The sequence below is a fragment of the Oreochromis aureus genome, linkage group 8 (assembly GCF_013358895.1).
Source record: "Oreochromis aureus strain Israel breed Guangdong linkage group 8, ZZ_aureus, whole genome shotgun sequence".
Classification (NCBI taxonomy): Eukaryota; Metazoa; Chordata; class Actinopteri; order Cichliformes; family Cichlidae; genus Oreochromis; species Oreochromis aureus.
This window is the reverse complement of record NC_052949.1, coordinates 23,531,339-23,670,912: the sequence shown is the minus strand read 5'-3', so window position 1 is coordinate 23,670,912 and position 139,574 is coordinate 23,531,339. Positions and strand designations below refer to the sequence as shown.

Genomic DNA, 139,574 nt, shown 5'->3' with positions numbered 1-139,574 from the left:
ACATTTAATACTTTAGATAAGACTCAAAAGTATAGAATGCATAAAAAACAAAAGATGCACTGAGTTTTGTTTTCTTTTTTTTTTTTTGTCTCTTTTTATTTTACATTCATAGATCTATTCAAGGTCCTCCAGTGTTTTCAGTCAAAATCAATCAAATGGTCCAATATTATAAGAGTATACACAAACAGGTCCTGGGTGCTGTTTCAAAAAAATAAGAATCTATAAGCGGGGGAAAAATGTTGAATGTTGAACTTTTTTTTTTTTGTTTAAATGCAAGAGAATTTAATTTTTCAAACCACGTCTTACAAATCAGTTTTCTATGTCAGAGCCAAAGGATGTGTCATTCATGACCAGACTCATTGCACAATTTCATTTTAATGTAAAATCTTGGAGAAGAAAGAAACACAGTAAGTAGCAAAATCTTAAGGTTTATATAAATTATACTAACAACCTACAGAGCTGTTGGGACATCACCCTGTTTTACTAAAAGTGAAAAAATCTCCATGTATTTTCCATGAGAGATGGAAAAACTTGTGCAGAAGTAAAGAGAATGAGATGGGACTGAGAAAGTGTCAGTTTTCCTGCCACAAACAGGTTTAAACAAATTTTGAGCTGTAGAGTTTTGGTGGAGACACACACACACACACACACACACACACACACACACACACACAACAGGTGGTTTAGTGACTTGTTTTTAGCAAATAAACACATGGATGACTCATATTCAGAAACCCCCACTGTGCTCCCACGCTGACTCAATCAGGAGGACTTCTTCATTCTTTTTTGCTTTGTTGTCAGTTCTCCTGTATGGAAGGCAGTGTATTCATTCATTCATTCATTCATTCATTCATTCATTCATTCATTCAATCAATCAAGTACATCTTCACATAAATTCTCTTTTTTTCATTGTGGAAGCCGGTGGTGTGCCCTGAAGCTGTTATGAGTGTTAACATTTCTTTCACTTTGTCCAAATTAAATAAATGTTGGTACTGTGAACATGTTCTGGTCCATTCAGTGAGAGTCAGTCATATTGTTCTTTCAATCGTTGTGTTCTATAAATATCTGTAAAACTTTAACAAACTATGCAGTGCATCTTTCCATTTAGCCACACAGGATAATTTACACAGGAGTTTTGTAAAATAGATTCTTATTAATATTTTTATGATTTGTGCTCTTTGCATAACTGCTATGGTAATCCAAGTTGTTAAGATACTGAATTATCATCTGATGTTGAGGATGAGTATTATTGCTAATGATTATTAAAAACAGCAAGATCATGACCGTTTCCCCCCAAATAAGCTCAAGGAGAAGTAGACGTCCCATCACTTCCTAAGTGGCAAAACATTGCAGTCCCTTGAAATGGCCACTCGAGGCTGCTTGCAAATTGCGTCAATCCCTACCAACACCAATGATACAATACCTAACATCGAAAATAAACATGTACATGAATAATCAAGAAAAAAATAAAATAAAACATATGACTTCGAATGGCAGGTGGATGGACAGACAGGAAGTTGGGACAGTTAAGCATTCACCTCAAGCAGTTATCACCGAACGGCACCGATTGGCCACCTTCGTGGTGCTTCTTGGATAATTTTTAACGTAATTAACTAAAATGTCTGGTAGAGCAGTTCATTCTACTACCAACCTCCCAAAGAAGTCTCAAAGAAGTGCCCCCAGTTATGGTGAGAGAGAGTAATATTTAAACTGGTGTTAATTTGCACTAATTAGAAAGTATGTATATAAAAATTTTTGTCTTATTTCCACTGTATTTGTTCAAGTTCCATGATATTTTATGTGCTTTTGTATCAATTTTCGTTTTGTGCCAGTTTTCTTTTAGTTGCAGTGCGTTTGACCTCTCAGGCCCACCGTAAATATACCCATGGAGACTATAACTATGTCCCAATTCATAGGCATCCTTCAGTGCAAGTGCAAGGCTGTGAAATGGGACGGTCTAGCCTTCAGATTTGCGTCACCAGCTGTCTCGGTGGAGTTTAATAAACGCAGCTGTCTGCTCCTCGCTTGCTTATATATAACACGACACTGGAGTAAATTGTTGACCATCTCACACTTCTGTTTAATCAGTTTTCTGTTTGACGTTTATTTTGCTGTATGAAAATTATAACTTTAATCTCAGCTAAACAGATTTACTCAGGAACAAATAAAACACTGAAAAAAGCCAAACAATAACATTTTTAAGTTCTCTAAGTGGCTTATATATCATGTTTAACCTGAGTAGCTCTAATGAGCCTCGACCTCCCAGTCAGCTATCGAGCTGGTGGGTAACAGACATCTCCAAAAAGGTCGGAGCACTTTTGCAAATATGTGATGTCCTGATAAATCGAAAAGATATTTGAAGTTTAAACAGCTACAGTCTCGACTGAAAATATCTTTAAAAGTTTATTTTGTGATCTGGAAAGAGTAAAGAGCATGCATGCAGCTTCAGTAGCTGCTGCCATTGTTGGAAACTGGAATTAGCTGGGCCACGCTATGAATTCTGGAATAGGCTGGGCCACGAAGGATACACCCGACCCATTCTTCAAATCTGGGGAAATGAAGGATGCATTTGTTGGCCGAATTGGGACAGCCTTCGTCGCCTGGCCTCCAAAGGATGCAGCCTATGAATTGGGACAAACCTTATATGCTGTGCTAGCATGTAACCAGGCTACGTTAGTATTCCACTCTCTAACCTTGTCACTATTTGCCTCTGAAAATTGGGCTGGAAATTGCAACAATGCTAAACTTGAGGATTTAAAACAGTATCCTACAAACTAAAGGGTTTTGTCTGATGGATGTGTCCATCTTTTAGGGACAGTCTATAGTAATGTAGCAGCTTTGCTGTCTTTCAAATTCCCAGTATAGTGTGAAGTCTAAATCAAAGTCAAGATAACGCTAATGACACTGTTATGAATTATTTAGTCTGACAGATAAAGCTCTTTCAGATCTGCTGAAGTTATTATACAACTGTACTCAATGTGCTTCTGATCACCAGTTTCCTCAGCTTCTGATCATTGTGCTTTTACAGACTACACAGCAAAAACTCCAGTTTCAGTGTTATATTTTTTAACCAAGTCAGTTTAGTAAAATCCCCACTGTTCCCCTTTACAAGTGATTGTGCTTTTACAGACTACACAGCAAAAACTCCAGTGTTTTATATGTGTCCACACCTCTGAGTGTTAGATATAACACTGTTGAGTGTTAATGAACACTTTTGGCAGTGTTTATTTTTTTAAAGTAACCAAGTCAGTTTTGAAGATTTACAACGACTAACACAGAGCAGTGCTGATTTTCTAACACTGGAAAATAACTCAAAATGTTAGAAATATTCAGTGTTAGAAAAAGCACCCACTGTTCTGACCTTTACAAAAGTGATTGTGCTTTTACAGACTAATTATCAAATGGTGATTAATGATGCTGAGCTGGCAGTGGATGTACTTGAGATCCTCACAGACAGTTTGTCAGCCCCGTGTTTTTTTGTGTGTGAATAACTTTTAAGAAAGCATACACTGCCAGTCAAGACTTTTTTTTAATAAAAGGAGTGCACACTTTGATTAATTTGACTGTACAAGGCCATCTTGTCTGTAAAAGCATGCTGATGCTCATGTTAGTAAAGAGCATGGAAACAGTACTGAACGAGACCAGATAATAAAACCAAAAAACAAAGGTCACTGTTCTTGGAAGCTACAACGCCCGAGTGTAGGACTCGGCTAGGTTGATGAATATGGTTTAGAATTTGACTTGGTCACCATGGTGATGTGTGATTTTAGCCATAGCAAGGCTTTGAGAGCATATGAACAGATAAGCCACACCAAGAGTGCAGAGAACAAAAATAAGATAACCACAGCAAAGAAATATTTCAAAAGAAGCAAAACAGGAATGATGTCACTAATTATTTTAATAGAATTAATTTGTGACATTTAGCCACATCTGATTATGCTAATATAATAATAATTAAAAAAAAGAAGCTTTGCTCGTTTCAACATTCGCTCCATGAGTGACATCATAATGTTCATCATAAGACAACGATGGACACAGTTTGTACTTTTGCAAACTTAAAGTGTCTCAAACTAGAACAAGCAGAAACCAGCAAACGGGGAAAAGTTTGCTTTTATTAAAAAGAAGCATTTTTTACTTTATGAATGTCCGCAGTACCCCACGGAGCACCTAAGGGCATTTAGTCTCACAGTTAAATGAATTTCTTTGGACAATTTTTGGAAATATTGAGAGTCTGCAGATCTCTGTCAGAGACTGTTTATTCCTCCAAAGCAGTGTTGTTTCAGATCTGTCTGCTTTGCTTTCACCTCTAAGATACCACAGCACTATGACACTATATCAGTTGTTTTCTGTGTATTATACATCTCATAAGAGTTGTAAGTCTCTTACTTAAAGGCCAGGATTATGGTTATGCTTACAAAAGTATTTCTGTTTTGCATATCTCTTATCTTCCACCAGCTCACTGGTGACCTTTGATAGGTGAGACCTAATGACCTAGAGGTTAGGGCAAGGATTAACTCTTGGTCTGAGTCATCATCAGTGGCGACCTCATCTCTAACCCTAACACTGTAGCCTTAGGCATTCAGATTATGGAACCTTTTATTTATCATTGTAACTGAAACACATTAAAACCCATTCACAGTCTTCGTCTGCCTCTATTTTATCATTTTTGCCTTCTCGGAAAAGAAGGAGTTTTAAAACGAGAAAAACCATAATGCCAAAATGTACAAGACTTAATTTGAAGTGTACCATCTTCCAGTGTCTTTGGCATGTGGCTTACTCGAATCTCCAAACCCTAGATGGGTTTCCAAAGGCCTGTTAACAGTTTAAATATGAATGAGGCAAAGCTTACATGCATGAGCAAAGTTTTCCAAGGCACAGAAGTCTTATATAGATTCATGCATGAAATATAAACCTACTTACATTTTATTGGAATTCAAAATTCTTATGTTTCTTTTCTATTTCCTTTTTAAATGTGAGAAATGTGACACTTAAAGAGAGGAAATGAAAAGTAAAAAAGAAAAAAGTGGGCATTTCAACTCACACCATCTCTGTTTTGACAGAAAGGCAACCAGACGTCTTTCACACAATGCTCGCTCTCACACAGGGAGGCTTGTCTTACAGCACTGTTTGTGTATCATTTCAATTAAATCGTAGTCATCACCACGAATGGTTCCACCCCGCACGGCTTTTATCTGCGTCTGTGGTCACATCTGCCTCAGACCATCACAGTGCGCTCTATGTAATGTAATCTCAGCTTAACTTGAGTTGGGAATCAATGAGACCTCTTGCTCCCTCATGCGCATGTACGCACACACACGAACCACACACACACACACACTCAGCCTGGGGGCCAGTTTAACTGATCAGGTGAATTTCACACTGTGGTTGTGTCCTTTAAAGGTGAAAGGCAGCGCGTTCGGGCCTGTGGATACTTGCCAAATGCCCTGCTGCTTCATCATTTTGCTCTTACTCTATTAAATCAAAGCATTCACCATTCCTTTCACTTGCGCCAAATTCATACACCATGAGCGACAAAGCTTAAACAGCCAGTGCACTGACATCTTTATACATCCTTTATTGTTATTTCCATTTTACAAACATCATTTATTTTGTGGCTACACTATATTAACAACAAGATGCTCTTTTACTACCTAATGCAGGCACATTTACAGCTAGCACTCTGCACATATTTGCTCATAAAATGTCTTAATTATTTATTGAGTATGTTAATGGCTTGAATGGAGTTCTGTCTTCCAGAAGCCATAACAGCTACTGTGTGTTTGTGTGATAGCTTCCTGTGTTGTTATTCAGGTTGAGAGCTTTCCACAGTGTTGCCTGTGGGCACTGACCACTAAGTTATAGGTTCTGGGGTATGCCGCGAAAACAACACCTCCTGGCTGTTAATCAGGCAGTTATTTTGAAGTTGCCGACTAAATTCGTAAATACTGGGGGGGGGGGACAAATATTGCAGAGAAAGTTGTCTCCCAAAGCAAGGTTTAAAGAGATTTACTTTTCTCTCGCAGGTTTTTATGTTTAACAATGTCTAGCTTGTTTTATCAGGGCACTGAACAAATGCCAGGCCAATCCATGCTATGGATAGTTGCTGAAGAAATCTAAAGAAATGATCACAATATCGTGATACAAGTAAGCACTCTGCAATTGCAGAAATATGAAACTTATAGTTCATCCAAGAATCCAAGAATCATACCGCATCATTCATTGTGGCTCTTAAACACGAGCAGTGACATGTGTACATCAGCTGCTGGTAATACACAGGGATGTAACACAGGTGTGTAAATGGTTGGAATGCTGTAAAAGACATAGAAAAAAGAAATTTTCAAAGAAATCAGAGAACAAAAATTAATAACATTGTTGGCTTTTAAAAAAGTCCAAAAAGTTCTTCGAAAGTCAGAGGAGCACAGGACCTTCTTGGATAAGCTGAGAGCTCAGAAATTTGATAGACAGGTCACAAACTCATATGTGAAAATAAGTCATGCAACACAGCACAGCGAGACATGTAATTAATAAAGATATAAGATCTAGACATGACCCCAAACCCACATCCAAATAGTTATAAACCTTGGTCTAATAAGACTAGAATTTGGAACTGGCCTGGGTGCCAATTTGGTTTCTTCATAAAACTGCTAATTAGTGGGTTTTTCATCACAGTCACACATCAGTTTCACAAAAGGTCCTCACTACCTAATTAGTAGACGAGAAGCCCGGTGTCTTTATCCTGATGCTGCTTTTAGTGTTATATTATATTCGTTTTAGATCTCGGGATGTCATTTGGACTGGAGAATGTGGCCGAATAATTGCAAAGAGATGTAAGGTGAGCTGGACAGAAAAGGTAACGTTTCCAAAAGGCAGAATAGTGAACCAATAGGAACCAAAATTCACAAAAGTCTGCAAAAACCAAATACCTGCAGACGGTAAGTCCGGTGCTGAGAAGCCAGATGAACAGTAAGAATAAGATCCAAGCCATCCCTACATATGCCTTACCGGTCTTCAGATACCCAGCTTGAATAATAAGCTGACCACAGGAGGAGATAGATGCCACTGGTGTCACGAAAACTCCATACACAATGCACAGAGGTGTTGATTAACAAGTGTCAGAGCCACAAAACAGGTTTAACAACCTAATATTTACACTGTAAAGGTTAACTCAATTAACTGCAAGGTTATCGTGAAATACATGAAATGTAAAAAAAAATACATACAAGGCAGTGGTGCGCAGTAACTTTTAAAGAAAGGCAAGTGGACATGATGACCACCCCCGCTTATTAACAGTAACTAAAGATGATGAGTGGTGGAGGATGTTCCTTCAGTAAAAGTAGCAATTGCCCAACAGAATAACAGATACTTTAGATTCCAATAGCTCCAAGTCACGAAATGTCAAGCTAGCTTCCGTAGACAAAAGCCTTCTACAGCTACAAAGTGGTAGTTTAGAGGCTGGATGGATCGTAGTTCAAGATGCAAGGGGAGAGGTTGCTTTCACTTGGTAAGCTGGCAGATTTGTTTATACATATATCGTTGAGTGCACTAATCATATCGTCCATAGCAGGGCTTCCAGAAATATGTGTTAAACAGCAGTCACAAGAAGAATAAAACTATTATCTTGAACCCAGGCCATCCACCTGTCTGGTAAGGGAAATCGATTTTTATATCTCACCCTGATCTCCTTTGTTCTTCAGTTCTCTTATTTTTTTCAAACACCACAGAAATACATTAGATGACCTTATAGTTGCTTAAAGATTAGATTTTGTGAAACCTCTTCATTCCCTGCCCACTTTTTAGTCCAAAAATTACCGGTCTACATCTTCTCTTGCTGCATTTATTCTTAACCATGTCTGTCTTTTTGATCTTAAAGTGCGAGATGATTGGATCCCCGCTCTATGGATTGTTTGAAGCTTTGATAGCTATATGTAATTTCCTTTTTCACAAGATTCATCTAGAAATTGATTCTGGCCATATCTGAAGATACAAGCGGAATTGTTATGAACGGGAGTCAACCTGCACCCATGTTATGAATTTCCCTGATATCTCATTATAATGCAGCCTCCTGCTGCTCTGTTTTCTATGTAGGAGTAATGAAGTTCATGCTGATAGGCTGCAGATGTACATTCAAACCCATAAGAGAATAAAACAAGGGATTTGTCTTTGAATCAAATCCCTTCCCAATCTCAAAGAATGACTGACACCCATACAATGAGCTGACAGCAGGAATTTTAGACGTGTGTGTGTGTGTTGGAAACATGTCTTGATTGAGACTCGTCCATGTGGGAGGATTGACTGTGACTGTCTGTCAGTGTAATGAATGAACGGTGATGCTGGCCTTTAGTGGCAAACTAATCCTTACATAACTCAAAGACTTCATTTTTCTGCTGTTCTCTCTTTGTGGTCGCCTCCTCTGTTTTTGTGCTGAAAGCAGCTTTGATGTGGCCAATAAGTCAGATCCAATAATGAAGTAGTTGGCTTTATTCACCCTGGAAGAAAGCCTCAATTTGCTGCAGTATAATAACCCACCCACAAAACCAAGTGGACCAGCTTTCCGCCCACTAATGTGTCACAAAGTTCTCGCTACGCGCAGAGCATAAAAAGACGGCTCACGTCTCAGTGCAAGAGAGGTGTAGCTTGTACTAGTAATAGGAAAAATAATAATGGAGGAGCAGCCATGTTGTTAGACACTGTCGATCCAGTTTAAAATGTAAAAACTGTTGTAGCAAAAGTAATATTGTAAAAATGAACAAATTATTCACAGCATCCAGTTTCTTATAAGAGCTTTAAATAATGTAATGAAAAGCTATCAGCACATTAAAATAAAGCCATGGTTAGTAGTGACTGCTGGTAATGTGTTTCTGTTGTTCAGTGTGGATATAGACATAAATCTTGAAACTAACAGAAATTTATGTTTTATTGAGAGAGGCTTCATGATATGTGATTTTAAGATTGGCTTTTTTTTCTATCAGTATGCTTGATAGATGCAAAGGTATCTTTTTATGACAAAGTTGTGTTAAAATGTACAGTATATTATGCAACTTATACTCTGCATTGCTATTCTATATTAATACTTAAACAGGAAGAAATTGTGAGATTCACTATAGTCTCCATGTCCATGAAGAAAGTTATTGGTGTTCAACGATAGTAGCACATATTGCAGTATGTGATAAATTATTAAAAATGCCATTACAGATTTTTTAATATAAAATAAAACTTTAAACCTCACAGATTTATGTAATATTTTTTTCTGTTTAGTGTTAATTTATTCAGCCATTTTTGTCAAAACAGAAAAAAAAACTGATTCAGTAGGAAGTGCTTGTAGACAATTATCAGACTGTTGAGGTTCTCTTGCTGAAATTGCATGGTGTTAACCTCACAATGCAGAGTGATTTGAGATGATTTTTATTATTTTATGTAATATTATTATGCATAGAATGGTTTTGACAACTGCTTCCAGGCTTGCTGTTTTTGTTAGGTGAAAGTGTGGCAGTGGGCGGTGAAGATATTTCCCAGTCACTCCACTTTCCCCAGTCACCAAGTTTTGGTTGCTTATAATCTCTGGCATCAGCTTTCTTCACTTGGTGACAGTTATGATAATAATGAGGCTCTTGTGTGAAAATACTGATTAACAAATTTCTGCACTGTGGTTGCACTGATTTAGAAGTTGGTTGGTTGATTGGTTCCATTACAGTGGTCCCTCGCTATAACGCGGTTCACCTTTCGCGGCCTCGCTGTTTCGCGAATTTTTTTGGTGCAATTTTCCATGTTGTTTGTTTTGTTTGTTTTTTTAACAGCACATTGTGTTCTGCGTCCTGATTGGCTGTAGACCATTGTCAATCAATCTCGTGCCGTGTTTCCTGTCCAATACAGAATCCTTCCAGCTTGTCAAATTTACATAAATCTTCGATTGCTAACAGTGTGACTCTGAAGTGCTGTACTGTATGTTTGTAAGTTTTCTCCCCAACAAACACAACAACGTTGACGAAACGTTTTGCACCGTCAAAGGTAAGGTGCCTTTGGTTTCATTCTATAATACTGGACTTATTTTTCTACGAAGGTTTGAACTTTGAGAGTGTTTAAACAAGAGAGAAAAGTGTGAAAATGTTCATGCCTGCCTGAGAAAAGTGTATAAAGTGTGTTGTGAGGGGTTTTACAGCCTTAAAACATCTATAATAATTGTAAAAAATAAAGTTGGCTACTTTGCGGATTTCACCTATCGCGGGTTATTTTTAGAACGTAATTCCTGCGATAAACGAGAGACCAATGTATTCTTGACTACACTGCGTGATTATTTGCACCCATTGGCCGTTTAGGGAATCATAAAGTCACATCAAATTACATATTTTACATATTAGCTTTGGTCAACAATAGCAAACTGCCCTACATATAGCTTATGATAGAATGCATGTTAATGAAAACAGTGGCTGGAGAACACAGCACTAATATTATTGTGAATGTGTGATCTTGTTACCTGTGAAATGGTTGCTGTGAGGACGTGGACCAGTTCTTTCTACAAAGTGTGTTTTGTTCGTCAATATGGCAAAAATAACATCAATAAGCTGGAGCTGGACCTGATTTCGAATAAAACAATTTACATTAGTTACCTACTTTTGTGTATCATCACCCCTCTTTAACCCACAAATTTAAATCTCCATTCATCAGCAGACCTGTGGTGTTCAAGAGTCAACTCTGCAACATTATCAATTGCAAGTTCTAACTTGTGATTGATGCAGCGAATGATGTTCAGGTCAGGCCTAATCTTCTCTCACAGGAGTGTGGCTCCTCACAGCAGCTAGACCATCAACTGCAAAGGCAACATTGTACACGTAGAGTTTTTCACAGACCCCCTGCATAGCAAGACTTTCTAACTGTGGGATATTAAAGACAGACAGAAACCCCGCTGTATTACTGCATTTCAACAAGATCAAAAAGGAAGCTGCAGGTTTTACCTTTGTAGAGAATTCTGATGTAGATTATCAGGCACGTATCTGACACTTATTAAGGTTATTTCTATGATTTGTTTCTTTGAGTCTGCTTTTAAATGTGAAACTGAAACCTTTTAATTTATCTTTATTTAGTCAGTGGTAGTTTTTATTCCAAAACAGTGATAGTATAATGGTGGCATAACCAGCTGAAATGGAACATGAACAGTGGTGGGACTAGGGACTAAAAGGGGTGAGGCCCTCCCCAAAAACCAATGACTGTCATAAGTTAACCATTAGTTTGCAACTGGTCACAGACTGACTCTGACTGATTGCAATTTATAAATTAGATGGCAGTTATTTGCAAACCTTTGACAGTCTCCCTTTGGACGACTGCAATCAGTCGAACTCGGACCGCCATTGTTCGCCTCCCACAGGTTGACCTGTGCAATCATCTTCCATTTAAAAGTGCCTCACAGAGTTTAATCTATGGGTGACCAGTTGGTTGCCACAACAATAAGTCACCAATAGGTCAAAAAAATTCAGTGCAGTCATTTTTCAACCACAGATTTTGCCAAGTTGCAAAGGTATCGCTGTCCTATGTCTACTCTTGTGTGACTGAAGATTTAATTGTATGGATTTTTTTTTAATAACTTGAAAAATAAAATACATTTCACAGAAAATAGTTGCTATCCCCAATTGCCAAATATAGATGACTCCTTGGACCTATTTTCTTTTGAGGATGAGGACAGAGAAGTATCGCTCTTGCCTACCCTTGGAAGTACCAGCCTTCTAAGGGCAGAAAGGATTGTCATACTGCTCATACATGAATCCCCTTGTGCTCTGTTCAGTCTTCTTATGTGAGTCATTGTGATTCTTTATGCTGGTTGAAAGCCCGTTGTGCATATTTAAGCCCATTTTCATCTCTTTTGATGGTGAATTACATGGTTTTGAGGTGCAGATTGCCTTCATTTCCCTTGTGCCCAAATCCTTGTTGAACTTCAAACTGCACTTTGTTTACTAGGCCCTCTGGGTGCTGAGATCAAGAATCTTTTTCATCACTTTGAGGCAATGATAGTGCAGCAAAATGAGGAGTTGTATTGAGTCATTTTGGTGAAGTTTTAAAAACAATTAAATTCACATAATTTAAGGTTTAATTAGATGGTGCCAAATTACAGCAGAATTCACTCAAAAAGTATGTTAAACTGTAAAGTAAAGACCCTACAGTATTCTGGAGAAGACCCCAACAATCAAGCCACATGACCCCACCACCACGCATGAGGTGCAGCTGTAGGAAGGAAAAACTTCCTTTAACAGGAAGAAACTCTTGACAGAACCAGGTTCATGGAGGGGCAGCCATCTGTCACAACTGGTTGAATGTGTAGAAGAGAAAAGAAAGCGAGCATAGCACAAGGTACAGGTCAAAACACAGACAAAAGGGGAGGGAAGACCAAAATTTAATGACACGCTCCAGTGGTATATAAACACATGGGAAGAGGTGAGTGCTCAGTACATCTCATTAAGTCTGAGCCTAGTGCATAACCAAGGAATGGTTTAGGGACACCTGATCCAGTCCTAACAACGTTGCTCAAACAATCGAAGGAACACGTCTAAAAACACACCAGATCTCAGTGGAGGAGAAAAATTCATGCTCAATATCTGTACTGATGGGGTGATGATGATGGTGGACTGTGTCAAGAGATTTATTCTAAATGACACTTCTTCAGCTGAGAGTCTAAGAGTGAAGACACACACACGCTGCAGGTTTTACTTGCAAGGGCGGTCACAGAACGCTCACATCACAGTGAGTGTTAGGAGTGAAATCGTTTGATTGCAGATTAAAATGATCAACCAACAGGAGGGTTGAATTCAAAGATACCCTGAAAATCGAAGTGAAAAGAAATGATGCGGCAGGTTCCTTCAATTGCTGAAATTTCACTGCACCAACTCAAAATAGTACTCAGTAGTTTGTATGGCCCCCACGTGCTTGAATGGATGCATGACAACTTCGGGGCACGCTCACAATGCAATGATGGATGGTGTTCTGGTTGTTCTGAGATCACTGGATTTAGGTCAGGCAAGCATGGGAGCCAGTCACTTGTATCATTTCCTTCATCCTCCTATACCATGAGGAAGCCAGGACCCACTGCAACAGAGTAGGTTCTGACAGCTGCCTAATACCTTCCAATCTGGTATTATGGAAAGTGCCAGTCAGTCGCCATAGTGCCAGGCAGTGAGTAGAGGGCCCACTAAAGGACATGGACCCTCACACACCCCTCAAGTCTGTTTCTGATTGTTTGGTCAGAGACATTCATACAAGTTTCCTCCTGGAGGAGCAGATAGCGGTCCTGCAGATGGGTTATGGACCTTCTACGGCCCTGTCCAGCTCTCCTAGAGTAATTGTCTGTTTCCTGGAATCTCCTCCATGTTCTTGACAGTGTGTTGGGAGACACAGTAAACCTTCTGGTAATGGCAAATATTGATCCTAGAGGAGTCGGACGACCTGTTTAACCTCTTTAGGGTCAGGGTATTGTCTCATGCTACCAGTAGTGACACTGACCCTAGCCAAATGCAAAACTAGAGAAAATAAAAACAACTGAACAGATGAGGTGGGAAAAATGTCAGTGGCCTACACTTTTAAAACCATTCTTGTTTTGGGTGGGTTTCCTCATTGTTGCATTAACATTAATGTTAATTTCATTAACACCAAAGCAATCAAAATTGACCTACCACCACCTCTAACTACTTAACTGATCAGATCTACCTTTAACTAACTTAATACTATACTCTGATTAAATGGGGATCCTTTCATTTTTTGAGGAGTGTGTAAGTTTAAACAGTAAGGGAAATTTTTAATTTATTTAACACCCGTGAACAAGTTTTTGCATGTTGTACAAAAATGTGCACCCATAATAACAGTAATTCTTTAAAGTTTATAAAGATTCCCACTCATAGTTCATTTGCATATTTTTTGTATTAGTGATGTTAGTTCCCATTATCAGTGGCATTAAATGCAGACCTGTAACATGTGACAGCAGTTTGTGTCCTAAATCGGAATACTGCTTTTACTGTTTACTGATTTGACTGTTTGGTGATGTTGCCATAGGTAGGAATGTAGATCAACCAGTAAATCGACAACTTTGCCTTTTCACACTCTATGACACTATGACAGACTGGCACCAAAGCCTCACCCATCTATCTGCTAGACTCCAACTCCACTATCCCCCTGTATACTCATGACATCAAGAATCTGGGACAAAGCAACCCATAGTGTGAAATCTACCCTTTTTTTTTTTAGCTCAGAATCCATGGGCTCCATCATGAAGGTGATAATTCTCACCTCTCCTGCTTTGGCTCCACTATGAGCTGGACTTCATGAGTCAGTGATGCCAGAATGACCATATCATTCATGCAAAGTCACCAAACTGGAAAACCTGGGTCTGACACAAATTAGCCAGTTGGAATGACCACGTGTATCTGCAGCCCATTTTTATTCATTAATATTTGTTTCCTTGTATTTCTACATTTGATGTAGAAAGTACAGACTTAACATGAGCCATAGAGCAACAACACCCACATTAATAGCCAAATTGCGTCAGATAAAAATAAGCTGGAATTATCCTGTAAGTCAACAGCTCATCTCTCATCTTGTCTCTCTGCTATCGATTTGCTCATATTGTCCTCGCTTTTATTTTTTAGGAATTTTGTCTGACTGGGTTTGAACACTTCTTTGATGCTTATTCATCATGCACACCGTTGTATTTGCATTCCTCCATTCTTCTACCATTTGCATTCCTGTCTTCCTCTCTGTCTGCCGCATTAGAAAACTTCATTTGTACTGAAAATGAAAGGATGAAGAGCACAGCGTCTTCACAATGAGGACACATTATGCATCCTGTGTGCTCATACAATCAGCGTCAAATGGTGGACACAACATGCACACCTGTCATTACACACACACACACGGTCATGGCATTATGAATGTGACTGCAGATGCATTTATTTATTCTATCAGATTGCTATTTAGCGCAGATTAAAGATAATAGGTTAAAGTGTGTAATTTTCTGAGCCTCTGACTGATATAGCTACACCTTATCGACTGGCCTGGCACTTAGCATGGTGAATGAGGGTAAGCACGCTAATGTGTGAACATATATGCAACAGAGCTGCCAGTTTGATGGGGATAACAATCTATCTTTGTGTACGGCCTGATTACTCTGTTTTTGTTACTACTCTAGTCTCAATTGCCCCTTCCTCTGTGTGAGCGTGTAGCGGCTAATGACACGGACGTGGGTGTCATCCTGTAAAATCTCATGACTGCAGCAATCTGCAACAGGCAGTTGCACTGCATAATTTACCATGCAATCACTTCTCATGGGCAGTCTTAATCTGGATGTAATAGCTGCTCATCAGAGCTCTATTAACCCCTTTTTCCATATAGCTTTTTGATGACGGTGATGTCTAAACATTCTCACACACATCATGCAGAAACAATGTCACCCAGGTCGAGATAAGACCCCACAGACAGACATTATGAACTCCCGGGCCATTTCACACACACTCACTCCCCCAGACCAGGGAATTGCATAACAGCTGATAATTTATTTTCTATTGTTTGTGCAGAGTGCTTTGGAGAGGTCACTTGCTTTTTTTAACTGATACGTGTACATCCGGTTATACCTGCTCGATTCTGATAGCAATTCTTTTAACATTTATTTCCATCCAAAAAGCAAATGCACACTGTCAAAAAGATTTCCGTCTCTTTTGAGCCTCCTAAGTGTTCTTATATAGCAGCCATTTGTCATTTCACCCCTGTTGCCAACATGCATTTGCTGAAGTTTCATGAATACTTCATGGCTGCTAGTTGAAAACAGTTTATCGTCTAGCTAGAGTGTCTGTGTACATTGACTCGCAGTGAAGAGAGGCTATACTGTGATAAATGGAGTTCCAACCTTTGAGGTCAGAAGGTAACAGCTATAAATGTGAGAGCCTGTCTGAGTGTCCATCTCTGTGAAAAATCAGCCTGCCTGGAGCCCAACTCTGATCAGATAAGTGGGAAACAACAAACAGAAAGCAGTGGGGGGTACACTCACATTAGACTAAATAGTTTTCTACTACAACACACTGTTCATATTATCATCCTGCTGTTTTATGAGCAGGCGTCAGTGGCACCAGACATAATGCAGATTAAGTCAGAAAAAGCCTTAATAGCATCAAATGGAAGATCTGTTTGGTGGTAACCCACTGCACCCATGGTGTCACACCTCTAAGAGAAGAACTATTAAGCTGTCACATTCCATTAAACATGCACAGGTTAAAAAAAGACTTGTCAGGCATTAGTGACAAACTGAAGTTAATATTTAGAGTGTAAGACAACACCAAGAACAGACAATATAGAGTACACAGCTGTAATGTGAGTTGGCCTAATGCTCTGCAGGCAAAAACTCCTTTACAAGTTAGCTGAAGTATTACTCTACCCTACTGACGTATCCACTTGCTAATACATGTTATGGATAACGTGCATGTGCCAGCACTTGTCTATTGAATTCTGTCCAATATGATCATTAACCTCTGCCTGTGGATCATTTTTGCATGTCCCCCATGGACCTATTAAGATAATCGTAATAGAGCTGTTTCATTTAAAGATTGTGCCGCATTCCTTTCAGTGAAAGTTGTTTAGTAAGCACATTAAACATCTGTCCTCTACTCTGACCTGCATCCTGTTTCTCTTTAATTGGATAAAAGCATTTTTTATGCTAGTGTTTTATTTAAAGGTACAGCAAGTATTTTTGGGTGGAGGGTATTTAATAGAAAAAAATAGACCGCTGTGCTTTAATTGAATGTTATCCATATAGTGCAGAATTACAACAGCAGTCACCTCAAGGTACTTTATATTATAAGGTACAATACATTTTTTTATTTATTGTTGTAAATAAAGAAATTACTGGTCATCAGTTTGTGGAAGCCATCATGTTGCCCTGTCATCTTAATAACATTGACTGAGGTAGACATCACTATTCCATTCTATTGTGTTTTATATGTGCGCAGTAAACCTTATCAGTTACTTTTAATTTAAAGGTAATAAAGAGCTCTTCATTTGTACATGTATATTTTCATTGTTTCTTTCTCATTATGATTTTCTATGCCTCCTCCATTGTTCTCTCTTCTCCCTCATTTCCACCTCCTCACCTCAAGCCTCAACAGCAGATGGTTATAAGCTAACATTTTGCCAGCTAATGCCAGGCTCTAGTCTCCTAATAATCACACTTCCCCTCTGATAAACAGTTTGAGAGAGATGAGAGTTTATTAGCTAAGAGTAAAAGTCCAACAATGTTTAAAGACAGTTATGCCAATGCCAGCTAACGGTAGCTAACGTAGGCTAACAGCAGCTATCGCCTGACAACGCTTACTAAGACAAAAGTTCAGATATCCTCAACAACTTCCATCAGTATCACTATCATCAGACAAAAGAGAGGTTCATTAAGTTGTTGACTCATATCAGACTCTTTTCACAAAGTTTTACTGTCTTCCCTACAGAAAATAGACAAGGATAACCAGTATACTGACATCTAAGATGAACAGCTAACTGACAGCAAACACTCACTACTGATGAATGGCAGCCAGACCTTTTTTGTCCTGCAGTGGTCACTGTAGCTAGTATTATGCAGGCTAAATGGTGGGGGTAAATTCAGCTGACTGCAATTTACTGACACCTAGTGGTAAAATGTTATACACTGTAATTTTACAATTGTTCTTCTAAGTAAAAAGGGAGAACTACACGTCTTTGACCTGACATGCAGTTTTATTAACATGTAGTCCATATTCAGCCTGTAGCAGTGACAGAAAGCCAACAACACTGTGTAGTTTATATCAGCCTCTCTGCAGCAGATAACGTCTGATGACTACGCTTAGGCAAATTGCTGCAGTGGTAGTTGACGCTGACTCTGTAACTATTCAGTTAAAATAACAAACACAATCTAACAAATTGCCATTGCTGTATATTTTTTATTTACTGCATGTTTGTGTTTGTGTCTGTGGGGTTGTCATGCGAGTGTGTCTCAAGTGTTGTTGCATATCAGTTTGTTGCACACGCCCCTGTCGCATGGAAATAGAGGGCACAGGGGTTACAGAGTGAAAGAGAGAAGGAGAGAGAGCAGCATGCATTTCCTGCATACCTCTCTGCTGTCCGTTCTCTGCGTCTTCTCCCTCCCACTTTCAGGCTTCTCATCGAGAGTACCTCACTGGTAGCTCTGTTCCCCTCCCTCCCTTTCTCCCTGCTTTTGCTCTGCCCTCTCTACCTCTGGCACTCACACTCTCTCTATTACTCTCTCTCTCAGTCAAACAGAGGATTCTCCATAGCCAGCTGTAGCTTAATGTGATCCTCACTTCTGTGATTGTTTCACTGATGCTTTCTTTTTCCCCCCCTTTTTTTTCTCTCGCTCTCTCTTCCGATTTAATTTCTGCCGATGCTGACATCCTGTACTTGGATGCTGCTAAGGTGCACAAAGAGTGGAGGGAATAGGAGAGAACTTTTAAGGCTGCTATCAGCGCACCATTCTCTTGAATCAAGACACGTTAGATTGGTTGGTTTGCTGTCGAGAGACGAGTCAACAGTGGAGGGGTTTTTCTTGTAGTTGATGACTCATTTAGGTCATTTTCCTCCTTCAGGACTCCCGGATTTAAATTTCTTTTCCTTTGCTCCACCTGTGGGTTTCCCTTCTAACACACTCTGTGGGGACTTTTATGAAGTGTGAAATTTGTCCAGCAAGTGTGAAGTTTGACAGAGCATGGCCGGTAGAACCACAGCTGAGTGTTGAACCTCTTCTGTCCAGTAAAGCAGCCCAGGTAAGTCATCCAGTTCACTTTATTTCCCAAATAGATTTGTAATTAGTAGGAACTGCTGTTCTTATCTGAGCTCACCAGGAAATTCTATTACTGAAGGCTAAAATGTAATATAAGCCCAGCCTGACTTTATCTCTGCCCTTGGTGCTTTTTGGTACTACTTAAGTCACAACGGAGAAATGACTTCTTGGTGATTTCTGTCTGAATCTTGACCGCTGAGCATTAATCTTGACAAGAACATGTCTATGACTCAGTAAAGAGATCAGTGCAACAACTGGATCAACTCTGATACATTTAGCTTTAGTCTTACTTCTGAGAAATGACTTAGATCATTTTTCAGTTGTGCAATGTTCATGAGACTCTTTTTCTTAAGTTGTGCGGTAGTCAGATGGGAATAAGCAAAATTTTCTTTAGAAACTAAGATTCATGGTTCCAGCCTAGACCTCAATGTGTAACTAACTGACCAAGTTAGCAACTCACAGTATGTTTACTTTAAGTTCAGCACATAAGTCATAATTCTGATTCATAACACGGAGTCATGACTTATTCAAAGAGCATACAAGACCATAGGCTACATATTTGTTAGTGCATGATAAAAAAACAAAATTCTTCCCATTTAAAACCTTGCAGAAAATTATGACACATTTTCGCACCAGAGCTTAAGATTGTGCTAATGTTAATCAGACAGATAACACTCAATAACTAGAGCGCTAATTTCCATCAAAGATTATTTCAGTGTCAGATTTTCTGCGTCATTTGAGTCACAGTGCGCAGACTGAAGCTAAACATTAGTAGCACAGTTTCAAAACTTGGGATAACGCCTCAGTTCTTGACCAGCTTGGTCTTACTAAAACACTGCTGTGGTAATTTTTATTAATCAGATTAAACTTTAGTCAGACTGAAATTTAACCTTTTGTTTAGCAGTTTTGACACTTTTTGGTATCCACCTCTGTAAATATGCAATGAGTCAGAGACTCAGAGTTAGAGATGGTTTAGATCTTTACCTATTGGCTTGTTTTTTTCAAAATGGACTTGATAGCTTACAGAAAATAGGCCAGTATAGTTTTTTTAATACTTTAGCAATCTGTTAATAAATCCCCAAAATGTTCCACTTCATTAAAATAGGCTATATTGGAGAGCTAATATATCATTTCCCTGTTCCCATACGTTTCTCTTGCATCCAGACATGACAACAGTGTCCATGGAGCCTGTGGGAGTCCTGGTGGAAAAGGGGGGCAATGCAACCGACTCTCCTCTGAACTCACTCGAAGATACAGCCGCCACCTTTACCATTGGAACCATCCTCTCCATCATGTGTCTCATTGGAGTCTCCGGGAACATCTACACCCTGGTGGTGATGTGCCACTCCATGAGGTCTGCAGCCTCCATGTACATCTACATCATAAACTTAGCTTTAGCAGATCTGCTGTATCTTCTCACCATCCCCTTCGTAGTCTGCACACACTTCCTGAAGGGATGGTACTTTGGAAATGCAGGGTGTTGGACTCTGATAAGCATGGACTTCCTCACCATGCACGCAAGCATCTTTACTCTGACAATCATGAGTACAGAGCGCTACTTTGCAGTGCTCAAGCCACTCGACACAGTGAAACGATCGAAAAGTTATCGCAAAGCTATCGCCCTACTTGTCTGGGTAGCTTCTCTAATCCTCACCCTACCGATGATCGTGAGAATTCAACTGGTGGCAGTGGGCACCAAGTCTATGTGTCAGACCACTTTGTCACCGCTCTCCTACAAGATTTACCTCTCCTTCCTGTTTTGCACTAGCATTGTTGCTCCAGGACTGATTATTGGCTATCTTTACATCCAGCTTGCACGCACTTATTGGATTTCACAGACGGAGACGTTCAAGCAGACCAAAAAATTACCAAATCAAAAGGTAAGTTAAGCACAAATTAATGTGTTTAATGTGACTATTTTGCTTTATCATTGCACTTACTGTCTTAGCACTTAAAGGTTTTTGTGTGGACTGAATATTTAAATGCCACTACTCAGCTATCTATGCCAATTCTATTCAAAGCCACATTTCTTCCTGGAAACAAAAGAGCAATACAGTGTTTCCCACAGATTTAAAGCCCTTGTCACACAGGTTTAGAGACTGGTTGGTGACTGCCTGGTAACCTCGGTTGTTAGAGAAAAGTCAATGTCATGACTGACTGGTTGCCAAGTGGTTGCAAGAGGTTGCTTGGTGAGACTGATAACAATGAGATAAAAACCTTCAGGCAATTGCCATCTGCTAGTCTGCTAGTGACCACAACAACCATAGAGGTTTTTTGGTACAAAACCATTTTTGAGACCAATTTCACTTTACAGTATGACAGTCAGCAACCTTCAACAACCACTCGGCAATGAGTCATATTTTTCTCTAGTGATCGTAGGTGGCCAAGCGGCCACTAGCCATTCTCTAGGAGTTTATCACAGTGGGACATTATTTATAAATGCCTTCCAATAGTGTCAAAAATTGACAGTTGAAAAAAAATAGATTGAAATCAAAGAATTGGTTTAAGATTTAGAGAATGGAATGGCTTGGTAAGGACCTTGGAAAGATTAAGTAGCCACTTGGTTAATATTGGCCTCATCCCCTTTGTCAATGTTGGAAGACATATCCCACGACTTTGCACACGTAAAAATGCTAATGTGACATACTAATAGCATTAATACCACTCCATTACTATTAAAGATCCTGTATTAATATGTTACATAACTAAGAATATGTCATTATAATTATACAACTTTAGTTTAAGAACAAAAACCACAGAGAAATGGCGCGTGCGACTATTACACTATTATGTATCACTATTATTAGATAAACTCTTTATTAGTCTACAGATAATTATAATGTTCTAGATTTATCTGCTCATTATTTTTTCAGCCAAGCACACCCTTATATACAAAAGCTGGAATGGAAAAAATAAATGTTACTTAGGCCAAGCTTCGTACAATATACTCTGAAACAACTATATCAATAAGAGAGCATCACATAATATCTTAAAAATTCTTCAGTTATTTTCACACAGACTCTCCAACTCGATCTCAGTTCTCCTTTTTTGGTGAGCTGCCTCACCCTCGGCCTCGTCTCTTGCATCTTTCCCAATGTTCAGCTCAGCAGGAGATGAACACATCCATCAACACCAACCTAATGAATATGTTTGAAGTTAGACACAGTGGTGCTGTACAAACCTCCATAGACATTCCACTACTAAACAAGATGTACTTCATGCAGTGTTTGTCTGATGCGCATTCCATTTTTTTTCATAGCAGGGCTTAAGATGGTTTTATTTTCGCCCGACGCGCTTAAATGTAACCCATCAGTTGTATTTAAGGGTGAGAATCTTGAAGCGCAAGGGAAACTATAGACTGCCCTACCTTTAAAATTGCTACTATTTGATATCCTAACAGTTCTCTCCTTCCCTACCAGGGCTGTGCTTCACTGTGAACCTCTTGCTGTTATTGTGCTGCACCAAGAAATGAAAATTACGTCAGTATTCCCCACAGGGAAATAGTTTTGCAATAGTTGCTAAAGTCACACAAGAACACAAGAAACACAACACAACACAACCAAAGTCTATAGGAAGTTACTGAAAGGATTAAGGAGTTAACATTGGCTTCCATACAACACCTTAGACGAGTTACTGTATAGGGACACTATTAAAGATCTGGGGACAACCAGATTCACTGATAAAAAAAAAGTATAGATACTATTACAGTGCACAACAAGACTTGTTAAAGGTTAAGACTAATTTGAGTTGTAAACACTTGCCAAAGTCGCAAAAAAATCTCATGCATGCATTTTTTCGTTCTGTAATAAGTTTTTCGTTTAAGTATGCCAAATAGCTGACAATTATTATGTTAACATAATCCTAACCGTACCCATAACCAGAAATTGGTTGGTAGCTTATTTACCCTCTGACGACTAACTCATCATTAATAATGACCTTTAACCCAATCAAAATATGTAATTTTTATTAAATTGTTCTCCAAAGTCTTATCAGTTAGGAAACAAATCATTCTGATAACTGATACAGCTCAAAAACTATTTGCATTCTTTCCACAAAAGCTCTTTTTGCCTTTGTCCAGAACATAGGGGTTTTGTAGGGTTTGGGTTAAGTCCTATCACTTGGCTAAAGTGATATAACTGAAATGTCTTTTTTTATTAGTGCAGAGGACCTTCTACAAAGTAGCCAAGATATAGTGACATTTACCTGAAGTCATTTGACCTAGCAGCACCACATAAGATATCACATTAAAGAAGCAGATGTTTGGTTATGAACAGTATTAATAGATTACTATGGTCTTGCTACTATTTTACAGCAAATAAAAGTTAGTGTAATATATGTTGCGACAGCACATTATTGTGATGTTTGTCAAATTGGTGTGGAAGACCTTAAGTCTGCACTTTGTATTGGCCATTTTGTTTGCTTATCCATCCATCCACCCACCCACCCATCCAGGTTTCACAGTGTGAGAGCCTGTGTAGACCCTCAACTGGTTGCCAGTCCATCACAGGGCTAGCATTAACATTAGCTTGGCATTTTACATTCCAATATCAGGTGTCCCACCAAGTGAAATCTGAGTCTCACTGATGGCACCTCTTTGTGCTCTTATGTCCTTGAAGGTGCTGTACTTGATCTTTACAATCGTGCTCCTATTCTGGGCATGCTTCCTGCCCTTCTGGATCTGGCAACTGCTGGGCGAGTTTCACCCCTCGTTGCCTCTCTCCACCAAAGTCAAACGTAACATCAACTACCTGACCACATGCCTGACGTACTCCAACAGCTGCATCAACCCGTTCCTCTACACATTGCTCACCAAGAACTACAAGGAGTATCTGAGGAAGAACAAGCGCTTGTGGACAACTGGCAACTACTTCAACAGGAGGAGCCGTTTTCAACGTTCACCGCGTAGATCGCCATCTGCCAGCAGTCAGCAGTGCACTGAGAGCTTCATGCTCACGCACACGGCATCGCTACGAGCTCATAACAGCAGTTTGTGAGGTAGGAGCAGCTTTTTCTCTAACATTCCTGACATTTTAACTGATAAGAGAACAAGACAAGACGTTCCCTAAGTACAGCTTTGTGCTTTCGTCATTTCTGGCAATTAGGCATTAGCAAAATGAGAGTCATTGCATGCTTTAGAGTTGGTGGCTTTGTTGGAGTTTTCTATAACAGGAAAGACTGAGTTATGTGATTGCAGATAGCATTGAACACGTCTATTCATGTTCTCAGAATTCCTACTTGCTGGTATGCACAGCATCAAAACTGTCGTGCTTTTTTGATAACTGTTGCTAGATTGATCTATGTTAGCGCTGCCATCATTTTGGACTACAAACACCAATGGGAAAAGCACAATTGTACAGACAATACGGCCGAGAAAAGGAGCTTTCTAAGTAGAATAAAGCAAATCAATATTAAGCAATCAACTGTAAAAACTATTTCCCTTTAACCGTTTTCCCAAAACGCTGACAGGTAATTGTTCACAATCATCTCAGTCATTATTGTTGGCTCACAGTCAGCGTGGGAAGGAAACTATTTATCAGTAGTACAGAGGCTGTGTGTGTGTGGGGGTGTTGTCACAAAACTTTTCATAGGGATTGAAATGTAACAATATACAATCTAAGAGCCAAATAAAAAATGCCAAACCAAACATCTTAAAAAAGTCATCAATTAAATGGACCTGACAGGTATCATGTCTGACTCACAGATATCATTAACATAACTGTTTTAATGTGTGTATTGGACATTTTACTCTTCACTGATTGCATTGACAGACCTCTGTATGCTGATGTGACATGCAGAATAGTATTGTTATTTCTTAGGCATGGAGATAACATCTTATGCGGAAAAGTTGGTAAAACATCCGTAATCATAACTAATGAATTCTTAGTAAGTCCTAAGTGGTTATAGTTATTTGAAATCTACATGGACTAAGAGGTTACAACTCACTCACACTACTATTTTGTCAGAAGCTGTGGTGAAAGATACATATGCTCTTCCATAACATTTACCATGGCTGTGCCTACGATGCCCAGTGCATTTAAATGTGATGTAAATGGGCATGATTAAGTGTCTGTATGTCATGAATTTGGAGAGATGCCTGTTTCACTATAGCCTCACCATGGGCTTTGACAAATATCAATAATTTGATATCCAAAAATGGGAATTTTCAGATTTTCAAAGTTTAGCCGCAACATCGGCAGTCCAATTTTTTGTTACCCTCAAGAGTATCGTCGTCAACCTGCCGGGCAGGCGGTGCGATGGCCCAAGTTTGTCAATGCAGTAACTTGACCACGAGGTGACGAAAGAGTTTCATATTGATACCATAGGCCAGGGGTGGCCAACTCCAGGCCTCGAGAGCCGGTGTCCTGCAGGTTTTAGATGTGTCCTTGATCCATCACAGCTGATTTAAATGGCTAAATTACCCCCTCAACATTTCTTGAAGTTCTCCAGAGGCCTGGTAATGAGCTCATCATTTGATTCAGGTGTGTTGACCCAGGGTGTTATCTAAAACCTGCAGGACACCGGCTCTCGAGGCCTGGAGTTGGCCACCCCTGCCATAGGCATATCTACTAAAAATCTCTGACAAATTTCAATCTCAGTGACCTTGACCTCAAGGTCAAGGGCAGAGGTAGATGGTATTTCTGAAATAGCACTATTGCTTTTTAAAAAAAGTTTTTTTTATCTTGTTTTTGTTGTTGTTTATCTAAGGTGTGGGTGATGTTTTTTCCTCCACTGTGCTATTTAAATATTTGGTCACAAAAAATTATAATTATAAATAAAATTGTTAGCAAAAGTTTACATAAATCATATATTGTGGATTCTAAGTCACCCCCGATGATATAACGTACCCTAATACTAAGGTAGTCCTATTTTTGACTTCTGAAAATTGTGGTTACAACTATTCGTTACAGAGGAAGCTGGAGAAATGGTGACAGTGCAGCAGAGGGAAACAGAGGATGAACTCAGGGGGAGGGGGGACGAGGAGTAGAAAAGGTGGAGGTCTCAGGACACACAAACACTAACTTGGCAATAAGAGCTTTGGAAGGAGCGCTATGGGTGTAGCCAGCTGATGTACAATGCTTGTACTTGCTGTTCTTTTACAGATTATGTTCTATAGAAACAACTGATTACATTACAGTTATAATGCAGATCATATCTAAGTCCAGACTGCCACGGCAGGATATCACAGCTGAGCAGCTCAGCTCAGTTTTTATCCTCATACATTTACTAATGAAACGAATCTCATTTATGTTTCACAATAACATCCCGATTCTTTCTTTCCACAAAATGACAAATAGCAGGAAAATCCAATATTTATGAGCAGCTAATATATTGGTAGGGCTTTACTTTTGATTACTTGGTGGTTTGTGAATGAGAGTAGCAGTGTGTCATATATTACCACTCTTGGAAAACAATGTGCTGAGTGACGCCCACCATAATTCACAGAGAGAATACAGCTCCACATTAGTTCTTGCACACCACACATATGCATGCACATATTATTCTTCTCTAATGCCCTAACCACTGCCATCAAAGTAAGGCTTTCATGTGTATACAGTTGTGGTTTACATCCACTCATCATGGGCATGAATTTGATGGTAATTTGAGGGTTTTAAAGTTTTCTTTGAACTGTTCTGCTTCCAGGGTGTAGTGATTGTACAGCAATCATCTTTAATGATGTAAAACAACAAGATTTGGGTTTACAAGTTTCCATTTATTTTGGATTTAAGTTGGAACACTTAATGTAAATGACATGCATGGTAATCTGGGCTGGCTAATGGTTAGAAAGAAACAGTGTTGGGTAAGTTACTTTAAATTAGTAACTTAGTTACATTACTAGTTACTTCTCTAAAAAAGTAACTCAGTTACTTCAAGTTACTCGTTACTTTCAGAGTAACTAGTTACTAGGGAAAGTAACTTTGGTTTTACTCAGAATTCTCTTGTTAATGTGTTGCTTCCGTAACTGGATACCCAGCAAGATTGCCAGTCTTCTATCTTGCTTACTTGCCACAAGTGCACTGTGCCACCTACCAATAGAAAGGAAAAAATAATGCGCACATTTCCACGAGAGAAATCCCACGCCTGGACTGTCGTTGACCGCCGCCATGATTCTAGCCTGCTTTTTACATCCAACACAAAAACTGCAGTTGTGGTGCTTTTGATTGTACTCAGAACTTGGAAATTCTGCCTTCTGAATAGGAAGATGTAGGTAACACCAGACTGCAGATGAGCTGCATACAGAGCTGGACTTGGACAAAACAATCGTCCCGGGCATTTTGACTAGAGACCGGCCCACCATTATAGGAAAAATCATAAAGCCTTTGAATGAAAACAAACACTGTTGTGACAGTGATGTACACTGTTCTGATGGTATATATGTATCAATCTATCAATTGTTTGTTGTAAGACTCAGATAATTATTTTTTTTAAAAGCGAGACATTTTAAATGAGAATAATAAAGAAAAGTATTTCCTTGTGCCCCCTTTCCCTGTTAATGCCCTACCTGGCCCCTGGCAACACTTTGCTAGATCCGCCCCTGCACAGTTACCAGCTGTCAGCTACTTAGAAAAGGATCCTGGTGTTATTTGTCTCTCAGAAACAGTTCATAACTTCCTTCAACTCATTCATGTCACCTAAAAGGTAAACCTGTTTCTCCATCACCTGTTCAGCTCTGATGATTCAGTAAGGACATCTCCTGGTTTCATCTTCATGTTTCCCTCTCACCAGATAACCAAACCGATATCATGACCAGCAGCTTTACAGCTGTGGCTCCAGCAAACATCAGCTGATACTAGAAATTAATATTAAATAAATTCTAACAACAGCTGATCAAGCTTAAACGTGCTGCTGTTGTTTAACGCGACATCCGCTGGTTTCCTCTTTCTGGCGCAAAGTGGGCGATAAATAAACAAGAGAAAAAGCCGATCAGCTGATCATTGATCAGTTTCGTGATTGAAGTAGAAACGGAGAGAATGAGAGAAGAAGAGGCAGCTGTGCAGCTTCAGCTTTGTGTCTTTTTCATTGTAGCTGAAGTCCGGGACAAACTGTGTTCCTTTTCACCTCAGTACGAAACGCGTTTTTACAGGACGGTTGGCAACTCTAATAATTAACCGTATGAACAAAATAAAGTTCAACATCAGTAACATAGCACCCACCCAGCTGTATAGAAACTCCGTCATGCTAGCTAGCACGCAGTACGAAAATGTCAGCATACCGAAAATAAACTCCACCTAAACTTGGTTTATATCTGACCCAGATAAACTGCAGGTCATAACTTCTTACCTGAAGTTCAGTTCACCTGACACGGCGGCCGCTCTCCTCTTGCCTCCCTTTTCCTTCATCCACCTGCTGGCCTCCACCACTTACTAATGTTATTGAATCTGTGGAAGCTCCGCGATATCCACCACACGAAGTAACGAGTAACGAGCCTATCTAAATCCCAGTAACGAGTAACGCGTTCCTGGTTTTGGCATAATAACTAGTTACCGTGCTCGTTACCACAATAATAACGTAGTTACTGTAACGCGTTACTTAATAACGCGTTAGTCCCAACACTGGAAAGAAATCATCTTATACTGTTTTATGGTCAATTGAAACTCTACTCGTGATAAGAATGTTTGGCCGGCATACTTGACAAACATGATTTGCAACAGGAAATAGGTTTACATCGCTAAAAGTAAAACAAAACAAAACAAAAATAGTACAATTGTCCATGTGTTGCCCTATACTACTGTAGGACCGAAAAATACAGAGCCTACAATAAACACACATGCTAGTAAATACTAGCTAAGATGCTAAGTTAGCATTGAGCATTACTGGCTAATGCTAAACTGGCAGATAATTAAAGTTTCATTTTCTTAACAGTCTATAACATATAATTGTCTGTGTGTTGCCGTATACTACTATAGGGTAACAGACAGAGAAAATATGGATATATTATTGATTTTACACTTGATAACCATTGTTTTGCTAACAAAAACAAAAGCCTACACAAATACACAAGCTAACATAAACCTAGCTAAACTAGGTTAGCATTAAGCATCACTGGCTAATTCTAACCTGGCACATGCTTAAAGTTTTTTATTTTCTAAACACTCTATTACTTGTGTTACATACAGAAAATGCATGTGTGTCTTAAGGTGGCTGCTAAGCGTTGGCTCTCTCATAAGCAATCACAACATCCCCTGACACTTTTTAATTTAAACCAGCAAGATATATTAAATTGCTGTTTTAAGTATGAACTTTTAATTATAATGACATTTGAACAGCTTACATTCCCTGAAGAAACACAGGGGGGTTTAAAAGCTATTATAAACTTGGCAAACCACCAGCTAAAAAAACAGGGGGGAAAAGGGCACTTGGACCCATATCACCAAGTGGATTGACTTTATATCATGTTATTGTAGATTGGAATTAAATGTAGATGTGCCAGGATTCTTTGCCTGTAAAACAGCAATATACTTTGTGCAACTCTCACGAAGAAAAAAAAAATAAATTACTTCAGGATAGATACTTAGCTGTCAAAGAAAAAAATATTTAATTTATCTCAATCATTCAACTATTGCATAGTGGCATCTTCCCCTCCCTACACCCAAAGGCTGCTTCACACTCCTGACTAATGAAAAGTGCTGCATGTTTCCAGCTGAAGGCTGGCTCAGTGAGACTTTAACACCTTCTGAGAGACAAATTTGGAACAAATGAGCTCATTGCGTCTGTTAATTTTTTTTTTAAAACTTGTAACTTTACTTTTTATTAGTGTCCACACACGTCTTTGGTTGGCCAAAGCAACTCTTTGTAAAATGGCCCCTTGACATTGCACAAGTGCTACCTGATATGTTTTTGTACTAAATGCGAAGGTAATGGATACATTTTTCCCTCCATTAAAGGTTGTACATGGTGACAACTGCCTGGCAGGCTGTGTCAAAGTCCCCTAACTCCTAATGCGTCCTCGCAGAAGCATGTTTATTGCAGCTTAGGCCAGAAATAGGAGGAAACTGGGATTTTTATGCACTTAGTGTGGAAAATGTATCCCGTAGGGTTTTGTTGTTAAACAGGGCAATGGTTTAACAGTCAGTGCATGACCATATGGAACCTCGTCCTTGACAAACTGAATTATTCCATACTTGTACTGTAAAAGATGAATGGCTATAAAGAAAAAAGAAACAACATTATACATTCACATATTTTGTGTGTACATCATATGATTTTGAACAGCAGCTATGTGTAGCATGCTCTAAAAATACAGTAAAATGTCATTATTGCAGTGGCAGGTCTAAATGCTTGCCCTTTTCCTTCCAGATAAGCAGAGGAAATTAGTCAGTAAGGGATGTGGGAATATGCATGAATGATTTTGCAGTAATGATTGTCTGTGCATGAACATAAAAAGTGAATAATTCATACACAAAAACAGACAATTGCCTCCAATAAATTATTCATTACTTTTAAAGCACTGTCTTTCAGTGATTTTATATGTTGATTTTGGTGCTAGGAAAAGTCTTCTGATGCCCGTGAGTTATTTAGGGGAAAAAAATAAGGCAAAGGAAAACAAATAAAGAGAAGGGAAAAGAGAGATTCCTGGATTAAAGTTGTAATTGTTGATAAAATCTCGTTTAGGGCTCCTACCACTCTGTAAATGGAAATGCAGGTCTGCGTGAGAACCTGCCACTTTGATCTCGTCTGAAACATTGCATCATTATGTAATAAAGTTTCATGAGTATGCTTTCTGTGGCAATTAACTCCAGTTAGAAACATCATTTAATATATCTCAACACATTTTTGCTGGATTATTGTGAAGCTTTAATAGTTCACTGACAATGGCAAATCATATTATATTGTAATTAAGCTCAGATCAAATTTTGTAGTTATTAATTCAAATATCTGTCTTTGCACAAAATGTTGTCTCAAAACAACACAGCTTTATATATTTTATCCTCCCAGTGTTTTTGTCCTGTGGTTTCAGGCACTTTCAGCTTTAAATATTGTGCACCAAACTATTTACCTACCATTAGTTCATTCATATATGCAACTTTTGCACATTACAATAAAATAATCATTTTTGAGAACTCTTCTTAACATCAGAGTCCAATTTACTTTAATGCATGCACTTATTGAAAAAGTACGATTTAGCGTTTTCTCTTATATTTACCATAGTCGTAACTGTCAGTTTCACTCACTCACAAATTAAAAATCAGTGCAGAAAACCAGATGTTCTTTCTTATTCATCTGTGTCATGTTAGTCGCAGCTAATGTAGCTTTAACCTCCTAAGACCCGAACTCTTCCACGGCATGCATTTTTAATTTCTCTTTGATATTTGGGCATATTGGGGCCCGATGAATGTAAAAACAAAGAATTTCCAGATTTTTTTTTTTTACCTTATTTTTGTTTTTAAGAAAAATGAGAGCCACAAATTCATTTAAAATTTTGATAGAACAGTAGCAGTATAATGTCCTCGTAAGTGGATATCAGGCCCATGTAGAGCAAAACTGAGTATTTTGGTCTAAATAACCAAAAATGTGATTTCCACATATGTGGACGGCAGGTCCTAGGAGGTTAAGCTACATGCCCAAAACAAACTTGTAGTAGCTTCTGGGAAGTGCCTAAACCTGAATTCTACCTCAACATCTCGAGCTGGCAATAGCTGTGGTTGCAAAAACACTTCTGGTCATTAGAAGTCCATCCATCCGTTTTTCTTCCGCTTATCCGGAGCCGGATCGTGGGGGCAGCAGTCCCAAGCAGAGAAGCCCAGACCTCCCTCTCCCCAGCCATCTCCTCCAGCTTGTCCGGAAGATATAAAGAAAGGTGGCTATATTGGTCGCTGATTTGTTTTTGTTTTGTTTTTGAATGTCAGAAATGTATATTTGTGAATGTGGAGATGTTATATTGGTTTCACTGGTAAAAATAAATAATTGAAATGGGTATATATTTGTTTTTTGTTAAGTTGCCTAATAATTATGCACAGTAATAGTCACCCACCATAGTCAATAGCTAAAACTAAAAACAAACTAAAAACTACTTCCAAAAACATTCAGCTTTTATATTAATGAGTTTTTTGGGTTCATTGAGAACATGGTTGTTGTTCAATAATAAAATTATTCCTCAAAAATACAACTTGCCTAATAATTCTGCACTCCCTGTATGAAAAAAACCCTTTCTGCTTTGATCTATGTAAATATTTTACTATTACAGGATCAGTTACTCATTTCAGGTCATGCTGAATAATTAATTGAGGCTAATGACTTCTGACAGACAAGTCACTGGCATTGCTAGTTGGTGTTATTGTCAGACTCGCCTTCCCTGCATCCATTTATTTTTTAAACCAAAATAGCAGCGAAAACGCTAGAGACGTGAAGGACTACACAAACCACCAATGACATCACGATAGTCACGTCCATCTTTGATGCTGTCTAAGGACTGAAGCAGACATGAGGAGTCAGCTAAACAGATCCTGAAAGCTAGTTTTGTTCTAAGTTTGAATTCATTTAGAAACATGTCTAAAACCTCAGTGATGCTTAATGAGTTAACATTCTGATTCCCTTGTACTTGATGCAACTTTTTTCATATGGGCATTAGAACTATTTAGACATCTGTAAACTGACAAGTTCCCCGGCTTATAAACTATAAACTGGTTATTTGGTTTAATGCTAACAAACTAAACTAAACTACAAATATGGTGAACATTATTTTGGAAAGAGCTGCTATTTTCTCATTTTAGTGATACACATGATACGTGAGTTATGAATCTAAACAGAAGACTTTCTTTCTCATATATCTTTGCTAACCAACTTGTATGACCAGTTGCAAAGTTGTTTATGCATATATGTTTGGTTGCGATGCTTGTTATTTCAATAAATGATCAAAGCTATAAAATATGTCTAGTAGGTCTTACATGTTCACAGCCTCTATAGCCTATATAGCCATGCACACATTTTTTCCAGATGAACTGGAAGATCAAACAGGAGGATCCTTGACTGCTAGCAGCGCTGCCTAATCATTCCCTGTCAGACCAGACATGTTCCAATTTTAATTATAATTACTTTAATCCCATGTCCAAAGCCGGGCAAATCAACACCACTTTAAAGATATCCCCATCTCTCACAGGCTGTAGCAGACAATGCTACAGAGTTATTGATAGGCGACTCATTAACTCGGTTATCATCTTATAGCCCCTTTCCCATAGCGCTTTAATTTCAGCTGCCAAATGAAAATGCATTTGGACTTGGTCATGGCTTGGTTGAATCAAGCAGAGGTCACTTTTGTAAAAGGCATCCAGAAATGCAGATGCTAATTCTCTTCCTTTCTTTCATGACACTAAAAGGTTTATTGATTGCCCAGTCATTTATCTGAAAGCTGATTACATTGACTTGGCTCACACTGGGAATTGGAAATGGGAATTGCTATTCTCTGGTCACAGGTGATAGGAAACTTTGAGTATAATAGCTAAAGACTGTGTTGTCAAAGAAAGTCTCTGGTGTGATCAATAAGCACCATCACTCACCCTCTTCTGTTGTTCAACAAGATTATACAGTATAGAGACGTAGATTGATTGAGTGCCTCCCTTATCTTACCGGGGTTCATGTTAATGGTCCAGTGCTCATTTAGCAAAGGTCATAAGCTGAAGAAACCCTGGCTCCACAGATGATTCGGGTCACACTCACAGAATTTTCAGCACCGAAAGAGCTCACGTTATATTTATTTTTTCTGTCCCAGATTCCAGTCAGACACTTTGAATGGACTGGGAATTACATGAGTTTAGCAAAGTAAGTGCACAGGAATTGATAAGAAACTTCAGTAGGTGACAGCAAGCGGCAGCATTTTATTTTCAGTGTTTCTCTTTTGTGCTTTGAAATATTTCCACAGTTTTGCTAAGGGTTGCCTTCTCATATGGTTTACTCAGTATATGTGTGATTTTTACACATTCATTTCCAATGAAAACCTTTCAGCCCTTTTCAGATCCTGTAAAATGAGTTAGTCTAAATGGGCACAGTAAAACAAAAAGAAGAGAAACTGTTTTTTAGGCCTCAAACATGATTATTTACAAATTGTAAATATTGCATTTGTATTTCTTGCAACATTGATATTAAGACAATTACAAGACGTATGGCCAGATGTACTGAGCAGGGTGTTTTTTTAAGGCTTCAGTCAGAAAAGCCATAGCTGTGAGTAAAAAGTCCTGCGATGATCCTTCCCTCTAAATTCACGAACAGAGAGGTGTAGTCATTTCCTTTTCACAATGACCATCATAGACCTAATTAGGGTTGTAAATGAGCTGACGTATGAGTAATCTACAAATGACACAGTTACAGCTTGTTACTTGTGATGTGTGAAACATAATATAGGTTTTACAATGTTTGTGTGTGTCTCTCAGGAAACTGCATGGCAGTACTGACCAAGCAGAGAAAGCAAAAGGTTGGTTCTCTGTGGGAGAGTTTGAAGTTTTTGTGGACGAAATTTAATCAAATCAGTGTTTGACATGCTCGAAAAAGTGAATTTTGTTGACAATAAATTCTGTGCTCATTCTCCATTTATGGTTGGTGGCCTGTTGTTTTCTTTTTTCCTTTTCTTTTTTCTTTTAGTAACCAGCAGTTTGTGGGAAACACTGTTTGCTGCCTTTGGTATTTAAATGTAGAAAACTGTGGGAAATCTTATACTGTTCAGCTGAAGCTTTGATATATTTCATATAAGGTGCATGGGCATCCATCCATCAGCTTATTTTCTGTCATTTATTTGGACCCAGATCTTTCTCTCCCAGACTCCTCCAGAGCTTCCAGGGAAAGACACCAAGGTATTCTCAATCAGTTGAGAGATGCATTCTCTCCAGTATGTCTGGGTTTGTTCCAGGGTCTCCTACCAATAGAGTATAACCAAAAAAATCCTCCCTTAGAAGGAATTCAGGAGGCATCCATGTCAGACGATCAAACTACATCAAGTAGTTTCTTTCAATGTGCAGGAGTAGTGGTTCTATTCTGAGGCCCAAAATTATGAGCAAGGGACCCAATACTCAAGATACAATAAGAACCTCCACAGAACATCCTGAGGGACACAGTTAGGTGTCCCCCTTCTCTAAGTCCATAAAACATATGTAGGCTGATTGCAACGAAAGTTCTTGTTGGTCCAGTGCGACGTTCATTAAGACTCAGGTGTTTTGTCCTCAATGGACAAATAGAAAAATCAGCTGTGGCTGAAAGTAGAGTATCTACTGAATTGTTAAAAGAAAAAAAGTCAAGATGTCAGCAGTAATGTTTTAGTATCTTGGTAAGGCTAAACTTGCACCATGGTTCTTGGCTCTAAATCCTAACATCTACATGTTCTCATATTCATAGTGGCAATGCAAGGTCAGGCTGCTTGTAATGTCATCAATCTTAGAGGTACTAGAACAATTAAAAATCAGGAGAAGCAGGTGTTGCTGAAGTCAGTAAGATTCATTTTCTGGAAACCTTTTTCCAGTTTCCATCGGGACTACTTCAGTCAAAAGAAGTTTTCTATCTGCAGTAAATTAATTTGGCAGTGTGGACACTGATTACATCATGAACAGCATAAAAGCTGGAGCTAAGGAGGAACTTGCGACGCATAGCTATTGTGGGCAGGCTAAAGCAGCTTAAACAATGTGCTCTATCTGCCAGTTAAAAAATCTATCCAGCAATATCATGTTGGGGTTACTGCTGAAAGCAACTCATCTGCCTGAATGGTGGATGAGCCACAGAGACAGGCTCTTCCTTCTGCCTCAGCCTTTTTTTTCTTGCTCCGTCTTCATGTTGATTGGGCTCCTTAATTAAAAATGAAAGTTTATTTGTAAAGGTTAGGAGACTTGTATTGCTTTCTCTATTAAACACAGTTTTGCCAGAGGCGTGTTCACCGTGAAGGTGTCAAGTATGTTTTTTCTTTTTAATAGAAAATTATTTAAAAGTCAAAGAAAAAACAAAACAGTAAAAAACTCACATCAAAACAGCTCACATTAAGAATTAATGAGAACTGTGATAGCTGTTATTATACTTTTCTCTTTGCCCAAATCCAATCAATTTACATTTATTCGAATTACATAACCAATATACCAACTACAGTTTTGATTCAGGGATGTTTGCCTACTTTGCCTTTGTGGTAATCTAGCCTAGGGAATTTGGTGATGTTCTGTACATGATGTGTGATGATATTTTGGTGAGGAAAATGAGGAGGGTATAGATTTGGGATTGTGTAAAAAGTGTGTGACTGACCCAGGACAGCTGTACGTGTTTATAGTCCACAGGCTGCACACGTGCTTGTAAATACTTATCCTCTGACCCTGGACAAAAGTCTCTGGCATCTGCACACAATTTGGCATCCTCGAGCAGTGGCCAATAAAATACACATTCAACAACAAGGCATTAAAAATAAGCCCTGCTCTCGTTTCTCTGAATCCATGTCTAATGTACTGAACACCTCCAAATCCTGCGGCTAGCTTTAGTTTCCCCATTCAACTCCTTCTGTTTCCATTTGCATCCCCTAGCTCCTCTGTAGGGAAGCGTGTGAGAAGAACTGTGTGATACAGTTCAGTGGAAGTTGCGCCGATCCAAAGAACTGTGACGGAAACACATAGAGATTATTGATTTCTTTTGCTTTTTCATGTCTCTCAACAGAATTTACAAACTGAGCCATGAAGCTTCTCTCCACAGTGGCGTCAGTCAGTATGAAGTATTACTGCATCTCATAGTAGTAGTAAATAGACCTGCAGAGCCATCAGTTTTTTGTGTTCAGGCTGACATCACTGGATGGATGCTGACCTTGAAAAATGAGCAATAGTATTTTTAAAGCTGCTGAAATTGATTGATTGCGTAGAAGTAGTGTCCCCGGGCAGTAAACATTCATAGCATTCTGGCATTCAACTCAGTGACCAAACAGAAACTTTACAGTGTGTCTGGGGAATATACGCAGCGTTTACCTTGTTCCATGTTTTGTCATGTTACAGCCGTATTCCAAAATAGATTGAATTTACTTTTCACCTCAAAGTTCTACATTACAAAAAGTTTATTGAAAGTCTTTCAAATTCCAAATTTCTTAGATATAAAAAACAAAAATATAACATGTACATAAGTGTTCACAACTCTTTAATCTGAGCAATAGAAGTTAGAAGGCCCTTAGTCAGTCAGGTGACCAAGAACCCGATGGCCACTCTGGCAGAGCTCCAATGACAACCACTTCTGCAGCACCCCATCTATATGGCCTGTACGGTAGGGGGGCCAGGCAGAAGCCACTCCTCAGTAAAATGCACATGACAGTCCACCTGGAGTTTGCCAAAAGGCATCTGAAGGAATCTCAGATCATAAGAAATAAAATTCTCTGGTCTGATGAAGCTAAAATTAAACTCTTTGGCCTGGATGCCGAGCATCATGCTTGGAGGAAACAAGACACTGCTCATCACCTGACCAGTACATTCCCTACAGTGAACCATTTTGGTGGCAGCATCATACTGTGGAGATGGTTTTCAGGTGAATGCAGTAATGTACAGCAATGCTCAGAGCACTCTGGACCTTGGACTGGGCAAAGGCTCATCTTCCGCCAGGACTATGACCTTAAGCACACAGCCAAGTTAATAAAGGAGTGGCCACAGAGTGGACCACTCTGTGAATGTCTATTACCTGACCAAACATCTCTGGAGAGGTCTGAAAATAGCTGTGTACTAACTATCCCAACTATAACATGCTGGAGCTTGAGAGGTTTTGTAAAAAAGACTGTGAAAAACTGCCTAAAAATAGATGTACCGAGCTTGTAGAGTCATACTCAAAAACATTTAAGGCTGCAACTGTGGCCAAAGGTGGTTCAATAAAGGACTGAACAACAGCGGTGAATACTTATGTACATGTTTTTTTTGTTGTTTGTTTGTTTTATTAAATTTGCAAGAAATTTGTGCAAACTTTTTCTGACTTTATCATTGTGGGGTATTTTGTGTAGAATTTTGTAGTAACAATGAACTGAATGTGCTTTGGCATAAGGTGACAAGATGTGGAACAAGTGAACTGCTGTGAATGCTTTCCAGATGTGCAGTGATATTCACTGTTACTCCAGAACCACCATCAGGGTTGTGGTGTCTACTTTACATTCACACGTTACATCCACATGGAGCAACTGGGATTAAAGAGCTTAACAGTTAACTAGACAGATTAACGTTTTGGGAATCATTTGATTTCTGGCCAATAGTTACATAGACCAGAACCAGTGTTTGTCCTTGTGCTGCCAAGTTAAAAACCAGTCTAAAGAGACTTCAAAGCGATGCTATAAAAACATATGACGGTATAAATGGAGGCTGAAACATGCAGGTTTGACTGGTCATCACTGCTTCTGTTACCTGTGGAGTATCAGGCTCTGGTTGCTGGGCTTTGGTTGGCTTATATTCAACTTTAACATCACTCTGGGATCTAGCAGTGGGTTAATATGCTGTTTGTGCAGATAAATGCAAAGAGTCGCTGTTCTCTGTTGCTTTTGTCGGTGATAAAGTTTGTACTTTATCACTGCACTCTTGACTTTTTCTGGAAAACACCGAACTGAAATCAGTTCATTGCAGCACCAATAAGTGCCTTGAGGCAACTGTTGTGATTTGGCATTATATAAATAAAACTGATTCAACTGAATTGAATTGAACAGCACAAGTGCACAGGTAGAAAAACACACTTTTAGAAACAAACACATTTTTCTTTCTGTTCACCCGTTTTAGAGATAATTGAAGAACCTTTGTCATGCAAATAACAACATAATTATAAATTTAATGTGTTTATCGAATTTAGTCTGCTTCCTACTTTTTCACATATCACCTGTGTTCAGTTCAAGACGCAGCTTCTGAAGCATAAAAAAATTAAGCCAGTGCATAAGTGGAAAAAACTACAGTTCGTCTTGTGACCACTATAGGCATGTTAACGTGCCCAACTTTACAGCATTAAAAAGCAGGTTCACATGCTCAGCATCTGCCGGGCCTCAGCCACTCCTTCAAGTCATTACACTGGACCTTTTTTTCCACTGTGGAAATGCTATTAGTGTCTGTGGGGGCATTTTTAATGGGTTATCTGATTAATATTATCCCTTAATGGATGATACAGACCATCTATAAAGTTTTGGCTTCAGTTTATGAGTAAAAATCAATGTTTTTATTAGTCCATCACTTAGCAATAATTAGCAGTTATCTATGTCTCTGTTCCTGTGAGATTGTTTTAATCTTTACATCCTCCAGTTGCCTCGTGACTGCTAACATTCAGTTTGGGGTTTTGTTTGTACCATGCAATGAAGCTTCCAGCGGAGAAACTGCAAGCTGTTTTTCAAGCTAGACACACTGATAAATTTGCCTTTTTTTCTCATTGTGAGCTAGTCTGTGAAGCAAACGTTACACATTGCTGCATGAAATATTGAGTTTTTGCCAAGCTTCCGTATTGACTACCCTTTATTCTTCAAACAAGCTTTGTTTCTGCCCTTTAAGAATATAATTGAACCCTGAAAGTCTGATGCTTCAGACATTCTATAAACCAAATTTATTGCTTCTTTAATCAGCACAATGGTTTTTAATGGCTCAAACATAATTGGAAAAGCTTTTTTTATTTGAATTGAAAAAAATACAATAAACCTGTATTAGAGAGCACAATATGCCACTGGAGAACAGAAGCGATGTATGCAGAAAATTTGATTTTTTTTACGCCTATTTAAATTCATAAATAATTTACGTCTCATTAAAATTATGATTACACTAATTAAAATGTTTTCATTTGCACCAATTGTAAATGTTTTAAATAAATGCAAATGTGCTTTTCTTTAAAATAATGGGGTTTGAGTCACAGTGAATGAGGAACTATGTTTATCATGTCTGTGCGTTGAGGTTTGAGTTACGGCTCTGGGAAAGAGCACGGTGATTTCTCACCCACACACTCACCTCAGACACAGATTATCCCCATTTCATGGTAAACATGAATTGTGGTAGTGGAAAAAAGGCACCAGTATTATATAAAAACAATATTAATTTCTAGATGCCATATAATTGTCCTTCTAAGTTATATATGAGAACACTGGAAGTGGGGCACCTTGTGCTTTTCCAGCTGTGCTGTCCTTGAAAGCAGAGCGGACCTCAGAACTGCCCAGTCAGACACATTTCTGGTCTTGACTATCTGTCTATGAGATATTTAGCAGTTGGCACTTGACCAAGATTTGGTTTCCCTGAGATCTTGTCAAAACGAATGCTTTATTTATCAGACAAAAAGTATTCGTCTGAATCGGTAGCAGTAATGGCCTCCCTAAGGCTAGGCAGGGTTAAGACCTGAGACGAGGATGCATTATTTAAACCAACCTCAAACAAGGTGCTCGCTTTATTCTTCCACCACACACTCCCGGGAATTCTTGTACATCGCAGTTAAGTTTCTAGTTAGTCTCTCTCTCTTTTGCTTTAGCTGCCTGTCTCCCAACTCCTCATCCAAACAGAATATTAACCACTGATGGACAGGTTGTAGCGAGTGCTACCAGGAAAAATTGAACCAGTATCCATGGGAACAAAGATCTTGCTGAGGGATCTGCACTCTGCAGGATCTAATCTGCTGCAATAAATCACTATCAATACAATCAATAGGATGTCTGGGAATGTGGTCATCCAACAGCCTACAAGTGTAATATCTCTCCCACTTTTGCACTCTTTAAAAATATGTAGGATTCAACAAAAGGCTTCATATATTTAGATATTTTTTAGATAACCACCTGCTTTAACCAAAAAAGTGAGAAACCTGGAACCTCTATGAAATCACATCACAACAGACTGTTTCACACTTATAATCAGAGGTGGGTAGAGTAGTGAAAGATTGTACTCAAGTAGTAGTGGCACTACCTCAACGTAGTTTTACTCAAGTAAAAGTAAAAGGTAGCCATCCACGAAATTACTTAAGTAAGAGTAAAAAAGTATTCAGCAAAAAAGGCTACTTGAGTACTGAGTAACTGATCAGAACATCTGATTTAATGTTTTAAAATGATATAATTAGAGAGACAAAAATATTAAGTAAATACAGTGCAAATGTTGGTAGTTTAAAGACTGGAAAAAAAGCAAAAAAAAAACACTACATAAAAAAAACTTGATTACAAAATAATAAATCTAAGTAGTTTTCCAAATCATTATTAAACTAATATTTAGAGTCTGTATGGTGCTACTTCACTTCTCCAAATGGCACAACAGGATCAGCAGATAGAATAACATTAAAACAACAAACCTTATGTACTAACAAGAAATCTCCCTTTGTCATAAACTGTAGGTTTGTGTCTGTAACTCATGCATGTTTGGTTAAAAAGTGTTTATTATTCCTTCATTGAAGTTACTCACACTGAGCTGAGTAGCCAGAATTTCTTTTCTCAACTAATTCAATTCAACTCAATTCAATTTTATTTATATAGCGCCAAATCACAACAACAGTCGCCTCAAGGTGCTTAATATTGTAAGGCAGACCCTACAATAATAAGTAAGAGCAGCAATACATCATAATAATGTCTACTCAAGTAAAAGTAAAATGTACAATGTAGTAAAACTACTCCTAAAAGTAATTTTTTTCTAAAAAGTTATTCAAGTAAATGTAACTGAGTAAATGTTATTAGTTACTACTCACCTCTGCTAATTTAGTATCTGTTAAAATAAATCTCTTTCCTTTAGAAACTGTAGTGTAATTACAACAGTTAACAGCATAATGACTGTTCTCATTTTAAAATATGATGACTTGATTCAAAGATTTTAACATAACTGTGACAAGCCACAGGCATGCACGATGTACTTTCAGGCCTTGCTTGAATCCAAATCTCTTCAACATATTGTGTTGCAGAGTATACCACTATGTGTTTGATTATATTCAACAGAATTAGCCTGTATAAACTTACATAAACTACATTTGGCTTTAGTCTCTCCAGGAAGTCTTCTTTCTGCGATTCTTATAAAAGGTAGATGACTCTCTTTACTGTGTTCTTTTTCATCCAGTTGACAACAAAGCAAACGTGTTCTAAAGACTTGGACACTGGACTATGGTTTTCAAAGGAACTATTCTGACTGAGCAGCAAGATTTTCTTCCACTGAAACCTTGAGATGCTCAGTGATCAAAGTGCACAGAATAAAGTACAGTATGAATGAATGAATGTGGCTTATATATAAAAACAAACAATCCTACAAACAGTATAGTTATTAGAAATGGAAAAACTGCGTACAAATGAAAGCCTATACTCTAAAAAATAATCAACTTATAAAATAGGTACATGGTAAGAAATTAAAACCACAGTTAAATAAAATGAAGTGAGAAAAAGCAGAGCTCTAAAAAGCAAAATATAGTGTGTTAGAAGAGACAAGGAGAGTTAAAGTATGTTTTTCAAAAGGTTTGTTTTGTTTCAGAACACTAAGACACATAAGTCTGGATGCTGCTGCTGTTGTTATTAATAGTTATCAGTTTACAAGTTACACATTTCTAACCCTTAACATGTAGATAGGGAGTTGAAATGGAAATTGCAGTCGCAAACAACATAAGTGAAAGCAGTCATTACTAGTTAAAAATAAGAGTGTAAATAACCAGGCACTTCTTTTTTAATTCCCAGATCAGGAGTTTAATTTGCTTTGAGAGTTTACTGAAGCATTTTCAAGAGCAAATACCATCTGGCTTTGGAGTTATAAATGAAACTGCATTCTGTTTTAACGTTTCACAAGCTCCAAATATAAATAAACTACAGCTGAATTAAAGAAAATGATATGAAAATCACAAGGAAAGAACAAACTCCACAAGCGAAGTTAAGAGCTGTTAAAAAAACACAGAGTTGGTGTACAACAGTACAGCAGTCATCAGCCTGTCATTATTACACAAAAGGCTGCTGGTCAGTGCCCAAACCAACATACCAATGTTTCTAATTTAAAAAGAGTTCATTTCTTACATGTCTTTAAATAAATTTCTATTTTAACCTGCATAAAATGAAAACACAAGCTCCCACTGCTGTGGCTTTCTAAATGAACATTTTAATTCCTTTAATCTTTGTAAATGCTGTGCGAGAACTAACAAAGGCCAGTTTGCAGATTTGTTAAATCAAAGTCAACTTAAAAAAGTCAAACTTGTTAAACTGATTTGATTAAAATAAAGACCTAAGTAACAGCTCTAGAAACCAGTTTGCGACCACCAGGCAACCACTTGTTTCAAAGGAAAAATGTACATTCTGTTTGGTAGTGGTTGTTGGCAGTCGCTGGTGTGAAACTGATCACAAACAGGTATACTAACAAGGAAAACTTATTTGCAATTTGCTTAGTCACTAGCATGTTGATGTAGTCATCACATGGAAGACTCTGACTTGTCTGCAAACACATTTAAACTGCATGAAGTGGTCGTGAAACTAGTACCAGTACCAAAAAAAGATTTATTTGTAACACACGGGAAAAGACCCAGGGAAACCGAGTTAACAAGAAAAACGATAAAAAACATAACGAAAAAAATCAATAAAACTCTCAAGTCTCTCAACTCTCGCGGCTCGGTACCAAACGACTCACGGACCAGTACCGGTCCGTGGCCCGGGGGTTGGGGATTGCTGTTCTAAGCAACCAATTTCACCCGGCAACAACCAGCAACCTCCAGCAACCAGTTGTCAACCAATGGGGAATGCACACTTTCCCGTAGTGATCGAAGGTTGCTGATTGGTCTCTGGGCCTGTGTGACCATCACCTAACTGCCCCCATTAGTGGGCTGCTTTATTTTTTAATTCTTCATAAATTCCTCATTTTTACAGTGTAGCATTCATATTTGAATAAATATAAAGGTCAGTTGCCCGGTCTCTTTTCTCCTTTTTAATCGTTTGGCCCACACCCACTGTTCTTTTTGCCCCATCCCATCATGCAGCCCTCCAAAATAGCTGACTCTCCTGTAATCCCCCAGATTAATGACTAGTATGCACCCCAGAGACACATTTAGCATTGCCCTTGCAGTGTCACCTTAATTGAACAAATAAAGGGATCAAGTGATCCATCAAATTAAAACATCGGGTATGTTGCCGCTGAGGGTGAAACTGAAACACTGTTTAATGTGGAATTTACAAATGCTCTTTCAGGGCTTAACAAGATTCTGCTGCTTTTTATTAAAGGCCTCCAGTGTATATGTGCAGTGGCAATTCATATTCTCAACTATAAGTTTTACTGTTAGTTGTCTTATTTGCTATAACTTTGGGAAATGAAATGTGAAAATGAACTGTTAAATATAACGTGCTTTGTTTTTCATGTAGATTTTTATCCTGATTTGACTGCTGGGAAACTCTCACTGGAAAAGCCAAGCTATCTTTACCATCACTCTTAACAAATCAATAACGGGTCTGTCATTTATAAATACATCATATTGCTTGTGATCAGAGTGCATACTCCTCTTTCTAATTCTGTGAATGGTTAACTGAAAGTGTATTTGTGTGTGGGGGAAAACTAGGCTTGTTCAGTTTCACAGAGAACTTAAAAAGTAGGATAATCAATGATTAGCCCAGTTTCAAAAATTATAAATTCTCTTGAAGCAACTATAGAGTCTGTTCAGCATATGACAGTTTATGCAGTTACCCTTGGTATGGATAATTTATAGCAAAATCTCTGTGAATCTATGTAAAATATGTATGATGTTTACCAGATCACCAAAAAATATACAGCCCTAAAATCCATATCCAAACCTTTCACAGTCATAAAATTGAAAAAGTTGATGTTTATAAAACTTGGGACTCTGGCTGGATGTTAGACTCATTGGAACAGAAAAGACAAAGGCTACATTTTTGAAACCTCAAGGTTAGACTGTGCAATGCTCAGAGAAATTGTATATACTCTAAGAGGTCTGGCAGCAGACCTCAGTTAGTATGTTTAATGTTAAAGGATGATGGGAATACAATTAGAAAAAAGACTGATCAAGTATGGTTTGTTTGGAAGAGATTCCAGTAGAAAATTTCTCATCTCCAAAAAGGACATAGCAGCACAGCTTAGAGTTTCAAAGTTGCGTCTGAGCAAACCACAAGTCTCACGAAACAATGTCCTTTTCACAAAAGCAGAGATGCATTGCTATAATGCACTATGCTATATTTGGCAAAAACCAAACACAGCATATCAGCACAAACACTTAATGCCAAGTTTCAAGCATTGTGGTACAAAGGTGATGATTTCAGCTTCACAGCCAATAGAGCTGGAAACCTTGCAGTCATTCAGTCGACCATGAACTCCTCTCTTCACCACAGTATTTAAATGTGAGGCTTATAGTTATAGTATAGTGTCTTACAGTTGCTATTTGCCCCAAACTGGATGGATGCAACAGGACCCCTGTTGCAAATCTACAACAGAATGACTGAAAAAATGAATCCAGGTGTTCAAATGGCCCAGTCCAGACTTCAACCTGATTGAACTTCTGTGGTGAAACCTTAGGAGAACCGTGCATAAACAAATGCCTGCAAACCTCAATGAATTTAAGCTGTATTATAAAGAACAGTGGGTCAAAACAACAATTTGAGAGACATTAATGCCATTCACATCAACAAGTTACTACTGTAAATATTAGAGTGTCACAGGACTAAAAAGAGTCTTGTGAAAACGTTGTTCACATGACCACAGGTTCAATTCCAAGTGTAACTCTGAATATCCATCAGTTAACTTTTGAAACTCTTTTTAAACCTATTTGGCTTTATGAAAAGTTGATGGATCACCAATGTCAACAGAATATTCCGCGGAAGTCATCAAAGTTCATTGAGTTGAGGTGTTTCCATGTACGACTATAAACATCACCGCTCTGGAAAAACTCTGAATATTCTCCTCCTTTCCGATAATTCAGTCTTGGTTAAAGGCGTAGAGTGATTCACTGTCTAACAATGCCATACCTTGAAAAAATACAAACAAGTTTAAACTTCTGTTGAGGTGAATGTGAGCCCATAAAGACTGATAACAGCGGGAGGTGGCGTTAATAAACACCATATATGGTGGTTATGTGAGGAAAACAAATTTAACGTGGTTTCCAGTGGTTTTGAAGGGCAGCCAAGTGTAGGAAATTTCAGAAGTTTGCTGTTGTGTTTTGTAGTTTATAACAAATCCAGAGTGGATACCCTTGCATGCACCTTTAAACCTCATAAAATGCTCTCACCCACAAACTAGCTAGCAAATTGGGGAGGGAAAGACAGATGGAAAAAACAATGGTAGAAAAGAGTCAGTAATCAAGACATTCAACAAGTAACCAGAGAAATAAATGTCACCCAATGGAAGCCAAGAAGGAATATCCACAAGGTCAGTTTCAAACCATTAATAATTCTAAATATTCAACTCGAGATTGAATGTCTGTTACTGCTGGTTCTCACAGACTAATTTTGCTGTGAGACATTTTTGTTCTGAAACGGCCACAGTTGCAATTAGTGTGCTATGTCTACATAGATAGATGGAGAACTTTCCAAGACCAAGCTACACACACACACACATAAGAAATCCCTAAAGGACTCATTCCAGTCTTGACCCTCGCAATGATTACCCAGTTCGGAAATAAAGGAACTCAAGAAATATCAATTTAGATCAATACACTGGACCTTAAGCCACTGGCTGCATTGTTTTTATTAAAATCCATCAAAAACTGTGCCACAAAACAAGACTGGCACTGTTATATTTGTCATGTGTCCAAGTTTATTTTCTAAGGAAACAATCTTGAGAACACAATGAATTGAACAGTTCAGAGTCTGACTAACATCAGTAAAGTGAGGTCCCATTTTCACAAACAACACAAATACGGATCCCAGCAAAGGACACACAAAGAAAGCTACATGTGAGTTTTCTCTTTTTACCACTTGCCCTTTTCCTTTCAACAGAAATGCAAGCTTTTATAAAAGTTTATTTTTTCATTCAAAAACTTCAGTATTGTTGATTTGAGCAGAAGGGCTACTCAAAACAATTTGGAACAGATGTTTAACTTACACATGATTTAAAAAAATATTGTATTTTTTTCTGATATTATATAAGATTTTAACTTTTAATATGAAGTAATGCAAAAGATATTTCTGAATTGTTGTTTTATTTATGTATTCTCTCAGTATGTGGGGTATTTTTGTCTTCCATAGGAACTGAAAGAGTTTAGGTTTTTATAGTATCCAATTTAAACACTTCATGGACATGATTCTGGGAAGTCTTTAACTATTGAGGACTGCCCCAAACTAAAGTTACTCAAGTACACAATAGACCTCAATTGGTCTACAACAGAGTCGATTTTTCAACATATGGCTCTCTAGACGTAGGAAATCATGCGCAAATATTACAGAGACATTTTTAATAAAATGAAGAAGACAGTCTACCATACTTTGTTTTGAGGATAATTTTTCTTTCTTCGTGTTTTTCTTTATTAATGGAGTCTATTTTCACAAGACACTTACAGAATAGAAATAGTTTAACTAATTTTATCCCAGTTGAGAACTCAGTCTCCGGGTCAGGAGGGTAAATATTTGGAATAAATCTTGATATTTTCAAATGGTTTGCTGTTAGTAAGAAAAACATAGAATCCCAAATGTTGTACTTGGGCACAGTGGTGCTTTGAGCTCAATACTAACAGACTTGCTGGCAATTATGATGGCTATTGTTAACATACTGTGGTAAACATTGCTATAGTCACCATCTTAGTTTAGCCTGCTTGCTATCAATAAACTATCTCAAACAGAGAACATCAGTTGATATGGTGAGAACCAGTACTGGACCAATTTAAATTCTGACCTTAATGTGAAACATAGTCAGTCACTGAGACACGGAATATCAGAAATAAATTTCACGAAAATCAAACAATCATTATATAACCACAAAGTGCAAAAATAGTTGTCTCAAGGCAATTTACATTGCAAAGTAAAAAGACTTTTCTCCCCCAATATACAGCTGGGGTCTCTCTAACTCCTAAATATTTTTTTGTGTAAATCGTTCAGAATTTGCCAAGATTTTTCAGTTTTTAAATGTAGATTTGCTCAATTAAATTTGCAGTCCCCAACTGCAAGCTGACAACCCAGACAAAGTGACTATTTTTCAGCTGCTTTTTTAGGCTGAGTAATACGCCCTATTACAGGGGTGGGCAACTCCAGGGCTCGAGGGCCGGTGTCCTGCAGATTTTAGATATCAACACACCTGAATCGCATGATTAGTTTATTACCAGGCCTCTGGAGATGTCACGGCGGGGCGAATTACACACAGTAATTCGGCGTGCCCGTGTGGCGTGCTGGCTAGACCCAAACGCGGCGAAGGCTAGCGGTGGGTTGGAACAGACACGCAGTTATTCTAGTAACGATCCGTGCACGAAGCTTGGCTTCGGAACTGGCGTTACAAATGGAGAGCGAGCGGGGCTCGGATGAGAGAAAGAATCGAGAGGAAAAAACACTCACAGTTGCTGAATCAGGCGGAGACTGACGTAGGCAAAGTTTCGGAGCTCCTGACATGAAGGGAACGATGTCTGAGCGGCGAACAGGTGAGTGGCATCTCTCTTTTAAGCCCGGCCCTGTAATCAGCTGATCAGCCGCTGACAGGGCTGACAGGACCCCCCCGAAGACCGGCACCCGACGGTCCAGGACGGCGGCGATGGAAATCCGAGATGAGGGAGGGATCCAAGATGAAGCGGGACGGCACCCAGGAGCGCTCCTCAGGACCGAAACCAGCCCAGTCCACCAAGTACTGGACCCCCCGACCCCGGCGAAGGGAGTCCAAGAGCCGCCGGACAGTGTAGATAGGGTCCCCATCGAGGAACCGGGGAGGGGGCGGGGACGGGGACGGGGGCGCCAGCGAGGAAGCAACGCGCCGCTTGAGCTGGGAGACGTGGAAAACAGGGTGGACCTTCATGGCGGATGGAAGCCGGAGACGGTAAGTCACGGGGTTGAGCCGGGCAGTGATCTCATAAGGGCCAACGAACCTGGGAGTGAGTTTCCTGGATTCGGTATGGAGTCTCAGGTGCCTCGTGGAGAGCCAGACACGGTCCCCCGGCCGAAAAGGATGACCCGGACGGTGGCGGTGACGATGCTGCGCAGCGTACCGAGTGTTGGAGCGGGAGATGGCAGCCCGTGCCTTGATCCAGGCCTGACGACAGCGGCGGACCATCTGTTCGGCAGCAGGCACGTCGACCTCCGCCTCCTGGTGGCTGAAGATAGGAGGATGAAAACCATGACAGACTTCAAAGGCGAAAGACCGGTGGCTGAAGAGACGTGAAGGTTGTGAGACAGCTCAGCCCACAACAGGTAACGAGGCCAAAGCGACGGTTGGGCGGAGACGAAGCACCTCAAGAAGCGTCCCAGTTGTTGATTGGTCCGTTCAACCTGCCCATTGGTCTGCGGGTGGTAGCCGGACGAGAGGCTGGGAGATGCTCCAATCAGACGGCAAAAGGCTTTCCAGAACCTGGCGGTGAACTGGGGCCCCCTGTCGGAGACTATGTCCTTGGGGAAGCCGTGAAGCCGGACGACATGGTCCAAGAAGAGCTCAGCTGTCTGTTTGGCGGAGGGGAGGCCGGCCAGGCGACCAGGTGTACCGCCTAGAAAACCGGTCCACAAAGGTGAGGATGGTGTCCAGACCGTTTCACGGACGGGAGGCGGTAACAAAGTCAAGGCCGACATGGGACCAGGGGCGCCCCGGCACAGGGAGAGGGCAAAGGTCGCCTGCGGGAGGCTGAGTGGAGGACTTGGCCCGAGCACAGGTGTCACAGGCGGAAACGAACTCACGGACGTCCCGAGTCATGGAGGGCCACCAGAAGGCACGACGGAGGAGCTGGAGAGTCCTGTCAGGCCCCGGGTGACCAGAGAGCGGGGAGGAGTGAGCCCAGAGCAAGGCCTCCTGACGGCATCGGGATGGTACATAGAGTCTCCCAGCAGGGGTGTCAGGCGGAGGTGGTTCGCGGTCAGGGCATCCCGGATAGAGTCCTCCAGGGGCCACCGAAGGGGGCAGCAAAGCGCTGAGAAGGCAGGATAGGTCCTGGGTCTGACGTGAGGTCGCCCTGGGCGAACTGTCTGGAGAGCGCGTCTGCCTTGGCGTTCTTGGAACCAGGTCGGTAGGCGAGGTGGAAATTGTAAGGCTCAAAGAACAAGGCCCAACGGGCCTGCCGGGGGTTGAGTTGCTTGGCCGAGCGGATGTGGATCAGGTTCTGATGATCAGTCCAGATCAGAAAAGGGTCTTTTGCCCCCAGGAGCCAATGCCGCCATTCTTCTAAGGCCCACTTAATGGCCAAGAGTTCTCGGTCTCCGACACCATATCGTTGCTGCGTGGGAGAAAACTTCCTTGAGAAATAGCAGCATGGGTGCAGTTTTCCATCCGGGCCGTGTTGAGAGAGGATGGCGCCAGCGCCAACATCGGAGGCATCCACCTCCACTACGAAGTCTCTGGTAGGGTCAGGGTGGAGCAGAGCGGGGCCGTGGTGAACCGCTGGATAAGCTCTCGGAACGCCTGTTTTGCATCCGGGAGAGGCAGAAGGGTTTAGGCAGGTTAGCTGGTTTGGTGAGAGATGTCAGTGGGCGACAACGGTGCTGAAGTTGCGGATAAAACGCCGGTAGAAATTGGCGAAGCCCAGGAAGCTCTGTAGCTGCTTAAGGCTGGAGGGCTGAGGCCATTGGGTCACCGCTTGAACCTTTGCGGATCCATGGTCAGGCCATCGGAGGAGATGGTGAAGCCCAGGAAGGAGGTGGACCGCTGATGGAATGCACACTTCTCCAATTTGCAGAACAGCTGGTACTCGAGCAGCCTGCTCAGCACAGCCCTCACATGGCGAACATGGTCCACTTCGGTGCGGGAGTAGATTAAGATGTCGTCAAGATAAGCAAACACCCACCGGCCTAGCATATCCCGCAGGACGTCGTTGATCAGATGTTGGAAGACGGCAGGGCTGTTGCAGAGGCCGAAGGGCATCACCAAATACTCCCAGTGCCCGTTAGGGGTGATGAAGGCGGTCTTCCATTCATCCCCTTCCCTAATGCGCACCAGGTTATAGGCGCTGCGTGAGGTCCAGTTTGGTGAAGATGCAGGCCTGGGAGAGGGAATCGGCGCGGTGGATAGCAGAGGAAGCGGATGGCGGTTCTTGATGGTGACTTTATTCAAGCCCGATAGTCTATACAGGGGCGGAGCCCGCCGTCTTTCTTCTTGACAAAGAAGAATCCAGCAGCAGCAGGAGAGGTAGAAGGCGAATAAAGCCCTGTTGGAGGGCCTCAGCAACGTACTCCTCCATGGCTTTATTCTCTGCGGGGAGACAGAAAACAGGCGACCACGAGGAGGGACCGCTCCCGGGAGGAGCTCAATGGCCATGTCGTAGGAGCGATGAGGAGGTAGAGTGGAGGCTCGCCTCTTACTGAAGACCTCAGATAGGTCATGGTACGCGGAGGATCTTATCCAGATCCATGGGCTCCGGGAGGGGCCTCTTCTGACTTTGAGTCCTTTTGGGTCCGAGAGAGAAGGCAGCGGCGAGGACACCGGGACCCCAACCCAGGATTTGACAGGAAGACCAGGAGATGGGGGGGTCGTGCTGGCGGAACCAGGGGTATCCAAGGATGAGTGGTGAAGAAATGGCCGAGACGACTAGAAATTGGATCTCCTCCTGATGGTCCCCGATAGACATGTGAACCGGCTGGGTTTGAAACTGGATCGGGTAGGGTTGAGAGGGGTCGCCCGTCCACTGAGGTCACCGGGAGGAATCGGTCCACAGGAGTTAGCGGAATGCCAAGTCGGGAGGCTAGTTTTTGGTCGATGAAGTTCTCAGCGGCTCCGGTGTCCAGGAGGGCTTCTGATGAGGACTGACGGCAGTTCAGATGAAATATTACTGGTAACAGAAAGCGAGAGGGGCGGAGGAGTGCGACTGGCCAGGTGGGACCCCCGCAGTCTACCTGGGCGTCGTCGTTTTCCGGACGAAGCGGGCACTGGGGACGACGGTGGCGAGCTGATCCGCAGTAGGCGCAGAGACCCTCACGCCAGCGTCTCTCTCTCTCTTCTTTGGAGAGTCTGCCCAGCTGCATGGGTTCCTCGCTGGATGTACGGCTTGGGCTAGCAGCGGCTCCGTCAGAGGGGGGAGGAGGCTGCGAAGACGTGGTCCTCTGAGGCTGGAAGGGTTTGAAGGCCCGAGGGGTGTGGCGAGGCCGCGACATCACTCGTTGGTCGATCTTCAGGGCGAGATCCACGGCCTCATCCAGGGTTTTAGGGGCCTCACGGCCGGTCATCTCATCCCGGATGTAATCAGCCAGCCCCTCCAGGAAGATGGAGCGTAGAGAAGCATCTCCCCACTTTAGCTTAGCGGCCAGGGTATGGAATTGGGTAGCAAAGTGACAGACGGGTCGACTGCCCTGGCGTAAATGAAGCAGCTGCGACTCCACCTCCACTTCACTGCTCGGAGGAACGAATGTCTTTTTTAATTCCTCCACAAACAGAGCATAGTCATTACAAGCAGCAGATTTGTTGTTGTAAAGAGCATGCCCATTCCTGAGCCTGGCCAGACAGGAGAGAGGTTAGCATCGCAACTTTGGCACGGGCGGTGGCGTATTTAGTGGGCTGGCATTCAAACAGCATGTCTAAAGTGGCAAGCAAACCATCAGGCCGCCATCAACTCCGTTCCACTTATCTGGCAGTCCGATCCGGGCTCCGCGCTCACGGCGCTGGCTGGACGTTGCAGCGAGGTGACGGAAGTGTAAAGTTGGAGGACGGTTCCGGTGAGAGACTCCAGTTTCGTGCTCATCCGATCCACCACACCGCGCAGATATAGTACTTGCTTTCAGCCGTTCGAATTCGCTGGGTCTATGTGCGGCTCAGACATCCTGTCACGGCGGGCGAATTACACACAGTAATTCGGCGTGCCCGTGTGGCGTGCTGGCTAGACCCAAACGCGGCGAAGGCTAGCGGTGGGTTGGAACAGACACGCAGTTATTCTAGTAACGATCCGTGCATGAAGCTTGGCTTCGGAACTGGCGTTACAAATGGAGAGCGGCGGGGCTCGGATGAGAGAAAGAATCGAGAGGAAAAACACTCACAGTTGCTGAATCAGGCGGAGACTGGCGTAGGCAAAGTTTCGGAGCTCCTGACATGAAGGGAACGATGTCTGAGCGGCGAACAGGTGAGTGGCATCTCTCTTTTAAGCCCGGCCCCGTAATCAGCTGATCAGCCGCTGACAGGGCTGACAGGAGAACTTCAAGACATGTTGAGGAGGTAATGTAGCCATTTGAATCAGCTCTGTTGTATCAAGGACACATCTAAAACCTGCAGGACACCGACAGTTGGTCTTAATTAGTTTAAAGGACAAGCAACACAATAAGAGTTAAGAGGCAGATAATCACCCCTGGTATAAAGCATCTAGAGCAGTGAAGCTACCAGGTGATGCTACCAAAATACCATTTTCTGTGCCATTTAGAACCATCATAATGATCATGAAACTCCAACAGATCAACTATTCCTCAACACCGTGACCAATACCAAAGCTCAACAAGCCTATGTTGTCTCAACACTGCATATTTGAAACTAACCTTTGACATTAAAACGTAAAAAGGTGCAAAATCCTTGAGCCACTACTTATTTTGCTTCCAGAGAGCCAGAGTTGTAATTTTTAAAGTGGTCTTAAGCAATATGTCTGTGAAGGTTCTCAGTCATTGAGGTCATCGTAGTCTAAAGAGCTTGGAAAGAAAAGTGTCTGGACTTTTCTGGACATTTCACCTCTCATTCGAGAAGCTTCTTCAGTTCTAAGGCTTCTAAGGTTCTTGAGATCCTTTCCCAGACGCCTTAACGCCCACTCACATCCTGGGCCATTTGACATCAGGAAATCACATGATAGGGTAGGCCAGGTTTCACAGCGGGTTCACGCGAAACCTTGGCTGATTGCGACCTACAGCCGTTTTCACACCTTGGCTCAAGTGATTAGGTAGAGGATCAACAGGGGGTTTCTTGACGCCCTTGCAGGGCACTCCCCTAGGACTTAAATCTGGGACTCTCCACCATTTGACCTTAGAACTGAAGAAGCTTCTCAGATGAGCGGTGAAACGTCTTCAAGCAACATAAAGAAGTCCAGACGCTTTTCTTTCCAAGCTCTTTAGTCTTAAACAATAGTTATGTTGGACTTCACAGACTGACAGTAGGGAGGGTACTATTGCCTTTTCTGTTTCACAGGTTTTGGATTCATTATAATAGATTACTGGCACACTCAATGACCACACTGGATTCTTGCTAATTTGGCCTAAACTCCAAAGCACCTATTATTTGGTGCAAGCAAGGATATCGTTCACTGTAGGAATCTAAAGGCACTTTTAACCCACCTGCTATCTGCTCTGAAGTTTGAGCTCGGTGAAAAGACCATTCATCTCTCAGCATGCAGCTTATTTCTCTTCCATTAACTTTTTGTTCACCAGGTCCTCTGCATGTTCTGATCAAAGTCTATTTTTGAAGTGATCCACAACCAAAAGTAAACTTCATAAAAGTGCTCAAAAAATAAACAAATAAAACTTAAACGGCCTGCTGTGGATGGAGGCAGAACCCTGATGGGTGAAGATCGTTAACTTTGCTCACGAACTCTTCAATCAGAGATTTTAAGTTGGCACAAATGCAATTTCTGGTACTTTATAGCTGACAAGGGGGGAGTGACATTCAGAACTGTGAGGTGTGTGAAGTACATCCTGCACACTTTCATACAGTACTTTGAGATATCAGAGTCCTTCAAAGTCCTTGGAAGATTAAAAGTCTCCGTTGGACCTGATTACAGAAATAGCTCCCTGACACTGTAGATTACTGTGAATCAAACTTGGTGCATGTGCCATAAAAACGTTTTCTTTACCCTTTCTGAAATTTGTTGACACACAGCATGTTGCATCCCAATTATGGACTTGCAGATGCTACATTAGGGCAAAGCATTCTTGATGTCAACTTAGGCATGATGAAATCTCATAAAGAGTCTGCCCGTCTTCATTTCGCTGCACTAAACAGATTACCCATGTGAGTCAGGGTGTGATGGAAGCATATGCAAGAGCTGGACTGAGCCTATTGAAAGACGAAGAGAGCCTGCAGAGGAGAGAAGTGGAGGGGAAGGAGACTGACGTTAGGGCAGTGAAGGCTGGTGGCAGACAGATGCTGTGCTTATTACAGCTAGATCACACGGCGCGAAGGTTGGGCAGACATTGCGGTCGGCTTAATGTGAAATTTTTCCAGCCCCCCCAGAGATCCCTTCAGTACAAAGCTAAAACATGCAAACATACAGAAACACTACAGATCTTTGGCCCACACACCCTTAGACACACAGAGATGTAAAGTAACATCACACTACCTCGTGTTTTTGGTGAAAATTAAAACCATGACCAAATAAATAGCAAAGCCTGAAGTTAAAATGCTAACTAAAGCTCAAAGAAGTAAACATAGTTTTGGTTTTTAATGAAGGTTATTGAGCTCGATCCTGTAATAGCTTGAGGAATTATGTTCTGTAGTTTTGCAACATAGCTGTTAAAAGTTTGCTTTTGATTTTGTCTCCCAAAATAACAAGACATCGCTTGAGGATAAAATTCTAACTTATACTATCTGGATAGTATTAGTATCAGAAGATTTTATTAAGGAAATAGCTGTTTGCCTAGAAGTGGGAAATCATAGTCGAGAATAATGCCCTTAATGATTAATGATTTGCTATGATTGGCCATAATTCACATAGCGATGTTTTGTGACAGCAATCATGAACACTACATGCCAACTGTCAAGCCTGGTGTTGGAAGAGTGATGATTTCAGCTTGTTTTGCCGCAACTAGACCTGGGCACCTCATAGTCATTCAGTCAATTATGAACTCCTCAGTATACTTATTGTAACATATAACTATAATAGTATAATAATGTCAAATGAGGTCGACAGCTAAAGCGTGTTTAAAACTGGGTTGTGCTGCCAAAGGTGGTTCTACAAGGATGAGGACTGCATAGTCTCATAGATCAGTGTTTCCCAACCTTTTGGAGGCACGGCACATATTTCACATTAGAAAAATCACATGGCACACCACCAGACAAAAATTAAAAAAAAAGCATAAAAATCACACCTATGTGCCGTGGCACAGTGGTTGGGAAACACTGTCATAGATAATCCCTTTATCCATTCCTGTGAGGTCTTTCAGATAAAAACAGTCATTCAACCTAATCACACTGGAAAGTGAAGATAGTAATTAGTGTCCACAACACAGTACTGTTGATTGTCCTTCTAAAAGCCAGAGACATAATTTATTGGTGAAATATCCACTTTTTTCTTAACTTTTTCACCAGTTTGATCACACCGTAATTGGCCTTTACTCTCTCATATATCCAAGTGTTGGCATACTTAGATAATAAGATAATCTTGTTATTAAAATAAATGTTTTTGCGCCTTGTAAAGTTTTGGTAAATGTTATCTGCTTAGACAACAATTTAAAGTGCTTGTCAGTAACTTGTAAGTTAACCAGCCAACAATGATCTTTGATAGCAGAATAAACTGAAGTTGCAGTTCAGGATTGAATGGCCAACATAAAGATTGACGTTACACTTACAGGTAGGGCTGCTCAATTAATCGAATTTTAATCTAGATTACGATCTGGGCTTTCAACGATCATTAAAAATGACTGAGCCGATTATTAGCACCTCCCTCGTGCTTTACTCTCGCGCTGCTCTGTGTGGCAAATCGAGCGCACCTCTCTGCGTTTCGAACACACGTCACAACAATTAAGAGGACCCGAGGGAAGCTCGGAAAGCTAAGCAGAAGTTATTTTTAGAGGAGAGGATAATGGCTGCTGAAGAAAGAATGCCGTTGGTTGAAAAGAGAGGTGAAACGACTTCAGTGGTGTGGAAACATTAAATACTGTGCAGTATTTTGAAGTTCACTAAACATAGGTGTTTACATTTTTCATTTAGTTTTTATATTGCAAACATTTGCACTGTAATCAGTATTTGCACACTATTTTATATTATTTTTTGACAATCTTTAAAGCCATTATTCAATACATTGTTACTGTTAAATAAATATCGTCAAATAATCGAGATCTCAATTTCAGTGAAAATAATCGTGATTATCATTTTTGCCATAATCGAGCTGCCCTACTTACAGGAGAGAAATATCATCAATATGAAAAAGCAACAGAGACCAAAGCTTGGGGGACAGCTTATGCACTTTGGGTAATTTAGTGAAGTAAATGCACGCAATTTGATAAATGTCGGTGATTTCTCATTTCTGCTGCTTTTTTAACACTTCCTCAACATAGAACAAAAAGGAAGGACTTAAGCTGGAGTAAGTATAAGCATTAGATCATTTCAGCAACTTTCAACAGGCTTGCTTATACAGAATGCAGAAAGATGGCATTAGTTTTAAAGTGCCAGAAGCTTGTGGCAGTTTTGTTTCGCAGATTTAATAATCTCACTTCCTGAAGAACACTTGGCTCTTTCCATACGAATTTCTTTGTTCAATGAATAAAGACGTGAGAGGCACATTTTGTACTGCGCTACAGGAAACATCGCAGTCATTCTCTTTCGTGCATTATTGAGGTCATGTGCATTAATGTTGGGAAAACTTCTGTTTTCTATGCTTTTAAATTGTTGTAACACCTATATGCATATATATATATATATATATATATATAAATAAAAGTTTCAATTAGATGGCATAAAGAGTACAAAAAATTCATTTCATGATACACATTTATGTTTAATATTAGTAAGTATACTGTCACTGAGTGCACTGTGGAAAATGTTATTATGGTCAGTGCTATCATGTTAAAATAAAAAAATGGAAATCCTTCCTTTTGTTTCGAGGAGTTGTGTACTAAACTAGCTTCTTATCTGGTTTGATTCTAGAGAAAAATGGAAAGGAAACATAATAAAGCACTAAGGCATTTTCAGCTATGCTGCTACTCTGATTCATGCTTCCTGTGTTGGCGTAGTGTTTGGTCCTTTGTTCAGATACTTCCTCTGAGGACTACAATTCTTGATGTGCTGGAAGGTTTTTGGCAAAGAGCACAACGTGACAGCACAACTAGAATGATGTCACCGAGAAGCATATTGTATATGTGTGCCATTTCAGATAAGAGCAAGGTCATCAGTATGGAGACCTTAATTAGGGATCCACTTCTGCAACCACACCAGAAGATGTCACGGCGACACACCACACATACCTCGACTAGCAGATGTGATTAATTGGAAATGCCATCAATTTGTGTGGAAAAATCTCATTAACTCATACATTTGCACGCAGCTCGGAGAGACGGCGTGAATCGGTTTTTATTTTATGAACCATCTACCTCGACAATAAAAGAATGCCTTTATTTTATTATAACATATATGTGAGTTATTTACTTAATGACCAGCAAAAGGAACAACTATGAAAACATGCGTGCAAAGAAACACACAGAGTGGAGGTAATACTTTTTTTTCTTTTTTTCTCCCTACAATCAAGATTCTGAAACACAGCATTAATGAAAGGAGTCTGCTGATAGCAAGTTTTCAAAGTAAATGCTTGAGGGCTATTCCAAGAAGTGCCATAACATTATGCAATAATTACCACCTGCCGCAGACTGATGAAAGAAGTGGTACGCAAGTGGATGCAATTATTTGTTGCTTTTACGGCTACACGTGTAACTTTAAGTCGATCAAAGCCGTTGTTATTCAGTGGGGGGGTGGGATACAAAGGATGAGCTGTGTGATTACTGGCTGCATGACAATAGTGAAGCTAAACCCTTAGGAATGAGGAACTTGAACCCCTTTGCCTTTCACTACCAAACAGTGGCTCTGCTCCCTCCATTGGAACCAAAGAGGAGTCAGAATCAGAATCGAATCATCTGCTGTCCCAAAGGTTTTATCCTGAGATAGTCCACTGTCAGGTTTACTGCAAAAAATAGACTAATAAAAAACTGTATTGAGGAAATTTTGGGGACTTGCATTGTTAAACAAAACTGTAGTCTCAGTTGGCAGGTTGTGGATAGCATACCCAAGGCAAATATAAATAATAATAAACATAAATAGCTTCTGAAAGGAACACTGGGGACAGACTGAACATAACCAAAAATAAACAAGAAACAATGTGAATCCTAAACAGAGAGAAAAACCTAAAGTAACCTGATGCCTTAGTGGCATTTTCACATGTACAGTCATGTGGAAAAGATGCAGTCCTGCACAATCTAGAAATGATGGTTTCATGCTGCTTCCAGAGGAATTAAGAGTGAAAAGTGTGAGAAGAGTGAAAGTAGCAACCAGGTGCTGCTAATCAGATGCGCTTCATTAACTGATCATCAGCAAGTGAGAGCACCTCTGTCACAGCAACAGTATGACAGTTTGAGCATTCAGGTGTGTGTTAGCATGACGCCCCAATCTTCTGCAGTGACATCCCCTTGACCATGAAAGAAAAATGACACCCCAGACTCTACAGGCCTCATTTAGCACGTTAAGCCTCTGAGGTCTAAAGCTGGGCATACACTGTTTGATTTTTGGCCCATTTTGAGACGATTTTTCAGTCGTGCGACTGTTTTGGGGATCGGCCCGAGTTCTGCCTTAATCGTGAATCGTGCATCGTGTAGCGTACATGGGGTAATGAGAAGTGATTAACACCTCAGGACCAGCTCCCGATCATCAATCGTACGGTTGCAAGAAAATCAAACCAGTTTGAAATATCCATTGGCGAGTTACCGCGGATAGCCCTGTGCGTGGGGCTGCACAGCGTCAACGCGTTAGCTCGGTTAGCTCGGTTAGCTTGTTAACGCATTAGCGCCATGCAGCCCCATGCACGGAGCGATCTGCGGTAACTTGCAAACGGAGATTTGCCCTGTTAATGCGGTTATGGCATTAATGTCATTTTAACGAGATTATTGCTGATTCACTAGTTATAAGCTTCAAGTTATGGACGCACAGTGTGAGCACTCAGGTCGCATCAAAGCATTGGGCCGTGTAGTGTGAGACCCTGCATCGTGACCTACGAACTTCTAACCCCTGCGATTCAATCACACAGTTTGAGCATGAGCTGAATAATGCGACTGAAAAAATCACACAGTGTAAGCCCAGCTTAAGTCATCAGGTGTGCTAACCCTAACCCTAATCCTACCCCACACTTTGGAAGGGAAGCACTAACCATTGCTGGCAAATGATGCTCTGGAATATCAATTTAAAACAAATCTGATCCAAAATATCTATTAAAATATGAATCCAAACATTTTGCTTTTGTATGTATTATTTTATATAGTTTAACAGTTATCGTTATCAGATCATAAAATATGTAAAAAAGCTTCTGTTCCCACAGATGACACAGACATGGTTATTATTTTGGCTTCAATCTGCTTTAGCGGTGTTGGCCTTGTGTGCATCAAACTGTCAATAAAATCCCCATAACTGCACAGTTAAGATTAAAAACCTATATATAGTTTGAAAACTGTACTTTCAACGCAGATTGAAATGGAGACTCAAGCGAGGCTGCGTCTTGCTGCTAAGTCGCCTTAAATCAGTCACGTGATTTGGACGTCATCTCCAGAGGGTTAAATATTCAACTTCATGTTAGCACAATTAGAAAAAGACTCAACCTGTATGGTTTGTTAGGGGTTTCCAGAAGAAAGCATCTTCTCCCTAAAAATAACATGGCAACACGTTTTGTTTCAGCAGTTGATATGTTCGGATGCTATGATGAGACCAAAGTGGCTATGCTTAGCCGTCATGCACAGGTAAAGCTGGGCCTAAATTGGGTCGTGCGATGGGGCAATGATCTCAAGCACAGCAGCAAATCTACAACAGAATGGCTGAAAAGGAAAATCAATGTTTTGCAATGGTTCCATTCAAAGTCCAGACCTCAACCTGACTGAAATGCTGTGAGGCGACCTTAAGAGAGCTGTGAGAGTGGGTCAAAATGTCTCCCTAGTGTGTGAGACGGATAAAGTCAAAGAGAAAATGAGTCATTTTCACATGATATTGTGTGCTTACGCTCTATCTCCCCTCAAAAGCAAATCTTCTCTCAGACTGACTGACAGTCAGTGTGATTTTATCTAATACTGAGTCTGGCTAGATTTAGGCTGTCCTGAGACATAGTGTATTGTTGTTACTTTTTCTTTCTTTTCTTTTTTTTGGAGGCAGTCCCAGTCAGGTTTTCCAACAGGTCTGACTCTTATCAGTGTCAGATTTCCTTTTCAAAAAGATCAGTGAGTACAGACACCAGCAGATTCTTCCAAGATGGTCTTTCACACTGCTAGACTTTCTAAAAACCAAACAGTCATTTTGGACTTATTCCTTCATCAACCAAAACAGGAGGATAAAACAGTGATTTGGTGTAAAGCTGTTGAAAGTACGGCATAATGGAAAATGCTTAAATGCCATTCAGGAAGCTTTGATCCATTGAGAAGGAGTTTGAGATTACAGGCGCCACTACTGCTGACACAAAAACAACAATTTTTAAAAAATCTAGTCTGTCATTATTCACAATGAAATGCATCTGACAAACATCTAAAAAGCTGAATTGTCCACATGTCACAAAAGCACATGGATAGTGTGCAGTTTGTGTTGTAGTGGTGTAGGAGCTTAATGGAAGCACTTCATTCAAGCAGAAATTCATTTCACTGAACAATGCATGCCTACGTTGTTTAAAGATGCCTCCTGGCTCACGAAGGGCTCTTCATGAAGTGAGTGCTTTTAAAATTGCTCTACAGCGTTAAGGCAATTGAAATGAATAGCTGTTAAATTCATAAAGTGAGATACTAAATTGGGATCAAATAATAGCAGGTAAAGTAAAACTTAAAATAAAACCTGCCACAGTATTGTGCTATTGTTAATATACCATGAATGAATGGGACTTCTCCAATCAGTTTTGCTTTAATCTTGATAGCTAGCGCTGCAGCACGACTCTATAATAGATCCTCCATTGCTTTGCGTTTATCAGCTGCATCCAGACTTTCTGCTTTCAAGCAACTGGTTTTGTCACCCTGGCAGAGTCCAGACTATTAAAAGACCCAAAGGAGCCTGGGCTCAATCAGCGTCCTTTGGTCTGCAGCCCCCAAGGATCACAGGAAATCAGTCCGTGGGGTCAACACAATCAAACCACCCGGAGACAAAAATAAATAAGGGACCGCTTGAAAGTCGGTGGGCTGTTTTATCAAAAAATGATTCCTGGGAATTGAGCCGGCATTGTTCAAAGTGGATCAACGGGTTTGAAGATCTCTGCTCACAAGTCTTATCCTTCCTTATTTGATAGAGTGAAATGTGACACTTGGAAATATAAAGATATTCATTCTATATTCACCCACCTTGACACAAATAGCCAAGGGAGAGCTGTGAAATGAGCACACGGGGGAAAGAGTGCATGGGAGAGCGAAGGGGGAGAAGGGATAAAAGACCTAACGTGGGATCTTTCCAAATGAAATCAGAAAGCCAAAGAACAGAATGTGAAGGGAGAGGGAAAGAATGGCTAATGGAGACAAAAAGGGGGAGTAGAGCCCTGTGGTTGTCTGGGTGTTCTTTACTATCGGCTAGTCCCTTTTTGACCAGGTGCAATTTTTCAGACACTTTGCTCTTAAAATGTAAAATGCAAAGTAAAGCATTTCACTGTGATATTCCTCCCAGGACTTTAAAGGGAAAGCGTAATCTGTCAGATTTGGACCAGCTGTACACTTCAAGATGTGCTCGTAGGCTAAGCAGGCATACCTTTTTAAAGATCTTATATGAAATAAAACCCACAAAATGAATAAAATACCTTTTGTCATTCATCTCTATTTCATATTCACGATGCTGAATATGATCCAGCTCTGCCCACATGAAAACAGATCCCAAAGACTACAGTGCAAATCACATGTAGACTACAAAAGCAGCTTTCAAAATTATTTTCAGATTGATCACATGACTACATGCATGGGGAAGCGGGATTAGTGATAAAACCACAAAGGATTATCACCCTTTTCCCAGTCAAAAAGGCCTTTAAGCTGTTATATTACACCTGAATTTGCTAAAATATGACTCCACATATTTTTACTAGATCTTATTACTATTAATATGATGGATCTAATCCTTTTGGAACATGCCGAAACTTTTATTTTATTTTCAAAATGCTACATTTGCATCAAAATAGTGTGGCATGTTGTGGACACAAGACTTGAAACTAGAAGTAAGGACCATGAACTAAATAGAAAATTGTATCATGATCAAGTTTCTTTTACAACCACAGAAGTTGAAGGGCGTTCGGTTATTCAGAATCTTGGTCTACATTTTCTATGTACCACTAGATACTAAAAGTCTATTTCTGTTATACAACTTAAGTTCTTTCAAATGAAGCTGCAGCAGCAGGAAATGTTTATTAAATGATATTTTGCTGCATTCATCAGCGGGCCAAAGGATGAATCAACATTGGATGCCCCCATTTGATGATAGTAACCTAATAGAAATTAAAAGAAAAATCAAATTACTGCATAGATGGTGATTGATCTCGCATGAAAAAGGACACATGATATATGATGCATCAATCCTTGGAAAGGATGTTAATGTCGTGGAGTACCAGGGGATCCAGATCAACAACAGGCTGAACCGGACGACCGACACAGGGGGCTGTGTACAGTCAGCTCTGTTTACTAAGAAATCTGAGACCTTAGAAAATGTTGGAGAGTTTCTATCACTCAGTTGCCGCGTGCACATTGTACTTTGCTTTGGTCTGCTGGTGACCAAACAGAGTGAGTCTATGATTGGCTCAAAACTTGGCACTTTTGAAGCAGTAATGGAGAGGAGATCACTAAACAAACTGTTATCCATCATGGATAATCCTGAGCAACCTCTGCACCACTTACTTGGCAGGCAACAGCACACACTAATTCAGCACCACAATAAACCAGTTTAGTGATCTGGAGCATCCAACACACTGCACTTTGCACCACTTCGATGTCATGTGATATTTCCTATGCTGTTATTTTCCAGTATTTGTTTAATCTCATCTATTTTATCTCGTTAAAGAATTCTTATGAATTTAAACTCCATCATGTGTTTATGTAAATAAATAAATACTCCATGGTATTCATTTTGATTTCAAATTTCTGTGACTGTGTTTCTTTCACACTGTTTGTTGCCTTTTAGAAGCTCGTTTGTGAAGTGGAATCATTGTAACTGTGGAAAAGTGAAACTGCACCAAGCTTAACGTGCTACCAACTTCAAACCAATACACTGAGATTTAGGCTGCTACGCCAGCAAGTTGAAGTAGCTATGACCAGTACCCACCATTAGCTAAATTTAACTATGAATAGATATTGCTCTCTAAATGGAAGTCTTTTGTTCTGTATTCAAGTTCCTATTTTTCCTTGATTGGAAGTTATAGCCAGCATGATCGTTCTTTAGCTGTGAATAAAACCAAGGATTTTAATAAAAGAAAGAAGTGCTCGGTTCTACATTTATGACCCGCCATTGTAAAGGTTAAAAAAAGCTTAGTACTTCTTGATTTGAAGTTTTTCTTAAAGGCATATAGGTGAATAAAAACTCCATAATAAAGGCTGAGCTTAGTTTATTTATGTGTGCTGAGATTTCCTGTTAATGCGGAACAGTTTGATAAGCTGACATTCAAATATGAGATGAGATCAAAGGATTGCCCTTGTAGCGGCACTGAGGGTTTATATTTGATGCTTCCCTGGAGCAAAACACTGCTCAGCTCTGTCCCATCGTCATGTGACGCAGGCGTCATTATAATTTTCCTTATTTCCTACTTTTGAAGAAAGCCTTTTTTTCCCGCCGACCTTTCCTTACTCCTCTTTGTTCTCTTACACATCAAAACCTCAGCCACAGTGTGACGCCCCGTAAAAGCATCCAGAGAGATGTAGACATATTGAAAGGCTGTTCTGATCTTCACTGCTTTTATAGGAGCGGTTCATGAAAGAGCGATAAGTGTATTATAATGCACCTCTAGTTACTTAGAGTCTCAAGAGAAGATCTCTGTGCATCTATTTGAGAACATAACCTCTCTGTAACATTCCTAAAGAAACACTAAACAACCTAAATGGTGTAATATACTGTGTGTATAGGTGTGGAAAGAAAACATGAAAGAAGCACTTGACTTTTTTTTAATGAAAAAAGCAGCAACAGTGTTCTGCAAGGAATGTCATGGGTCTTTTTTCATTTTCCGCGCATTTATATCTCCAAAATATGAACATGAATTACGGGTTCTTACAATCACTAACTCCCTGGTGACACTTGCATACAGACACACACACATTCACTGTGTCACTGCACAGCAGCTGCACAGCCTCTCCTCCTCTTCTCTGTTGCTTGCAGTGAGCATGCAGACAGACTGATAACCACTGATGAGCCTGAAGGAAAAAGGAGACGTCACATATCAGGTCGTTTTTTCTGTCGCTGTGGTTTTCAGAAGTATTGTTGCCAGTTTGGTAGCTCACACTATATGGACATGAATTCCGGTGTTCCAATCGCTTTCTGGACACAGGTGTATAAAATCAAGCACCTAGGCATGCAGACTGCATTTGCAAACATTTGTGAAAGAATGGGTTGCTCTCAGCCAGTCAGTGAATTCCAGCAATTGGGAATAAAGGAACTCAGCCACGAACTGTTGGAGCTTGTAAAATCATAGAACGGGGTCAGCGGATGCTGAAGTGCATACTGTAGTTCACAGAGGTCAACAAGCTTTTGCAGAGTTGGTCGCTACAGATCTCCAAACTTCATGCGACCTTCAGATTAGCACAAGACTAGTGCTCAGAGAGTCTCCATGGCCAAGCAGTTGCATCTGAGCCTTACATCACAGACCACAATGCAAAGCCCGGCTGAATGCAGTGGTGTAAAGCATGCCGCCATTGGGCTCTAGTGGAGATGTGTTCTCTGGAGTGATGAATCACACTTATCCTTCTGGCAATCCGACTGGATAAGTCTAGGTTTGGTGGTCCCAGGAGAACAGTACTTGTCTGACTGCATTTTGGCAAGTCAAGAGTTTGGTGGAGGGAGTGGGTTTATGGTGTGGGGTAGTTTTTTAGGAGTTGGGCTTGGCCCCTTGGTTCCAGCAAAAAGGACTCTTAATGGTTCAGCATACCAAGACATTTTGACAAATTTCATGGTCCCAACAGTTTGGGGATGGCCCCTTTCTGTTCCAGCATGACTGTGAAACAGTACACAAAGAAAGGTCCATAAAGACATGGATGAGCTAGTCTGGTGTGGAGGAACTTGACTGGCCTGCACAGAGTCCTGATCTCAACATCACAGACAGCTTTTGGATGAGCAGAGAATGAAAGTCAGGCCTTTTCATCCAGACTACACGTCTGACATCACAAATGGAAGTATGGTCAAAAACTCCCATAAACACTCCTAAACCTCGTGGAAAGCCTTCCCAGAAAAGTTGAAGTTGGTATAGCTGCAAATGTGGGAAACATGATGTTAAATCCTATGGATTAATAAGGGGATGTCAGTCGAGTTCATATGAGTGTTGTAACGGCGGTCTGGCGAGGCAGGAGCGGCAGCAGGCATGTGAGGTGGAGGTTAGCCGGACCACTCGGAGGCCATTCAGTTAAATAGAAAAACAGACCTTTATCTGGCATTAACAGAACAAGACCATACAAGCCAGGTCTCCACGGCTCTACTCTGTTTGTACATACATGTGTACGGTCAATGGTACGGTCTCTCTAAACAGATGCACGGAGAGCAGCATGTTTGGCTGTAATGGCTGCCGCTGCATTCACACTAGGACACTCTCCAACTACTACAATAATAGGACGACAACCCCTAGCGGTGCTATACCATAATAAGGGTTCTTACAGTGTGAAGGCAGATGAATGAATACTTTTGGAAATATAGTGTATGTGGTAAATGTGTTCAGTCCTCTTGTGTTCAGATTTTGTTTTTTTGTTTCACATCCGTTAGAAAGTCATTTCAGGGCCCCACACTGTCCAGGTGTGGTTTCTTTTTTGTTGTCTGAAGTGCTTGAAAATAAGGCAACTGGACTTCTTTAGGTTCATGAAGACGTTTCTACTCTCCATTCAAGAGGCTTAGTCAGTTATAAAACAACTAATGGAGAGTCTTAGTTAGGTATGTTGTCATGAAATTGTCACGGTCTGCATACAGACTTTCAAAGTAAAACAGGAAACATGGAGATTAGACATGACATGAACTAAACATAACCACGCAGACATGACTCATGAACCAGGGAGACTTAGTACAGGGGGAGATGACATAAACAACTAAGAAACAGGACTACACAGCAATCTAGAAATTAACTAGGTGACCTAAGCTAAGGCACAAATGAATACAAACGGTACATAAAACTCAAACACTGGGTCGCTCAACCCAGGACCATGACAGAAATTATGTGATGTCCTCAACTTGCTTTGAGATAAACCTTTTGTGGATTAATATAGTGACTCCTGGAATACTGATTTGTTTGTACACAAGAACAAAATCATGTTTGGGTGTATTTTGTAGTGGTCATACATGTATAGCTCTTATATTGTAATCATATCAGAAATCACATTTGTTTACTGCGATTCATGGCAAAAGAGCTTTTAAAAGTTAGTCAGCCTGCTGTTCTGTTGTCCATAAGTGATTCCCTGGGAATCCACACCTGGTGGTGTATCAGACACGCTGGGTTATTGCTAAGGTAAAATGTTTCATACACACTTCACACCTGCACCTGTCAGCGAAGGCACCCAACGGTGACATCCCCGGCTCGTTCCTCTGCCAAGGTGAATCTGCCAAGCTCGTCTGTCTCTCTGTCTGTTTGTATGTGAGCTTGAAAAAAAACCCTGCTGCGTTTCATAAAATTTGGTGGAACAAGGGAAAGGTAAAGAAACTGTTAAAACTGGCCGTGGATCACACTTATTTTCTCTAAAAAAGGCATTGGCCTTGACAGTAGGATGCATGTGTGCCCATCTACTGGGTTTGGCAGCACCTGTAGTTTAACAATAAAGCAGACACTCAGCGAAGAACTGCTCTGTCAGAAATACAACAGAGGAACGACTCATTTATCTGCATACGGTGCAGCCAAGAAAATTCATGCTGTTTTAAAAATCAGTCAGTCATAACCTGGAGCAACTGTGATCTAATTTCACACTTTAGGACACGAATAGTTTTCACATAAAAGCTGGGCAAAGGGGTTCGCTGCATTTTTGATTCCCAGACACTAAAAACATCATAAACTACTAAGGCTGAAAGTCACAGAGTTTCTTTAGCAGAAGAGATTATTTGATAAAAGTGTCCTTGCATACAGTACATGCACAAACTAATTTATACACCGATCTGTTATTACATTATGAGCACTGACAGGTGAAGTAAATATCACTGATTATCTCTTGAACACGGGACCTGTTAGTCGGCAGGATATTAGGGACCAAATGAACATTTTGCCATCAAAGTTGACGCGTTAGAAGGAAAGCAGGAGAAATGGGCAATTGAAATGATATGAATGAGTTTGACAAGGGCTAAATTGTGAGAGCTAGATGAAACATAGCATTGTCCAAACTGCAGCTCTTGTGAGGTGTTCCTGATCTGCAGTAGTGAGTTTATATCAAAAGTGATCCAAGGAAGGAGCAGTGGTGAACCAGCCAGAGGGTCATGGGCAGCCAAGGTTTATTGATGCATGTAGGGAGCAAAGGCTGGCCTGTGTGCTCCAATCCAGCAGACGAGCTACTGTAGCTCAAACTGCTAAAAATTTAAAAAAGGCAGCGTGATGCTTTGGACAGTGTTCTGCTGGGAAACCTTGGGTCCTGTAATCGATGTGGATGTAAATTTGGTACGTACCTTGCAGGCGATATACACTCTTTCAAGGAAATGGTATTCCTTGATGGCTGTGGCCTCTTGTAGCAGGATAATGCACCTTGCCACAACGCAAAAATGGTTCAGCAATGTTTCGAGGAGCACAACAATGAGTGTGAGGTGTGGGCTCCAAATTCCTCAGATCTCAATGCAATCTAGCCTCTGTGGGATATGATCGACAAACAGGTCTGATCCATAGAGGCTCCAACTTACAGGACTTAAAGGATCTGTTGCAAACATCTAGGTTCAAGATACCACAGCACTTCATCATGGGTCTCGTGGAGTCCATGCCTGCTGACAACAGAATGGTTCAGCAGAAGTGTGCTGGGCCCATTAACCCAGAGGTCGATGTATCAAAACCATCCTGGTTGCTACTGGGACGGCTGTAGCTCGGGAGGTACTGCAGCTCATCTACTAATCAGAAGGTTGGTGCTCCAGTCTGCATACTAAAGTATCCCTGGGCAACATACTGAACAGGTAACATTCACAGACATTAGACTCCGATGACTTCAGTTCAGTAAGGTCTTAGGGAGAAAAAACACAGAAAAAATACTTGTATGACCAACCAAATATTTGGCGGGGGGTCATAAAGCCTAATCACTGTATGTTATCTGTTGTTATTAGTGGCTGATTTCACGGTTTCCACTTGGGAGCCAGAGGCCTCAGAGGACAATATGCAGCATGTAATCCATCGGCAGTGGAAACAGTCACAGGAAACCTAAAGCCTTTATCACAGTTGTTTTTGTCTTTTTCCTATTTTAAATATCATTCATGTTGCCTTTTTTCTGAGCTAGTTCAGGCAAGCAACTCAAGCTACATGGCATCCTGTCACTTTCCAACTACGCCCTTCCAATTTGGTGGTTGATTTAAGCTGCAAATGTTGCACCTCTCTCTCTTTAACAAGTCAGTGCTGCTGCTGTCCTGCATTGCAGCCCACACTTTAAACCACTCCACCCCTCCAGCATCCACCCTCTGGGGACTCAGGGGGAATGTTTACTCATCGCTTCCCAATTTCTGTGTGCATTATATTTGCATGGAGAAAAAAGCTTGTAGTCAATCTGTATTCTGCTGCTGTAATGAAACAGTCATTTCGAACATGCGTAGTGTAGTGTATTTTTATTACGTACATCACATACATGCACATATATACTGCTGTATATAGAAAAGTGCATTGAGACGTTAACAACAATTAACAAGAAACATTGCATTGCTAGAAAATGATCAGCGTTATTGCTACATTGCTTTTTCCAAGCACCAAGCAAAACATAAATAAAAAGAGACTATTTTAAATAATATTAATATATCTGCATATGTTATGAGTGAGAAAATTTAATTACCACACCACCGTAATGAGTAAATCAAAACACCATTCATTTCATCCATGTTTAAAGTTAATTATCAAATAAAAGCTTAAATCAAAAGTGTATTTGTGGAAAAACACACACACACAATATCAATATTCTCCCATTAATAGGTGTTTGTGTGCAGTGTTGTGATTGCATGTGTGGATGAGGCCTGCGGTGCTGCAGGGCTAAGATAAGAACAAGCCACTGAGCTATGGGTGTTAAGCCAAGTGCTATGAGCTAGGTCTGCGTGTCCTGCCAGAGCAGAGGGAGTCAGAATAAGAAGCCATAACAAGCAGAGTACAAAACTGGAGCACCAGCTCTACTTTTAACCCTTCTTCTACCCGGACATTCAGTTAAAATTCCACCCAGGCCCAAACACACCCCCACACGCGATTTTACACTCGACACGTCTTGATGTATTTCTCGTCCAGAAGTCTAGTGTTGTAGTCCATATTCCACAAGCTGGCATCCAAGTTGAACATGGTCCAGAGTATGTGAAGTACATAACAATAGAAACTCTGATAACCACAATAATTAGCCTGTAAGATTTTCTCCCAGCCCTTCCACGGAGATTTATACCACTGTGCCACTAATATGCTTTGCAGTCAACTTTGTTTGAAGCGCTGGTAGCTAAATGCTTCCTTCAGCGCTTCAAACAAAAATCACACAATTCCTTAAAGACGGAGAAAGAAATCACACTGAAGTTTGCTCTTTTCCCCACTTAGCTGAATAATTTACATATGTGGATATACAGGAAATGGCAGAGGAAACCAGTGAGCCCTCACTTCCTCAGCACACTCAGATCCACATGGTGGCTGATGAGCTCTTGATGAGGCTTTGGCAAAGATGGTGCAACTTGCCTGATGGATGCTGCCAAGTGGGCTGTAAGGTGGTTTGGCTGCCACTGAGGGCACAGGGGAGGTTTGCTGGAACAGGACTGTGGAGAAAATGACAGTGGGAGGAGGAGGGAGGGAGTGTAATGGAGGAGATAGATCAGTGGAAGGGTGCAGAGCCAGATGCATAGCAATCTCAAGTCAACAGGTGTCCAATGAGCAGTCATTCAACTTTCTATTTTCAGTGCAATTCTAACAGCAGAAGGACAAAGTGGTGAGCTAGAGCGATGCGGATAAGAGTCAGCAAGCTTAGGCGGCTCCAAACTGTAGAGCTTGCAGTAATGAAACATCCTCTTGAGGAGAAACTACACTTGAATGTGCACTTATATGCCCTATAAGCACGCTATCGTCAAATAGCCCCCAAATGTGCGCCTCCTATAAAGAAAAAATCATTTCAAAAAGCGAAGATTCATCTTCCTTACTTTCATGCCGGCTAGGACCTGAGTGGGTCCTAGCCGGGCTAGGACTTATGCATGCTGCAAAGTAAAGAGGAGATAAAGTATGTGCTCGCAGCCAAAGCAGGAAGCTGGTAAAAACATCCCAAACATCAGATAACAAGCCAACAATGAATATTTCATGGCTGTGTTAGTCGGCAATGAGTCAGCTGATTGTCCACTGAAGCAGTGATTGACCATTCATAGTACAGCTGTTTTTCTTTTTTTTCAAATATAAACCATATGAATATAATATAAACTTGCAGCTCGCTTTACAGCCTGGGACATATCCAGCTGTAGGGCAAACCAACTATGAATATAAGATATATAAGGTCAATAACTAGCTTAAAAAGTTCAGTTTGTTTTAGCATTATATGACTATACAAAACAGCGGCATAAGCAGGTAATATACATATATGCTTGCTGACTGATCAGCAGTGAGCGATCTGTGTCACACCAAGGTTAAACCTGAGGTTACCGTGCTTCTGGCCCAAATCCAGCTTCGTAGTGCAGACCTCAGCAGAGTGTGATTTGTGAAGGGAAAAAAAAAGAAAAAAGACTTTGGGGGGAGGGGTATGTGTGTCTTGTCCCTACCAGGGATAAAAATAATTTTAGCAGAGGCAAAGATAAGTAGACCAGAAGGGGGAAGTCCCACATATCCCGTCTCAGCAGATCATGCCTCAGGCTTGTTAACACTTTTGAATATTTTAGCCAGGTGGATTTGTATGTCCAAGGCCCCATGATGCTCTCTCTCTCTCTCTCCTTCTCGCTGTCTGTCTCTTTATATCTCTCACTCCTTAAGTGTTTGTCTGTGTGTCTGGTATTATCTTTGTGGTGTGAGGATAAATGTGCTTACACAGTCACCTGAGGGAACACATCTGAACTTTGAGGACAGAAAGTTCGTTGACTGTATTATGAAGACTTTGTCTAAAGGCAGGGTTAGGGTTAGTCACTAATAGTTGGAGTTAAGGTGCCCTCATTACAAAAATGCTTAACCATGACGTCATGAAAGACAGATTGCTGCTGATTGCTGATTGCTGAACGTAGGAAACAAGAGCTTGTGTAAATGGGTGGATCAGACTGTATAAAACACTTGGAGTGTGCAAGTAGAGTTGAGTGTGCAATATTTAGTATAATAATGTCATTTAACAGGATCCTATGAGGCTGCTCTAACTTAACTGAAGCGACATATGGTAACAAGTTTTAACTCTTTACTCCTTGAACACCTACTAAGGACAATCCTTGAAGCTCTCCTCTGATCTGGTTGGTGTCTGTCATATTTCAGGCTTGCTTATAGAACAAAATGACTGGGTTTGCATCAGAAATGAGTCAGGATGGTCTCTGCCTATGTAGGTACCCAAAACTAGGAAACTATTCAAATGGTCATCAAACCACATCTTTAAACCACATGGATATTTACAGAGGTCTCCAAACTCATTAAGAGTACTGGGGTGGTTGTCAGGGAAAGAGTTAAGACAATTGGCCCCTGAGCTGCTAAATTAAAGTGCAGAAACTTCTCTAAGCTTGACTATCAAACTAGGCTTCATGAACTTTAAAGATAATTATGGAAGCACCAACAGCTAGGTTAAGACATATGTTCAGATGGCATGAATGCTGGCTTTATTTGGAGTGAATACCTACTGATCTGAGAACTTTTACTTGAACTACCTAACGAATTTTTACTGCATAAACAGACCTCACAGTCCCACTTCATCTGATGAGCTAAAGGTGACTTCACATACACCTGTCAAACCTTACAAACACAGAACACTGCTAATCAGTGCATGTTCAGCTCCCACTGATTAGCAGAAAAGACACGTATTTAATGCAAAATAAACTCCTATAATAAGGGGCCTCTTGGATGGATGGATGGATGGATGGATGGAAAGCTTGGTAGTTGAACTGATGGCCTGCCATAAGTTACAGTTTGATATAAGAAGGATGGGTTCTTACAACAAATCATGCAAAACTACTTGAGTAGCAAAAAATGAAAGCATGGATGTGGAAATCATCATAATAGATCGCCTTTAATTTTCCAAGGTCTCCAACCCTATTCCTAACACTAACCCTGGGTATATCCAATATGTATTTTCTCTTTTTATTACATTGTTATACACTTAAATCTCATTTTAATTGGTACATTTAAAAAAAAAGATAAGTGGGAAACATGATTTATGCAAGCAGAAATCTCTAAAATATTTTACTAGAGATCAGTTGGACATTTAGTCTCAACAAACCATTCACTGAAGTATCCAAGCATCCAAATAAGAGTCCATGGAGTCTCTGCATGTGACTTCTTATTGTTGTGTACTATGAAAAAAAAAACAGAATGAAACTGAATCAGAGGAGAGGCTGAATGAGAAACTGATGATTCTCTCTTCCAGAAATTGTCACAGCACCTGCAAACAACACAATAGAGTGGAGAATGTCTTTAAGTATCCCTATTGTGTGCCAAGTTTGTGAGTGCACACGTGTGCGTTCTGCACTTTGCAGAGTGCTTACCTTTACAGGGCAGGGCGATGCTAAGTGTTCCAGTCAAATGGATCCAGTAAACAGGATGTGGAAACACTGACGTTCGCGTCACTTCAAAAAGCATCCGCTCACGCAAATACATACTGACACATTCTGCACGCATTACACTTGAAAGTCAATGCAGCTAAAAGTACTGCTCGGGTCCAGCATATTCAGAAAGATAATAAAGCATAATGAGCGCTCAAAGACTAATGCAGTTTGCTCATTTCCTTCAACGTTTTGTGCTTCAGAATTCAGGTCATGTTCACGATTGTGTTATTTAGTCGTCGATTGGTTCTTCCCTTGTGGTTTCTAAATGTCTTCCTTTGTCCCTGCATCGTCTTTGCTCCACTCTCTGTGTTCTCCGTGTGTCTTTGCATTCTAAGTCTGTTTTTAATTACTTTCTCTTTTATGTTGCTTTACATTGCTTTAATTTGTCTCTTCCAACCTTTAGATTGTGTCCTCCGCATTGGTTTCAGCGTTGTGTTGCCTTCAGCACTAAGGTTCAAAGGTTCAGACAACAATATAATGAATTTACGTTGAATAGAGGTGTTGTATATACATTCTTAGGTAGATGGCCATGTTACTCTGTCCACCACTTTGGTCCAGGATGGTTTTTGAATTTGGCTCGTTGAACTGTGAATGTCTGAATGGACAATTCTCCCTACAAGTAGCACCATTAGTACAATTTTTGAATTATACAGTATTTTTGCGTATCATCAAACACCTGTGAAACTAGTGGCATTGGTTTGTGTTTAGTTCCTTGGGACGATAAAGGCAGTAAGACAAACATAGTGTTGGGGAGTAAAGGAAGTGTGGGGAAATGAGTGGGCATAAAGAGAATCAGACTAGGTTGATGAAAACAAATGAGAGTGAAAATTACCAACTCATGACTCACAGCTGCAAAATGTGTATTATAAATTTTGACAAATTTTTTTGATGCAAATTAAATTGCACGACTATGTAAAATGAAAATGATGACCAGTTTATAAAAGGTTGGGGCGGCTGGGCCATTATGATAAGATATAAGCAGTGAGAGTTTAGTCCACACTTAAGTGGATCCAGGTGGGTGTTGGATTTCACCAGGACTGATCTTTGTCACTGAGTCTGTTCATAATTTTTTGGGACCAAATTTTTAGGTGGAGTCATCTGGCAGAAGTTGTGGATGATGTAGCTCTGTTGGCTTCAGGGGATGGTGCCCTCCAGCTCACAGTGAAGCAGTTTGCAGCTGAGTTTGAAGCAGCAGGAATTAGAATTAGCAACACCAAGTCTGCCCATTACAGATCTATCTTTATGAAGTTGGGAGACAAGTTGTTGCCCAAAGTTGAAGAGTTTTAGGTTTTGTTGATGAGCGAGGAAAGCAGGAGCTGACAGACGGACCGGTCTGTTGTGTTGACGAGCAGAGCGTACAAGCAAAGTTGTTTATTTACTGGTCGATCTACATCCCGATCTACATCTCACCTGTGGTCACGAGATTTGGGTAATGACTGAAAGAATGCAATTACAGATGCATGCAATGGAAATTTGCCTTCTCCAAAGGGTGGCCTGGCTCAGCCTTAGAGACAATGTGAGAAATTCAGTCTTTCAGGAGGGACATAGAGTAGAGACGCTACTCGTACACAGCGATAGGCAATGAAAGGCATCTAACTAGGGTACCTCGAGGGGTCACAGCAATCAGTGTGTGAACAGTGAACATTAACAGGCTTGGATACTGGTCTATAAACAATTTCAACACAGCACATAGCACATAACTGGAAAATGTTACCCCCTCAATCTGGCATTAAAAAGCTAATGCGAGTTGTTGTTTAACCATGAGTATTTTCTGTGGGTATTTAAGTATTTTACATGCTGTTAAAGGACATTTATGCATCACTATTCCAAAATAAAATATTAAAAGAAAATAGCTAAGGACCATTTGTTTAATTTTTACTCTCACAGTGAGCTTACTGTGAACGGACTAATTAAATATTTCCCATCTCAAAGATACTAAACGCATTGTTCAAATTATGTCTTAGATTCCATTATAGTGCCCGGTCTTCTTCTTTATTTCTTTTGTTCTTTTTTCTGAGGGAGATACTGATTACATTTGGGAACCTTCTGCAGATATTGAGAAAAACACAGCCTCTTTGATGAATATTCATTAATCAAAGGTCCTCAGTTATCAAGATGTAGCGAACAGGAATGGTCATTTTTATTGCACTGGAATTTTTCTTCATTGAGTGTCTCTGTGGAACAAGTGAAAAGACCATTGCAAGCAATCTGTCTATACTTTAATAATTTAAATGAAGTTAGAAGTACGCTGAAAATAGCAGATAATATTATTCTGGACCACCCATCATTTAAGCATGCCTTTATTCAGCCCAGAAAAGACCAGATTTAATTGATTCTTTGTGTCGGTATACTAGGAATGGCATATATAACACCAACTGCATGGACTTTTCTACTTGTGTGTAACCGGAATAAATCTGTAAAAAGATGAATGGATGCTGAATGGATGGATTTGCATCTGACCCACATCCATATGATTAGAATAACAACAAGGACCGTGGTAAAACGAAGACTTAGGTAAATGTGAGCTATGAGGAGACATTTTAGGTTTAGGCCAAAAGTGAATGAACGTTCAATCTATAACAATAAAACTTGCGGTGATGCTAACATGATGATTATTTAGAGTGTTCAATAAGCCCCTAGTAGTGTTGCACTTAGCTGTAGAAAGTACTTAAGAGAACTGATGCTGTCTGTTGTAATGCCATTAAGCTGTTACTCTGGTACTACAGTGCATGACTCCAGGATCAATTAAACAAGATCAATTTAAAAAAAACAACAAGGTGAGGTGAAGGAGAGTCCATCTGTTAATTGTCTTCATCCATTTGCAAACTGTCAGCAGGGATGCCTATATCAAAGCACACACGATGAATAACGCAGCTCCGTGTTATTTTCAGAGTCTAGACCAATTAACGAGAGCTTAAGTGCTTGTTGCTCTATGAACTTGGCTGATGCATGTACAATCTGTATGCTTACATCACAAATAAAATATATTGATTAGTACAGCAGCAGTGAATGGAGTTATTCAATAATTTGTAACAATCAGTAATACAGCAATTAATCTGATTGGCAAGGCATTCATTGATGAATGCAACCCTCACCTCCCAGAATTCTCTATAGTGCACTGCTTTAGTCTTCCCATTTCATCTCATCTTTTATTTACCAATGAAGTCATATATATCTTGATCAGCAATGTTGGGAGTAAATCTGTATAAAGTAATTACATTTTTCTTTAACAGCACAAATACAGTCATTTTCAGTATTCACACTGCAGTTTAATCCCACTGTTGCCAAGACTTGTTACTTGGTATCTGACTTCAGTTTGTGTGCAGGAGTCCACAACTTTTTACACACGGTGTAATTTTATTTCACAAAAGGACAAGAAAGAGCAAAGTGTGGCTTGAAACAACCGCCGATAACCTGACATGGAGTCTTTGCACTAAGCTTGTACACAGTGAAGCTAAAGTATATGCTGACCCCGGCCAAGCAGTCAGAGCCTGACAAACAGGTAACAAAAGCAGTGATGAGCAGTCAGGCTCGTTTCATGTCTGCCCTGTTTGCACCTGTTTCTACAATGGAATTGCTTTGGCAATCTCTGTGAAGTGCTCTTTGGGCTGCTTTTCAACTTTGCACTCAGCTTTGTGTTAATACTAAAACACCAGGAAAAAGGTCTTGTGTGTGTCCATATTAGGATCAAGATTTATGCTAGTGCACGGCCTAAGGTTCACTTTGTTAAATGGTAAATATGTGACAATCCATCTCGAGGCCATGTTAAAGTAATAACACAAAAATAATGTAAAGCATCAGTAAAGTGCAGGTAAGTACTGTGTAATACATACTGTGTAAAGTCAAGGCCTTTATACACCAGACGCCTGAAATCTGTGCAGTTTTTTCTGCCTCCCTTAGACATTGTCATACTGTACCACATATAATATAAAATCTAAAATAACACAAATAGACAGGACTTAAAAAATATTATTAAATATGCATTAAAAATATTTTTGAGAGTCCCCTCATTCTTACTGCCACTGTTCACGCCGACCATGTAATTTCGCAGAATGTATTTGCACCACTGCATTTGGCACAAGTAGTCAGAGCTCAAAACTTGCAGGTAACACTGGTAAAATAATTCTATTTTACCAGACACACAGCTAGATGCTGCTCCAGGTCAATTGGCTCTCCCAAATTTTTTCTCCCTCCTCAGATGTGGTCCCAACACTGCCAGCAAGACCTGGGTCAAACCGTGAAATTCCCCCTCTCTCTTCTCATGAAAAATTGGATGGACCCAGAATCTCAGTTTCTTAATTTTCTTTCTTTGAAACATCAGGAGCAAAACCAACCAAAAACCCACCATGAGCAGCTCATTATCGCTTGATGTCAACTTTGTTTTCACACCGTTTTTTTAGGGCAAATTTTTGTACATGACACGACAAGGTCACATCTGAAAAATCCAGACTTTCATGTAATTTTTAGGCCTTAACAATAATAAGGATCAGCCCCATGAATGGTGAGTGATTAGAGTCCATGGTTAATTTTGGTAAGCAACAGTCATGTTGACCTGTTGCCTCACAGGAGCAAACTGGGGTCTCTCTGCATAGAGCTTGCAGGTTCGTGCTGTGCCTGTGCAGGCTTCCCCCTCCACACCTCAAGTTAAATGAGGGATTATGAAAATGGGTGAATAATCTACATAAACCTCCTTATCACACAACTCATTAGCTGCACGTGTGTTCATTATCTGTCTCCACGCAAGGGTGCTTCAGTAGTGACTGAGTTATGTGGCAAACTTGTTTTATCTGTGTGAGTACGTGCTGAGGAGCACAAATGTAAAATTACTATTGAAGAGTCTGTCACACATTTTGTGGTTATTTAATGGGTTTTTTTGTCTTTTGCTTTAAAAAAACACTTTCTGCTCACATTTCCCTAACTACCTTTAATGATGTTCTTCTGGCAATCCTCCTCTACTGATGAGCTCCACATCTGGATTCAGATGTGCATTCTGTGCAGCATACTTGATTTGTGGTCAGACTTTCGGGAAATTTTCTGCTTGCAAAAGGCCTGTGAGGACTCTAGCATAATTTCTCTGACCTTTTTCATTAAACTCAGATAAGTGTGCCCTTACTTTTGAATAAGATGACTATGTCTAAAACCTTATGCTTTCAGTTGCTGAGATTGAAATCCATCAAGTAAAGCTGTAAAGACGATAACAACAGAGCAGATTATGCAGATTGATTTTTGTTTTGAAAAGGGAGCTGGGGTTAAGCTAACTATTTACAAGTTGTTCCCTTAGCAATAGTCTTATACTGTTGTAAAAAAAAAAAAAAAAAGTTCTCTTATTATTACTCATAAATTATGTTTGTCTCTGACAACACCCCATTGTGCCCAAAGTAATTTGGCCCAAAGCAGAGCAGGAAGTGAGATCTGCTTTGCATTCTCATACCTTAGGCTTCCTCCCAATACACTTGCAGAAATCCCTATCCTACTCAGCATGCACACAAGTGCTTCCTTTTGGTGTTTAAATATTAACACAAAGCTAAGAGCAAAGCGGAAAACCAGCCCAAAGATCACTTCATCGAAAAATGTGGCCACAGCAGTTCTTCTGTTGGCGTGAGTACAGGTACAAATGGAGACTCCAGTGTTATAAGCATGACTACTCATCTCTGCTTTCATTACCTACTGGTAACGACTCTTTGATTGCTTGGGTTGACTTGGTTCAGGAGTGGCTATGGGGGAAAAAAAGAGATTTCTCATTTGGAAGTTTTGGCTCGTGTGTCTCACACACTGCTGGAGAAGCAGTGATGTGAGTAAGGCTACGTCTACACTGAGCCGGATAAATTTGAAAACGGCGTTTTTATACCTAAAAATGCTCCGCGTCCACACTATCGGTTTTAGTCGTTTTCATCCACACTGAAAATGCTACATTCCTGTACTGTGCATGCATAAAATGTAAGACCATTCAACCTGCATCATTTTCATCTGCCGTTTATTTACTTTCCGGCTCTTTGAAACGTCGCGGCAAAATGTCGACGAAAAGTGCCGAGTTTCATCTGGAGCATGTCCAAACTGATATTAATCTTTAATAGGGCTGTCAAAATTGAGAGCAAACAAAACAACTGCTGTACAATGCCGTCCGCCGTCTTAGTTGAATTGGTCACATGACTGTATCATATGACTAAAATGTGTCATCGTTTTCGAAAAACCTCAGTTTTCGCAGTCCACACTGCGACGTGAGAGAAAAAGATGCATGCGGACATGGCCTGAGAGACACTGTAGCGTGAATAGTCCCTGTTGGATGGATGGAGGGGTGGATGGATGGGTTGGTCACACATTGGAAGTTAATGCAAGATAATGCTGTTTATTTCCATAGTCCAAATTACTTGACAATGTCTGTTGTACGTCTTTATTGGTGTTTACGATTGTGGCCATGGCAATGAAGAGCCTGCATTTGTAACCGCAAACCTAACTAAGTTGTTTTGTGCCTATAGGGAAGATTCTGATTCTCCACTACCGATTATAAGCCATAGGAACAAATCTTGGAAACGTAGTACCCTCATGGACCTTTAAACAATTCTGCAGGAATGATAAGGATGGACACATTTTGTCTGTGAAAAGCTGTAGCTCCAGCTCCATATTCTAGAGGCTCAGTTCATTTAAAGAGATTATACAAAGTGTCAAAGTGTACGGTGATAAACTTTCTTTTGGAACAAAAACCAAACACCCTGGGATGATAGCACTGAAACTGTAGACACCGTTTACTGCTAATCTGATCCAGGCAATCCTGTTTACTGTGCACTCTAAATCACACTGTAATGATTTCTTTGAGCTCGAGATGTCTGTTTAAGCAACTTGAAAAAAGAGAGAAAAAAAAGCAGTTACTACCTTCGTAAACGCACGCTGGAGCTGATAACAGCTTCTTTGCTATTTTTACCTCCATGTTGCTTCCAAAGAGAACACACTGTGCAAGTAGGGAGAAGTGTTTGTGTGTGTACATGTACAAGCTTTTTTTAGAGGATTTACAACCACAGTAATTATAGCCATGCTCTGTCCTGTGTGTCCCTGACAGATATGACTGAGAGCTGTGAGGGGACACAAAAAGAAGAAGCAGTTGGAGACACAGATGGGAGCAGAGCCCGAACTCCACTTCACTCCATTCGACCACAAGTGAGACTGAGGACAGAGAAGATGTCTTGAGTATTTTGTTTAACATTTAACATGTGCGGACACAATTATGTTAAATGAACACCTGGAGGAACCAGTGCTGTTGGACACAATGTACAAAACAGAACCCCCTCTCCTCACCACCCTCACATGTATATTCATCACTCGCAGAACTTCCTGTGGCACAGAGAGAGACCAGCGTCTTAAAAACACAGCTCGTCATATTTTTTCGGGTATTCTCCCATGCTTGCTTTCTGTGCTTGCGCTGGGTCAGCCTGCATGCTGGCCCAGGGCAAGCTGTTATTTCCTCGTGACTGAGAGGTGTACAGTACATGCTGCTGATGCACAAGTGGGAGGAAAAACAGGAATCGAGGGTTTGATTTTGAATAACACAAAAAAACCCAAAACAAAAAACAAATGTAAAAACAATGTACTTAACGTTGGTCAAGTGGCAAAATATTACACAATGTCTTTAGCTGGTCCTCGCGACCTCTTCTTGGAAGGCACTGTAAATGTTTTGTTCTTCAAAACAGCAGGTAGAAAAAGATACCTACTACAAATGAAGACAAATTGTAAATGCTAAAACATGAATGCTGTTATGAACTTCTAAACTCCCACCCTCTGGATTTCCTGTTTTATAAAGAGCGCTACTCCAAAATGAATGGAGCCCTAAGGAGCTGTAATCCAAATATGTACATTGTGTGGTGATTTTCGACCACCACCGTATAGAGCTGCTTTCCTTTACTGATGTGCTCATCTGCTCTGGTTTGGAAGCTTGTTTCCACCACTGAAAATGTTTTTTTAGCCATCCATAACTCAAAAATTTGTGTTATGTATCTCAAAATTTTGAGTTAATCAACTAAAATGTTTAAGAAAATAACTTTGCCAATCAGGAAGCGCTGTGATGGTGCATCATTTCAATGTTATCCAGAAGCAGAACATGGAATGCATTAGCTACCAGTGCTATAGCTAAGCCAGCAATGCTACAGCTAAGCTAGCAGTGCTCGGCTGAGTTACCAGCGCTACAGCTGCTTGTCATAAATGTTCAAAGTGAGGAGCATCGGTTTAGCTTAGTGGGATGAGCAGGTGACCATATGCTATATGGCCGGAGAGCAGTAGGCCCTGGTTTGATTCTAACCCGCGGGCCTTTGCTGCATGTCTTCCCCTCTCTCTCCCTGGTTTCCTGTCTCTTTACACTGTTACTATTGAATAAAGGCTAAAATGGATCAGTAAAATAAATAAATGTTCAAACTGCTGAGTACTCTCAGCATGGCTTTACAAATGATGAAATGAGTTATTAGCTGACTCACATGGCATTAGCATAAAAGTAGCTTGTTCATGTTTACTACACTTCGGTAGTGCATTGATGATATCGCTACCTGATTTTCAGTACGCATTTGTCTATGCCATCTGCTTCTGGGTAAGCAGCTTCCTGATTTGCAGAGTTAAGTCAAAATTCTAAAAAAAATAATTCAAAATTTCAAGTTATGCTTGTCCTCTCTTCTCCTCTGTTAAATCTCTAACCAACCAATAACGTCAATTAGCATAATACTGGCATTTCTTAGAAAAACAGCTTTCATGTAAGTAAAACTAATGGGTATTTGTAGTGTTTTATTTCAGTGCAGACACATTATTGTTTGTGTATTTGTGAAAATAAAAATAAAATATGTGCTTTTGTTGTCTAGAAGCAGGTGTAAATAACTATTTTAGCCATTTAGCTTCATCCAGTCTTGTTGAGGCTTTCTTATGAGCAACCCTGCTGCACCCTCTGGTTGCATTACGGCCAGTTTCTGTACAAATGGATGGGAAATTGAATGGCTCTTGTAGATTGGCTCCTAGGTGCACTTTTTTTGCGCTCTAAATCTAAAGCTACCTTAAAAAGAAGCCTTTTCAAAAAGACATGGAGGAAAGAGAAATTTCAACTCTACTTGCCATGTCCAAAAATAAAAATCAATAATCCATCTTAAACTGGTTCTATTATTCTTTTCCCCTTTTTTAAGTCATAAAGATATTGTTAGCCAAAAAAATCCAGCTCCGGACTGGTCTTAACCTTGATTCAAAACATGTTTTTTTCTACAGAGCCAAGTTTGATGTCAGTGAGAACAGATATCCCAAACGGCACTGTGTGAAGCACATGGCTTTGGCTGTGAGCACAGAAGCTACAGAAACCTGCTGTTTACATCTTTTTTCTATAAGAGTCATAAGAAACTTGCCTTAAAGAACGAGGAAAGGAAGCAAAAATGGCTTATTTTTGAGATCTGAGCTGAGGTGCTAAACCAGGGCAAGTTCATCTGTATAGCACAAAATCACAATTTCTGCCACAAGGAACTTTATACCCAACAGTATTGGGTGGGGGGGAAACAGTCAAGCAATAGGTGATGATGGGAAGAAAAAAAACTTCACTTTTGATAAAAAAAAATAAAAAAGAGAAAAACCTTTAGCAGAACCAGGCTCAGTGAGGGGTAGCCATCTGCTGTGACCGGTTGGTGGTGCGGGAAATAAGAAATAAAAAAGGCAAGCAAGGATAGGCGGTACTCTTTAAAGCCCTGCATGTAACGCACTTTGTGGTCACTTGTGGGAGAATTTTGTTCCCTTTGTTACCTGTTTCCAGGCAAAGCTAGCCAGGTGCCTGGGACTGCATCATAAACACTGTAAAGAATAAAGAGTGAGGAGATCACCCTCCACGACAAAGTTCAACTTTCTATTTCTTAGTTAGTCTGTGTAAACCAGGGGTGGGGAACTTCAGGCCTGACGGGCCAGAGTCCTGCAGGTTTTAGATATCACCCTGGGTCAACACACCTGAATCAAATGATTAGTTCATTACCAGGCCTCTGGAGAACTTCAAGACATGTTGAGGAGGTAATTTAGCCATTTAAATCAGCTGTGATGGATCAAGGACACATCCAAAACCTGCAGGACACCGGCCCTCGACGCCTGGAGTTCCCCTGGTCTAAACTGTTGCTTTAAAGGCAAGAGCCAGCTTCCCGTTTTCAGAAAATTATCAGATTTTTCTTCTACTCACACCACAGTATTGATACTGATGCACAGTATTTTTCGTCACTTAATGAGTAATTAGTAAAACAAAAATCTGTCATGCAAATTCAGTTTTCATGTTCTGCAGTCTGGTGGTCCACGGCGAGATTAAAGCGCTCACATGATTCAGCCCGCTCAGTGGAAATCCTTTTTTCCATCTCATCCCTGTGATGCAGCATCTAGCTAGCGGTACAGAAGGGGAGCAAAAAAAAAAAGGGGTAACTTTTTTGAAGTGGCAGGTAATTTCAAATTCAGTGTTTCACACAGAGCAACATGTAGCTTATGATACGCAACCACTTTATTTGGAGTTTGGCACCAAATGTAACAGCAAGTTAAGGGAACCCTTTTATCCAGGGAAGAAAAACAAATGTTAATGTGTAATCATTTATTCTCAGAAAGATGTGGAAAAAAATAAAACAGGAGATTTCTAATGTAATCTTGAAATTTAAAGCTTAAATCTAATGTCCTTTAGGTTTTTATTAATCGGATATACGATCTGTACTGCTGAAGCGATCTGGATATTTCATATTGCACGCTACACCTGAGCTAAGAGTTCTTCCTCCTGCCAAATCCCGTATTAATACCTGGTGTTTTCCTCTGCAAAAAGCTTTCAGAGTCATGGGTTTGTTCTCCCACTGCATCTGTTGGATTCCCATGAACTGATGAACAAATGGAGCCTATTAGATTTGTCTTTAACGAGATGGAATCTAAATTAGCACTATGGCTTGCAATATTCTGTATTTTCTTGCATCGAAAAAGTGTGAAGAAGAGTCCAAAACAAAGAATGAATAGATCTCAAATGTCTTTGTAGCTATGTGTAGCAAACTGCTAAAAACACATCAATATGGTTAGGGCACGGCATGATATCACCGTGTTGGTGTTTATCCTACACCATCATAATAATGTTGGTACACGATCAACACTACACTGACCAACGACCTTGTCTTAGCATTCACAATAAGCATTAGCCAAGAAGTGAGCTAATGCTGTTAAAACTATTGCAAGCCAACATTATCATGTACAAATTAATAAAGAAAACACTTCCTCCCGTCACCCCTAAGCAGTCATGACAGATGGACGTCCCTCCCTGAGCCTGGTTTGGGCGGAGCTTTCTTCCTCAAAGTGTTTGCACATGGAGGGGGGTGGGGTCGTCTGATTGTTGGGATTCTCTCTATTTTTGTTGTTTTATATAAACAAAGACTTTTAATTTCTTTTTTTCTCCACATTCCAAAGCTATGACGTCACAACAACTGGTCAGTTGCAGTGTTCGTCCTGGACCAATACTATTAACAACACCATTCTTGATTGGCCGAGTCAAGAATGGTGACCTGGGAAGGTTCACTACTGTTCCATGTTTTCACCATTTGTGGATAATGGCTCTCACTGTGGTTCGCTGGAGTCCCACAGCTTTAGAAATGGTTTTATAACCTTTCCCAGACTTAAAGATCTTAATGACTTTGTTTGTTATTTGTTCCTGAGTTTCCTCGAATCACTGCATGATGTCTGGCTTTTGAGGATTTTTTGGTCTACTCTACTTTATCAGGCAGGTCATATTTAAGTGAAATTAAACTCAGCTTTCCAAAAATGTGAGACATTACAGCTAATTTATGTTATAACGAGGGGGTAGGGCACTTTTTCATACCGCTGTTGCTCTGTCAGAAAACCAGAGCTGAAAATAGGACGCAACAAATGTACTACTTACTTACTACACAATAAACTAACATAAGAAGCTCTTGAAATTATTACAGCTTAAAACTAAATTAAGCTTGATATATTTATTTCTTCAGTATGATTAAATGGACACGCAAAACAGAGAATATGGGATAAACTGACACAATGTAGCTTTTCTTCTTTGCGGGAGAATTGAAAATATCGTCAGTCTTAAAACATCACATGTCCTTTGAGGATTTTTTAAAACCATCGTGTATGTTCTCAAAATTTCCCCTTATTAATATTGCATACGAGTTTCTTTTTGTTTATGTATACTTTGAATCCTTTACATGTCAGCGTTCCTTTTTAATGCTTCTTTGCAGTCTTATCAGTTTCTACAGTATCCCACTGAAAAAGCGAAAGGCGCCTTTTGTGTGTGTTCTTTCAGGTCTGCGGTTCTCCTCTGAGGCCTGCATTGTCATTCTGGGCCAGTTTAATCATCGTATGGCTTCGATTCAGATAAAGGAAAAGATAGAAAGAGAGCTAACAGAGTTACTGGTTGGAGCCACCATGTTACATCTCTATTGATTCTATTCCCCGTGCAGCAAGAGACGAGCTGCAAACATCGACGGGCTGTTGCATTTTTTAACAAATCTATCCTCTGAAAAAATCTTGTTGTTGGATTTCGGGAGGTTTTCTATGCTGGGCTTAATGCAAAAAGAGTAAAGCCAGATTTCATGCCCTGAGACTGAGTCTGCCATGTCATAAATAAACCTATTTTCTGGCTGCAGATGGAACTGCCTGCAAGCCAGAGACCATGACAATGTTTGGTGTCTTTCATGCTCTTTGAGTGAACAGCAAGTCACATACAAGAGAGGGAGGTTATGATTTTTAGTCTGTACAATAGCACTGAGCCTCATTCCCACATATCCATAACTAAGTAAAAGTGGGTGTTTAAATTTGTGTATACACACATAAAGAAGGAAAAATTCTACTATTCTTCCATTGTTATTTATGGCAAGCCCAGGAGGTTATTTCAATAACAAGAACATTTGAACTGCAATCATCAACCAATCATACCGTTTGAATTGCCCATCCCTGCTCTACAGTTTCATCTATAAAACATAAAGTTCAGTGGGCCCTAAATAATCAGAACGCAAACTCCATCACCTTCAAAAATCAGCATCAGTTGACAGAACTGCTTCGCATGCCGATGTGTTGTATTTTGTTTTGTTTTCGAGAGTTTACGAAAGACTGAAAAAAATAAACTTCATGATTTCATCAGATTTTCATCAGCTTGGGGCTGGATACTTCACATATTTCAAGGATTACAAACAAAGGGTGCAGAGTTCCGAAGACTCTTCATTTGCCCTGCAGGAACAAACAAATTGGAATCGGTGACCAGCATGTTTGGAATGCTCCCACACTCAGACTAAAGGATATTGGGACCTCTGCTGCTCCACTGATTTTTCAATTGTTAATCCAGCTCTCATGAGTTTACCAGGAACTGTAGCAGTCCTTTAATATTCGCATGGGATTGAATTATGTAGATTAATGTGGCAGGAAATTGTCAATAAGGGACCAAAAGCCCTTATGTAATTATAATGTTAGCAAATCTTCTCAGGTATGCTTAAGTGAAACAACAATGGGGAATCAATTCATTAATAATTGCCCACTATGAATAAGATATTCATATATTTAAGACTGTGTCAGAAAAGTGTCAGGCTACAATCTTTAATCTCAAAAAATTAAACCCATAAAAAATAATAATAACAGACAAACATCCAGTGCTGCATTAGCACACTGTAGGTGCTACACTGCTAGACCTTTCTGGATGGAGTCTGTGCTTTTTGTACCAGCAGCATGTTATGTTGAAATAAATACATTTATAACAGTGAATACATTTCATGTCAAGAAGACAAGCCAAGATGGGATGAAGCCTTTCCACACTACAAAGTCTAAGGACTCAAAACAAAGAGGGTTAGCACAAGTTTGCAGTTAGCTAGATGCACTTTAAGTTTAAACCCGTTTAATATAAACTGTGCTTACATTAGGCTAAACTTAAATCCAGTCCAGCTCAAGACTACAAATATTTGTCATCCTTATCCAAGTTTTTCTTTTTGTTTAATGCACAAGCATAGGATATTTGTACAGCTAATATATCCAAAATCAAAGGTGGGACCTTTTAGCTGCTTATTCTCTCTTCATCTCTCACCTGTTATTAATGCTTTGGGAAATATGAATCAAATGTTTCAAAGGGAAAACTTTTTTATGCATGCTGATGTGGCCATAATTGGGATGTTCATTGTGTAAGTGATTATACTTAAATGAGCAGTGGGCGGCTATTCCTTAGCACACTGTATAAATCTCCACCTGGTTAATTAGAGAGTGTTGTAAAAAATAATGAATCACAACACGGCCAGTCAAGGGTTTGTGTGCAGTTTAGCAGATGGTGTATTTATATTTAATCGCATTGTTCCTGTGGGTATAATGACACCTGGAGCGGCCTTACTGTGTAAAACAGATGTTGTCTGTTAACTGCTTTCCAGTGATGACAATGAGTGATGTAAATTATGTACATTGTTATTAAAAATATGTCTGACCTGCCTATTACCGTCTTTATTTTTTAATAGAATACTGTAAATTCAAATGAAGGAGTTAATGGATTTTAACCCCACTTCCTATCTTATCATGTTTTTTACATGTTTTTTTCCTGTTGAGCATGAGACAAATGAAGCCATCACAAACATTTGTGAGCGTTTATTACAAAGTTAGCTAGCATGTATGCTAGCTAACAATACACACACTGATATTCATCTAAATCCATATAAGCTAAACATGAATTTTTCCTACAGCTAACTAAGTCCGTCTGGTGCTGACATCATCGCCGTAACTTTATGTTGAACATTGGGGGGGGTCAAGATCTCTGTCTAAATAAATAAATAAATCTGGGTAAATTCCCAGCTCATTAAACATGCAACTATTTTGCTGATAATACCTGAAATGAGTAAAGAAAATCAACAGCCTATTTATGCAAGATAATTCATAATTTTACTGGGGGGGTTATATCAGTTGGGTCTGATTATTGGGGGGGGGTCATAACCCCCCTAACCCCCATGAAAATTACGCCCCTGGCTGACATCCAACCAAACTGTAACTAAAACAGAAAATAATAAAGTAAATCTTAAAAATAATAAGCTAAATAAGTCAAAGAATGAGCTTTTTCTCACATGAGACACAAACCACAGTCATCTGGATGAAAGATCAACAGAACTGCTTCCTCTTTCAGACCTTGTTATTCTTTATATTACCTCACATGACTTCTTAAAACCTTTCTGGTACAGAGCTCCTCTGCCAGAAAATCCTAAAGGCAAACTTCACTACTACATATCAGTTTTCCTCACTTGTTAACTATGGGCACCATTAGCTAAAAAGATTTAAGAAGTCTCTGCTCACATTGAAGTCACCCTCTGCAGAAAATCCTTCTCTCCCGCCCTCAGCCACCCAACCAAAATCCTCTAAATTTAGTAAAAACTGGGTCAGGGGTGCCCTTAATGATGTTCATGGATAGATGGGATGGACTGGGGCTTATACTGAAGTATAGGTTTTGAACCCTAATATGACTCTCTGTACCTTTGATCCCACAGTGCAAGCACTAGCCCATAGCTGGTGACCGAGATATTTTTGCTCTCACTCGAGCAAAATGGTTATCTTAACCATGGATGGTACGAAGCTTGTAGTGGACTTGATAGTGAGCTCCAGCATCTTAGTTTTTGCCATGAAGACATTGGCACAATATGCTGTCCCGAGAGATCCACTGCTGATTAGGATTATGCATGTTCTCCTGATCATTTTGCAGAGATGAATCAGAAAATGGTACCAAGATAGCAAAATATCTGATGATTGCAGGTTAGGAATTGGATTAATTGGACTATACCTAAACAGTAACAGTGATACTGAGTGATAGTAACTGCTGATCACCACAGGAGCTGAGAAAGTGTTTAAAATTTAAAAAGTATGTGCATTAAATCAATTACCTGGTATACATATCACCAGTTTGTTGGCCTGGATATACGGACCCAAACCAATAATGCATTTCCTCACCCATGTTATTATGCTGCAGTATAAACTACAGTTTGGGGTTTTAGAAGCCTCTTTATAGCCAGATGGGCAGATGTAGGAACTAAACTTTGAAAAATACAGTGCAAAGATCTTGATTCATGATTTCTTTATACACATGTTGCATCCGAGGAGGCAAGCCTTCTTTTTCTTTTTCAAAAATGCTTCTTCAGGCTCTCTGGGGGTCTTTTAACGTTTTTGTTTAGACATTGGCTGACTTTTATCTAATTTTCTGTCCAGTCTTGTGCTTGGCTATTCTCAGGGGAACGTTTTTTGTTGGTTAAACTACTTAACTCTAACCTCTGAACCATTCAAGCATAAAGAAAGCACCCAACTCAAGAGATGAGTCATTTTTTCCACCAACAGCTTAACAAAGAACCAATTTAAAATAGCCTCTTTAGGCTCTTTGTTACCTGCAGGATGTAAGAGAAACGCATAATTGATTTCAGTTAGTTTGAATCTACCAAAAAATGCCAAGGCTAACACCGTTTTACAGGCATTACAATATTATTGTTCTGCTTTCACACCAACCCAAAAAGCTATTAGCCAAAAAGCTGGCATATCCTAAAATGATGTGCAATGTGGCATTAATAAAAATTAGGAAACTTGACAAGTACAGGACACAAGTGCTAGGGCTAAATATATATATATATATATATATATATATATATATATATATATATATATATATATATATATATATATATAGCAATTGAACAGTATCTGATAGTCATTAAATTGGAAAAAAATCCAGCAAAGACTTTACACATGACCTCAGAAATGCATCTGGCCCTTCAATTGATCCACATTAGCTGAAACTTCCATCAGAAATCACCTCAGTGAAGATTAGCAAAGGTGTCAGGAGAGAGGTAAAACAGTGAGTGTCTACAACCTGTAAAATCAGCCAGTGGTGTTAAACATCTTGTTCAAATTGGTGGAATTGGTAAAGCGTTATTAAAGTATTATTTAATTTTTATTCAACTGCTTAAAATCTTTCTTGCATTAGCATAAAAAAGTCAGGCTCTGTTAACACTGCAGCACAACATCTATACACACTATGCAGTGACTTATCTGCTTGTCTGCTGGTATAGTCTTTAAATCGGAGACTTAAACAAAACTCCACAAAATAAAAAAAAAAGATTAAATACCACTGCATATGTACCACAGTTTCCCTTTGTAAATATTTCCAGGTACCAGTTTTAACCATGACCAGTAACTGGTATTATCAAGCCATTTACCTTTCCATTTCTGTAAACTAACAAGCAGATTAGCTAACAAGGACTTGTTATTTTTAATCATCAGTCTTCCAATGAGTGGGGGCTCAGGACTGTAGATATATTTAGTCCTCTTCTCCAGAAACAACTTTTTAAATGAAAACTTGAAGCTCATGCTTGTTAGTTAAACCCACTCAGCTACCACAGCTAACACTGGGTATTTGCTGAAACACTGCTGTAGCCCTTTCTTTAGTCAGTAGGCCACTTGTTTGTTGGCAGCTTAAAATGTTGTTGAAAATCAGCCAGCTGACCAACACTAGCACATTGCAGCAATACAGAATAATTCGTATAGTGCTTTTTGGACTGACATAAAATTTGTCAGATGTTCACAGCTGGGTCTTTGTGGGTTTTGATGACCTTATGACACCTCAACTATTCTAACTGTGAGGTTAACAGTTGTGCCTGTTTGTGCTTTGTTTCTACTGGACTGCTTGATCAATTGGAGCCAAATTCGCAAAATCTCCATGCTGAATATTCACAGGCACTTCATAATGACTTCCAGTGAGTTAACTTTTTATTCAATGGCGTTTTATGCAGTTGTAGTTGTACTACACTTACCAATCTGCAAAAATCTTGACGCTTCCATCAGCTTCTGCGGTACCCAAGACGACGCAAGAGAAAGACTAAAATAAATATACGATGAATAATAATAAATTAGAAAAATGTCCATAGATGGCTGCAAAGTAGTGAGACTTGTTATCCCTGTTAGATAACACCTCCCACCCCATACAGCACTGAGCAGCTCCTTCAGTGACAGGCTGCTGCACCCACGGTGTGTGAAGGAGAGATTTCGGAGGTCTTTCCTTCCAGCTGCTGTCAGACTATGACTATGTACAAGAGCAGTGAACGTACACATGTGAATACACACCCACATGTCAGCACACACTGGGGTCTGTACATATCTGAATGTGCAATACTCAATGAATACTCAACACTCTTAACATCCAACTATTGCACTCTTATCTAGTAACTGCTATTTATTATATATTAATTATATATTTTTACCTATTTTTTTAAATTGCATTTAGGTTTAGGAGAATTTTAACACAACGTTCAGAGTGTTATGACATATTTAAAAAAGCATGTTTCTGTTCCAACTGAAACAAAAGAATGGAGGATCTCTGAATTAGAAGTTGGGCACAAGTTTGTTGCCGTTCACCTGTCACCATTACATTTAAATGCACATAATAATAGCACCACAGTACAACAATGTTCAACCACACTTTAATTAAGCTCTCTAAATGTTTGGGAAGCTTGAATCGACCTGAGTATTCAGGGTCAGGAGGCGGCTGGTGTTCCTCTGAGGGGAAGTGTCGAAACATGTCAGTGAGGGCAGTGAGGGAAATACTACCACCAGTCTTGTTTACCTCAACACTTGTACACCTGATTGACTCCAGGAGTCTGTCATCTGTACACCTCTGTAAAACAGAATGCTAAAACAGGTAACAGTCTTATCTCATTCTACTTAGTTAATGCATAGCTTCCAGCAAAGACAAGTGTTTTGTGATTGCCAAATATTGTCTGAGCTGAAACAACAACTACCATCTGCACAGAGTAGAGGTAATAAGATTTGTAAGCTGGAGTGAAGAAGTCGGCCAATAAATAGTTGGCTTGTGCTGGCTCCATAGTCGGATGATCAAAGAAACGGGAATTCGAGCCAAAGAGTAAAGAAAGGTTGATGATCTGTGTGGAGTTTCTCTGGCGGTGACTGAACAGCACAAAGCTATTCTGTCAGTGTCTGTGAATGAAGTTTGTTCCTACTGATGCTGCTGGTTGCCTCGGTAACAAATGCAGACTGTTAAAAGCAGGTAAGCCTTTCTGCATTGGGCTTGTAAATGAAGCTACTTGAAACACAACGTAGTGTAGTCCATAATATATATAAAATGATTTGCTGATAGCCCACTAATCTTGAACAGCTGCTCATCCTGACTTCATAGTAAAGAGAGTTAGCCTTTGTGTTTCCAGTAAATGGCTTTAAATGGATAAAACTGCAGTTTCTCTCCACCAATTCAGACACAATTATCCCATAAAAATGTGAAGTGTTTTATAAAATAAATACTTTTTTATTCCTTGGAAAAAATTCTTACACTTGCAGATTTCTAGCAGATATAAAAACTGAACTTTTGAGAAGAACTCCAAGCATTGTCTTAGACACCCCTCCCAAAAACCAGATTCCTCCATCTCTGTAGAAGCTCTGCTAGAGTTAATATTCCCCATTCACTACAGTGACTAAACCCCTTCCTCCTGTTGTTAGATTGCCCACAGTACTCTCAGAAATAATTTTGATTACAACTCGTTTTTTTACTGTTATTAATGCAGTCATGCTGCTAAAAACACTCAAAGTTTAGATATGATTTTATCCCCCCTGTCCTGATCAAAGCCCCAACGCAATTTTATCACAAAGGTCTAGAGACAGCCTGCTATACTTGACTGACTTCTTTTGACATGCCATCGGAATTGTGGAACCTCAAACACAGGTGTGCCCCACAGATCGAGTCGGCATGAAATCCAATTTCATCCATTTAAAACAAACTCTACAACACAATGAAATGTGCAAAAAGAGAAGAGTGAATAATATTAAGTTACTAATTTGTCCAGCGCATGAATAGTTGCTTAGTTACTAAAAAGTTGAATTTACTTCTGAGAACAATTATGTTTTCTTTTACAACAGATATACATGTATGATACAGAATGTATTATTCATAAATTGTACTTTGTGTTCTGTTCCTTGTAAACACTTCGTGTGCACCTTCAGGCGAAAGTTATGATATTAAATACAGCTCCATTCAAGCATGATGGCTTGCACTCATTTCAATGCAATCTTGTAGATCATGACCCATCCTGAGCTGCATTCACTGGAAGGCATTTTTGATCTCATAGTTAAACTGGTGGCTGGTGTTTTGTTCATTTATGTGCTTTATATGGTGGACCTGAAAGGTCAAACGCATGGCAATTTGAGAACTAACAAAATGCTGAAAAACTCACAAAACACAGCGGAAGTTGAATAAAACACAACAAAAGTGTTTTTTGGGAGAAATTAGCGTAAGGAACAGCTGCTGCAGTGATATGCTAACAGTAAATGGCTAATAGGCTAATATCCTTGTCTCTGTCACAACACTGAAGAATCCTCCGCTTCTTTTAAACGTGCATCAGTGCGATCCTTCCCATATTTTGATTTCTGTCACTTCTGCAGCTGTTCTGTCACGTTAATGTCCCACCCAAACACAATCAAAAGCACTTTGATTGTGTTTTACTCAACTTCCGCTGTGTTTTGTGCGCATTTGCAATGTTTTTCTATTTGCTGGTGTTTTCTGTAGTTACAGTGCATTTGATCTGTAAGGCCAACCGTGGCTTCAGTCTGTAGATTTTACCACTTGCCGTTAGCTTTCAAAAGATCCAGTTTTTATTTTGAAGATGAACTCTCTCCATTTCCTGTTTGTGTTGTGCTTGTTTCATTTTTTTGTACAAATTTCAAGCTACAAGCTTTGGTGCACTGAATTGTATTGCACAACTATTGTCCCTTTGGACAAAGTTTAAATATCATTTACGCATTTGTATTTGCAAAAGCAGAAAATGAAAATAAGAAATAACCTAAAAACTGGCATCTGTCTTTATACAACTTCACTAGGCTTGCTGACTCAATTTCAGATCTACTGATTCTGTTGAGGTTTAATACATACAGTAGAGATGGCAGATAACTGTGTCTATATGTGAGCACACTACTGCACACACACTGATGCAGTTACTCCCCAGTGATTCAAACACAGCTACCCACACACCACTGCAGCAGCAGCAGCAGCAGTCCTCTGCACCAATTTCCAACAACTGAAAAAAATGACAAACTAATTTATTTGCATTGAATTCCCACATGATTACAACATGCATATCCTCTGATAAACAAGAAGGTTACACTCTATAAAAAACAATACAAAACAAACGAAAAACAGAAACAACCAGATGACATTTGTAACCAGAGGCAATTACACAGAATAGCAGGAATGTACAAGTAGTCTCAGCTGGATCCAGCCCTGTTTAGTACCCTTTTAAAAACACTCTATGTGTTAAATAAGCCACAAAGGACTGTGGAGAGTCTGAGACTGAAGAAAATTCAGGTCAGGTTACTAATGTCAGCAAGAAGACAATCTGGGGACCCAGTGGCTAATTTTTCCAGGGGTGTCGATGTGGCTGGAGCTCAAGAACAAGGAGAACAACCATCCATATCAAAGACTTCCTGTTCTATCTGGTTTAAAAAATATAATGTAAAGAATATACATAAGCTCAACGTTTACTACGCTGCTTCCAGGTCCTGACCTCTGAGTCCCACCCTTCCCTCCTACTGGCTCCTGCTGAGCCCGTTTTCCTGTAATTGGCTGAGGTCTGGTCATGCTACCATAAAAGCTGACTACGGAGCTTATATAAGCTGACTGAAGCTTAGATACTGTAGGTGTTTTTGAGTATGCTGCCTGTTTTTGCTAGGCTAATGTTTTTGGCTAGCTTGATTTTGGTTGTTGACCCTGACTGACTTATCCTTTGTTTCTCTACCTTCAGCTTGTGGGGAAGAGCTGCCCTTTTCTTTTGATATCCACCCTTTTCTCCTGGTCTTCCTTGGTTGACAGGGAGTCGAGGTGTAGGTTAATCTGTTGATGGGGTTTTATTTTAAGTTAGGGCTGTTTTGTTCATTGTGTTGGCCTTAGCTCTACCTGGAGTTAATTTATGCTTCTGCCTGCTAACATCTCGGCAATAAGGTGTTTAAAACCAACCAAACAGCCTTCTCATGTTCCTCCATCTACTTCCTGCCACACTTAGACCTTTTCGGGGATTTAATCCTACTCAAGCTTGACTGGTAAATAGCCTGAATATAAGCAGAAAACAAAACTCTTTCATGACCTTTTCATGGAAAGCTCTGATTATTACAACAAGACAACAACACTAAACCTACAAATCTACATATTTTTGAAAGGCAAATCTCCATAATAAATGTCCAGGTGCCTCCCTGCAGTTCACACCTCCCACCCAATGAAATAATCTTTTAGCACATTTTGGAGAAAAAAATGTGATAGAGAAGGCTGCGAACTTTGGAGCAGCTGAAGCTTTAAATCAAGAACAAAACCAGAGCAGCTGGTCAGCTCAGTCCTCAAACTGAGAGTCTTGCTCAAAGAAGATGTGAAAAAAGTGAGAATCAGCCCCTGTTTTGAGTTCTTTGAAGTGCTGCTGGGATGTACTATTAAAAAAATAAAATATATATTTTTCAAATTGTTTGCAGCATTGCATGCTGGGATTTTATTTATTTATTTATTCTTTTTTTAAATTTCTTAGCTTCTTATCTCTTTTGGGAAAATAGGGGGAAGTAAAATTAAGATAAATAAAATTAAGGCAAAGCTTTATACAAATATATATCATCATAAAGTGATTTTTTAATCTCAAATTGGCAATAAGAAAGACATCAGCATGCTTTCATGACCTCTGGGAGATTATGCACACACAGTTTTAGAGTTCAGATGAATTACTTGGACATTAAAGCAAGCTTACCGATTTTTCATCAGTGCAACAAACCTAGAATTATGAGTCGCACTATGTTGTTCATTCATGCCCCAGAGCAGGCTCATATTTTAAACTTATATAAAAATGTCTATTATGTGGGGCTGTGCTGAAGGAGTGCTGGGACAAACCAGCCTCTCGGGAAAAAAACCTGTAAATCGGACATCGTGGGGTCAGCTGGATAATATACAGCTACATGACAGCAACGGTGAAAAGTGTCTTCCTCATCACTGTGTCAGTTGTCAGGGTGGGTCAGCAGGTCTTTTCAAAGCACAGCACAGAGCAGGCGGATTGTTGGGAGGAACAGCGTGGTCCAGTTATCTGCTGGCATATTTTATCATACAGTCGCACACATTGCATAGCGATGAACTCATCTCTGTTTGAAAATGATGCTCTGGTGGAAGAAAATGTGGTTCATGTGGAATCACTTAAATGTCATTCATGGATTAGAGGTAATAACTTGTCCTTTGGCTTCCTAGCCTTCTTATTCTACTCTTCTAAAAGCAGTCATGTATCCTTTTCTCACAACCTCAACAATTATTTCCAACACTGAAAATACCCATTCCTCATGTCTGCACAGAGCCCATTAACCATTAGTCAGGACCATGTTATTAAACCAAAATGTCAAATAAGTTCACTGTATCTTTAAGGACCGTTTTAAAATACCAAATTAAGCAGCAGTTAAACAAAAAAGTATAAACCTCCATGAACAGATAGGAGACATAAACATTGACATATAGGACTTAGTGGGCAGCACAGTGAGTGTTTTAGCACCTGTGTAGTTTCGGGGTTCCTGAGGGAGACTTCAGTTGGAATGTTTCTCTTCGAGCAGCAGGAGGAAACCTAATTGCTCGATGCTGAAGGAACAAAAGTTTCATGCAGTCAAACGTGTTCTTACAGCGCGCCTCAGATACACATTAGAAATCGTAGAAAACCCACGAGTGCTACAGGGGTTTTTCTAAGCCTGACATTTGCCGGGCAGCTTTGTGAGTCTGATGAATTTGCCAGCAGCACAGATCGTACCGCAGCGGCACCACATTTCCTCTGGCCGGCTCAAAGTTAAATGGCACCTGGGAAGTTAAACTCTGTAATAAAACTGCATCGGCTGATCCTCACAAAATGTCCAGCACTGAATGCAGCAGACTCCCTCGGGGCTTCCATCACGCAGAGAGGACCTTTGCTCACAACACTCCTTAGTTCATAATCTTTTTTTTTAAGTGTTAAAATGTGAAGGTAGAGTTTAAGGCACAACTTCTGCAATTACACCCACCAAACCTGTCTAATAAAACACTTCATTAACAAGAAGCTTCCACCAAGGCTGCTCTCTGTCTGAGCAGTTTTTACTCTTAAGACAATTGTTTTGTATGTTCTATATATGTACTTTGTTTTCTTTGATTGCACCAACATTATGTGGGAGTAGGTCTTGGGTAACAGTTACTGATTTGTAAATACCTGGACAATAATAACTGAGCTTATTATATAATATTACACTGCAGTAAATTTCTAACTAACCAGCCAGCTCATTCTCTTCCCCTTGATAATAACTTATTTAAAGTTAAAATGCATTTTGGGGTCAACTTTAAAGAAAGGCAGATGTGAAATGTAAAAATGAGGTCAGAGGTTAAATGTAGATCTAGTATAATTTCTTAGACAGAACAAGCAAAGGCAGTAGAATTTAAGGCATAGTTTTAAAGACATTTTATGAAATTTTTAGGCTATTTGAAGAAGCCAGAGGTCAAAACCATTCCCTATATATCAGCAGTCCCCAAACCCCAGGCCACGGACCGGTACCGGTCTGTGAGTCGTTTGGTACCGGGCCGTGAGAGTTGAGGCTCAGGTGTGAAATTTATGTTTTTCGGTTTATTTATCGGTTTTATCATTATTTTTTTATCATTAACTTGGTTTCCCTGGGTCTTTTCCCGTGTGTTATGAATAAATCTGGCTTTTTAGTTGGTACCAGTACTGCTTTTGTTTTGTTGTATTTATCCGCGACACCTTAAAGGCCGGTCCGTGAAAATATTGTCGGACATAAACCGGTCCGTGGTGCAAAAAAGTTTGGGGACCGCTGCGATACATCATTCCCTATAATGACTGTCAGTATAAACAATGGCAGTAAGAAATAGCTCTTCATAGAGCTATTTGAAATTTTGAATAGTTATCACTTTAACCTTCAGATTTATTTACTGACCTTGAAGAAGAGGTCAGAGGTCAAATGTGATATATTTTAACTTGACAGCCTCATAGTCTTTTTCACTTTATACTGTAAGAACCAGGCTATCACTGTAGTGAGTTATCACATTTCTATTGGCCTGAAGAATGCTTTGGCCTGCCATGAATAATCAGCTCAAGCAGCAAAGATAAAACAGGCTGAAATGAGCTGACTGTCACTGAGGTGGGATTCTTGTACTTTCCCCACACTTTCCCCATAATCTGTACAGTGATAAAGAGTACATGTGCCTCATGCCAGACAGCTGAATATTTCATGAGCCTTAGCTGAGTCAGTGCAGCAACACTGTTGTAACCTGGTTTGCTGTTTTATAGTAAATGATCGCCTTTTAAGGAGGAGGAACCGGGCATCTGTCATCGTGGGCATGACACAGTCCCCTTAGATATCGATGTAAGTGTGAGAGGTCTTCCTTATAATGTCTGTGCTGTCATTCAACTTCACACAAAGAGTCAAATGAAAAATCTGTGCTCTGTGTGTTGCAGATGTTTTCCTGTTATTGTTGTATCCCAAATACTGGTTAACAGAGTAATCAAGATACTGTTGGCTGTGTCATTTTCATAAAGAATATTTAGAAAAGCTGTCAAAGACCAAAAGCAGGCTGAGTTTAGTTCAGGTACTCACATTTAGTGAACTCAACCATTTCTAATCTTACTCGTTTTATAAGAGCTTGCTCAATCTTTTCAGGCACAATTTGCAACACTGACCAGTATAGATGCAAGGCTGAGATAGTTTGGACATGTGCAGAGTAAAGTGGACAAAAGGTGTTGAAGATGGAGCCGCCAGGCAGAAGGAAAAGAGAAAGACCACAGATGAAGTTCATGGTGGTGGTAATGTACTATTGGGTACATGTGGGCAGCCAACTGTGGGCCCGCATACTGGTGCAAAATATAGGGCATGCCCCAAGGGAGCAGACCCATGGGCCCCAATGGGGGATGTTTGCTAGGTAAACACCTCAGAGCAAATGTCAAGCAGAGTGGAGGAGAACTGGTGATTAGGGCTTGTTTTGCAGCCACAGGACCTGACCACTTGTAAACCAGAATGTTCTGGAGTCAAACGTAAGGCCATCGGTCTGACAGCTAAAGTTTGGCCGAAATTGGTTGGTACGACAGGATAATGATCCCAAGGACACACCTCAGCCTGACTGACATGCTATGGTGGGACCTTCAGAGCTGTGGATAAATGAATGCTTGTAAAGAAGAATGAGCAAAGATTTCGCCACAACAAAGTGAGAGACTCATAGTGATGCAGAGAATGATTATTTCGGGTTGTTACAGGTGGCTGACTTGAAGCGTCCAGTGCAGAGATGGCATAACGGAGCTCTAGGTCTTCTTTAGTTCGTTACCTTAAAAAGCTGGTCAGAGGATTGGTGGATGTGTTTTCCTTGGATGTCCTGTGTTTGTTAGATTTTTATTTAGGAGACAGTAAATCATTGTACTTGTACTAATCATTAGGTATTGATAAATAAAAGTTTTAAAACTACTCCAGGGTTTGCACTCATGCTTGATGCCTGTTTATTTTGAATATTTTCAGTGGACAAAACCTCACATGTGGTTTTGTCATCAAATAACTAAACCTGGGACCATTTAACCTCTGCCTGCTGTTAGACATTCTTATCTCACAGAGTCAGGCAGAAACAATGCCAAGCCATTTTCTTTTGATCTAATTTAATGTGAAATTTGCTCACAGTCCAATTAGATTGGAGTCTAACAGTTTGGTGCTGTAACAGAGTGTAATATATTCCTTGAAAGAGAAAAATGTTTGTTGAGAGAAGCTTTTGTTCAGGCTTAACTGGAACTGACAAGGGCGATTTTTATAGATCAAAACATTGGGTTTACATCAGATGTCATAAACTCAACGCCGATCTGGCCCCCAGCAACTCTTAAGGTTTAGGCTGTAGAATTACCACCTAGTACCTCTAGTACAATAAAAAACAACATCAACAAGATTATTTTAGGTCAGGATTGTCATGTGGCCAGCTTTGGCTTTGTACTTCCTTGTACAGTCCCTGAGACCATTTTTAAACTTGTTTTTACATACATACAGGAGAATGTGCATCCCATGTGCCTACAAACACCTGATTCCCAACTGAAGCTTAATGTATCTAACTATAGTGTCACTAGGATACCTGGACCCTACAGAGGTTGCACAGGTAGTCCAACTCATCCAGAGTGGTAAATCAATAAGTGTCAATGCCAAATGATTGCTGTCTCCCAGCAATAGCTGGACAAGGCCATAGAAAGTCCTTAGACCATGAGCAGGGCTGGTATCTGCTGCTGTGTGCAAGAAGGAAAAGCACTGCCAGAGCTACAAGATGACCTCCAGTAGGACACTAATGTGAATGTCTCCGACCAAACAATCAGAAACAGATTTCACGAGGGTGCCTGAGGGGCCCAACGTCCTCTAGTGGGCCCTGTGCTCACCGCCCTTTCTGTTCATATATATCCATCAAGCTCCAAATCCACCAAATCCTTCTCCAGATGAATCACTATTATTGCTGTTGCATTGAATGGATTTGTGAATTTGATTGAATATTCTTTGATGTTGGCAATTAGGCTTCTGCTGTTAAAGTAGCTAATTGATATTTTACTATCTTGTCCAAGCCCAAGGATATTTGCCATGCAGGCTGGAGCAGCCAGGGATTGATTTGCATCCATGAAACTAATTATATTTTGTTGATACAATGATGCAAATATAAAGTTTTTTTTTTCTTTTACAGGAGCAAATGTGACATTAACTGGAATAAGAAAAAGCTACACTTTTAAGAATATTTTAAGCAAACAAGGGTGAACTGCCTAGATGAATGAATCCTCTATAAAGTGTTGCATTTTAATTTTAATGACTATTTTGATTTTAATTAATTTTGCCCCTGAAAAACCCTCTCTGTGTTAGAATAAGTACAAAAAAATGGAAAATAACACTGAAATACAACAAAAAAAAATCCTCCAGGCTGTAAACGAAGTGAAAATAAACCACAATGAAAACAAAAACTCAAAAGAAAATCAAAAAATAAAAAACTAATTAGAAGACCAAAGTTTCAAAGTTCCAAAGTTTGATAGCCCCTGGGTTAGGAAAGAAAATGGATTTAGTTACAAACAGATCCTTTTACTGAAAGTGACAACATCGAGGGCCAGCCTACCCCCCCCCCCCCAAATACAATTACACAATTATCACTATTAAAAAATGAGAAGAATGATATTTCTGAAACTTTGACTTGAGGAAGGTCCTTGCTTAGGACAGGGCAGCTCCCAGGCCAGTTAGATCCAATCAGAAAAGGTGAGGGAGGGTAGCACAGGAAGGCATTTCTAGATCTACAGTATGACTGGAAGACGAGTGTATGAGATGTCTTACCGCTTTGAAATAAGTACTTCAAATTAACTCAACTTGGCCAGGTTCTATCTAATTTTGTAAAATATAATGGACTTCATTCAAACTTGTCCATTTGCTGCTAGTAACAAAACACACACTTTTCAGTAATTTTTGCAGCCCTTAGCTGTACAAGGTAGAACTTTAGTATCTACAGTCTGTGTTTCTGTGTAATATTGCACTGTTAAATAAAGAGTGTTTTACACGTTACTTTTATATTACTATGGTCAGTGGAGAAAATTATAAAGATTATGTTAAATATTAATCACTCAGGCAACTAGATATTTCTTTATTTAAATGGAAAAAGGAAAATTATTGTAAGATGGTTAGTGTAACTACTAAGTATTTCACCATAGGATCTATATTCAGTTTCAAAAGAATAGAATAGAATAGAATAGAATAGAATAGCTTTTTATTGTCACTGTTACAAGAACAGTGAAAGGCAGTTTGGCATCTCTCCATGTGTGTGAAGTACACAATAGCGTAAGTATTTACACAATGACAAATTTGGAGAGTGCTCTGATAAATTAACTTAACTCTTTTGTTCTGACTAAAGTTAATCTGAGGATAACTCTTCAAAGGACTCTCAGGGGAGAGGAAGGTAAAGAATATCTGAATATATCTGTAACATATAAAGGAAACAAAGAGGAAACTGTATAGCTTTAGCTGATGGTAATCCCATTCATTTGTGGTTGCACTGCATTTTAAAATGACGATCTGTCGGTTGGATCACCGTGTTGTTCCCCGTTTGCTTGATTGCTAAGTGATGCTCACTTAACACGTGCACTGACACCAAGCTGGACTGGGATCTTTAAGCAATCACACTTTAAACTGGAAAACTGTTGAAGACATTGTCTGGCTTTTTTGTTTGCACTTTCATGCAAGTCTCTATTTCCCTTCCAAGTCTTCTCTCTAGGGACTTGATTGAGTCAAACAATAGGAGCCAGAGAGCTCCTCCTGGAAATCCCAAAAGAATCCCAAAGCCTCTATAATTGGAAAATGTAGACTTCTAAAAGGAAGATGATCCTGAAGGAAATTGAAAAGGCTGACTCATAAGTTGAGTGAATTGAATATAATAGAAAAAAAATGTATAATAAAAAGCTGAGGGCAAGCAGCAGTGGTTATGATCTAATGTTGGAGTTATTTGGTTGAAGCTTCTTGTTTAAATTTGACGCTTCATTTTCTCTATAGTTGTTTATTATTAGGATAATTCATTTATTCTAATCATCAGATCCAATGGTGATCTTTTTTTTTCGTTTTTTGCAAATAGGCAAGTGACGTATTTATTCTGACTAGCTTGGACATATTTAAAGGTAACTTCTATCACCTAGTTTAATCTGGCATGAAGAAGCATCAAAGCTCAGCTCTGCAGAGGGGAGCGTGCCCATAATAACTTCCCCTGCTCCCCCTGCTCATTTACACCCTCGTGGGTTAGGCTTTCGAAAAACAGGGCCAGAAACAGTAACAATAAGTGACATGGCAGCTTTCAAGTAAACTGTGTGGCAGCAGGTTTAGCAGCAAGAGAGTAACTGAGGGCTTAAGTATGCCTATTAAAAGGGCGATTCAATTACACTGATGACCCAAAACGTCATGACCCTGGCTAATGCACAGCTGATCCGCTAAGTGCCACCAAAACAGTCCTGAACAGCTGGGATATTGACTAATCAAGACCCCTGAAGGTGCCCTGCGATATGTGTCTCTAGCAGCACATTTGAAACCCTCTGAAATAATCCCAGATATCATCTCGTCTTTAGAATGTTGTTGGAGCTAGAACATTGTTTTTTTTTCTCTGTTAAAGTAAATAAATTGTCTGCCAAACCAAGTTATCCATGCAAAACAAACAGTATAAAAAGTTGTTAAAGGTTTAAGACAGCGTTACTCGTGTCTACCCATCAGTTCTCATCCACCATCTTTGTTGGTGATTTTTATATTTAATGGTATCAGTTTCAGTGGAAACTGAATAGCCTCTGACTTTTTAATTCAAAACACCTCATATAAACTGTGAAGCATGGTGGAGGAGGGGTGATGATCTGGGCTGTGTGCCACCAGGCGAGTTGCTGGTCTGTGAAATAACTCACAGCATCACATCCCCAAAAGTTGATTCTGTTCATCTGGACGTAGCGTTTTCAGTGGGAGAAACGTTTCGTCACTCATCCAAGTGACTTCGTCAGTCTCAGCTGACTGCAGGTTTCCCCAAACCTTATAAACAGTACATTTGCATAATGACTGAAACCAGCCCACTGAAGGAACAATGGGCTGGGAGGTATGCAAATGTATGAAAACGTGGGCATCACTGCATCAAGACGTCACAGCATCACATTTCTTTTGTCTACTTTGACATGTAACATAAGCTAAATTAGCTAGCAGAACATTTTGATATGTTCATCTCTGCTGCTCTGTTTTGTCGGGCACTAGTAATGGAGTGATTTTGGAGTCAGCACTTTTTGTAGTTAACTGATTAAAGCTGTGGATGTAAAGATGTACGAGTTTTTAAGTTATTGCGCTGTATGTGCAGTGTGGCGTTTTTGTTTCATTGTATTTTTTATATCTGCAGTGTAGTATAACGGTTTCATCATACTGAAATATGTTTTCTTCATATAAAAGAGAGTTAAATGTGAGGCCGTCTGTCTGACAGCTGAAGCTTGGCCAAATTAATTCATTGAACAGGACAGTCCTGTGTACCCTACGACACTGGTTCTTGCCTCCACAGATGCCTGCACAATCCTTTCTGTAGTTTGACCCTTGTCAAAGTTGCTCATAAACAAATATCTCCCAAATCCAGCACATCAACTGTTGGACCCAACCAGTCACTTACCACTTACTGATGCTGGCAGATTGTTATTACAAACAACAATAAATCCCTACACAGTAAAAAATGTTTAAACAGTTTATGTAAAAACTTACAATTGTACTAGAATTACGCCAAAAATAGGCTAAGTTTGGACTTACTCAATAAGCTCTTTAAAGTTCAGCAGTTCTCAGAGTATGATCTTGAAAGCCAAAGAGAGATATAAGTTAAAAGCCTCTGACTGACTTGGACAACTTGAGTCTGATGCTTGTTTCCGGATCCTTTCAACACCATTGGGTGGATCTCAAAAGGAACTGAGGGACATGACTTATTTGAACAAAGAAGAAATCCTATGTTCTCACATTCTCTGTCCTTTCAGTTCCGTTCCGTGGAAATCAGTAATTGGAAGAGTTATGTACATGGGTCTGCTTCCCTGCTGTGCAGATAACGTGGGTGTGTGACAACCTTGGCAAAGTTGGCCACCCTGCCTGTGGCTCAACTGTCAAACTGAACCATTAATAGCATTCTTTGATGGACCGTTGGTGGCAGAGTAGAATAATGGGGGCTCAAAATGGCTCAAGGTGGAGATATGGAAGGAGCATATACTACTGTACCAAATGCAATTAACCCAGCTTCTAGTGAGAAGGAAGTGAAAAAGTTATTAAGTAGACGGAGATAAGAAGAGGGGAGAATCTGTGATTGGTGTAAAACTTTGTTCATTGTTACAATAGTGCTGGAGCTCGGGTAAAAGCAGCAATGAACCTATTAGATAGATGGAAATTTTAATTGCACAGAATTAGCCCATAACATAGAAATCTTTCTCCTCTTTACTGGTTTTTACAACTCTTCAAGTCAACCTGCTGCAGAGCTGCAAACCCTCAGCTGCCACCTCATGGTCAGTATAATGTCCAAAGTCTAAGAGGAGGCCCAGTCCGAAAATGTTCCTCATCCTCAGGTATTTATCCAGCTTAGGGTCTCCTATCACTAATCAGTTTGTGAACTTCAGGGCAAATGTTCTTTAGCCTGAAGAAAAGTAACTGGCAACAGCAGCCGACCGCGCTCCCAATTTACATTCCTCAGCCACCAGCCTCAAAATACAGAAAGCATTAGTCTATGCAGTCTTGATCCTTCACTCACCACAGGCCTATAATGCTTTTAACTCCTGCCAGTCCTCAGAACATCCAGTTATCTGTGGCTTTATGGTGCGTGGCTCAGCTTTACGCTTCTCTCTGAAATAAACCGAAGCCCCGTTTGGAAGGTTTTCTTGGTCACCGTGATTTTGTAACAGCTAAATGCCCCATTTTTTATGATCACATCTGGACGCAGCAATTTTGCTTAAAATACCCTTCTTAATTTGTGCATGTGTGTGTATTTCTGTCTTTCAACCAACCCACCTTCTTTCAAGTCACTGCTTTTTCAGAAAGAATTTGAAGCACACACAGGCAGTGTTTCAGGTCGACAGTCACTTATTCGGCTTCACAGCAACAACAACAGCAACAACGATAACAGTGACTTCACAGTCCAGACGACTCCAGCTCAGACCTGCCTCCTCCCGTCCCAGCGGGCTACTAAACAGGGAGGGCATGATTAGGAGATTAGTCCCGGCTGCTCTGCCAGGCTCCTTGGCACTGTCCCCTGAACCCACTGCACCACCCCTCCTCTGCAGCAGAGCGCAGACCACACCTCCGCCACAGTAATGTCATATTTTGTAATATTGTATTGTTCGTTCACACTGTAAGCATAAGGATCTAGATCAGGGATGTCAAACTCATGTCACATACAGTCAGACGATTGAAACTCCACCTTTTTGTCAGTGTAAAGTTTGCTTTAGCAACTTTGTGTAATTTCATTATTTAGCTATTACTTATTTACTTTGTGAATGGTACTCATGGCCAATCACACGACACCAGAGAGTTAGGGAATGGTTGCTATGACAGCACTGTGGTGAAAGATGTTAGGCCCCCCTCCTCGTGTCAGAGATGGTCTTTCCCTTTTCATATAAATGGCCTTGTTGACTCCCCACATTCCTCCATATCCTGTTTAAATCTACTGTTTTTACACTCTGTTAATCCTGTTAAAATTGGCCCTGTCGCTGATTTTGATTTTTTAAAAATTTGTTTGTATATTCTTTTTTTATTTTATTTTAAAGAAAGAATTAACTGTTTTGATATTTTTTCCCCTTTCCACTCCGGAAGGATGGATGCAGCGATGGCATTTATAAATGAAAGTTAGGTCAGGATTTTGAGTGCAAATTCAGGTGGTTCATGAGACTATACCGCATGAGTCACATTCAAAGAAAGAGGAAGCTTGAATCCATCAGCACACAGGTGTTATCTGTGGAAGGATCCGGAAAGGAGGATTTTGCCTTCTTTCAATTGACTGAACAGTGTTTGTGTGACAGCCTGAGCAGACACTTACAAATACATGTGAATTTCTAAATAAATTATATTAATCTCCTCTAACTACATCTCACGTTGTTTTTAGTACTGCTTTGTGTCATATTCAGACATTAGTGATAAACAGCTCATGAGGTCTTCCAGATTGGAGGTCATCATTTATTGCTTTTACTCGGCTTTTATTTCTTTAATGTAAAAAAATAACATAACAAATGGAAAACTGCACACACTCCACAAAAAATACAGTGAGGGTAAAATAACTACAACTGCTGGTAGCTTCCACAGTGCATCACTGTCATCACAAGGTTGCACATGAAGTGTCGTATTTCAGAGAAGAGCGAGCACCTAAATGTTTTTGCAGACCTAAAAGCCGGCAGGTCAAGAAGAGTAAGTGTGCTGTGCTGGCACACTGAGTAAGTGAGGCACTGCCCACAAGCATGTATTCATTCACAGAGGGCTTAAAGCTGTGCAGTCTCTGAGAACAGGCCTATTGTACAATGGGTTGAGTGAATTTTTATGTTTCGCGTTTTAATTCAAACATAAATATGCCAATAAATTATACTCTATGTCTAATGTAATTTCCAGCTTGAACATTAAATTTGTCTGGTAGATATGTCTTGATTTTTATGAAATGCGAGTAGAAACATGATTGATACACTGTTAAAAAAAAAATCCTAAAAAAACAGTAATATTCCGGCAGCTGGGGCGCCAAAATAATACCAGAAAATAACAGAAAATAACTTTCTCATGAAAATACAGTTATTTTCAGTAATGACAATACAGTTTGTTGCCCTAATTTTACATGGAATTTTGCCTTTTTCAAGTGCTTTTAAACATTTAATTAGGAACATTTTAATGTGATTAAACAATGATATTACCTATAAACAAGGTCAATGAATGCGGTAATATGAATAATAATACTTAAATGTACAGAAATATACAGTTAACAGTTGGTTTAAATAATAATAATGGATTGCATTTATAGAGCGCTTTTCGAGACCCTCGAAGCGCTTTACAATTCCACTATTCATTCACACACTGGTGGAGGCAAGCTACAGTTGTAGCCACAGCTGGCCTGGGGCAGACTGACAGAAGTGAGGCCGCCATATCGCGCCATCGGCCCCTCTGGCCATCACCAGTAGGTGAAGTGTCTTGCCCAACAACACAACGACCGAGACTGTCCGAGCTGGGGCTCGAACCGGCAACCTTCTGATTACAAGACGAACTGCCAACTCTTGAGCCACGATCGCCCTAAATAACATTATTTGATGTAAAAAAAAAAGTTTATAAGTTTATATCATTTTATATATTTTTCCATAGTATTACATTTGAATTTAACAGTTCAATCTTTCAAATAACGAACAAATAGTTATGAAATTATGAAACATTTGTGAATGTATTTTAACAATCTAAATATGCATATGTACAGACAAATATATTTAAAAAAAACAAGAAAATTATGTTTTATTACATTTACAGTGATTTTATGTTATTTTACATTTGAAGTGTGAAATCACAGTCTATTTATGTAAATTTAATGATATTCTAGAAAAACAGTACAAAACTGTAAATTTACACAGTACAATACTTTTATATTACATTTTTTTTTTACAGTGTAAAGCAGGAGCACCCAAGTGCTTTAACAAAAACTGTCACAAATTAGTAAATGAGGGCCCAAATACAGACTCCTGAGGCAGGTAAGGTTTAGAGATGGCACGATACCACTTTTTTATGTCCGATACCGATACCGATATCATAAATTTGGATATCTGCCGATACCGATATGAATCCCATATAGTGTGTTTTTTAATCAATAAAACTGTTTTTATAATATCTTGCTGCATTTTGTATAAGTTCATACTCAAGTTTAAATAAACAACAACACTAAAGCTATTCTGTTATACCTGTATGTAAAAAATACACTGCGCCCAAAATATGTCATAGTTCAGCAACACTGATCAATCTAATAAATTTAAACCTACTCCATCCTCCCTATTCTGGTATTTTAAAGAGTACTTAGCAGAAATATTAAGCAACCTAACTAATAGGGTTGCAAACTCCCAGCAAAAAAAAATGGGGAACCACCCCCCACCCTCCACCTGATGATGCTTAATTGATGTAATCAACTTTAATTTAATGCAGGGTGAAAAAATATGCACAGAAATAAATTATTTTTCAAGAATAATTAAATAGATTCAACATCTTTCTTCAACAGAATTCACAGATGGTACTTTCCCAAAGGAAAAAGTACTATAGCTTCAAGCAACTCAAAGAAGTCCAGATGCTTTTCTTTCCAAGCTCCTTAGACTATAGCTTACTAGGGTATATTAGACTTAACAGTTACTATATACAGTAATGGATTTCTATACATTTTACATCAGATTAAAACTTTGGGTGTAAGATTCAGATAATTATTTATTAAAAGCTAGATATTTTAAATGAGAATAAGAAAGAAAAGTATGTCTTTGTGCCCTCTTTTCCCTGTTCATGCCCTATCGGCCCCCCTGGCTAAACTTTGCTAGATCCGCCCCTGCACAGTTACCAGCCTCAGCTACGTAGAAAAGGATCCTGGTGTAGAAAGTAATATTAAATAAATTCTAACAACAGCTTATCAAGCTTAAACGTGCTGCTGTTGTTCCGCCGCTGGTTTCCTCTTTCTGGTGCAAAGTGGACCAAAAACAAAGAAGAGAGACGGACTCGCGACAGAAAAGCCGATCAGCTGATCATTAAGCAGTTTCACGATTGAAGTAGCAACAGGAGAGGGAGAGAGAGAGGCAGTTGCTCCATATATCGGTTGTTAAGCTTAACATGGGAATGCTTTACAAACATTCAGAGATGAACTTACACACTTGCTTTACTTCTCTCTGGGATAACTTTCTCGGAGATGAAATGCTGGTTTTGTAGCGAGGCTACAAATACACACAGCCTCTATCACGTGAGGCATACTGCTCCGACGTGCTACGGTTATGAGCCAAGTTACGCCATGTCGCAAGTTTTGTGAGGTGCTTTTTTGATATTTATGGATCGGATTACATTTTTTATTTCTCGCCGATATCCGATCCAGTAATTTAGGTCAGTATCGGACCGATACCGATACGTAATATCGGATCGGTCCATCTCTAGTAAGGTTTAGCTTAAAGTGCACATTTAATAAAAGGTAGATGGAGCAGTCCAAAGAATACAAAGTCCATAAAGCCAAAGGCATTTGAAATCAGGGAACACACAAGGTCACGTTAACAGACACTCTGACAAAGGGCGAAATGTGAGACGGGCCATTAGACACATCAAGGGCCAATCAGGGGACAATAAGGTGAAATTAATCAGAGATAACAATACGTGGGAAGGAAAATTAAATACAAGGGTGTCACAGCGGGATGCGCCGGTGTGAAGATGAGGTAGACCCAAAAGCAGACACGGTGGAGACAGAACTAAGTTTCTAAAAACAAAGCCAGCCTTTATTGTGGCTGATGGCATGAGAACACTAGAGACACACTGAAACTGGGAAAACTAAGGTGACTAAGAACACTGTGTAAGCTAAAAGACTATGACACTCTGTGAAAGAACTATGAAAAACTATGAACACAAAGTAACTAGGAATGCTATGAAACACAGTGAAACAATGGGGGAAAACTATGAAATCTGTGGCGAGGACAACAGACGACCTGACACTGACTGAGCAGAAACGCACAGACTAAATACACATAAGGAATGATCTAGGGAAGTGGAATCACATGGGGAAAACAGCTGACAACACTGAACATAATGACAGGACAGGGGACGTGAAACTAAATACAACAAACAAAAAACACAAGGCTCTTTCAAAATAAAATGGGAAACATAACGAGACACAGACATGACTCAAACTTTTCAATTCAATTCAATTTTATTTATATAGCACCAAATCACAACAAAAGTCGCCTCAAGGCGCTTTATATTGTACAGTAGATCGCACAATAATAAATACAGAGAAAACCCAACAATCATATGACCCCTATGAGCAAGCACTTTGGCGACAGTGGGAAGGAAAAACTCCCTTTAACAGGAAGAAACCTCCGGCAGAACCAGGCTCAGGGAGGGGCGGGGCCATCTGCTGCGACCGGTTGGGGTGAAGAAGGAAAACAGGATAAAGACATGCTGTGGAAGAGAGACAGAGAATAATAACAGATATGATTCGATGCAGAGAGGTCTATTAACACATAGTGAGTGAGAAAGGTGACTGGAAAGGAAAAACTCAATGCATCATGGGAATCCCGGCAGCCACGTCTATTGCAGCATAACTAAGGGAGGATTCAGGGTCACCTGTTCCAGCCCTAACTATATGCTTTAGCAAAAGGAAAGTTTTAAGCCTAATCTTGAAAGTAGAGATAGTGTCTGTCTCCGAATCCAAACTGGAAGCTGGTTCCACAGAAGAGGGGCCTGAAAACTGAAGGCTCTCCTCCCATTCTACTTTTAAATACTCTAGGAACAACAAGTAGGCCTGCAGAGCGAGAGCTTAAGTGCTCTAATAGGGTGATATGGTACTACAAGGTCATTAAGATAAGATGGGGCCTGATTATTTAAGACCTTGTATGTGAGGAGCAGGATTTTGAATTCAATTCTGGATTTAACAGGAAGCCAATGAAGGAAGCCAAAACAGGAGAAATATGCTCTCTCTTTCTAGTCCCTGTCAGGACTCTTGCTGCAGCATTTTGGATCAGCTGAAGACTTTTCAGCGAGTTTTTAGGACATCCTGATAATAAAGAATTACAGTAGTCCAGCCTGGAAGTAATAAATGCATAAACTAGTTTTTCAGCGTCACTCTGAGACAGGATATTTCTAATTTTAGAGATGTTGCACAAATGGAAGAAAGCAGTCTTACATATTTGTTTAATATGTGCGTTGAAGGACATGTCCTGGTCAAAATGACTCAAGGTTCCTCACAGCGTTACTGGAGGCCAAGGTAATGCCATCCAGAGTAAGAATCTGCTTAGATACCATATTGCTAAGATTTTCAGGGCCGAGTACAATAACCTCAGTTTTATCTGAATTAAGAAGCAGAAAGTTAGCGGCCATCCAGGTCTTTATGTCTTTAAGACATTCCTGCAGTTTAACTAATTGGTGTGTGTTACCTGGCTTCATGGATAGATAGAGCTGCGTGTCATCTGCATAGCAGTGAAAATTTATGCTATGTCTTCTAATGATGCTGCCTAAGGGAAGCATGTACAATGTAAATAGAATTGGTCCTAGCACTGAACCCTGTGGAACTCCATAATTGACCTTAGTGTGTGAAGAGGACTCTCCATTTACATGTACAAATTGGAGTTTAATAGATAGATATGATGCAAACCACTGCAGCGCAGTACCTGTAATACCTACAGCATGTTCTAATCGCTCTAATAGGATATTATGGTCAACAGTATCGAACGCTGCACTAAGGTCTAGCAGGACAAGCACAGAGCTGAGTCCACTGTCAGAGGCCATAAGAAGATCATTTGTAACCTTCACTAAAGCTGTTTCTGTGCTGTGATGAGCTCTGAAACCTGACTGAAACGCTTCAAATAAGCCATTCCTCTGCAGATGATCTGTTAGCTGTTTGACAACTACTCTTTCAAGGATTTTTGATATGAAAGGAAGGTTGGAGATTGGCCTATAATTAGCTAAGACAGCTGGGTCTAGAGATGGCTTTTTAAGTAAAGGTTTAACTACAGCCACCTTGAAGGCCTGTGGTACATAGCTGTCAAAGGAAAATCGTGTATTTTGTGATCAGCTAACATGAAATGTATCCTTTCATTATTTGTGTTTAAGCAGATTTCTACATGACTTTTCACCTCTAACTTGTGTGATGAACTTATGCAGCTACTAACCGCTTCCTGTTTCTTAAGAACATTTAGATGTAGAGAAGAGCTCAGCTCTTTTACGAGTAGAGAAGGGAAAAACCCGCTGCTCTGAATGAAGTTGTTACCTTCACACACACACACACACACACACACAGAAACATCTTGTATAAATAAAGAAACGCAGACGGTGACAAAGTGCGAGTCCATGAGTGTCTCCTGTGCGAGCGCTCTGTGACTGTCCTCGCGAGTGAAAGAACTGCAGTGTTTGTGTTTTCTAACTCAGGAGTCTTAGCTAAAGAAAGAACGGCAGGGTGATTTAAAGAAATCCCCTGTCAATGGCCGATTATTGGAGATAGGTTGATCATATTTAAGATTGAAGAATTAATTAATGGCAGGACTTCTTTGAGCAGTTTTGTAGGAATGGGGTCTAAAAGACACGTTGATGATTTGGAGGAATTAATTATTGAAGTTAACTCAGAAAGATCAATTGGAGAAAAAGAGTCTAACTTAACATCGATGGTACTAAAAGTAGCTGTAGATAATATTACATCTGTGGGATGATTATTGGTAATTTTTTCTCTAATGATAAAAATTTTATTTGTGAAGAAGTTCATGAAGTCATTACTAGTTAACGTAAAAGGGATTGTTGGCTCAGTAGAGCTCTGACTGTTTGTCAGCCTGGCTACAGTGCTGAAGAGAAACCTGGGGTTGTTCTTATTTTCTTCAATCAGTGACGAATAGTAAGATGTTCTGGCTTTGCGGAGGGCTTTCTTATAAAGCAGCAAAGAAGAATGGGCAAGAATTTCAGTCTCTAGATGTACAAAGCTGGTAGAGACATACCCTAAAAGACTGGCAGCTGTAATTGCAGCAAAAGGTGGTTCTACTAAGTATTGACTCAGGGGGCTGAATAATTACGCACACCCCACTTTGCAGTTATTTATTTGTAAAAAATGTTTGGAATCATGTATGATTTTCATTCCACTTCTCACGTGTACACCACTTTGTATTGGTCTTTCACCTGGAATTCCAATAAAATTGATTCATGTTTGTGGCTGTAATGTGACAAAATGTGGAAAAGTTCAAGGGGGCCGAATACTTTTGCAAGCCACTGTACATATATATATATATATATATATGTATATGTATATGTATATATATATATATATATATATCACTAACTTGATGATGGCCAATGATCCCTTTCATCAACGGTCACTTATGGGGTTGGATGGCAGCTGCGTCCTGAAACAGATTAGATAAATCAGTCCCACAAATTTCAAATTATGATCACCTTACCTAAAATACCATTTCACAATTAAACATGTGTTATCTTAACAGGAGGGCACTGCAAGTCTCTAAGTTTATTAAGTAGACAAATATTTTAATTAAAAAAAAATTAAAAAACAGAAAAAATATCAGTTCATGTTTAGTTTTTCCTCCTCAGTGTACTAAAAACATACATCAATTGTTAAGTAAACTACTGTGCAGCAATTGCAACTTACAAACTTATATATTTAAACAACCCATACATAAAATTTGTATTTATCATAACAGTTTCTGTGGTAAAGCCCAACTAGCGTATTTGCAGAGGTTAAGTTATAAACAATATCTACATTTCAAGTAGCTATGTCTTTCATATTAGGCTTTTATACTTGTGCTAGCTTGACATTGTGCTATATTGTTGTACTAACGTGCTAGCTAGCGAAAATGGCATAAACAGACAGATTTTTAAAAAACAAACAAAAAAAACCCAAATGTGAATAAATATCACTGAAAAGAATAGACAAACTAATGATATCTTTGCGCAAAAAGTATTTTCATCTGGATGGATGAAGACAGATTCACTCTTACCTTTCCAAGATGACCGCGAAGCAAACCATGTGCTTTCCTGCCTCCTGTTGTTTAAAATCTCACGTGATCTTGTGATATCGCGAGTCTTTAAGGCAGCTAACCACTCTTATTAGATTTTATCATGTCATATCAACAAGAATAAATTTAAGAGGTGTTAAGTTGGTAAATTTCATGTAGATCTTATATGATTTTATTAGGTTCACCTTAGAAACATAAATTCATTGTGCTCAAATTACATGTTGGAGTCATGTAAATGCAATAACCCCCAAATTTTACTTTTTTGAGTGCAGTTGAGTCTAATAACAGATTAAATGCCGTGTTGAGGCTGTCATTTTTAGCTTAACAAACAAACAAAACTTTGACATGAAACATGACAGATAAACACACGTAGACTTAACATGACAAGCTGACATGCAAAACTTAACACAGGGATGAGACAAATGGGAAGCTTGATAAATCATGAACTAAAACTGTAACCTAGGCATGACAGAATGTAACTAGATAAACTGAAATGAAACTAGACTCAAATGAATAACAAAAACATCAAGAAACTCAGAACACTGGGTCACACGACCCAGGACCATGACAAAGGGACAAGAGGGTACCACAATGAAACAGGAAGTAATTGAGACATTGAGTGACTATATGCAGAGACAAGAACTTAAGATACATAACTTGGGGTTTATTTTGTGTCATTTCCTGTGATTGCTTTGGGTTTCCCCTTGTATCCTTCTGAGAAGAATACCAATGTCAATAAACGGAACAAAGAACTAAGGCTCAAGATACAATAATATAACACTAATGAAAAACAAGCATCAAAGTCTCAAAAAACTCAGAATTCTTTCTTTTAGAAAGAAAGCAGATTTTATTTTTATTTTTTGTAATGCAGTGGGGCTTTAATATACTGTCGATGGGCTGGTTATTGATTTACCCAAAGATCTTTAGTTGTGGCAAAAGTGTATTAAATGTGTTATAAGTTGTTTCCCAGATGAAAGAACCTTACAAACCAGAACAGGACATTTATGCTTACTTACTTTTTAATGTGAGCAAGCGGTTAGAAACGTACCACGTCCAGTAGAGCTCATATTTGTACGTATCTAAAATGTTGTTTCCTACCCAGACACAACCCAGGTGCTGCACATGGACTCAGGTATCTGGATTATTCTGGATTCTGGGTGCAGACTTGGGATTATAACGTCTTTCAGCAAATTTGAAATCACTAGAATACAATCCCACTTAAGACTAGTTGCTTTATAATAACACTTTAAGACTAAGGTAAGCAAAGTTTTGTCACTGTCATTGGACATAAGTCCATAATACCTTTCAGCACATTGTCATTCAGGTGGTTTCAGAGGTACCTCATTTCAGCTCTGTTTTTAATTGAAAATTGAGTCCTTGATTGGAGACTGTGGCCTCCTATCAGACTAGCTGAAGTATGTAATGTAAAGCAGAGGAATGGTGTAGAGACTGGATTTTCCTCTGGGTGGTTCAGAGACATTTTGACAGCAGGAAAAGCAAGTATAACAAAAAAAAAGTTGGTAAGAAAAAGTAACAACTCACTATTTAGTGAGCATGTAGAAAGACTTTTGGCTGGCATTAAAGTAATGCTGGCAAACTCTCATGTAACTTGGGAGGGAGACTGTTATATAGGCGGCATTTTGCTGACCACAACCGAAGACACTGACAGGTGGTGAGAGGAATACTTTGAGGTTCTCCTCAATCCCGCTGACACATCATCTGTTATGGAAGTAGAGCCTCTGGATGAAGGGGATGACTCATCCATCACCGGGGGTGAGGTCAATGAGGTAGTTTTAAAGAGCTGACTGGTGGCAGGTACCTTGGGGTTGGTGAGGTTGACCCTGAGTTTCTCAAAACTCTCGATGTTGCGGGACTGTCTTGGCTGACTCCTTTGGATGTCGATGACGGTGCCCTAGATTGGCAGAGTTGAAGATTTCAGACTTCTGTAGCTGAGCTGTAGTGTTCCAACACCGGTGGTATCATCTTTGTCTCCCAGGGAAACTGGGACGGATTGGACAGTTTATCTGTGAGTTGAAACTCAGATCCAGGAGGACCAGTGTAGTTTTAGTTCTGGTCATGAAACACTAAACCAACTCTTTATTTTATCAGGGATATTCAGAGATATGTTTGATTTTGCCCCACCACTTTACATGTTTTTGTGGACTTCGATAAGGCTTTCAACTGTTGATTTAACAGATGGATCTATTCTCCTAGCCTCAATTATGATCATATACTTTGGGTAGTGACTGAAAAAATAAGATCTTGGATACAAGTGGAAGAAATGAGCTTCCTCTAAAAAGGTGGATTGGCTCAGCCTTTGGCCAGAATAAAACAAAGCAGTTTTCACAGCTGGAGACAACTGAGAGAATAAAGGTATCCATGATGATATAATTTTTTTTCTAGGCTGGTAAGATGATAGGTATGAGTGTTAGTCTTTGCCAGGTAGCAACGGCTTATAAATATTTACCTTCCTGATTTCTTTAGTTTTTTGGTTGTTTTTTTGCATATTTGTCATATGTAGATGTTTCAGATCAAACAAATTTGATAACCTGAGTAAAAAAAAAATGTTGTTATAGATGATTTCATCAAAACAGATATCCAAACCAACCTGGCCCTGTGTGAAAAACTAAACATAAAATTCTAATTTTATCCCCTAAACCTAATAACTGGTTGTGCCACCCTTGGCAGCAAGAACTGCAATCAAACGTTTACGATAACCGATAATGAGTCTTTCACATCACTCTGGAGGAATTCTGGCCCACTCTTCTTTGCTGAACTGTTTTAATTCAGCCACACTGAAGAGGTCTTGAGCATGGGCAGCCTGTTTAAGGTCGTGCCAAATATCTCAAATGGATTTGAGTCTAGACTTTGGCTGAGACACTCTAAAACCTTAATTTTTATTAATAGTACCAGGTAGGTTTGGATAGCTATTTTTCTCCTTAATAAATGAAATCATCATTTTAAAACAAAATTTAATATTTGTTTGATGATGTGAATCATCGGATGGGACACAGCACTATAGCTGTAAGTGACAGTGCAGGGTTTTCAGCTCAAAACTTGTTAAGCTTGGTGATTGCAGCAGGGAGAACGGGGCATGATTTACATGTGATTAATGTAGCATTTTCCATTCTCCACTTTAGATCTATTGTGTGGTGCAAACATAACGTGCATGTAACTAGGGCTAGCTGCTCTTCACAACTGTGCAAACAGAGTGGGTGAGAGAAAAAGAACAGAGGGAGCTTTATTCCACGCTTTCAGCATGAAGATAAAAGCTTTGACACGTAGCAATGAATGATTTAACCTGTTTTAATTATTTAAAGTTTGCTAAAGCCGACATTTATCAGCTGTAATCATTTTTTATACTTCAATAGGTTTTTGAGCTGTTTAGTGTGTAATTACTGGTATCCGTAGGTTGATTAGACACCTCTATTTAAAAAAAATCCCCAGTGCTTATGCTCAATAACATAACAGTCACTGTATCTTATAAGCACTTTATAAAAAAATACCAAACTGCTAACTGGGTGATCACAGGCCATCTGTTTTTTTAACCACTTGAGCTTGAGCTTATCATAGTAGTCAGTAGTGTGACAGATGACATCGTTAACCATCACTCACAGTTAAACACTGTTCTCTCTTCCTGTTGTCTTTGGTTACATTTAGAATATTTGATTATAAAATGTGCCTTTAAGTAAGGTTGCATTATCCTGCATCTCTCACATGTTCCTGTCACATTAATTTTCATTAGTGAAACAGTTTGAAAAAGCCTATGTGTAGACAGAGAGTGTAAGATAAGCATCGGTGAGATAAAGCCACAGGCTCTATATCTACAATGTTCAGAGAAGAAATGGGAAAAGCTGATGGTGAACTGAAACTGCACAACTATCCAGTACAGGCATTTGTCAAACTCCACGGCCTCAGCTGTGAAACTGTGCAATTGATCAGCAAAGATTTGAGTAAATCTAGCATGCAGCTAAGCCCGATTGTGAATAGACAAAGGGATTGGAGTTCTTGCTGTTCACCAAGTTCCCACGCTAGCTTTCTCCTGTCAATATAATAGATCAACCTGGCTCAATTACAGGAAGGAAAGCTGGTGCTGGACAACAGATCTCAGACGAATTCTTTTAACTATTCCAGCAAAAATGGCAAAATTAACTGACTGTGGAATATATTCAGTATCAGAGAAAAGTTTGAACATCTTATACGAGTACTTGTCTTAATTATTTATAGAGCAATAATTAAGATATGTTTGCCTCTCTCATTTTCTGATGCTTATCCAGGTCTGGATCATGGGACAGACCCAGACCTGGATAAGCAGACCTCCTGCTGCTCGGCCAATTCCTCCAGCTCATTTGAGGCATTCCTGAGTCACCTAAGAGAGCTAAACTCTCCAGCATGTCTTGGATCTGCCCTGGGGTCTCTTAGTGGTGAGCCATGTCCAAAGCACCCTTTCTACCCCAAAGAATTTATTTAAAAATAATAATAAAATGCCAACATTAGGCTTAATTGTGACTGCTGTTTTTATGTTTAAATTGTGGGGTGAAACTGTGTTGGCTTTATGTATTTATACTCTGACAGAGTGAAAAAAAACCCTGAAAAAGTGGATTGGTAATGCAGTTGTCAAGTATGGTTACATTTACTATGATGTCTACATACAAGTCAGTATGGTATAATGATTTTTTACACTAGGAAGATCCGATTTGACATTTAAGCTCTGAGGGTCTAAATATCCAAGATCTGCATGAAAGCTCTTATATGTCATTTGTTATCATCTTTGGAAGAACTGAGGCATGTGCAATATATGAATAGAAAACTTGAGAGGTTTTGTAAAAGCATATAAAATTAATCCACCTAACATGACACAATAATGTGGAACTGCTATAACTGGATGATGTTTTCTACAATAGCAGCACTAGCACCTCATTAAAAATAAAGTCAAAGCCAGGTCAAGTAAAAAATTATGGAAACAACTTGTAATTTGCATTTTTAAAACAAATGTCTGCTTGATTCTAAATAGAGTTGTTGCAGACCTTAACAAGTTGCTGCTCCTGACAGATTGAAAGGAATCATGATCCCAACAACAGACTCCTTCAAGAAAGAATCCAACACATAGTGAGACAACAAAATCGAAAGGTTATAAATGATACAACATGAGTAGAGAGAAGATGTTGTCAAAAATCGTGGTGCAAAACTGCAAGCAGTAAATATGGTAAATAGAAAAGTAAAGACAAAGTAAATGAAAAAAAATGGGTTGAAACAGGAGAGATTTTTGTAAGAAATGGGCTGAATGAAATAAGATTTAGAGTATATCCACAAAAGCCAAATGAAAACCAGCTCAAACGCCTAAACAGAACAAAACATGTTTACAGTGGGCTTAGAGAGACGTGATTGTGGGCCATGAATCAATGGATGAAAATGATGTTCAGTGATGAATTATGACTCTGCACTGGATTAGAAGATAATGTTGGAACTTTTGTCCTTTCCACTGTACTTTGTGAGTTTACTACACTTGTTCAAACCAAAACCCTAAAGTTACACTCTGGAAAACAACAGTTGGGGTCCACTGTGCAACTGCCTTTCAAAGGCTGTCTTCAATGATAGGCATCGCATCTTAGACCACTAACTGTCAGCTGCCATCTTTAAATCAACTTTAGTGCCTCAAGAGTGGAATAAGACGTGGAGACAGTCTGTTATCAATTTTTGACTGAAGTTTGAAGGGGTCAGGTTGGCACTTACATCCAATTTGCTGTCGTGTACATCAGGTAGTGCTGTACCACAGTCAGCTCCACACTGGCAGACCATTCAGAATCCACACATCGGGCACAACTCCCAGTCAAAGACTGGGTCAAATCTACATGTAACAAACTTCTAATTTACGCATTTAGAAACAGATGCAGCTACTCCATTAGTGAAAAGGTGGTTTGTCTTAATGACATACATGTAGGGGCTATGGAGATACCTAGGAGACCTTTTAACCAGATTGGTTAGGGTGAGATGAAACCTGACGAATGGAGTAGTGGTACAGTTTTCAAGAACAAATGAAATGTGCAGAACTATATTAATTGCAAGGGGATAAAATCTATGAAGCATGAAGCTATGAGAAGGATTTGCTGAAGTTAGGTTAAGAAGATAGGAAATGATCAACAAGCTTGGCTTCATGAAGAGAAAGAAAGGTGTGCAGTGGGAGATACAGATGGAGTCAAGATGGGGGGATGAGATTACATCAGGCATCAACTCTGATCCCCTACCTTTTTTGATGATGGACAGGTTGGCTGATAAGGTTAGGCAGGAGTCTCCATGGACTATGATGATTGCAGATGACATTGCAGAAAAGAGGTAGAAGAGGGCCTGGAGAAGTTGAAGTATGCTTTATGTATGCTAGCAGCACATATATTGGACAAAAAAAGCTTTTCAGTATTTAATTTAACACAATTTGCAGTAAGTTTGCACCACAAACTTCAGTAACTCATGTTTGTGTGATCCATCATGGCGTATTCTAACTTGATATAGCAAATGAACTGGGTTCATCAGCGCAGACCGACTCCAACTGACCATAAAATGTTGGTAGTGTCACTACATTTAGATATTAGATGGCAGTTATTTGCAAATCAGTTTGAGTCTGACGGACATAGTTTGGAGACAAGGTACCTCCCATGTGACCTATGTAATCATCTTGGGACCAACAACCAGAGGCTGAAGTTGCTGTACGCCAAGCCTCTGGGTAAACGGTTGCCATTGGTTCCCAACAGTAAACCACTATTTTCCTGGTCACATGGAGGTTACCATCCTATTTTACCTCTAGAATGACTGACACCTAACACACAAAAGGTTACCAGTTTGAGAACATAGGGATTTGGGGTTTGAGTCCGGATGGGTTTGATGTGAAAAATCAAAATCAAAACTGCCAAATGAAATATGCAGAGCAATTTGTTGGGGCCACCCCTGGTGGACAAGGGAGCGATTGAAAGAAGCGTCTTCCACATGAAAAATTCTGTTACTATCTGAGTAGTCTCTACCATTGTTAATAATTTCTCATGTTCTTTCCTGTCCTTTCTTTCTTACAATCTGTCTCCATCATTGAGAGTGAAGTTGTCAAAAGTGATGTCTTGGTAGCTAAATTTCCCCAGGAAGCAAATAAGTTAATTCATGATAACGTGTAACAAATGTATTCTGTAATATCGCTTAAAAAGATGTATTGGAATTTACATTATCTGCCATCTGAAAAACATTACTCCATCTATACTCACCCCTTTTCACGTTGGCAGTAAATCAAAATTTGACACCCGACATCAACTCACATGACTGCATTATGCATTAATCTGCCCATCAGATGTAATTACTCATTTAATGACAATGTGGTTTTCATATTAAAGTGTTTATGGGCAGGATGCCAAAGTCCAAATTGCATGGAGTAAGTGGATGGCTCGTAGTAAAAGGCACTATACAAGTACCAACCCATTCATATGCACTAATTGTGTTATGTTATTGAAGAGGTGAAATCAGATCTAAATATGTTGCTATTTGTTTTTTATCCACATAGAGACGATTACAATAAAACAAATATAAATGAACTTTGGGTTTTAATAACATTTGTATTACTGTTCTAGAAAAAAAGTCCCATTAACCAGTTTGACTGTGTTATTTGTCTTATCCGGCGCATAAAGACAAACAGAAAGAGTTTAGGCAACCTTGCTGAACTTTAAAACAGGATTTCAGTTTTAGAGAAAGTCAACAGTGTTTGATGGGTTCTTTATATTTTGTTCTGGGGATGATTTGTATTCAAAGTATGTGGACTTCCATATTTTCCTCGAGTGGTTTGTTGTGTTTTTGTGTTTGTTTTGTGTGCTTTTGCTTATCTTTTGTTTTTGTTTAAAACAATCTGGCTTCATATCTATGCCTCAAACTGCTGTAGCACTGGTTAACAGCAAATGTAGTATCACAGAACAACTGATTGCAGTAAGTACTGTGTATTTTATGGCAGCATCAGTTACTCATGGATAATCCATGCCTCTTAGTAGTGCTGTTTTAAAACGAGGTGAAACAACACAGAGGTTTAATGTGGAAAGTCAGTCTCTTTGACATCCCAACTTTACATGAAGTAACCAAGGGCAAAATCATTGTTCATTTAAAACAATGGTTTTCCAGATTCAAGAAGCATGAGAGTAATAAAGGAGAGGTCTGTGGAGGTCAGTTACATGGGGAATGGAAAGAAGTAGATAATAAAAAAGGAGAAAGCAATGGGGGAAAGGGCAGAGGTAGAGTGTAATGGTGTAAGGGCACAAGAATCAAATCAAAGTAGAGATCTGTGAAGGCTGATGATAGATTTACAGAGAGCAGGACTGGATGGTGGGAGAGAGTGAGCAAAGCTGAGAATCAAGGCACACAATGTTAAACTGTACATGTTGTCTGTTTGTGCAGTATTCACTGCCTTGGAGCCTTAAGGGTAATCACAAGTGATGTGGACACCAGGCACTGGGTACATTACACCCACTATAAATAATGTACTGGCAAACGCCCGCAAAGCTGTTGGGATTTAGACTTTATTCCCACTCTTTTGCTACAAATAAACACATTTCTTGCCAAGTAACAGGAATGTCCTGTATAAACACAAGACTTGAGACAAAATAACCAAACTTTACTTAATGATATTATATAAGCCACAACCTGTGGTATATTGGAGTGGCATTACTGTGTGTTTATTTTTGGGGCAGCCCATTATTCAAACAGGAACACAGATTACACAGCTTTCTAAATAATAAAAGCGAATCACTTTTAAGGTTTGGATTACTCTTGTCCTAACCACTTATACCACCTGAACTCTGTACATGTTGTATTCAGGTGCTCTTCGTTAATTTGCTAGTTTCTTTTCATGGCCGTGCAGCATGAATTCATCCTGGATGATCAGACTGTCAACATCAAGTTCTAGTGTAACGTCCTGAGGCATTTGGATGTGGATGAGAAGGCAGGAACTTTTGACCATTCTAACACAATCATTGTCCGCTCACGACCTTCCTCCTCAGGTTGATCTTCCTGTGACTTTGTCCTCATCTGCAAAATTACATTTAGGATGGAGAGTCACTGTTTTGACACCGTGGATGAAATATTATTAAATGCTAATTACCCATACATTGTTACCTACAAAACACATCCCAAATATAATTTAAATGGTACACGATTCTGGGTATTTGATCTATTTGCTGACTGCACTGCTGTTTCTAATAAAAAGTTTCCCTTCGTGTTAAAGTGAAACTGTTTTTTTAACAAAGTCCCTGTGGCAGGTGGTGAAGAAACACCTTTAATTAAGGGTTTTGCTTTCTTAGCTCCACAGACAGACCATTCCAGCAGCAGATTTCTGGATCTGTCACCATCAGTGAGAAATGCTTACCACGTAATTTTGTGATATTTCCCTTAGAACAGTGCACTTACTTTCCTCTCAACTTAGCAGATATGTTTTACTGTTAATCCCATCTCCCGTCTTCTGTTCAATTCAAATTTAGTCATATAGCAACAATTATTCTGATTCAATAAAAGGACGATGTTACAATCCCTGATAATGCATTGCTTCAAATGGAGAAAGTCTTGAGGGATGGATACTATGAGGAAAAGCAGCCCGGAAACTTTACCAGCACGCTGCATCGTTGTGTGCCTCAACTTCACGGGGTGTTTTGGTCTTTTATCACAAGTTATGCTGCAATTTTTTAGTCTCTTTTTACATTCCTTGGTTAGGTTTAGGGATTAGAAATCTGATCTAGATTTTAATATTAAAATTTTAGGACACATCATCAGTAGTGGACCTTGTATTCAATGGGTGTTTCGGCCATTATCACTAGACACCATCGTCCAAGGAGGCCCTGCCAGGGTTGATCAGGCAGAGTGTGTCACTGGTTTATGTTAAATGGTTATTTCTACTTTCTTCTGTTCAGTTTTCTTCAATTTATTTTATCAATTAACTGCAAAAATTAACAACAACAGCCCCTTCAGTGTACTTGAAACTGTGAGGACCCTACAGTATTAGAATGAAAACCCCAACAATTAGAAAATTTCCTCTGAGCAAGCATTTGGTGACAGTGGGAAGGAAAAACTCAGAGGAAAATACCACCAGGAAAAGTAGGTAGGTTCAAGGAGGGATAGCCATCTGCCAGTGGAAGGAGAAGAGCAAAATGGAGAACACAGAGAGACGAACTCTAGGAAAGAGAAGACAAAAATTAATGAGATGCAGTAAAAAAGAAAAGAAAAGGGCAGTGAAAAGAGGTCAGTGAAGAAGACATCCTGTCCATCAAGCAGTAGCGGTTTTAGATACGGGCGACACGGGCGGTTGCCCGGGGCGGCATCGTGGTGGGGGGCGGCATCACGGGCATCGGCAAAAAAAAAAAAAAAAAAAATTGCTCGTACTCATGCTGCCCCGACATCATGCCAGCGCATATTGGGAATGACATAGGCACCGATCGGTTTTCTATCGCCCATTTGCTGGGAGTAAGGGCGCCCTCCGTCTGCGAGGTGCACCTGCTGCTTGCGGCACAGGGAGGACAGGGCGGGGCGGCGGGGGATTCTCTGGCTGGCTGGAGCAGCATCTAATAACCAACTCGCAAAATAAAACAAAATAAAAACAAACCAACAAACACGAAAACATCAGACATTATGATAAAGACTTATAATTTGCACCGATGTTTTTCTATATTTCCCTCGGGATGAATAAAGCATAATCAATCAATCAATCAATCAATACACGAAAAGTGAGCGCGAGAGCCCTCGGTGCGCCTGCTCGCTGCTGAAGTCAAAGTAAACTTTATTGTCATCTCCGCTACATACAGTTCAGTATATAGAGAGACGAGACGACGAGGCTCCAGTTACAGCAGTGCAAGTAAACGAACAATAAATATTTAAGAGTAAGAAAATAAATATACACTTTAGGACTCGGGGTAAAGGGATCAATAACAATTTAAAATGTATATTTTATATTTTGTTGATTTAAAGTCTCACACACAACCCGTTTTTAAAGTTTAAAAAGAGAAAAGAAGAGGAGTGTAGCGACTTCCACAGTCGCTAGAGGCCGGGACTGAGCCTGCCTATTTGCCTGACGCGCTGTCAACTTTACATAATAATGCGAGAGGTGGAATTGCTTGCTTGTTTATTAAAGTGCTTGAAAAGTTTACAGAGCAATGTGATCGGCTCGCGATTCAAACTCTTAAAACATCACAGGCTCTAATGCAACAAGGGGAAACTCGTTGTGCTGCGGTCAACAAAAACTACGGCTATCCAGCCCTGCTCTCTGTCAAAATCAAACCAGTGAATGACAGACTGACAACGCCCTCTTAATGTCACCGCTAGCACCCACGTGACTCCTGTTACACATCACCATAGCAACCAAACAAATGAAAACCCAGTGATCATTAAAATTCAATTTTTAATTATGGCTCCTACAAGGAGAAACAAGCAAAAGATACAGGTAAGCAGATGTGCCATTGGATAATGGCAGGTCATGTATCCTAAAACTTTCACAATACTTTCTTAATTATGTGGGTTACAGCTCCTCCAAGAAGAAATGGTAAAAATAGTTACAGTAACAGACTAAACTCCAAACAATATATACAATAATATAATATTAATATAATAGTAATTAGTCAGTGTCACTTGTTGATTTGTCCTGTTCTCATTGTATGACGAATTATGATGTCTGTTTAGTAGCCGTTTGCATACTATATTTTCTCTGTCTTCATATGTGTGTGTGTGTGTGTGGGGGGGGGGGCGCCAGAGGGAGTGGTCGCCCAGGGCGCCAAATAGGCTAGGACCGCCACTGCCATCAAGGGAAGTCCTCATGCAGTGTGAGTCTATAGGAGCAGCTGCTTCAGGCTGACCTGAAGAAGCCTTAACTATAAGCCTTATCAAAATGGAAAGTTTTAAGTCTAAGTACAGATGTCTGTCTCCCAAATGTAAACTTGTTGGACAGGAAAGAGGCCTGATAGCAAGAGGACTCTGCCATACTTTTAGAAACTCTAAGAAATACAAGTAAACTTGCAATCTAAGAGCAAAGTTCTTTAATGGGACAAAACTCTACATTGTGGTATTTTTGATATGAGCAATGAGCAAAGGGGTATGAATATTTAAGACCTTATTTGCTTTTGGTTTATATAAACTCAATATCAAGACCCTAAAACATGGATGAAGACTGATTCTGGAGACTGGTATTTGAGTGTGTGTTTCCCCTTCGTCTCTGTATCTTTAATTCACTCATTCCGACTCTGCTACACGCGCTGTCCTAAGGGGACCCTTTTGACCCACTGTGAGCTTGTTTTCCACGTTTTTTCTTGGTTGCACTCAGTGTCCTAGAGTGTCGTTCTGACCCACCACGAGCTTCTTGTTCTTCTTTTTCCCCAAGACCACTTGCTCCCTACCTAGACCTGGTTTGCACACGCGAAATAGTAGAGCACAGCACAACCTCTACATATGTACTTGCTGCACCGTCCACACACTTTTTGCATCTTACAGTGTTTTTTCACGGGGCACCCCTGACACCTCTTCCTCTTCTTGGTCCTCCTACTGCCAATGGTACAGAAAACACAGAGATACCGGGGACTTGGTTCACCATTTTCCGTGCCGCGCTCGCGCTAGGGACGCATTCCCTGACACAAATGAGAAGAACTACGAGTGCCTTGCCCAGCATCTTGAGAAACAACCTACACTTGTGTCGCTTGCCCGCCATTCATTCCGGGTGGACTTCTCGTCACAGGACGAAGGCATTTTACACCAACAAGTTGACGATATTGTAGAAGAGAGCCAGCAAGCGACCATCCTGCGAAAGCTGTATGTAGCAGCCAGCTGTATTTGTTGGCATTGAAGTGGAGGATGGCGGCGGGCATATTTTGGCCCTTCTGCTGTGGTGCAGCAACACGCTAGCATTTCTCTTGGGCATCTAGGACACCAGGGAAGCGAGCTCAGTGGCCTGTATCTTCCACACATAGTTGGATCGGGCATCGCAGGCGACCCAGCTTGATGCAGTATTTGAAGCTAAAACTGTAAGACTTTGAATGTCTTACATAATCACTGTGGTGTCACAACAAAAGCTTACCACTAATTCAGTTCACACATATTTACTTTTTGTTGCTTATATCATTGGTAAGAAAAAATATTCCACTTTCTGCATTTTTATGCATAATTTTACTACAGAGTTGACTCAATGCCAAAAAATGTCTAATAAAGAGTTTGAGTAAGAGGAAACCAGTAGTTTGTTTGTTTTATGTTTTTTTGCTCAACACAGGCTGTTCGCATTTTCCCAGTGAATCAGTCCCATCAAAATTTAAAAGCCCACAGCGAACAAATAATCTGTCCAGTACATGCTGATCAAATGTCTGGAGAACTGTGATGCACACCATGTTCTTTGTAGCCTCCAATCTAACTACAGAAAAACCTAATATTTTGAAAAATACCTAATTATTATGTGACTCTGCATAACATCAATTATTGCCATCCACTATAATTATTCTAAAAATTGAAACACAGTGAAAGGATGGTCTTGTATGGCAGCGATATGCCTAACTCTAAACTGGTTGTCACAAATCTAATTTTTAAAGGATTGTAGACGATCTATAGCACACACATATAATTTTCAATGAGTGTGCGCTGTGCAGATCCTACCCTCTCTCTCTGTTACTTTTCTACATTCCTTATTTGTGCCTCTGTGGTGTGCAGGTGTGAAAGGAGGGCTGTAATTACAGAGCACGTTGGCTGACTCAAACTCTGGCCGACAGCTTATATCTGCCCCTCCCCAGTCATCAGGCTGGTCCTGTCGGATGAATCACGTCTCTAATGTATTATTCCAACTCTTTCACTTTTGTAAAAACCTGTCTTTGCTGTTTCAGAAGAAGTGTGGCAGTGTAATACAAGGTGTGAAGGGGTTTTTCATCTTTTCCAATCTGCTTTTCATCATTCGCTCGTCATTGTTGAGCCGTGAGTTTGCTACTTTGTGATTTCTTTTCAATTACTGAGGGCAAAGACAGTGAAAGAGTTTGCGTGGTTTTTGTTGTAATAAGCACGCACATTTTCGTGAAGTAACTTCCAATAATAAAAAGCTCAGAGTAGAAAATAAGCAAACAGGTTAAGCTGTGCAAAATGTGTCTTAAACTACGTTCCTATTACTATGATTGAGAGGTCCCTGCGGTCGGTGCTCTATGTGAATTCTGCTGTTTGTGAGCATTACAGTTTTATTCTCAGTTTCAACAACAAGAGCTTCCAAGTGCTATAAAGTGCTCTCCATAAATAGCTCCCCCATCCTTGGTGGTTTAAGCACATTTAAATTAATGGTTCTAATTATTATTAAAAGTCTCTCCTCTCCCCCCTGGAATAACGAGTCGACTTGATCAGTGAGTGATAATATATGCACTTTTCCATCACTCTTAATTGGAAAGCCTTTTTACATTTCCACATCAGCAAGCAGAATAAGACAAAAGAAATTATTAATAATTATAATAACCAGTTTTCCTTGTATTCGGATCATGATTGTAATCTGTTTCAAAGGTGCAAGTTTCATAGCGACATGCTCCAGAAATGAACAGCTGGTCCGATGAAAACAGGTATGAGGCTATCAGAGCCAACAGTGTTGGGCTGAGATCGTGCTGTAAAGTTTAATGGGAGTAGAAACTGATTCATGTCCTTTCCTTCTGCATAAATGACTAATGAGAACATAACAAGATGAAGCACTCAAATAGTAAAAGTAGCACGAGGGCAGTGATGTAGCATGAAGGAGGAAATTAACACTGGTTTCCACTGTCTGCATAAACGGAACAACAATCAGTGTCTGCTTGTTCAAAATCCTAATGCAGCCTGGACAACTGGACTCCTAAAGACACAGTGAGCATGACCTCTCTAAGTCTTGTTCACACTGAGGGTGAGTTTGCCTACACTAAGAAAATTAATAGTATAACAGCTTGTCACTGGGTACTCTCTAAGGTTACAGTGACCCTTGTGGTTCATATCTTACAGAACCCAGTCTTGAACCAGCTTTGAACCTCTGGAAATAATTTTGCAGCAAAAGGTTATTATGCAAAATTGAAAGTGCAAAATTTAGACACAGAGTAAGTGTTCATTTATTTTATTCAGTCACTTGGAAAAGGACTGGCATTTCAGTAGAGGTTTATCTAGCTCACATAAACGTGCTTGAAACTAGAATCTTCTTGCTATTACAGAAAAGATACAGAAAGAAAATTGATCTTTAAACGGCTTTAATTCAGCCTTAAAAGGAAGCAGCAATATATGAAAAAATAGTTATATATATATATATTGCAGACATTAGTACAGTACATTAGTTTGTACACTTGATTTGAATATTCTCCTCCCTATATAAAGCAACTAGAGGTAGGAACTCCCAGAAATACATCAGGATACGTAACAAAAATATCTTAGTTCCCACCTTCTTATATGCAATTTTGTCTCTATGCTCTGTGCTGTAAATAACGAACATGTTATGCCAGCACCCTTAGTCCCAAGGGGTACATTCATTTAGATTGTACTTGTAAGGACAGGACTAGAATGTGATTGTACTCATATTTATGAGTCTAAATACTAGAAAAACAAATTTCTACCATGTGAATAACCCATGCATCGCTGAAAATCCCTGAATAAGAAAATGGGAGATCAGGAGATGCCTTCAGTTACTTAAAACAGTTATGTAGGTTGTTTCAACCAGTTGCAGCAGATGGCCCCGCCCCTCCCTGAGCCTGGTTCTGTCACAGGTTTCTTCCTGTTAAAAGAGAGTTTTTCCTTCCCACTGTCACCAAAGCACTTGCTCATAGGGAGGTTGTATGATTCTTGGGGTTTTCTGTGTTTTCACTATATTATTGTAGAGTCTTTAGCTTACAATATGAAAAGTCTTGAGGCAACTGATTTGGTGTTATATAAATAAAAGTGAATTTATTTAAATAAATGTGTATTTCTAACAAGGTCCCATAGCAGCAATGTTTGATTTGTTTCCATGGGCACAACATGTCCTTTTTTCCATGTACCTGCACACAAATAACAGCTGCCTAAACTCTGTGACATAAGTTTATTGATCAGCCAGTGGAGGTAAGAGGTAAACAAGTAAAACAAATAGGTTTAATTTTGTGGATATTGGATATTTTGCCATTGATTGAAGCAGGTATTTCAGGCATGATGACATTTTGAAGAAACCATATGCTGGCAGCTTTCAGTAACGTGTATCTTTGCTGAAAAAACAAAGTGGTGGCTTGACTTCAGCCTAATTTTAATTGTAGGAAATTATTTCAGGAACTGAACGGTTCTGGTCAAACTGCTTCTCATCATGACTCATTACTCTCACTGCCTTCTAATTTAAATTAAAATCAATTTTAGTTTTACCTCATTTGTCTTCATTCAGTCCAACATGAGGTGATTTTGTTTTTTCTGTCTACCCAACGTCTGTTTAATTGTTTTTGTGTCTCAGACTGTGTGTGTAATTTCTACATCTGTTCCACTGCCAATTAAATTTGCTTTTCCAGCCAGTATCACTAATGTTAAAAATCACTTTCAGACACATTTATCTCAGAGCACAGTGTCTTGGAGAAGCTGAATACACGGACCTATTTCAGAAGCACACTTTTTATATTGTGTACATCATATGTCTTGTATGCTATTACAGCAGTATAACATTTTTTCAAATGTGTGGTGCAAGAGTTTGTGGAAATTCTATGTGTCATGAATACTGGCGGCTGGCAGCCCCGGACACTTTTATTTAATTCTTTTCTTTTTATAGAACCAGCAGTAGCTGTGAAGTTTTCACTTTGATGAGCTTCCTTCCAGAAATACCTGCCCTTATTCAAACTTGCAGGCCTCAATACTTCTTGCACATACAGTATGCAAAGGTAAACCACAGAGGGGTCTCGGTTATGCAAGAATGTGCCCGTACCAGCCTCCTATAGTATGCTCAGAGCTCGTTAACAATTTCAGGGTGTCTAAAGGGCTGGAATATTTAAAAGGTTCATATTAACTAGGCACACATCAAGTAAACAAAAAAAAATCTGCCTTCACAGCTCTCCGCTCTTGCTAGCAGTTTGAGCTCATTGTCCTTATTAAATAATGTAAAAAGACATGAAATATTAATTTTACTGAAGCATCTGCTGCTTCATTTATCTTGCCGAATTGAACTCGAGTCCATTATTTATAGTTTTAAAAAGTCCGTACATATATTCCAGTCAGTCTCAGAACTAGTAAACTTGTTCTTGTCATTCTGAAAGACATAAAAAAGTATTCACATTTTGTTCTTATTACACTTTGCAGAGTCCCGTCTCCTTGGGCGTGTTGGCTTCCCAGATGGGAATTCACATTTTCATACGTGCTTGCATGTTAATAAAATAATCTGGGAAGCCTTCGTGACCACCACTGTCTTTTTCTTTAATTCGCTTTACTCCCCTCGGGATTGCTTTTCACTCAGAAGCATTTTGTTCCACTGGCAGCTATACATGAGCCACTCGCACCCGGGGCACACAATAAAGTGTTTCCAGGAGCGAGTCAGGCAGCCGTTTGTGGCAACGAGTAAACGCACGAGACGAGTGCCCGACAGCACCCCACCTGTCTCCGGTTAAACACATGTGCATATTTGCAGTGTGTAGCAACGAGCAGCTGGCAGGTGCGGGTCAGTGCTACATTACCTCCCAGTTGGTGTTTGTCAAGCTATTTGCATGTCCTGGAGGACTCCTCAATCCATCACAGCAGGAGACCATGATGTCCTTATTGAGCTCCGGAGGGGCATTTATTCTTCCAAACAGCCCAACCACTTGCAGTAAATTAACATCTTCAAAGTGGGTTTATTCTCAGAATGTGTGCAGTGGGATTTGGTGACAACATGAACCCTCTAGTCACTGCTGAATAGAAATCCACAGCGTATTTCTGCTATTTGTGTCGTCTTCACTCTGCTCTTAAGGGCATGGGAATCTGACCATGTTCATCTGAGGAAGAAAATAATGAATTGTGGGATCTTTCTATACTGGCTAACAAAAGGCACAGCCGCGTGGGGGTAGGGTTCTTGTTATTCCATTAAATTTATAGGATCTCCATCAAAAACAAATATAAGCTAATGTGCTGAAGCTACAGCAAAAGAGGAACATCTTCCAGCACAATATTTAGATCCACAGTTTGCAGTGTGAGGCCACAACATCTGGAGGAGATCACCTCAGATTAAAACCTGGCTTATTTTGTGATATTTTCCAGAACTGCAGAATGAAGGCAAATTTTTGAAGTTGATTTTGTCGTATAATCCAGATTCTTCAAATATTTAGAGACTTGTACGGCACTGCTGTCGTGCATAAGCTCTGAGTGTTTGTAACTCTGCTGTATCTATGATATACAGATTTCTGTGTGAAGAAAATGAACCTAGTCAATGTCCTCAATACATTGCAAGGAAGGACTTTTCAAAATAAAATATTCATATGCAGTGACTATGAAACCTGATGTAATATACTGTAAATGTGCACTTCTTCTACTTAGTATGCAAAACACTTTGAATACTTATTTCATTAGACAGAATCAGATCCAGCACTGTTTAAATATATTTATCTGCAAAAATATATTTATCTGCAATGTTCCAATACTAAATCTTTACTTAGAAAACGAAAGCAACGAGAATCTTACACAGGAAGTGGTTGTACTCTTACGGCCAATTGCTTTTCCCATGTGCTGTAAAGGAATGAATGAAGAATACAGTTTTAACATGTTTAATATAGTTAGAAATTGAAAAAACTCCAAGAACACAAAACTCACTCTCTAGGCTGTATTTACTTTTAGCAAAATAGTATTATATTTTAAATATATTCATTTTGTTTTCTTTGTTTGTTTTTTTAACTTACTTGAAGAAGTTTGTAGTGCAGTAAAAATCAGATAAGATATTTACTTTGATTACGTGTTATAATGTGGTATTTTTTTATTCCTATATACTATTATCATTTCCTAAATGTTGCCAAATACAAACAAAGGCAGCAGAATTTTAAGCAGAAAAAATACATTTTACAAAAGCTTGAAGTTATTTGCTCTTAAGCAAGACATAAGAGGTCCTTATTGAGAGTATTTAGAATTCCCATATATCAGCCCCTGGATGATGACTAGCTTTAAATAGCTCCATATAGGATTATTATCATTCTCACCTTCAGGTCAATCTATTGACCTTGAAGAAGAGGTCAGATGTGATGTAATACTGTATTTTTTGTATGTTGACAGTACACAGCACAGTTGTAAGCATCACAGTTTCAAAGGCTTTTTGTCAAATCAAATTGACCAAGAAATCACTGAACTGACCTTGAAGCGGCCGTAACCCAAATTTTAATGGATTGTTAACATGACCCCAGGTTTGTGACCTATATATTTATTTAGGAGTACATGGATATTCACACATATCTCGGACCATCTACAGGAACCAAGCAGAGAGGTGGAAAAAATTATTTACATACAGATGGAGGGGTCACAGAAAAAAACTAAAAAACATTAAGAAGTAATTGATCATTGGGGCCCTTAGGAGCCAATATTTGAAGAGATTAAATCCAGTAAGCCTCTGCTGTTTGAGTATTTTATCACGGCCCCCACCCTGAGGTAATGTCATGGTGAGAATAAATGAAATGACCTGCTAATGGATAATCTTGATCATTCCTACTATTCAGCTTTTTTGTCAATAGCCACCCTGTATCATATAAATCACTTGTGGATGGACAAATAATGAAGCTGTTGATGGGAAATCTTTTATCAGTCTATGGATGAGAGAAGGGATGAAGTTTCATGATGTATTGCACGGCTGTCACACAGGTGGCTTATCTCTGGAAGAGAGGACAATTTTGTTTCTGTTACATGAATTGATTTTTGATTTTTTTTTGGTCACAATTGGCAGAGCGATTCTTCTTATTTTCCCTCTTTTGTTCTAAAATACGAGCTTGCAGGTGAGTCAAGTGCTGCAGGAACAGTTCATCTTTTTTTTCAACATGCAACCTGCTTTGTTTTCATGAATTATGGTAAAAAGTTAACTTTGCAGTCGCTAACAGCTAATAAGCATTGTCATCTTCCTCTTCTTCATCAGCAAAAATGTGCATGTTTACCAAAACCTAATCCGAGAGGGAAAACGTATGGTGACTCACAGCTTCGGCTACAGAAACGATGATGTTCTGAGAGTCTGCTGCATTGTTTTCCTTTCTAAACTGGAGTGCTAAATGTGTAATGATGTGCTTTGGGCTTATGCTACCCTGCACTAGTTATTGATCCCAGTGAAGCAATGAATAGGTCAGACTCCAGTCTTAATTGACTCATCAGTACCCAATAATGGAGACACACACACCCTTCAATCACTCTCAGTTTGTGGAGGAACAAAGGCTCTATGCCAAGATTATCAATCATCTGGAAAGCATACTGTAATTATTTTTGGATGAAAGCAGAGGATTAATAGGCCCGAAGTGACAAGTTTCAAAAAATCCTCCTCCGCCTTTCTTCCTTTCTTGCTGCTTTCCCACGGGGCCACAAAATCCCAATTCTGTTATTCCAAGCTTGTATTTGGCAACTATCCTATTTGCTATTATTTCGTTTTAAATATGGACATGTTATCTGTTGTCTCAGCACAAAACCTTTCAATCATCTCTTGAAAATATCACCAGCAATTAACTTTCACTTCTGTCTTGATGATTTCTGAATAGAACATCTTGTTCACTTTTTCTCCGTGTTTTTTTGCCATGATTACTTCCACCTCACCTTTATTAATCAAGTGTCTATCCAAAAAATTCAAAGAAGATAGAAGACAATGGGTACTTTGGTTCTCCGTTCTCTTCAAGATGTTCCCACACTATTTCAGTAATGTTGAGGAGGCAGGTTCATAACTGATAGCGTTCCACTGCCTGTTTTTCCATCCAGTTATACTGTTATCATTGGCATTGTGCACTGAATCAAGGTTATTATAGTTAACTAAAACTAAGCTAAAAGCTGATTGAGGATTGTCACCTGGAGAACTGTCCAGTCAGCAGTCTTACCCATGATTGTGGTTCTTCTGTACTTAACAAGAGAGGGACACGCGGTATTTATACAGCTTGAAGAATAATTTACTCAATCCAAAAATAATAATCATTTGAGATACTGGATTTCTAATTTTGATGCATTACAAGCCATTAACATCAACATGCTGCATTTGACCAAATTGGCATTGCATTTTGCCTCCGTTTGCTCTCCTCAAACATATGGTGACTTCCTGAAATGACACTCAGTAATTGCATTTTTTGAACACATGTAGGATGAATCACTTATTTTCTCTGTTACACAGCTATGTAATAGAAAAAAATGTGAATTTGCTGTTGATTAATTTGTTAATTAAATAATTTGTTTTCATGTTTCCTTTTTAAATATTCTCCATCTCCTGGATGTCGTTCCAAATACTTTACTGAGCACACCTGAAACCACCAGCAGTAAGTGTTTGTTTGACAATCATGTCAGCTGCTCTTACAGAAACATGGATAAATACGTTTCTGTGTATTCTGGTAATGTTTATTTTCTCAAAAAGTACAGATTCATCTTCAACACAAAGCTGGACACAATGCATTCTCACTGAACTCCAGGCCTCGAGTGCCGGTGTCCTGCAGGTTTTAGATATCACTCTGGGTCAACAACCTGAATCACATGATTAGTTCATTACTAGGCCTCTAGAGAACTTCAAGACATGTTGAGGAGGTCATTTAGCCATTTGAATCAGCTGTGTTGGATCAAGGACACATCTAAAACCTGCAGGACACCGGCACTTGAGGCCTGGAGTTGCCCACCCCTGGTATAAAGCATCTAGAGCAGTGAAGCTACCAGGTGATGCTACCAAACTACCATTTTTTGTACCATTTAGAACCATCATAATGATCAGAAACTCCAATATATCCACACTTCCTCAACCACCACAACCAATACCAAAGCTCAACAGGCCTATGCTGTCTCAACACTGCATATTTCAAATACTTTCACAGTGGTGCATGATTACCTGGAGCTGAACAAAGGCAAAAGAACTGTCAGCCTAGTTCACAACTCTGCTTGCATCAATAATGGAACAGTTCAGTCAACAAAATCAGCTTTGATCAAGTTGGAACAGAAACACACTACTGACGTCTACAAACACTGCCAGCAGACTCTTTGCTATCCAAAAACTCAAAGCACTTTTTATTGCCCGCTTTTTAGCTGCTGCTTTACAGAAGCATACTACAATACATTCTCTATTTCTACCCCCATGTTTCCTAGACATGTTACCTGCTGCTAATAGCAATTTTATACAAGAAAAGACAAAATCTCTTTAAAAACAACGGATGTTATATACTTAACAAATGTCAAGCTTCAATGATTGTTCTGAAATGTGGCAAATGCACCTTAAATTTTAACAACTTAAACTAACATGTTGGGCATAAAACACTGCTAATCCATAGGATTTTAGCATGTCAATGTTAGCATACTGATGTTAGCACTGAATTTAAAAGATTAAAGCATCAAGCATGAATTTGGATGCTTCTTTGTTTGTCTGTTTGTTTCTGGTCACAGAGAGCATTCAGTGGGACTTGACCTGACCTATATTATGAATAAACCTGTGCGCGGTCAGGCCTTCTTTTGCGTTAGCATACTGGACAAAATCTAAAACCCCAGGTGGAAATAATAGGTATCAAGATGCTGGTTATCAGCTTTCTCCCTTGATCCAGGCTTTCTGCTTTAAACTATTTGTGCACTTACATGAAAAAAGAGCATTTAATGCATCATGTACTACGCTTCTTCAAAATGATCCCTATGAGTGCCACCTACTTCACTCAGAGCCAATATCAGATGATGGTGATAAAATGGTGATAAAAATCTATACAGAACATGAAAAGATAAAAGTAAAATGCAACACTGTTACAAATGAGAAATTATTGCTGCAGAAACTCATTAATCTGGTGAGAGCTGGAAAATAAACACCTCAATTCACGTTAATGATTTCATCGCTGCGTGCACTCTCACTTTATTCCTAAGGTGACGGCTGCACAATAGAGCCCTGAAACAAAGTGAAATTAATTTTATTGATTGAAGAGGTATTCTTGGTGAGCGTGCTGTGTTCTTGTAGCTGCAATTCCAGCAGTGTAAAAGAGACTTAGCAGCAGTTTAAAATCAAGTATAACAACATTTATAAATACATACAATAATTACACCAAATACATAAATGCATGTTCCAGTGACAACATCGCACACAGTTTATCCTTCATTCAGAGGTTTTAGTAAAGTACAGTGCCAAATATAAGCCATATTTCTCCAGGAGAGAATCTATATTACACTTAGAACATAAAAGCACGCATAATGGGAGCATTTAGTATGTATTTAATTTGAAGTGACTTTTCTGTTCAACCAACCCTACAGAGTTACCATCTGTTTGTTCCGTACTAACCATTGAATTAAGCGTTTAACTCTTTGAGTGCTAAATGACTAGTGGCTAACCTTTATTTGCTAACGTCTTCTTTGAGGCTGGGCCAAAAATCTACACGTGGACTGTCAAAGCTGAAAAAACAGGCTTGACGGCAATGAAACTGAAACAAGATAGCATCAATGCAAGCTTAATGCTTGATATCTGGCAATACAGTCATGCAAACCCTCCATGGTTTTATTGGCAAGAGCAAAAAGTCCCTAAAAGGTCTTGTGTTTTCGTTGGACTATCCTACTGTAGGATAAATCTTTTTGTAGTCACAGCTACTAGTGGCCCTAAACCAAAAACCAAAAACGGTGTGCTAAAAAGTTGTAAAATGACTTCTGTCGTTGATAGTAGAAGCGGCAGAGTCTTCTGCCTAAACAGAAATTGTATTCTCAAAATGAAATGTTTAAGTTTTAAGGGCAGCTTAGAAGATTATGTAAATTTAGAATTTTTTTAAAAACGATTTTAGTCCAGAGGACGATGACAGCGTTTGGTGACAATTCCATACAGGTGTCTGATGATCTCAGGCTCAATATAGCTCTCCGTCTCTGCTAGCACCAGGAGCTGCAGCAAATTGATGTGCAAATTAGGACATGTGGCAGCTCAACCCAGGTTAGATTTCTTGGCACCCTTCGTTTCCTTTATGAAATCAGTTTCCATGACGGAGTCATATTAGTACAATACACTGAGCAACAGTCCAGATTAGTCTCAACATGTTAATGAAGTGATGCATATTTAACAACCGTCCTGACTTGCAGTGCTGTGAATGTATTATAGAGCTTCCACCTCCCAAATGTGACTTATTCGATTGGGCCGAGAATATTTTTACATTTCAATGTAAAAAAATAATTAAAAAATGCCATGACAATTATTAGCTTACTGCATAAGCTGAAAACTTATATTATGAAAAAGTTATTGAAAGGATTATGGTTAAAAAATATATATATATATAATGATGAAATCAGTTTTGTTTCACTTTTTTCTTCCTTTATTTATTTACTTCCCAAGAGGTCACCGCAGCGGATGGATCCACATGTTTGATTTGGCACAGATACACCCCTCCCATTTATCCACCAGGCTTAGGACCAGAACTGCACTGGTACACTAGCTTATGACCCCCCCAGTTTTCAAATACGAGCATTTGCATGTAAAATAACTCATACAGTACTTTTCACACTGCTAGAAAACAGGATTAAAACCCAGGAGGTGTAATTACACATTATGTGCAGGCGCCTTTCATTGCTTCCATTTCACATAACAATGCATGTGCCTGCTTAGGGTCCACTGAGTGCAACCGCTCACTTCTATCA

General features: G+C 39.7%; 1 protein-coding gene and 1 long non-coding RNA gene across 2 annotated transcripts; one reads left to right on the top strand and one right to left on the bottom strand.

The window, feature by feature from the left end:
- The first annotated feature begins 18,215 nt into the window (after positions 1–18,215).
- LOC116327326 (urotensin-2 receptor) lies at positions 18,216–82,633 on the top strand. Its single transcript, XM_031748884.2, has 4 exons — positions 18,216–18,767; positions 19,949–20,664; positions 23,401–23,779; positions 80,693–82,633. Exons 2-3 carry the CDS (start codon positions 19,951–19,953, stop codon positions 23,776–23,778), a joined length of 1,092 nt encoding a protein of 363 aa, XP_031604744.1. The 5' UTR covers positions 18,216–18,767; positions 19,949–19,950; the 3' UTR covers position 23,779; positions 80,693–82,633.
- A 28,644-nt stretch (positions 82,634–111,277) lies between these two features.
- On the bottom strand, positions 111,278–114,882 carry LOC120441360. The gene is made up of 3 exons (XR_005614015.1): positions 114,843–114,882; positions 114,171–114,233; positions 111,278–111,309 (listed from the first exon to the last, which is right to left on the bottom strand). It is a non-coding gene; the product is annotated as an uncharacterized LOC120441360 (long non-coding RNA).
- Between the last annotated feature and the right edge of the window lie 24,692 nt (positions 114,883–139,574).

Bases quoted from the DNA above. Each gene is read 5' to 3' on its own strand.
- LOC116327326 (XM_031748884.2), top strand. From the start codon at position 19,951: ATGACAACAGTGTCCATGGAGCCTGTGGGAGTCCTGGTGGAAAAGGGG. The intron at 20,665-23,400 runs GTAAGTTAAGCA...ATGTCCTTGAAG, and splicing joins AAAAATTACCAAATCAAAAG to GTGCTGTACTTGATCTTTAC.